Source organism: Corvus moneduloides, chromosome 3, assembly GCF_009650955.1.
Source record: "Corvus moneduloides isolate bCorMon1 chromosome 3, bCorMon1.pri, whole genome shotgun sequence".
In the NCBI taxonomy this organism is placed as follows: Eukaryota; Metazoa; Chordata; class Aves; order Passeriformes; family Corvidae; genus Corvus; species Corvus moneduloides.
This window is the reverse complement of record NC_045478.1, coordinates 28,718,341-28,862,519: the sequence shown is the minus strand read 5'-3', so window position 1 is coordinate 28,862,519 and position 144,179 is coordinate 28,718,341. Positions and strand designations below refer to the sequence as shown.

Genomic DNA, 144,179 nt, shown 5'->3' with positions numbered 1-144,179 from the left:
TGGTTTATGTCAATGGCAAAGGATGTGGTTGTTGATTCCTCACTATGTCTCTTGCCTTTTTACTTACTGGCGATATCAAACAGGTTTTTGGACTGCTGTTCAATACCGTTTCGAAATCAAACATTATTTCAGGGTGATTCTTCTGTTTCAGAATTTAATTTCTCTTTTCATAATTCTTAGAGAATGGGTTGCCCTTCGTATATGTTTCCTCATTTGAGGTATCTTTAAGCTTACAGTCTGCCTTCCTTTTAGAATAACAGGAGTGATACATACAACATGATGTTATCTTTATTGCCATTCTTCTGTTATCAGACCACAGACCTTCTGGTCTTGACAAAACCTCAGTCATTTCCAGTTTGGTTGCTGTCAGTTTTGTTCTTTGCCATCAACACAAGCCATTCTTTTACCTCTTGCTTTATTGTTTCTCATAGAACCATAGAATGGTTTGAGTTTGAAGGGACCTTTCAAGGCCATCTCATCCAACCCCCCCCCCCCAGGGACATTTTCAACTAGGTCAGGTTGCTCAGAGCCTTGTCCAATCTGCCCTTGAACACTTCCAGGGATGGGGAAGTATTCAAGAGCAGATTAGATGGGGTTCTGAACTCTGTGTTGCCCACCTCTCTGGGCAACACAGTTTGTTAGTCAACACACAGTTTGTTAGTCAGGGAAAAAGCTCTCAAATTGGTGTTTTAAAATAGATATAAAAGCAAAAGCTTTCTCATATTATACTTTTCAGGAAGTGGTAAAAAAATTAATCTGGTGTTCTATTACACAAGACAGTCTGTGTTTTCTCTCTGGGGGAATTCGAATATGAATTTATAAAACTTGCAGGTTTGAGAACATATGGTTTATTTGATTTTAGACATAGATACGAAATTTAATGATAAGAGCAGTTATGCTTTATTGTGCAGAGCCAGATTATCTGGTAGAGCAGATTAGGACCCATTCAATATGCACTTGCAAGGTCAGGTCATGAATGGTCACTGCTTGCCTTGGAAAAATCACGTATTATGATTTTGTGCTAGTTTATCTTGTGCATTTCATGTGATCATTCTTGTCTTGTGTCTAATTCTGTCCCAGTCAAAACCAACACCCTAATCTTCTATTCACTTTCCATGAATCTACCATATCCAGCACTTCTCTTATATGCTTTTTGCTTCAGAGCTCAGGTGCTGTGCCAGGAGGCAGCTGCACTGGAAGCTGAGTCTACCAGATGTAGCAACTGCTTCTATCTGACTTCCCACCTGGGTTGGAGTGAGAGCATAAACACTGCACTGGAAGGACTTTCGCAGGTAAGTACTGATATGCGCCCAGCCTCTGAATCACTTCTGAGCTCAGTGGGACACTTAGAGCATGGAAATTGTGCAGTCCAGACCTACTGGCTGGCTGGGACATGCTAGCTTCATCACCACCTGTGTTGGTCCCATCCTCATTCCACTCAGTTTCTGAGTTTTTAGAGAAAAATGGGTGTTAGTTTTGCTGTAATGACTGTGAATTGATGCAAAAGTTTTAAATGAGGACAATGACATTCCCATGTTTCACATGCTAAGGAAGAAAGACTGAGTGCTAGAAATTTTTTACCTGAGACTCTGTTAGGTATTGGAGAATTGGTTTAATTTCCTGCCATGCTCTGCTGTGAGCTCAGGAGTGTCTTTGACCTTGGTATCCTGGAGTACCTAAGGCCATGGTGAACCCTAGCACAGCAAAGGAGGCAAGTGTCCCGTTTCAGGTGAGAATATGAAAACACCCATTTGCTTAATCCAAGAGAAGACTGGATTAATTTGTCTAATAGTGTATCAAAACATGATACTGCAAGGACAGGCAAGCACCCAGGCAAGAAATAGTACCATCTGGAATATGGTGTCACTGGAAAAGCAAAGTTTTGCAAAGTGTGCATACCACACATTACCATGATTGGTAATAGGTTTCTTTCTGCTAGAAATCCTTCTGCAAGGAGGGGGTTATTGCTCCCTGGAGATTAACTGATTCTGGTTGGGGTGAGAAATTTGCAGAGATAATAGGATAGGTCAAGTGGAAGAGAGTGATGATTTGTTTGAACAAGCTTGGTGCCTGCACATGAAGGAAAGACTGTGTTCAATCTGTGAAATCAGTCATTGAATGGCTGTAATGTGACAGGGACATTGATACATGGGATATGTGTGGTCTTTGTGCAGACAAGCCACAGTTCCATAGACAAAATGGAACCTGAGGTAGAATTCTGGCCAGGAGTTCATAGTGATAGCTTCATAATTATATCTCTTGAGGCAGAATGGGTTTTAAATCCAACCAGTAAGATGTCCCTGTTTGCAGAACACCCAGAGCCCAGTTGTGTGCCCATAAAATGGAAAAAAGTTAGAAACTAAAGCATATACAGTCTGATACCCTTGCATACTCATGGAGGAGGAGCGATAGTGCTGCCCACCTGGGCTAGCCGTAGAGCTCCCTATGGACACTGAAGTTAATTTTCCTTGGTTTCAGCTGTAGCAAATAGCCTTACACATTAGGGGATGGTTGTGTGCCCTTCAGAAAAGTCGTTAAAAAAGCCAGAAACAAGGTCATCATCCCCAGAAAGGATGAAGCCATTTTCATATAATCTGGAAGATTTGATAGGGTTTGCCGCAAACCTTTAAAATGCCCTTTCTTTCCTGACATCATCAGGTGTCCATGGTGGTCCTTCAAAGAAAGAGTGAGGCAAATAGCTAAAGTTAGTCACAGCTTCAAACATTCATTTAATCCTCTGCTGCACTCAGGGCATCACTTAAGAGCACTGATTTACTACCCTGAATACAGCTTTAATATCTCACAGGGGATGCAGATAAAAAGCGTCAGCAGAAGTGTGTCATTCCATTAGACCAGCTCTGTATCTCAGAGCTTATGCTATTCAGCTCTCAGGGAACTGTTGTGGTTTGCCTGATCCACTTGTGCCTAGGCAAGGAACTTGTGTAGAGGAAGGTGTTCCAGGTGAGGTATCAGCATCTGAAAGACACCAACGTGCAGCTATATCTTACTATATTTACTGTCTATTCAGGATGTAAGCTTACATTTATCAGAATGCATTTATTAGCAGTTTATCAAAATGTTTGGTGTAGATCTGCTTTGCCAGTGAAGTATTTCATGTCTAATAAGCTCTGACATTTCCATCAGGTTGTAATTGCAAAAAACTCAGTGTTAAAAACCTAACAGGAAAAAAATGGGAGGCAAGATGGTTGCCTTACTCCTTTGCTCAGGGAATGGGAAACATCATTGCAAAGATTTTGAATAAGCAATTAATACATGGCGAAGGCAATAAAGTGTAGCCAAAGTAGAAGCAGAAACACTTCTGTGGTATTTACAAGATTAAACGGTTTATTTGTGTGCCTCACGAGGTATAGAAGACACAGCAGGATAGAAATATAAAACTGATGAACAGGCTTATTTCGGACCAATGGGGAAGGCTCAAGACAGAAGTATGATGGAAAGTGATGTGTTCATATCCTTAGAGAGAATATGAAATAGGATTTAAATATGTTATTTCCTATTTTATAGATGGAGCAGCCTACCAAAAATTTGCATAACAGAATTAACCCCTTTTGCAGATACACTTCAGTTCTAAGTAACAAGTAAAAGCAAAACTAGAAAAACAGCTGAGTTAAGAAAATATGTTCAAAACATTTAGTGGTATAATGGTCTTGCAACTTTGTGCAAAGTAAGCAGTTATCTCCTGAGAGGGCAGAAATGGATAGCTGGAGTGAAAACCTCTTACAAGATTTCAGCTAAATCAATCCTTTTCTGTTTGAGTGCAGAAGGGTTAAGTGGCATTTGAGTGAATCTAAACCTCAGAAATCCATCAATGTGCAAACACTACAAATTAAAATATTATTTCCTCTCATATTTGTTTACTTTTGTTGTGAGAAAGCTGTAATTTTAAAAGAAATTATTTTTAGTCTGTCTGACTGTGTAGCACGCTATTGAGTTTAAGTATCATTAGGTTAGAATTTGCCTGGCTGAACTGGTAAATACAGTCATTTATAGACAATTAGCTGCTTCCTGATGTCTTTCAGATGCTGATCATGGTGAAATGTAACCCCCATGCCATGTCTGTGCAAGCAGTTCCTGCCATCCTCCCACTGCTGCCTGTTCTTCTGGACCTCAGATTTTATAGCCCCATTTCAGCAGTAAGTAAAGATTTGACATTGTTGACAAATTTACAACTTTCTGGTGCCTGAATTACAAAGATGCTGTGCAGTAAGCACAAACTGGCAGAAAGCATCTCAGTCAAATCTCAGACTATCTGGAATTTAACAGGTATCAAGGGATTGTCTCTTCTCAATATATTTAACAACTTAAACTTGCTAAACTGTTATTAAACAGCCTTATTTGTTCTGCTCTCATGGAACCTTGTCGGTGTGGATTTGTCAGTGTTGAAACCATCTAAACTTGATCTATCTAAAATCTCTTCCGTGTCTGTATCTGGTTTCTCATCCATGTTATCTGAGCTGCTAGTGATGGTTTCTGCAGAGCACAATACACCTCAGAATCCACACATCCTGCAATCTGCCTGTCTTCCGAGCAAGACTATGTAATGACATTGATGAAAAACAATTATATTCCACAAAATAATTATTACCATGTTTAAATTTCTCACAATAGTCAAGGAGGAAGCACACTCTAATGAAAAAGATGCAGAAAAATAAAACAGAGTTACACAGCTTGGAAAAAATAAAATGTTTATTATTAGCAAGAAACCTCAGTAGTACTGTCTTTTCTGAACTAGTCATGTGGCCTCACCTTGAGTACTGTGTGCAGTTTTGGTCGCTGCAATATAAGAAAGATGTTAAACTATTAGAGGGCGTCCAAAGGCAGTGACCACTGACAGGACCCAAGAGAATGGCCTGAAGTTGTGTCAGGGGAGATTTAAGTCAGATACTAGAAAAAGACTGCTCACCCAGAGGGTGGTTGGGCACTGGAACAGGCTCCCCAGGGGAGTGGTCACAGAACCAGCCTGACAGAGTTAAAGACGTGTTTGGACAATGCTCTCAGGCACATGGTGTGACTCTTGGGGATGGTGCTGGGCCAGGAGTTGGACTCAATGATCCTTGTGGGTCTCTTCTATCTCATCATATTCTGTGATTCCATGATTGATTTTCAATAGTTTCTAAATCCTTCACTATGTTCAGGAAGCATTGTATAAACTAAGCATTAGTAATGAAAATGTGAAAGAATCTCTGCTTCTTTTTTCTTTTCCTGCCTACCCCATCACCTTCCCATGGCTATTCAACAGCACAATACCTTCTTATCTATTAGGAAAACACATACTAAAAGAGTAGGCAAAACTGCAGTTCAGCCTCATCACTGAAAGTAATGAAGTCTCTTAACATGGGCTCCATTCATACTCCCTCCACTAATATCTGTCCGGTCACTTGCTATGGTCTAGATTGGAGCTCTTCCATGGAAAGGAGAAATAGTCTGAAATTTTCATTCCATACACTGCTTAAAATTAGACAAGGGCCCCAGTCCTGAAAACTGGTAGGTGCAGGGAATAATCCTGAATAGTGTCAATAATTTTTGGAAAATTAGTTTTCCATTACATTACTGAGGGTTTACAGAAGCACATCCTGAGATCTTGCATACAAGATTGCCTGTGCCAACCTTACACACAAGGTTGTCAGGACAAGCCTTGTAATGTACCCCAATCCATATGTCTTGCTAATGAAGAGGGCTGAATTATACTGAACTAATGGGCTTTTCATTTGGAGTTTTATTTGTGAGTATGGTTTTTGGATGGAATGATCTCATCTCTGGGAATCAGACTGACCCCATCATACAAATCAGCCATCAAATGACAGAAGCTTCTACTCATTTCCAGACTTGAGACAGCATCAAACCAGTAATTTCATCACTAGCTTGCAACCACCATCCAACCACTATCCAGACACTAGTAGAAAGTCTAACTTTTCTTTAAAAGAAAAGAAAGTCTGACTTTTTCTGTAAAAAATGCTCACTTTAGAATAGGAGTGAAGTTCATACTTCCAATAAAAAAAGAGTTGAATTCTTGTGTCAGAACAACTTTGTTAGATCTGTCTGGCTCACTGATCTGTCTCTGACAATGGCTACTAGTAGATATTTTGGGAAAGGCAAGGACATAATTATTTTTTCCCGTGGTTATAAGTTTCGCCAGTCTTAGTCTTTGGGACTTTCAGAATGGATATCTTGCATTAATTCATCCATTAATTTTGTCTAATTGCTTTTTGAGCCTATTTATACTTCTGGTATCCACAACATCCTGTAGCAATGAATGTTACAGTGTTATTATATGTCAAACAAAAAGATACTTCCTTTTGTTCTAAACCAGTTGCCTGGTAATTTCATTGTGGTCCACCTTGCCTTTATGTTATGGGAAACAGTCAATAGTTATTCCTTATCCACCCTCTCTTATGCCTTCAACAGTTTCTATATACTTCTCTAATTTCCTCCTTTTTTTGTTTCATAATTTTCTACAATTTCCTCATTTTTTTCCCCATAAGTCTTAGTTTATTTAATTCCAAATCTCCAATTATACTTATTTTCTAATTTTACTGTGTCTCTTTGGGATAGAATCACATTTTGTGATGGATTATTTCCATTTGATTCTTTACTGGTTTCATAATAGTTCTTGATATTCTATTTTTGGCTTTGATCATTTCTTAATATTGAAAATATGTTTTCAGAGAACTTTCCGTAAGATCTACTTCCAGAATCACCTTCCTCATGGTCATTTGAGGTCTAGTATTTATAAGTTTAAGTTTGTCACCTTATGGTTTGTTCCCCTTCACGATGATAGGTATGGATTTCCTTTCATGAATGATGAATTTAACTGCCCCTCTATCACGCAGATAAGGGGGCATATAAGACCATTCTGCAACTTGTCATTTCCAGTGCTGATTCTTGTAATTAATTTTGTTCCATTTGGAGATTTTTTCCCCTCACTTTTTATTTTTTAACCAGATCATTTAAGAATTAGTTTAGTATCATATGTCTAAACACAGATACCTGAGGGACTCTGCTTGCGCCTTCCTTCTTTGTGAGAAATCTACCATTTCTTTCTAATATTAGTTGATTGTTCTTTGACCAGTTACCATGAGAGGAATTTTCTTCTTCCTCTCTTGACACTGAACTTTTTTGAAAGAGCCTTTTTGACAGATTCTTTTCAAAAGCTTCTTGAAAATCTAAATTCATTGAGGAGATTAAATACTGATTCCTTAAGATAATTATTGTTCATTATAATATAAATAATTTATAGTTCTATGGGGTAGAATTCAGCCATGGGGGTAGAATTCAGCCACGCTTACACTTCTGAAAAATCCTGACTTGCCACCAGCCAGTCTCAATTCTAACATGAAGAAAAGCTCAAGGAAGTAGCAGAAAGCTGGTTTTTGAGTATCTCCAAGCAATGTATTCAGCTGATAACCTGTCTGTGGTTCCGTGGGCCAAGCAACCCTGTAGGTGATTAACATGGGAGGATGAAAGATGGGAAATTTATTTTTTAAAATCACAATTCAGATAGGAAGTGTCTAGAGATTTGCAGTAACTACCAATTTAGAGGACTTGGCTATCACTGTAAGCAGAGATAAATGTCCATGTGTGCATCACTGCAACTAATATGTCTCGATTATTGACAGAAGTAGTTTCCTAAGATTGATCAGCTTCATAGCCTCTGCAAACTTATGGGAAGTTGGCTGATTGAGGTTCTGATTAATGTCTTCCAATTTTCTGGGACACCAGAACTACAGTTTCTATATTTTATATTCTTGGCTCCACAAGATATTGTGTTTACCCAATATAGATACTTTTTTCTCCTGTAGGCCTCTCTTGATGTCTTTTATTCCTCTTCAACCTTATGGGGTAGACATACTGGGGCACATTGGTAAAAGTAGTCCATTTGGGATTGTGGGATAACAGACAAGCAGAGATGTCACAAAATGTGCATGTATATGGTCTTAACTGCAGGTTACCAGAAATAGGCACCAAATGTATCTTGGCTTCACTGTGTGACACATGACAAGTTAAGGAATACTTAAATTTAATCAAAGAAGCAGATGAAATCTTGCCAAACCTTCTAATTTTTTTTTCTCATTTTACTGCCTGATAGTCATTCTTAATTGGAAATAAGAGTTTAATCTCTGAGCAATAGACAAACTTTACTATGACCCATCTTTATTGTGGAGACTGAATTTTCTTTGTCTAGAAAAAGATGCCAGTATATTGTGCAAGTATCAGCTGTTTATGTGTAGAAATGCTTGGGTGAAAAATATCATACTCAAGGAAGGTTTAGATGGGGAACAGGAATTGGAGATTGATCCATAAGAAATTGCATCTTAGAAGTACAAAGCAAATATCAGTAATTGGCATTTTCTTAAAGGTGTACTGTACTAAAATATTCATAAATAAAAATGAGGGTTTCAAGGGGCTGAAATTCAATATTATCTATAGAAGAAAACATATCTGAATAGAGATATGTAGTAAAGCTGCACTGCTTCTTAAACTATCATTCAACATAAAAGTAATATTTACAAGTTCAGATATTTATTTATTAACTCTATTGAACCTCTGGAGTCTCGCTATGGTGGTGCTTTACCATTTGGACTTCAGTTATGCACCTAAATTTGGTCATATATGATTCAAAGTCATTATGCAAGATAAGAACTCATTACAGGAATAGAGTGGAATTGTGGACTTCAACACTGAAGTTTGAGATTAGAATAATAAAATAAAAACTCATGAGATGCATTTGTTAGCTTTTACACAGATAAGGACTTGCTGACATAGCGGCATCCTTGTTAAATAAGGTCTCTGTTACGTAAGGACAAATGTAGTCTGCTTCTGTCACCAGAGTAATCCTAACTTATTCAAACATATTTAATGTTCTGATATTTCACAAATAAAGCTAAAAAAATAATTTGTAATCTAAAGTGCTGTCTTTGACGCTGCATCTAATATTTTTCTAGTCACTGTGTTTGACAATCAGAAAATTGCCATTTGGAAATTAACCAGTTTTGTGTTCAACCAGTACTTGGGGCAATTCCCAATTCTGCCTTATTCCCTAAACATTCCTGGCCAGTAAGCACAGAATCTTCCTTTTTGCATCAGTATAGATGAGAATGTGTAGAGATTGCAGTCATGAGATATTGTTTCTACTACCTGGTTGAAAGACATACTTACTTATGAAGAGGAAAGTGAAAGGGGAAGACTAAATTTTATACTTTCAGTAAAAGTTTAATTGAATCATAATTCACACAAAAATTTATTAAACTTTCAGAATTTACAATTCTTTTTGATTTATCAACCTGTAGTCCTTTGCATATGTGTGAAGAGCAACACAAACTGAGGAAAAACTGTAGATTCCATTTTAATAAACACTGCATGTACATGTGGCTCTCCCTGAAAAGACAGTAAAGAAATAAGAGGAAAAAAAGTTATTAAGAGGATAAAGAAACTCTAGCATAATTTGCTGAAAACTTGGTGGTATGTCAGATGCAGATTTTGAGTTCCTATGTAAAAACCCACATTTAGAAAACCAGCTGAACCTCCTATTAGAAGCAATTATTGTTCTACCTTGCAGCAATCGCTTGTATTGTTATTTGCATGATGATTACAAGGAAGAGCTATTTCTTTGAGAAAAACTATACAATAATTATAATAATTCAGTTTTATTTCTTGACTTTCAATGCAGTTTCTGAAAGGATTAGCTGATATAAAAAAACTCAGCCACAATTTGTTCTTCCCTTGAGAGCAGCCATGTTCATTTAAGAAAGGCTGAAGTCCTCAGCCATGCACCATGGAGTTTTGTTTGCCTCTCCTTTAGTGCAGGCTGCCAGGCTGCCTTGCCCAGGGTTTGGACAGGCAAGTAGATGTGCATATTGAATTCAGAAGCAAAACAGGGAAAAACAGTATGCTTGATTCACACAGGAAAAAATGTTGGAGACCTGTAAGTATTCACATATATTGTTCTCTCAGAAAAGCATACAGAATTCCAGAAGTTTGTACAGTGGAATATTTTCTAACCCAATTGCATACACAAGCAGCTCAGCAGTTCAGTCCGCAATAGTTTGAATCTAAAACTGAGTAACTTTTGCCCTTGTACTTGTTACTGATATTTTTGGAGGATACAAGCTGACTTTAGGGATACCTGATTTCTTTAATATCAGCTGACATCCATGACTGTGCTGGCCTGGACTCTGTAGAGCTACACCTTTGACTGCCTTATATTTATTTCTGGGATGAGTAAATCCCAAGACTTAAAGTACACTTTATCCTCTTCCTGCCAAAAGTAACTATAATAGAGGCTAAGGCATTAAGGGTCCAAAAGCCTTGTTTTTGCCTGGAATTTTCCTCCTTCTGTGAGAAGCAGTGCTGTAAGCTCCCTGTCCTTCAGTCAGGTACAGATGCTATGGATAGATCAGACCCACTTAGCCTGTGGAAAGGGCCTACACATATAGGAGCACAAGAGCATAAAGTAAGTAAAGGTTCCAACAAAAACAGTCAGAATTTTTCCACTTCAGATTTCAGGGAATTTATTATTATTAATGATTTTATTTATATTCTTTATAATAATTGTTATCTTTCAATTTATTGTAGGCCTGATGCTATACTATGTCTAAAAGATGTGCAAATCCCAGGATAGGATAATTTCTATCTGTTCTGCTGCAGTCTGCTTTCAGCCCACTGTGGACAGTGGTATGAGCAACAAATTATTCTGCTCATGCTTTTTCTGGAAATAAAGCATTTGGAGAATGAAAGCAGACCATTTCACTGGGCTGTGAAGACTGAAGACAGTAGAGATCTTGACCTCATAATTAGGTTGTACACTGGGAGAAGAGTGACCTGAATTTCGAGGTGTTTCTGTGATGAATGTTGATATTAGAGCATCATAGGTAATATATGTAAAACACCTCTGGAAAAGTATCAGTGCTTAGAGCTCTGGTTGCTCTCGTTTGCCCAAAAGTGTGTTTATGCCTACTTTGTCATGTTCCCTCATGCAATTGTGTTTTGTGGCCAAATGACGATGTTCTTCTGTGTACAACGACAACTAGAGCAAAAATGATGGCAAGTACCCTTTTTATCAAGTTAGTCCCTTCTTTGGTGCTTAAGGTACAATCCGAAATTATTTGGGCTTAAATTTCCTCAAGTAGTGGAGGGTGCTGAGGTTGCACCTCCACCTTGCTGAAAGAAATGTGGCATCAAATTGATGTTCATGCATAAAAATTAAAGGATAGCTTTTTGTACTCAGTTTTCATTTGTTTTAAATATAAGCCTCACTGCCTAGTTTTTAAAAATGTGGCTTTAAATACAAGCCATCCATGGATAATTCTCAGCTTTTGATCTCTGGGGATAGATGAACTTAACTGCTGGTTTAGGAAAGGAATCAAATCTCCAAAAGAGAGACCAGACTTCCCTTTTTTTGAGAAACAAGTGGCTCCTTTTGGCTGACTTTAGAAAACTTCTTTTTAGCCTGTACACTGGGGTTGGAGGTGATTCCATTTTCTCTATTGCTACCTTTTTCTATAGGCTATTTACAAATTCAGGGTATCTAGCAGAATAGGTACTTACTGTGGTGATCAGATGCTTAAGGTGAACATTAATGTTTATCTTCTATAAAAGTTAAACATTTGTTGCTAATATATATTTCCTCCCCCAAATTCATAGATCTGTAGAATTTGAGAGTATCTCAGCAATATCTGTGTTCCCAGTTCATTTCAAAAGAGCAGAGTATCTGCTGTACAACTCACATTCCTTGGCTGCTTCTCTTCAGAAACAGCAGATCTGTATACATTTTCCATTATTGCAAGACACTGCCTTAGCCAGTAAGCAGAGGGGACATTGAGTAATGCCAGGTCAGATCCTAGGGCAATCAAGAAAATAGTTTTGTTTTAAATGCAGTACCAGGAATTCTTATTACTAGAATATGTTTGATGGAAAAGAAATAAAACAGTAACTGTGTGAGTTGAATTTTACACTGAGCTGAAAGTGTTCCAGAAATATCGCTGAAGATAAACATCCAAAGGGGGTTTCTGACAATTAGGTATGATTCTCAACTGAAGAATTAAACCAAAATTATGCAGGTTCATTTTGCTGCCTTTTGTTAATGTACAATCTGACTTTTTTTGTCTTTCCTTTTCCATTTTTCCCTATGATTTACTCTATTTCTTATACTGTATTTATTATAGTGCCTTGTGCTATGTTTACTGTGGGCAGAAACTAACTTCTGCTGAGGTAGAAAATGGCTTTCTATTTTTTTTTCTATGCTTGTACAGCACCAGCAGCATAGACCTTAACTGACACACCTGTAAGGGATAGAAAATAATAGTTTAATACATGGCAAGACAAGAAATTATGTCCAGTGTTGATATATATATATACATATAGTAGTAAGACATAAAATAGTCATTCAGAAGATTTTCAAGATAGATGAAATGTAATGTCAGATAAAACTTCCTACTCTCAATCTTGTAAGAAATGTTTCTGATACCACTGATACTGGTGTAGCCCTTGGACTGATTTTTTTATTTGTAGGAAAGCTGCAATAAAGAAAGACTTATTACAAGTGTTGCTGCAGCTTTATGGTGAGACATTTCAGGGCCCTGAGAGCATGAATTGACTTTAATGGCTCTGATGAGCCTTCCCTGGGACCCTCACCTTTTTCCTCAGGGATCCCTGCCCTTTATTTCTCTCCTTAATCCTGAGCTGTGGTGTAGGTGTGCCTGTCTCCTGGATGGACCTCAGACCTCTGCTGTAGGTGGCTGATGTCCTGGGAGGGACCCCTCAGATGCCTCTCTGAGCCTGTCTCCTTTGCTCCTGGCTGAGGACCCTGGGTGCACCTGGGCCTGGCACATCCCGTGCTTGGCTGTGGCTGTTGAGTAACCCTGCTCCCAGCTCCTACGGGGCTGTGTTCCACTGATGGGGTGCTCCCTATGCTGGGGCTACCCCGGGCTCCAGCTCACCTTTCTGTGTTGGCTGTGTTTCAATGTGCCTGAGCAAAGGTTTCATCTCTGTTTGTAGCTAGAACCGGTAATTTCAATGGGAAATTTTTGCCAGAATTGCAAAATAAAAAAGGGCAACCTTGCAGAGATTATAGTCTATGGATAGTTTTAAAAAAATAAGAAAAGAGAGTCAGCATGTTTTATTCACAGAATGTTTAAATGCCACTTTTTATTGACTAATTCTTTGCCTTGCATAACCTAATACTGTCATGTTGAAACATTAGATTAAAAAAAAAAATTTCCTTCTGAAAGGAAAAAAGTAATAAAAATTGTAATAAAATGAGTCGAGTAGTGTTCTGCAGAGCTCAGTGTATGCTGTCAAGGGATGTGGCTATGGCAGAAGCATTTATAAGCAGTTCAGTATTCAGGTCTCGGTGATGAGGAAAGCTGCTCTAAAGTGATTTCTTTGACCACCAGAAGCAGTGGTGTTTCTTCAGCACTGTTTTACTTTTTGCTAATCCGTTTCTGTAAGTCTGGCTGCTTTGTTCTGCCATAAACCCTGGAGTGCACCGTGCCTGATGGGGTCATGTGTGTGCAGGTGACTTAGAAAGCGATACCCCGACATTGCACCACCATTTAATTCCTGGAAGGGAAGTTCCTTGTACCATATACTGTCACAGCCCATGAATATGACCACATGTGGTCCCATTTGCTTTAAACAACCAAGAAAAAGTATTTAGAAAACTTACAGGGAGATGATTGTTTAGCAAAAAAAAAAAAAAAAGTTTTATTTACTGACCTCAGAAAGGTACTCAAAACACATTCCAATACAAATCTTTTGCCTTCAGAAAACTCAGACTCTTTGGATGAGGAACATAAATTACATGAAAGCATCAATCAGGCTGTGGGAAAATGTCTCTTCTAAACCTGTCTCAGCTGAAGCCATTAATGGCCCCAAATGTGCTATCTAGTTCTTTATGACTTGGCTACCAAAACACTTGTGCATTCAATTTCTAATCCACTTTCAGACAAGACTGACAAGATAGCCCGTGACAGAGGTGATATCAGCCCAAACACCTTTGCCTGAAGTCAGTTGAGGATTGCTCACATGTTTCACCAACAGCCTCCTACAGACAGACAGACAGACAGATGACCAGCCTGGGACTGCCAATGTTTTCAACCATCTAACAAAAGAGCATGGCTGTCTAATTCATTAGGTTTGTAATGCTACCTTTTCACTGTCATGAACGTGGTGACCCAAACTACAATATGTATGTTGCAGATGTGATGTAAATACAGTGGAATACAAATGTACTTTCCTGTGATCCATAGCAAATCAGGTGGTAATGAGTAATCCGTGCTCTCAGACACTCGCTAAGAACAGTTCTGAATTTACAGCTTAACAGATGTGTCAAGCAGAAAATAAGCTACTTCAAAAAAGAATATTAAACAACGGTTATCTTGCAATTTGATTGAAGTAAATTTCAACTGCCAATTGCTCATCCTCCAGATTTCTCAATATCCCATCTCTGGTGAAATGTATGAGCCTGACTCCTAATTTAAGATGGCTAGATGGGGAAATATTTTAACCTCCTTTTTCATTATGTGTATATGAGTACTTGATATGTAAAAATACATATCTGATACTGACATACAAAAGTAGACTATTTGCTTGTCTCTATTGTGTTCCACTCGTGTTTATAACTAATAAAATATCAGGACAGATATCAAATTTTCCATACATTTCACCAATGAAAATTTAATCTGATTTATGATCTGCAGTAGGATCTGGATAGACCAGGTTGATATACCAAGACCAACAGTACGAGGTTCAATAAGACCAAGTACTGGGTCCTGCACTTGTGTCACAACAACCCCAGGCTGCACTACAGGCTGGGGGCAGAGTGGCTGGAAAGCTGCCCAGCAGAAAAGCCCTGGGGGTGCTGGTCAACAACAGCTGAACATGATCCAGTGTGTGCCCAGATGGCCAAGAAGGCCAGTGGCACCCTGGCCTGTATCAGCAATAGTGTGGCCAGCAGGTCCAGAGAAGAGATTGTTCCCCTGTGTTTGGCACCAGCACCGGTGAGGCCACGCCTCGAGTTCTGTGTCCAGTTCTGGGCCTCTCACTGCAAGGAAGACATTGAGGGGCTGGAGGGTGTCCAGAGAAGGGCAATGGAGCACAAGTCCTATGAGGAGCAGCTGAGGGAGCTGGGGTTGTTTGGCCTGAAGGAGAGGAGGCTCAGGGGAGACCTTTCTGTTCTCTACAACTGCCTGAAAGGAGGGTGTAGCCAGGTGAGGGTCAGCCTCTTCTCCCAGGCAACCAGTGACAGAACAAGAGAAAATGGCCTCAAGCTGTGCCCGGGAAATTTGGGTTGTCCATCAGGAAGAATTTCTTCACTGAGGATGATCACAAATGTTGGAAAAGGCTGCCCAGGGAGGTGGACACCATCCCATGGGGTGTTCAAGAAATAACTGGGCATGGCACTTAGTGATATGGTTTAGTTGACAAGGTGGTGTTTGGCCAAAGGTCAGACTTGATGATCTTGGAGGTCTTTTCCAACTTTACTGATTCTGTGATTCTAAGATTCTATGATTTCTTAAAAATTCTTCCTTCAGTTAAGTTACATTAACGCTTTATGTTGATGGAAGATATCATACAACAATTCAGTTTACAGTCCTACAGATGTGAAAGATGGCGTGTGCTACCATGGGCAGGTAGTTTTTGTGATGATGCAGTAGTATTATTTTTAGTGAATATAGAAGTTGAAAGTGAATTACACAGACAAAAAAAATTTCAGAATGTTAGCTAACGTTTTTGCAGTGAATTCTCGTAGGGGTCAATCTTTGATTTAGTTGTTGGGTTTGTTTGGCATTTCACATAGAAAGAAAAGATCAGAACTAAGTAAGTCAGATGGCACTCCTACAAGATGCCATTTACATTCCTGCCAAGGTCAGCAACCTACACAAGTTAAGCCTCAAAAAAAAAAGCTACAAAACTCTAATCAATCAACAAAGCAGACAAATTTTTTCTAAGCTTTTTTCCCCCCGTAGTCTAATTGAGAATTGATTGGTATTTTAGAATATTTTACAGTGGACAGAAAAGACCACTCTTGATTTGTTGCCAGATCATATTGTTTCTAAATATCTTAGAGGGGGGGTTGTTACTTTTCCACTATAGCAAGCCCATCACTGAGGAGCCAAGCTCTGGCAATTTTCCATTGTGTTTGCTAGGTGAGCCAGTGTTGGGGTCTCCTCCCCTGCCCTGGAGCCCTGGGAGATGGGCCCTGGGAGGGAGACACGGGGTTTCCCTGCCCCTGGTCAGCCTCATTCCCCATTGGTTGGTTTGGGTTCCCTGATAACGCCAAGGACCCTGGGGTCCCGTGACTGCAGAGTTCCTGAGCAGAGCCCCGGCCATGCGGCTGGAGAAATAAACATCTCTGAAACATCTACCACGAATCTGTCCATATATACATCGCTTTCCACGAGACTCCTGGTTTGATATATGTGTGTTGCAGTAATCCCCGCTGCAACAAGCCAGAGTTGATTTTTACCTCTGAAGAAAAGTTAGAGGTTTCCTGAGATTGAAAAACTATTTTCAGCAAGATGGACATTAGACACAGCCTGGTCATCTACACTACACTTTGTTCAGTGGCTGGAGCACTGTCATGGGGGGACTCACTGCAAGCAGGTACATCACCTTGGAGTCTCCCAGCCCTGAGCTGCATTTGAAGAAATCCCTGTTTTTTTTCAACAGATAGGGAATTAGAGCACTTGCCCAAGAAATGCAAGACCTTGACCATCACCTTTGTTTTGGGAGATGATGAAACCACATCTTCCTTGTCTCAGAGTCTGGGGAAGAACCAGGCTGCCAGACAATCAACAGTGCAGATGGAGTTGCACCACTATGCCAAAAAGACTGAAACAAATTCATGGACCCAGGAAGAGAAAAACTCATATAAAATGAGGAAATATGTACTCCCAATACTGTTTGTGCTTTTTATCCCATGTCTCTTAAATGGGTATTGCAGAGCTCAGATCAGGAACTAGGAAAACACTGTCTAAAAAAGGCTGCAGACACATGTGTCCTCATGTTTGCCCTCCCAGGCTACTGCACACTCTAAGGCACCAAATGTAGACAAACTTGGTATAGATGAGGTGTAGACGAGGGCCCTGTTTGTGTCCAGCAGCTGTAATATTTTTTGCAAGTGAAGGAATCTCAGCAGCATGAGAGGTCGCTTCTGGTCCAGGCACATTCATCCCCAAAATCCAGATTATAGGTGGGCGGGATCAATTTTGGCCACCCTGACTCTAGTGTGCTTGAATTTGTCCATGAACTCTTGTATTTCACAAACTGTGTGCCATAGTGTTGGACATCATTGAAGCCCATGAGGAAAATGTTGTGAAAACAGATGTTAATAATGCAATTTATTACAGATACTGGCCTATTAAATTGAAGGACATTAAGTAGTGAAATAAATTATTAAGAAAAACGGACAATTCCAGGCATTCTCCTGGGGAGAAATCTATTTTGTGCTCAGCCACAAGCTCAGCAGGGGTGAAATGCAGTCCATTTCATGCAGTTTGAAATGTAAAAGCACTGACTTGATCACATTGTATGAACTCTATGCTCCAACACTGTGTTCAAAAATAAATATTGCAGAGACGTACAAGAAACACATATACAACCTTTTCCCCTGTAGGAAAATTCAACAACTTTTTGTGTAAAGAAACAGTTTTATCACCTCAGAAAATTCTTCTAAAGCTAGTCACAGTTGTATTGATGTTGTGTTTGTCCTCATTAGCAAGTTAAGAGGTGCTGCTTCTCCTTATCATTCAGAACCAACTCCAACACTTCTGTGAATAGGTAATAATGAATAGAAGATGGGAGAAAGAATCTTTCCATCCTTTAAGAGATAGTTTAGATATGAAGAGATTAATAGCTATCACTGGGGAATCTGAACCAAGAATCAGTCTTCAAAACCTTCCCAGGTGATAATGGCACAAAGAAGACTAAACCAGATTTAAATAAAATTTTTGTAAGTTCCTGTGGTCAGGTCCAGGTTGTAAGGTCCAGAAATTCCTCACATTTTAAGTACAGATCTGCATCTTTTACAGTGCAGTCTTATGTAGCAACCTTCAGATTAATGCAGCTAAACCAATCTTGGAATTCACAATTCTAATTTTTTTTTTTTTTAGGTTTGGGTTTTTTGTCTGTTTGTCAAAAAGAAATGAGGTTTATACCACTGCATGTGCTGAGGTAATTCTGCATGTATGGTGATTTTTTTGAATCCTCCCTTGTTGCTGCCTGTTTTGAGCTTCCCCTCCCCCCTCCCAAAGACATGTGCTCATAGCTCCTTTGTTCCAAGCGCGGGCAAAGCCAAATGTAACTCAGACTCTTCAGCAGTGTCTGATTGGCCGCTCGCCCCGGGTCCGCCCCCAGTCCTCCCCTTTCCCCTTCTCCTAATAAAAGATCGTCGAGGGAAAGCAAAGGCTCTCTCTCAGCTCAGCTACTTTCCTGTGAACATCTCTGGTCGTCTGTCTCATTTGAAGGCTTCTAACTGCAGGGAATTGAGCGAGCAGGGAGCTATATTTCTCCCTCTTTGCTTCTGCTGATGGTATTTGCTCTGCAGCTGATTCAGGTACCGATTTTAGAGCTACTAAAGTGCTAGATTGCCCGTGCTACCTCTCAAGGCTGCTCGAGGCTTTCTAAGGCATTGAAATACAAGCGCTAGCCGGTATAAAGCTGAAAAGATACCTTCCGCATTTTGGCGCCCAGCGTGCTATCTCTGAACTCCGGTTCTGAGAGATTTTCAGGGTGTCCCGGCAGCTGTGTCTGCTGGAGTTAGCTCTGCACGTCCTGCTGTGCCAGCTCTGTGTGGCGAGGTGTTACTTTTTGTGTAACATCGAGCCCAGAGCCTCAGCCTGTACCCTCCCCCACGCCACGTGGCGAGGGAACGGCTGGAAAGCAGAAGACCCTTCTCGCGTTTTTTTTCTCCGGACCTGCTTTCCTGTGATAAATCCAGAATTCTGGTGAGTATTTCCCTGCTGGTTTAGGGGCTCCTGTCTTAAGCTGGTGCCGGTGCAAACTTTCTCTTTTTTTTCCTCCTTTTTGGCGAGTTGGGGTTGAGGTTTGGTGGTGCATTTATAATGGGATCTGAAGTTTCTGCACACCATAGAGAAATATACCACCAAGTTCAAAGCTACCTTTCTTTAACTGGGCATAAATACCCTAAAAATCTAGTTCAATCTTTTGTACAATGGCTTTTTCAGTACTTTCCTAATCTGACCTCCGAAGACATAAGATCTGCTGAATTTTGGGATAAGGTGGGGAGAAAACTCTCCTCTCTGAGGCGTGCAGGAGATGAAACAGTTTCAAAATTCTTTCCTCTCCTGTTACTAAGTTATACTTTGCCGGATAAAAAGGCAGTACATGAAAAGCCATTGCAAAACCCCCCTGTTAATTCCCTTATACCCTCTTCCAACCCCTGTGTCCCGGACCCCTCTTCCCCTACGCTGGAAAACACAGCTAGAGCAGACTGCTTCTCAGCACAGGAGAGCTATCGTCCTCCTGGCTCACCCGTGTTTCCTCAGCACCCTGCCTTGGATGGGAATCCGGAGCCCATCCCAGGACCTTCCCGACCCCTTTTCTCCACTCCCTTTTCCCCAGTTTCTAGCCCTCATGTTTCAAGCGCGCGTAAAAACCCCTTCTCCCCCGATCTCTTTGTTCCCAGGGACGGCCATTGCCACGTGCTCGCAGGCCAGGAAAAAACCCCTCCCCCCAACCCCTTTTCTCCCAGTTTGTTTGTCTCCAGTAATGGCGGACGCAATGGTCCTTCCTCTCCAAACTACACCTCCCACAATCCCTTTCTCCCCCATCCCACAAATCCCTTCTTGTCCCCATCCCCTCCCACTCCTGCGTCACAACCTGACCCCGCCCCCGACTCCGCCCCCACAGCGTCGTGTTTCACCCCTCCCTCTGTTCCCGCCCACGGCTCAAGTGCCGCCCCTGCCTCCCACAACCCCGCCCCCGACCCCTCCCCTCCTCCGGCCGTGTCCCCGCCTCCACTCCCCGCCCCTGCCCCTCCACTCCCCGCCCCTGCTTCCCATTGTCCCGCCCCAGGTTCCCACAGTCCTGTGACCGCCCCTCTGAATCCGGGAACCCATGCCTACCAGGAAGTAACTCCAACTGCTTCTACTACACTCTCTTGTACTAGCAATGGAGCTAACCCTGACTGGAAACCCCTTTCTTATTCTGATATTAAGGATTTGTGCAAGGCAATTAAGGAGTTTGGAATGCATAGTAATTATTTTAAGAGCCTTTTAAGTGCTACTTTTGCAACTCACTTACTTGTACCTCATGATTTACTTACATTAATGCAAACTCTTCTCACACCTGGTGATTTTATGGTGTGGAAAAAGCAATGGAAAATAATTTTATCTGATTTATTAAAAATTTTGTGGCAAACTCCAGATAATTACCTGGATTTTGAAAACAATTATATCACATTAGACCTTTTATCTGGTGACAATAATATGGCAAATCCTCAAAAACAAGCAATGCTTATCCCTCGTCCAGTTCTTACTGAAATCACACGTGCTGCTGAAAAGGCCTTAACATTATTACCATCTCAAACTCCTAATTCTCATTATACCACCATCAAGCAATTGCCAAATGAAAATATTATTCACTTTTATAACCGTTTGTACGAAGCTATCTCTTCCCAGGTCCCTAATCCTGACCTCCAACAAGCGCTCCTACTCGAACTTCTCCAAGTTAATACGAATGATGCTTGCAAACAAGTCATTCTCACTCTCCCGCTGTATCCTCCTCCTACTGTTGAATCCATCCTTGAAGTCTGTACGAAGAAGGTGCAGCTGAACACAGCTGCTCCCTTTTTGAAAAAAGTGGGGATGGTTGGGGAGGTTGTGGAGAATGTTACAGGTACAGGAGAAACTCAATCGCGCGGTAACTTTGTATGCTATCGTTGTCAGAAAAAGGGACATGTAGCTCGCAATTGCAGAGCAATTATAACTGCTGATAAAAACTCTCCAAAGACTGTTTCCCCAGGTCAACAGCAGGGAAACTGGCAACTCAACGCGTCCTAACAGCTCCGCGTTCAGACATAAATAGGGCTGCAGACAAAGCAACTTGGACTTCTGGACTCAGGTTTAAGGTAACCTGTGATAAAGCACACCATTTCAACAACAACAAACAGACTGTAATACCCATTTCATTCCAGAATGTGGACCACATGCCAGAATTTACATACCTTTTTGTTATTGGGGACACTCGGGAAACACCTGCTGGGATAGAGGTTACACCCACACTGATGAAAGTGGATCAGAACGGGTGTTCTAACCTAATGGTACAATGTATATATCCACCGTACTTTATGCCTAAAGGTCAAGTCATTGCACAGGCCTTTCCACTGCCCAAATACCTGCCGACAGATGGTCATATCCCAGCCATCTGTTGGACTGAGGTTTTGGGGAACGACAAACCTGTAATAGAATGTAAGCTCCGTTACAAATCACATAAAATCAGTATAATGGGAATGTTAGACACAGGTGCTGATGTGTCTGTCATTCCATTTGATAAGTGGCCTACGCAATGGGAATTGCAATCTCAGGGCATCATACAAGGGATTGGAGGTACCCAAATTGCAAAGCAGTCCAAACACACCATCCAAATTGAAGGCCCTGAAGGACAAATAGCGACACTTCGTCCGTATGTCCTAGACACCAAATTCACCCTGTGGGGAAGGGATGCCATGTCTCAGTGGGGAACAAAAATTGATATCACGCCTAGGCATCAAAATTTTCCCTTGCAGGCCACTGAAGCAGAGTGCCATCCACATAAATTAACTTGGAAAACAGATGAACCCGTGTGGGTTAACCAGTGGTCGTTAAAAAAAGAAAACTTAGAGGCACTCAAAACATTAGTGGCTGAACAATTGGCTAAAGGAAATATAGTTCCAACTAACAGCCCATGGAACACACCCGTGTTTGTAATACAAAAACCGGGAAAGAACAAATATAGGCTACTCCAAGATCTTAGAGAAGTTAATAAGGTTATTGAAGACATGGGACCCCTTCAACCAGGTATGCCATCACCTTCAATGCTCCCACAACATTGGCATTTAGCTGTTCTTGACATTAAAGATTGCTTCTTTCATATTCCGCTCCACCCTGCAGATGCCCCCCGATTTGCATTTTCTGTACCATCTCTTAATCGCGAAACTCCCATGGAACGTTATCATTGGCTTGTACTTCCCCAAGGTATGAAAAATTCCCCAACTCTCTGCCAAGAGTATATTGCTAAAATTCTATCTCCCATCCGTGCCAAAGCAGAGAAAGCCATCATCCTGCATTACATGGATGATGTGCTGGTGTGTGCTCCCAATAATCAGTATCTCGAGCAGACACTTAACATGGTGGTTGAGGCCCTAGAGGCCAAGGGCTTTGAATTACAACCTGAAAAAATGCAGAGAACAAGCCCTTGGAAATACCTCGGACTCAAAATCACAGAAACCTCTATCACTCCAACACCTGTCACCATTAATAATAACCCAAAAACATTAGAGGAAGTGCAACAGATCTGTGGGACACTGAAGTATTTAAGGTCCTGGTTAGGACTCACCACAGAGGATGTAGCTCCTATTGCAAACCTGTTAAAAGGGGAAGGCGGTCCAGCATCCCCTAGATCCCTGACAGAAGAGGCAAGGCAGTCTCTCAAAAAGATACAAGAGCTCATTTCCACCAGACAAGCGCACAGGTATCAGCCCTCCCTACCCTTTAAGCTTGTCATTCTAGGGAAGGTACCACGCTTTCATGGCCTCATATTTCAGTGGGACAAAGAGCAGAAGGAACCCCTCATCATAATTGAATGGGTATTCCTTCCACTCCAACCTCCTAAAACCATCACACAGCCACAAGAACTAATGGCAAAAATTATCATGAAGGGCAGAGCAAGGCTCCGCACCCTGGCAGGATGTGACTTTGCATGCATCTATTTACCTGTAACAACTGATGCATTAGATCACCTACTCCAAAATAATATAAATTTACAATTTGCATTAGATAGTTACTCAGGCCAAATCTCAAATCATTACCCAAAACATGACATGTTTAATCTGCCATTTTCTTTCATCCCTCGAGAGATTCAAAGTAGAAAACCCCTCGATGCGATTACCGTTTTTACTGATGCCTCAGGAAAAAGTAAAAAGTCCGTGGTCACATGGAAAAATCCAAAGACGCAAAAGTGGGAATCTGACATTGAGGTAATCCAGGGATCACCACAAGTAGCTGAATTAGCAGCTGTTGTTAGAGCATTTGAGAGGTTCAAAGAACCCTTTAATTTGGTCACAGACTCAGCATATGTAGCTGGAGTAACTGTTAGAGCTGAGCATGCTCTCCTAAAAGAAATCTCAAACAAGAAAATTTATGATTTACTCTCAAAATTAATTTATCTGGTTTCCCACAGAGAGCATCCCTATTTTGTCATGCATGTGAGGTCACATACAAACCTGCCAGGATTTATTGCGGAAGGTAATCGTAGAGCTGATGCCCTGGCTATGCCAGCAGACATAGTTCTATCAGCCGACTTACCAAAGCTCCCCCAAGTTTTTGAACAAGCAAAATTGAGCCATGCCATGTACCATCAAAATATTCCTGCTCTTATCCGCATGTTCCATCTGTCGCGGACACAAGCAAAAGCAATAGTGGCAACATGTCCCAACTGCCAGAAGCTACAGCTTCCATCACTGGGCATGGGGGTCAATCCCAGAGGCATTAATAGTGGTGAAGTGTGGCAAATGGACGTCACACATTTCCCTGAATTTGGGAGATTAAAATACGTTCATGTTTCTATTGATACCTTCTCTGGTGCTATGTATGCCTCTGCACATGCAGGTGAAAAGGCTAAGGATGTTGAAAAACATCTTGTCCAAGCTTTTGCTGTGCTCGGTATACCTGAGGAGATAAAAACTGATAATGGACCTGCCTACACCTCCCAGGAGTTTAAAAACTTTCGTCAGCAGTGGGGATTTCGACATGTTACAGGTATTCCTCACTCCCCAACTGGACAAGGCATTGTTGAACGTGCCCATCAAACCCTCAAGCGAATGCTGCTACAACAATCAGGGACCACCAAACTTAACTCACCTGTCCTCAGACTCAGCAAAGCACTGTTTACCATAAACTTCCTGAATGGCACCTTTGAGGATCCAAACCCTCCCATCTATCGTCATTTCCAGAACACCGGGAGACAGAAACTGCAGGAAAATCCAGAAGTCCTGATCCGAGACCCAGAGACTCAAAAAATCCAAGGACCGTACAAACTTGTAACTTGGGGACGTGGGTATGCCAGTGTATCTACCCCTCAAGGACTGAGATGGATCCCAGGCAAGTGGGTAAAACCTTATGTCACTTCCTCAAAAGTTAAGGAGGTTAAAACTGCCTCCTGGAAGAGACGCCGTAAAAAGAATCCTGATTTTGCACCTTCATGTAAACCCCCTACTGCAGATCTTTATGTCAATCCCTTAAGTTAAGTTGCACTGTTTTGCACTCAGGTTTTGCACTGTATTTTGTAAATCTTTGTCCTGATACTCCATACCATAGATGTCCTGACTAAACCCCTGAGTTTTGACTGGGGAACTAGTTTAAAGGCATCCTAGGTACTGTCGAGTTGTAGGGACGATAGATTACAATTATATTTTGCACTGTTTTGTTACTGTTCTATGCACTTTTAAGTTACTAAGAGTTACAACCCAGCTTTAAAGAAAAAAAAATAGGGAATTGTTGCTGCCTGTTTTGAGCTTCCCCTCCCCCCTCCCAAAGACATGTGCTCATAGCTCCTTTGTTCCAAGCGCGGGCAAAGCCAAATGTAACTCAGACTCTTCAGCAGTGTCTGATTGGCCGCTCGCCCCGGGTCCGCCCCCAGTCCTCCCCTTTCCCCTTCTCCTAATAAAAGATCGTCGAGGGAAAGCAAAGGCTCTCTCTCAGCTCAGCTACTTTCCTGTGAACATCTCTGGTCGTCTGTCTCATTTGAAGGCTTCTAACTGCAGGGAATTGAGCGAGCAGGGAGCTATATTTCTCCCTCTTTGCTTCTGCTGATGGTATTTGCTCTGCAGCTGATTCAGGTACCGATTTTAGAGCTACTAAAGTGCTAGATTGCCCGTGCTACCTCTCAAGGCTGCTCGAGGCTTTCTAAGGCATTGAAATACAAGCGCTAGCCGGTATAAAGCTGAAAAGATACCTTCCGCACTCCCTAATAGCTGGAAAGTTCTGTCTGATTTCTACTACTTTTTTCTACTACTACGTTTCAAAGATAATTAAGCCCCAAGATTCATGCAAAGAAATGGACAGTTAGAGGAGAGAAAGTCTGTTAATCAAAGTATGCACCAAGCATGTATACTCTATTAGAATGTGCATGAAAAAGAAGGCCTGAAGCTTGGAATGAAAACTTCATTTGGGCAGCACAGTTTGTGAAAAGCAGTGTTTCCTGTGCCTTGTCTGGCCAAAATCAAACAAGTTCAAGGCACAGGTTTGTAAGGGAAACAGGCTTTATCAGCTTCAATGTTTAGGAATATAGGTTTTTTACTTAGTAAATAATCTATTCCTTCGTTTCTTACAGTCTGATGTGATTTTGACTGGGTTTGGGAGAAGAAATTCAGTAACACTATGAGAAAGGCCAAGGCATTTCTGAGCCAGGCTAAAGCAGAAAGTCTGGGCAGTCATGTGAAAATAAATTTGTGATGAGATTTGTAGCCCAGCTACTAAATCAAATAGGTTTTGATAATATGCATCCATTATAATGTGTCTTGTTCCAGTCTTTTTTTGGGTTGTTTTTAGATGGCTGTTACCTTTATATAAAATGTATTAATCCTAATTATCTAGTCTAAGAATTTTCTCTCTCCACAATGCATCATTTACAATGAAACCCCCTGTTTCTGGGGCTTCAACCACTTTGCTCCTTCTTCACATCTCTGATTGAGGAAAAGCCTTTTCCTGTTTGCTAAATCAGAATCTCTGCTAACTGTGCAAGTACATGTGAGAGTGCAAGGACATTGTATATATGTGCATATACATTTAGGCTTCATGAAGAAAAATCTATTAAATTATGGAGCTACTTACAAATGCTTTAGTCCAAGGAAGTTGACATCACTGAAGCTGAACCACAAGATTGATCAAAGTGTAGTTTATGACTGTGTCAGTATCGCAAATATATTAACTGAGTAAAAAGGTTTTTTTCTCCTTTCTCTGTTTTTCTACCATGCACAGTAAATCAAATTTTATAAATGTTTCCAGCAAGCAAATGGTATCCTCAGTAGCTACCATTTAAGCTTAAGAATTTTTGCAGTGGGATTTCCTAAAAGGCTTCATAGAAAAAAAGGTTCATTGTTTGAAGCCAAATTCAACTTTTGGTTAAGACTGATCAAAATAGTTTATACAGATTTTCATAAGCTTTTTGCTCATACTGTGTATTATTTGGCTTAGTGATCACAGCTGAAAAGCATGATTTTAATAAAGAAGTTGAATAAGCAGATTGTGGGTCACATGGCCTGCCTCATTCCAATGGTAAACAAAGTAAACTACTTTAATTAAGGCAAGATAGGTAATATATGTAGCATGTGTATGATCATTGTCTGGTTTGCTTATTCCTTTACATTCATATTTTAAATAGCCAGCATATCATCTTATCATCTTATCAGATGATAAGTAAGATGACATTTTATTAAGCAGCTGATCTCCTTATGTTTTTACAATTTCTTCTGATGAAGTAAGACTGAGCTGTTGCTGTAAATTCTAATTCTAATCAACATCCCTCAAACACCCAGGAATCAATCGTTTGTTTATAAGACCCCATCAGGAATGACTGAACTAATCACTTTGAGTACACCCCTCATGCAAGGACAAATCCATGCTCCTGTGAATGCCAGTGCTAACTACAGATTGATTTTATTGACTCAAGCATTCTGAATTAGGTGAAAGAAGTGGTAGGAAAGAGACTGGTAGTACCAGTATGGCAGGTGATGTGTGCAATGAGGCACACAAGCGTAGGGTTGAATGGGTTCCCAGGCTTGGAACTGGGAGGGAATTTTGTTCAGGGTGTAGTGGCCACAGACTGCCAAGGATTTTGGAGGTTTTCTGGCTTTGCTAGAATCATGCGCGTGTATTTACACAATCACATTCCTGCAAGAGCCGAAAAGAAGGTGGTTGGTGACCTTGGCTGCTCTTTGTCCTGCTGCTGTGGTCTCCAGGATGCTGCTCTTTCTGAGCTGCCTTTGCTAATTGGAAACCTCCAGCATGTGAAAGATGGGAAAACATTAGTTGTAGGCACATGATTACTGACAACTTTGACATTAATCAGCAAGAAATCATACCTACCAACCAAACACCAACGCCAGCCTTCTGGGGAGGGGACAGTCAATCTCCCTGGGCAATTCATATGTAAAGGAGCTCTACTGCTTTTCTTGTAGCATTTAAAGCTTCGGGGTATTTCCCTAATGAAGGATTTAAAAACGTGTGACCCTTGGCCAGAGATCTGGTTCTGCCACTAATGCTGCAGCCCAAAATGTTTGAAAGTGAGTGACCATGCCCCATCTCTCAGAGTTCAAAGCCAGGCTGGATGGGGCTTTGAGTAACCTGGTCTAGTGGAAGTTGTCCATGCCCATGGCGGGGGGGGGGGAGGGGGCATGGAACTAGATGACCCTTAGGCTCTCTTCCAATCCAAACTTTTCTATGATTCTATGACCTAGAGCTCTCCGAGTCTTGGGGTGGAGCAAACATCAGGTCCCAGTAAAGTAAGCTCTATTAAACTGAATCTCGTCATTACAACAACATTTATGCAGAGACAGCGTTGCATTGTAACGCATGAATTTTTATTTATTTTTTTTAAAGTGTTTTTCCAGATGAGTGACTAATCTCAGAAGCCCGCGGGCCGCTGGGGATGCAGGTATCCATGGTTACTTTCGTTGCCTAGCGACACCTCCTTACGCTGCTGAGCGAGCGCCTGCTCTCGCCTCTGCTGCTTCGTGCAGCCCCATCCACCTCCACCTCAGGCCAGCTCCCTTGACATAGGAGAAGTTGCTCTGCAGTCCAGATTAGAATTAGAGTTGGTGGTTTTATATGAAAAAAGAAAGAGGAAGGGGGCCAAAGAAAGACTCTGGTCTCTCTAACAGCAACATAAACCCATTTGTGGCTCCAGGCAGGATCTGAGTCAGCATGTTGATGTAAATCGTCACTTGTGCTGTAAGACACAACTTTGCACAAAAGTTCATTTAGGGTAGGATTTAAGGGTATTGATTCATTTCTCAGCCAGACATAGACCAACAAACAAACTAGGGTTTGTACTAACAAACTAGAGTTTGGCTCCTTTACTGGGTGAAATGAAGCATAGCTTCATTTAAAAAAAAAAGTAATATTTATGTTATTTCAGAAACAGAAGATGCATTTGTCTTATAAATGAGATTTAAAAATACACTTATAAAAAGGCTGTGAGTCAGATTCTCCAATTATGTCAATTTAAGATGAGTTAATTGCAAATTAAGAACAATAAATTTTACTGGACCTGGTTATGAAGGGCTTCTCAAATGCTGCTGGTTTATGCATGCCATGACTCACCAGCATCCAGTCATGGTACACAGAGGTCTGCAATTGATGTCACAGCCTTGGGCTCTGCTTTTCAGAGCATTTTCTCAGAACAATGACTTGCAAGTACTTTTCACCTGAGCACTCAGGATGGTATTTGTGGTCTAGCTGGGTTGCTTACACAAACAAGAGAACAAATTTCTTATGTAAGTCAGGCACTTCTGGTGCAATCTTGCCTGTAAATAGGGATGCCCTTGTCTTCCTTCTCCTCAGCCTTCCCTGATGCAGCACTCAACTGCCTTGCTGTAGAAACAGACAAAAGAAGATTGTTTCTGAGTTTACAGTCCTGAGTTTGCCCTTCCAAACAGTGTTCTGCTGAACAAGAGCTCCTTTAGGAGGTTGCTTTCTGGAGTATTGATGTGGTACATACAGGAGGTGCAGTCCAATTGAAGTGCTTCTGAAGTAAATCCTTGAAAGCACCATTGTTTTCTGATTAATTCTTGCTCATGACTTCCTTGAGTTTAGTGCCATGGGAGGTGTCTCTTACTCTGAATCTGCCACCTTAATAAACTCAGTCGCCTGTAGTACTAGGTCATTAACCTTGTCCCTGGTTTGGGCCAGATCAGCTCAGACTCCTCCTAGCAGTTCTTGGGCACTGCTTGGGAGTTAGTACAGAACAGACACTATTCCCTCTAGGCAGTTTGAAAGCTGTCTATGGTGCTTTGGAGACAAAGTGGTCATTAGTGCTGACATTCTGGACATTTTGGTCTAGCCAGGTTCATTAGAAAAAAAGTTCTGGGCATGTTTAATCTTCTGTGAAGTAGTGCAGTGCTTTAACTGCTTATTACATTGTTTATTTGCCACGTCTTGAGCAGGTTCAGCCTGAGCATTTTTGCAGAGATACGGACAAGTACAGGATTCTCATTGTACTACATTTACTGAGATCCACTCAGAAAAACAGAAACCTGCAAGAAATGCGTTTAGAGTGCAGATAGTAGTGGTTAGGATGAAGGTGTTTTTCAACCAATGTCTGTCATGGGGAATAAGAAAGTTCCAGCATGTTTTCCCATTTTTATGAAGTTGCTAAGCTAGAAAGTACCACATGGATTCACTGGATGATGTTCATCTGTGTTTATCTGTTAATTTTTGTGTTGTAATTGGATTGTTAGCAGTAGGGAGCTTGTGAAGCACATAGCAATTAGGGTTATAATTCAAGACTCCAAATAAGCTCTACAGTTTATTGAGTAAGGATAGCAATGACCTTAGCAAACCAAAGGGCCTGTGTTGCTAAGTATGATGCTGCTGTCCTTGTGCAGTTAGAAAAGAAGGGACTTCTTGCTCACTTGGAATGTTCTCCAGAATCTTTTTAGTAAGTTTTTCTCCTTTATTTCTAAGCCTTTTTCAGAGCATGTGGAAATTTTCATTGGTATTCTTCTTTTTATTTCGCATTGTAACTGCAAGTCAGGACTAAACTCAAATTACACCCTTCCTCTCTTTTAATCTTTATGTCCTATCTCTTATGCTTAGCATTAAAGTTGTATATTTCCTTAATACATGTTCTTCCTTGTAAAGCACTTCCTGGCTGAATATAATTTGTTTTCCTGTGTTAATTTAGGCTAATAATTCCCCTTGCCTCATTTGCAGCCCACAGAGTGATGCAACTTTCCCTTGTTTTGTTCCCAGATAAGTATTGCCACAGTGCTTCCATAAAATGATGTAGGACTCTGTTTACAAAAGAGTGCTTCTGTGGTATCTTACTGCTTTCACAGGAAGCTTAACAGCTTGCAGAACAGTAAGTGGCAAATGTTTAATGCAACATTATGCCAAGTTGAGGACAAACTGTTCCTCTCAGGAATGTTTTCAGGCTTAAATGAGAGGAAAATCCCCCTTGCAGAATGTGAATTCATGAAGGCGGTGGGGAGTGACTGCCACTTCTTTGCCTTGCCAGCAGCTCTAATTCTCAAGCACCTTCCAAGGCTTTTTTAGATCAGCTGTAGTGTACGCTCAGCAGCAAGTAGTGATAAAGCTGTGACTGGCTTTTCTGAGGAGCAAAGATTCCTCTTTCATGGAGGAGGCAATAAGTCTTCCAGTCTGCCTCTGACAAAAAAATTGGCTTGTGCCCACAGATGCTGGAACGGTACAGAGGGGGGAGACATGAGGCCATAGCAAAGCTATTAATGTGAGTAAGAAGAGACTAACAGTGTAGCTGCAAAAACTGTGAGACAGAAGAATTCCAGCTTAAACTGTGATGAGTCAGACTGAAATATGTGGAAATTCAGACATGGATGCGAGTCATCCATTAAGAAGATAAGTGGATATTACTGAACTAGCAGTAGTTTGACTAAAGAGTGAAAGGAGTTGCATTTCACAGAATTAGGTTGGAGAAGACCTCCAAGATCATGGCATCCAACCTTTGACCAAACACCACCTTGTCAATTAGGCTATGGCACTGGATACTGTGTCCAGTCATTTTCAGAGCACCTCCAGGGGTGGTTACTCCACCACCTTCCTGGGCAGCCCATTCCATTGTTTAACAACCCCTTCTGTGAAATAATTCCTCCTGACTTTCAGCCTGAACCTCCCCTGATGGAACTTGAGGCCATTTCCTCTTGTTCTGTCACTGGTTGCCTGCGAGAAGAGGCCAACCCCCACCTGGCTACAACCTCCTTTCAGGCAGAGAGCTATATGGTCACCCCAAGCCTCCTCTTCTCCAGGTTAAACACCCCCAGCTCCTTCAGCTGATCCTCATAGGACTTACCCTCAAGACCTTTCACCAGCTCTGTTGCCCTTCTCTGGACGCCCTCCAGCCCCTCAGTGTCTTTCTTGCAGTGAGGAGCCCAGAACTGGACACAGCATTTGAGGTGTGGCCTCACCAGTGCTGAGTACAGAGGGACAATCACTTCTCTGGTCATGCTGGCCACACTATTGCTGATACAGGCCAAAGTGCTACTGGCCTTCCTGGCCACCTGGGCACACACACTGGATCATGTTCAGCCACTGTTGACCAGCACACCCAGGTTCTTTTCCACTGGGCCCCTTTCCAGCCACTTTGTCCCCAGCCTGTAGCGCCGCCTGAAGTTGTTGTAGCCAAAGTGTAGCACCTGGCACTTGGCCTTATTGAACCTCATAGTGTTGGTCTCAGCCCATCTACCCAGCCTGCCCAGATTGAATACATTTTAACAGATTTTATCATTCTCTGTGTTAATGCTCCTAAGCAGGAAAACCAGCAAGTGATCTCTGCCCATCATCAGTATTCTTAATCTCTGGACCTGACCCTCCGGTCAAAATATTCTGCTGGCTTTCTGAGGCTCCTGGGTTCTGAATTCTTTGAAGGGGGGAATTGTGTGGCTGTTCTCTGTAAGTAATCCAAGACTTCCAGGTGAGTGCCTGAGCTGAGGGATCCAGAACTTCCCGATGGGTGGTGTGCGGAAGTCATAGAAAATGTGTTGTATGCTTTCTACTTTATACCCAGTGTTATGGGTAAGGCACCACTTTGGGTTTTCTAAAGATGACAGGGTGCTCAACTGATACTGTGAATTTACTGTAGGGAAGGTACATCAATCTGCAGCTCATGTCTTTCAAAGTCCTAGCAGTGCCTGAAGACTTTGTAAAGTGTGAATGAATTTCAGACCTTGATGTCCCAGTCCTCCACCTCAGAAACAGGGTGTAATATGGGGGGAAGAGAGGAATAGAATTAAAGCCTCATCAAATGAAATCTGTGTTCTTATAAGGAAATACCATTCTTCACTATAGTAAAGGATGTTTCCAGTTAATCATGAGAAATGTAATCTGTCCAGGAAGCTTCATAGGAGACAAAGGGGAACAACAGCTTCTAGATCACAAGGCTCCTGAAGACATAGTTAGAATTCATTATGTAGGAAACTTTTATGTTCATGATAAAGGGAATTGTCATGTTTCAGTGTTTTTCATTAAAAAATAATTTTTCAACTGAGCTTTCAGATTTTGCAGAACTTCTGTTTGTCATGAAAAGCTGTTTTAACAAAATTCCTCCTTCGTATGTGTGCATAGGCTTCAGCTATGTCTGATCAAGGGGGAAGAAGCATTTCCTGTGAGGACCCACAGGACAGGCTGGGGTGCTGCTGGTGTGGAGAGGGACCACATTCTGGACCAGGTGCCCAGGTTGCCTTCAGGTGGAGGCTGCAGGGAGTTGAGGTGTTCCCAGTTTTCAGCTGGCTAAAGATTTAGACAGGGTCAGCATGTGCTTTCAGACCTGCTCACTGGAAAGTGTCCCACAGCTTAATCAGCAGGAAAGCACCACTTGGTGACTTGGCCATGACCTTCAAACTTGGTAGGCAAATTACTTTTGCAAACCACCAACAGCAGAAGATTTTCTAAAGAAGGTACATTGACCAGAGATGGCCAAGAAGATTAATTTACATGACAATAAAAACATTTAGAAACAGATATTTCAATGCTCCAGAATTTTTACCTTCCCATAGAACTAAATATGTTTGGTTTTGGTTTTTTTTCTATAAAAAATAGCTATTTTTCTGCACTAATTTTATTTTCTATCTTCAAAATTGAAAGGCAGAATTGTTAGTCAGGTGAATTTCAGAGGGCCAGTACCAGAAGAAGTTGTAGGTTTTTTCAAAAATGGTTTTAGTTATTTAGTTTTTCAAGCACATAGAAGCAAAGTACTTCTATGCATTCCTGTGGGGAAGAAGGAATTAACTAGAAGATTCCTCTATGATACCCCTGAAACTTGGCTTGGGGGCATGGAGTTTGGCAAGCTTTTGAGGAATTGTGTGAAAAGTCCAAAATATACTTTAAATCATGTGGAAATTCTTTACATGGAAATCATGCTTTAGTAAAGAAAAGGGAAAGAGCATGAATGATGAAATATTTGCTTTATAGGTAAGAAGATGTACTGATCAATGTAAAGAAAACGCTATTTTGTGACATATGATCCATTTTTCATGGGGATTTCAAGCACCAACAACTGGGGCTTTTTTAAGGTGATTGAGTTATACTCATATTGAGTGATAGGAAACATCATAATGGGGATACATGATGTGGTCTGTACTTCTTACGTCCTTGACAGCAGTTAGTCTGTATTTATAAAAAGAAGACTATACTAGAAAATTAAAAACTGGGTTCAAGGCCTTGATTATAAGAAAGTAAAGATTAAAGGGACAGTAGCTTTAATTACAGTGCTGTACCTCTGTAAATTAATAACTGTCTGATGCTTTGTTAGGCACAAAAAAAGATGGAGTCATTTTCATAATGTTTTGTTCACTAAAAGCTAACAATATGATTTATTCTCATAGATAATTAATTTCTAAAAATTCTTCTTTCTTTGTGGCAATTTTGCAATGGCAAAAGTATGCTAGTAAAATATTTTTTTTCCTTTGTTATCTTCTGCAAGCAGGATTCCTATTCCTGAGCCCTAGATTCACTTACACATGACATTAAAACTCCAAAGAAGGACTGCAGGAAACAACAATTGTCTGAAGGCAGAAAAAGTCAGTAAGTTTTTGTGCTTTGCTGGTTTTTCCTCAGTTTTATTAAAAACAGTTGTGTAAAAGTTCACCTCCTGGCATGCAGTTATTTCCCATATAAAATTATCATAAACGTGTGTTACAATAGTATTTTTCATTTCATGCAATGTTTCATATACCTTTATGATGTTCATGGAAAAAAACCAAAAAGAATTATGGTTTAATATTATGGTAGATAGTTAACAGATGTTTTATAGCACTTCAAATATAAAAATTATTACATTAATGCAAAAAAAACGGTGGCATTTTGAATAATCCTCAAATAGTAAAAATCCTGCTTTCATGCATATGTTTATTTTTATAATAATAAAATTGAGATTCATAATATAAACAAAATGACCCTGTAACCCTCACAAAGAATGTTTTTCTCAAGAAATATTTCCACAAAGCAACAGAGATTGTCTGAAAGAGTCATATTTAGTGCACAGTAGTGGATTTGACAAGGACAAGCACAAGCCATTATTAATTGCCATTTCTTGAACAGATTAGTTAGAGGTGCCTCTTGTGGGCAGTAGGTTCCCTGTCCCATAAGCTAATACAGCAATGAGATAGTATAGGCAATCTATATCAAACGACATCTGATAAAAGTCTGATTTTAGTGGAGAAAAAGGCATTTCAGTAGCATGAAGGGTTTTTGGAAAGGAAGACTCCCTTAAGAATCTACAGTATTGCCTTTTAAATTTTGCTGTTGCAGCTATTTATTAGCTCCAGGCACAGGATAACTGGTGTGCGCCATAACAAACTCTCAGAGCTGTACATTGAAAAATCTGTTTTCCTAAATATTTGTAAAACAATTTCATATAAAAGCCCATCAGCCAAAAGTTTGTATCATAATAAAACTTTGTAAGTCTCAAATTATTCCCAAGTTCCATGGGAGCATCGAATCTTCTTGACTGATTAAATAGGTTCACAGGTTAATGACATCTAAGAGTTTTTCATCACAGTCCTGGAGTATTTGGTTTCTTTTATGTTCTCACTTTAGGCTTAGTTATGAGACTGAGAAGAGAAGCCAAAATGAAGAGCATCTGCTTGAATGCAGCCAAACACACACTGCAGCAAACCCAGGAGCACAGGCTGAAGGTATGGACACACCAAAATAAAAGTAGCCATGACAGCTGAGTCACACAGTTCAATGAAGTGCAAACCTGAGACCTGGATTGTATTATCCAAAGACTAGAGGAGAATGAATGAACTTCCTCAGGACAATGCAAAAAAGCTTACAGGATTTTTAAACAGTGATGTGTTGGAAAAGATGCTTTTAAACCGGCCTTGAACATAAACAGCACATATCAAATTTTCTTGCTTTGCCAAGACAAAAAAAAAGGTTGTATTTCCAATACTCAGAGACATAGACCGGCAGGGACAGAAACATAGTGTTCTTCAGGGAGGTCATCCCACCCCTAAAAGTTCATTATAACTACAAAGAAAGGAGCTGATACAAGTAAGCAAAGCCACAAACCATTTCTTCTCTTAAAATTCATGTGGAAGCTAAAGTACACTGAGAAGAGAATTTTGTTTTATTTGTTCTCTGCTGTCTTGTCATTGCCTGGTAACATTTTCACATAATGCGGGCTGACACTTAGAATCAGACTTAGTAGGAGGATTGATTTTGTTCCCTTGAAGAACATACTGGCTTTTCAGTGAAATATTGAATGCTTCAGGTGTGAGCTCAACCTCATCAATTTTCAACCTCAGACTTTTATGTTTAAAACTATGGGGATTTTATGTTGAATGTTACTTTCATGTCTTGTGGGAACTGCAGCTCAGCTGCTTGTATCCCATTTTTTTTTTTTTTTTTCACAATCATCGGTGAAAATGCAATATCCCACATGAAAAATTTTCATGTTTAAGTGTTTAGTAGAAACAGTTTTCTTCTGGAAACAGACCAATGAACCATTGAAACTTTTCATATGTGTTGTTATTCAAGCCTGGGCTGCACAAAAAGCAAAAAGTGCCTTTGCTAGCCACCTGCAGAGCTGTGGTAAAAGACACTCAAAATTCACCTAACTTTGATGTTATCTGTTTATAAAAACTCACACATAATAAAAACTAAACCTGCAAAAAATATAGATTAGGATGAAAGATCAAGCTGCACAGAAACTAGGGATCACCACAACCAAGAGTTGCCTCTGAGACCTTAATTTAACTACAGTGGGAATTAATTTTCTGTGTTAAAAGGCAAAGAAAAAGGGGAAGGATAGGATATGATTACATAATTAAAGACTGTATTGAAACACAACTACACAAGAAACAGAATAAAGGTTGCCAGGAAATAATTTATCTGGTATTTCCTATCTTCCAGTGTCAGACCTCAGTTTTTCAGCCTGCATTCCCCAATGGATGATCACACACCAGCTGCAGTCCCATAGTTGTACAGCCAAAATTGTAAATGACAGCAAAAGAATTTGCAACCTAAGTGATATTATATTCACGTTTTAGTTTTGTAGTTAGTTACCTTATTGGTTTGAAAAGGTGACTGAAATCTTTTGTTATGTGACAGTTTAAGAACCTCCATCAGATTTGAACCCTCTTGTTTTTCACATCACTGATGTCAAAGCTTGATGTAGGTGATCTTTGGACAGTAAGGGTCTGTTATTTTTTTGTGATAATATTAGTCCATGTGCTAATGCTTAGATGCCCTTATGAAGGAGAAAGAGTAACAAACAGTGGTTGCTCTGTGGAATAAATCTGTGCTCTGTGTGGCACTTCTTGACTGAGGATGGATAGCTGTGGCCTCCTTTCAAAGCATGGGTGGAGAGACTTGCTTGTTTTAGCATGTATTTTTAATTTCAACTCCTCACTGGAGCTGGAAGGTCCTCAAGCCCGCTCCTGGTTGTCCCAGGAAGCGTGGCATTGCTCCAGTGCTGAAGGTAGGCTGTTCATTCCTAGGCATGTGAAATGCCCAGGCCTGTAGGATATGGTTCAGCTCCCTTTCTCCACAGTTCAGTGATGACCCCCTACAGTAACACAGTTGTGTGTTAGTTGTTTTAGTATTGCCAAATATCAAAGATTTGGTGGAAAGATAGTTCTGTAACAACTTTTAAGAAGAGATGCAATACTGTTTTGTAAGAGTTGTGGAGCCACAACCAGGAGTTGTATCTCACTGTTGAAACAACCACAGAGAGGTTACTGAAATAACTAAGAAAAGTTATAAGAAAAAGAACACCTTGGAACTACAACTATTTCCCTAAATTCTTTTCAAAATACTCTGGTGCAGTTGTACAAATGACTCCTTGACTCTCCATATGGACTATGAGTCATTCTAATGTCAAATGCCCAAAGCCTGAGGAAATTGCAGGTTTAGTGTTGCTGAGTCACAGTGGCATGTACATCATGTTAGCTTCAGCTGGCATACAGGAAAGACTGATATACACCTCTAACTTCTCAAATCTTTTCTTGTCTCTTAGGCTGTTGGGAGGATTGTGGTCTACTTTGGTGATGTCCTTGAGAGTAATGTTACGAATGCCCTCAGATGGTGGTTATTTCCTGGTTGCTTCTTGAGCTCCTAATTAAAATGGAATGCTAAGTGGAGCATAAATGAATACTATATAGAATGGGTCATTAATGACCTTTTACGCTAGTCTGGTATTTCTGCTGAAATATCATTTTCCCTGCTGCAATAATGGAAAGAGAAGCACCAGGGTGAGAACTCTGTGTGTCTGTTACATATGGTGCAAGCAGCGCCACTTGGTATGCACCACTGAAGACACCGCTGAAAATAGCCTCCATTCCCATTATACAATACTCATTTTAGTTGTTCATACCTTTCTGAAGCACCAAATTTAAGCCAAAATGTTTCATATCTTTCCTGTGCCTCTGACTGAACTCCAGAATATTTCAGCCAAATAATTCAGCTCCTTCAATAAATGAGCCTAGGAAAAAAAATGCCACTTTGCTCATGTTAATACTTTGAGATCTATTCTGTAAAATTCTCCAGCACCACCCTGCAGGTATTTTAAGTTTGGCAGAGAGATAGCTCTCATGTCAAAAATAAGCCTGCCTTCCTTCCTGCCTGTGAAAATCCTCCCAATTTTTTTTTGAAGTCATAATGATTATGTCAATTGCAATTCATACAGGTTCAGAAAAGTTGTGAGAAAGCTGTAGCTTTAAGCTTTTTAGATATCTTCCACAGAAATTTGCAAACTTCATTGTTACTTTAAGCTGTTGCTTTACTCTTGGCTGATCAGGTGTATAATGTGTACTTTTCTCACAGTATAAATATGCTTCTGTCACTGACTTTGGGGGAACTCAGAAAATCTTTCCGTGTCTTGGAACACTTTTAACCCTATACTGGCTTTCTGTGCCTAGAAGCAACATAGAGTAGTGCTTAGCTGAGAAAAAGAAAGAATTGCAGAGCACTTCTGCCCATGCAGTTTGCCTTGGAGTCTTCACTGCAATGCAGGTCAGGCTCCTCTTTGCTGTTTTTGTAATGACTTTTGCCTCTGGCTCCTACATCTAGAGTTCTTATGCTCGACTAGATCAACCTGCTATATGGATCACTGGGAAAAAAATTGTCTTCTAAATTACACTGAATCAATAACAAAGAAGTGGGGATTTGGCACCTTCTCATCTAAGCAGATAGGGAATCTTTCCTCATTATCTCTCCGGATTATATTTGGAAGGTCAGGTACTTGTTGAAGATGAAACTGTCTGCAAAAAGTATTCATCCATCATTAGAAATATCTACAGGGTAGAGGGACTTATTTGTGAGTGGAAATTTGAACCACTGGACTGGATATGGGAAAGAAAACTTGCCTACGGCACTGCAACTAATCTGCTTGGAGAAGACATGTTAGGTGTGAACTGGCCTGATAAGGCAGTGAGGAAGATCAGTCAGAAATTACATCTACACAATGCCTTTATTTAACAATCTATACCAGTGTTGTTCAGCTTATTACAAAAAGCTTACAGAAATTCAAAATGTGCTAAGTGATCGCCTCTAGACTATGGCACAGAGGGGCGAGTCCCTCACTGCTCTTATCAGAGATGCAGGAAGTGATCTGGCAACCAAATTCTTTTAAAGGGTCATGGCAGAGCTCATAGGAACCACTCATTTGATAGCCTCCTATGTGCTGCACCATCTCCTCCTTTACCCACACTGGGCTGTCAGATTAAATGTAAATCAGTACATAAGTACAGCCAAGAACAGCTCTTGAATCCTCAGGTTGATTGGAACTGCTTGACTCATGCTCTCATGCTTGATAGCTTATGCCTTCCAAAATAGGTTTGGCATGTTTAAACCATTTATTAGAAATGGTCCCTGGCCTGTTCTGAGCCCTGAATGCCACCTGGCACATGAGCATATACAAAACACAGTCCACTATGGGCAAGTAAGGATGATGGGCCATGAGTGCACTACTAGAGGGCCTCCCAAACTGATTTTGGTGTGCCTTCAATCCATTCATCCGTTGTGCACATGGAAGTTTCCATACCATTGTTGGAACACCTGTTACAGTTTAAATCGTCCCCATGGATTAAAAGAACAGTAATGACAATGTATGAATCTATTTGTATAGCCTTGACTCAGTGATCTTTTAGTGGTTAAGGTAGAGGCACTTAATGTGTGTGTTAGAAGGCATCAGAGGCAGCACTCAGCTTCACTTTGTCCAGTTCTTACCTCCAGTAGGTAGTGAGTATTTCACTCAGTGGCTCAGCCTCAAGGATGTTTGCTTGAAGCACTAGGACAAATGACAAATGACATTTGTGAAATCAACTTCTATTAACTGGCTCAAGTAAATGTGCAAAATTGCAGCAAGAAGAACACTCACTATATTCTGTACTGCAGTATGTCTTGCTGTATGTGTTGACTCCTTTTAACTGATGTCGTTGATTTTTTATAGCCAAGCCTTTTTTTTACAGCTGCAGATACAGTCCCAGCAGCATAAACTGTGGAACAAGCCTTTGATTCTTTCCTCCGCCTTCTAGGTCTGGGCTGTGTTATTACCCCAGTAAGTGTGTAAGAAATACACAGGTGTGTGGGAGTCAATCTTTTGATTTTTCCAGTTTTCCAGGACTACTATGGTTTGCTCTATTGAAAATACATCCAGATTACTTGTAAGTTGTATAAATGCCATGCATTAGTCAGCTACATGTTACCATTCTCCGACTGACTGAAAATCCCATTATACCTGCTCTGTAAAAGCTCTTACAAACAGTAGGAACTCAGAAAGATACTTTAGGGTGACCTGGTAACCCTTGCTGTCTAAAAGCATTTTCAGCAAGATTTTTCTGCACATCTTTGAAAACACTTTAACAGTGACACCAATGTAGTTTCTTTTGGAGAAATAGAAGAAGCATACTCAGTTACTTTGCAATATTTTCTAACCTTTATCTCTGTTATTTGAGACAAGTTCTTGTTTTTTTTTTTTTTAAATAAATAGAGCAGTCATCCTTAATTCAGCTCTGAAGCAGCAATATGTGCAAGAAAACAGAGTGTGTGTCCTATAATCAGTCCGGTCTTACTTAGTACTTAAATATTCTGATAGCTTTAATAATAATTTCATGGCTAGGCATTTAGGGCCTTCCATACTTTAACATGCTTTCTACCTAAATCACCAACCCAAAGTCATAACTTTGAATTGTCATTGCTTTTTTGTGTTGACATAAACAGAGTGGAGGGATATTCATCACAGGTTGTTTGGGTCATCTATCTCTGTGAGCGTTGGTAAATGGCATGAATTCACACTGGGGTGAAATTTGGTATCAGAGGATCATCAGCAAGAAGAGCAGTAAGGTACGTGGAAGAAAACTTCAAATAGCATCATTTGCCTTTATAAATTTGATTCTAGCTACTCAGACCATGACAAAGAGTGACAATGAGCTCCTAGTATGTTAACCTAGAGATGGAACAATGAAACAGAAAGTCACTTCTATTTTGAGGTCCTAAAATACTTAGGCAGTTCACATCCATCTGTTTCTATCTGATGGACTGTATGTAATTTTCCAAATTTGGTAAAACTAAAAATTAAGTTTTAAAGTTTAGCTCTTACAAGAATTCTCCTCATGACCAGGAGCACTAGTGTCATCAGTCTTGTAAGAATTTCTTTCTAATGAGATTTTCAACTGTCATGGCAAGTTAACAGCATGGAAACAGGACTACAGGCACCTGGAACACTGTTACAAAGGGCTGAAATACATCAAAGAGAAAACATTTAGCAGAAACACGTTTAAGAATATATGAAGGGTTTGTTTTTAATTTTTTTCCCTTAAAAGACAGTAAATATTCTTACTTATTTCCATTGGTTTTGGGACACAACCTAGAGACACTGGATATCCATGTCTAAGTCCATGCCTTGCCTGCCATAGAGATTATTTGAGAAGAGGCTGATCTTAATTGAATTTGATGTTGGTTGCTCTCACCACTTACCCTCTCCTTCATTCCATTTCTAAAAGTTTTAACTTCATTTTAACACAAGGAGAGCCACACTGTGTAAAAGTGATGAACGTTGCGAAGTGAAATTGGCAATTCTCGACTTTTTTGAGAAATTCCTCCATTAATAAGTGAAGAATGAAAAGGTTCTGGCAAACTATCATAACCCAGCTAAGTAAGTTGAATCATAAGGGGGTTTTAGCTATTGTTTTTCTGGGAACAGAAGCTGTTCAGAGATGACGAGTGAACTGTGGGCTTCATAATAAGCCTATTACAGAGCAAGGTTTACGGGTAAATCCATCAGCATTCCTGCTTTCCTGCTAGCTATTCCTTGCACCTTTTTTTCAGCAATGGAGATTTCTTTTACATGGAAACTGAATACTCATTCTTCTCTAAATAATGTCAGATGTTCCTATTAGTTGTAAATCAGGCATCAACTTTATCAAGGTATTTCATATTCGAATTAATGAACATAATTTCAGAATTAATGTTTTTAAGCTTTTTTTACATAAACAATAAATCTGTGAGGATGGTGCCACCTAATGTAACTAGAGAACATGGCAGTTACTTTTTATTTGATGCTGTTAAATTACCAGCAGGGATTGAAAGGTTAGGAATTTAGTACTCCTTTATCCTTTCTGTTTCTTCTCGCACTAGCTTGCTTTCAAGGCTTACTTGAAAACATGATAGAAATACATATTTTAAACTAGAGATTCTTCATTTTACCCACTGAATCTATTCTATGCTAACAGCATTCAAAACTTGACTGGCAGAAAAAGTAGTTGGAAGACAACCTCAACATAAAGTATATAATTTTTACCAAGGCAGAGATTAAACACGTTTCTCCCTCTGTCTGGAAGAATCTTTCACTAGTGATAGAGATTTAAGCTTATATTTCTTCTCTTTATCTGACCCAATGATTTTTCAGTCAGTTTACATCAATCAGAACAATTTTAACAAGGAGGACTAAGCACCTTTGTTGTCTATTCATTTAGCAACAGCAGTGGTTAGCATAATATAGAATGGAATAGAATAGAATAGAATAGAATAGAATAGAATAGAATAGAATAGTTGTAGCTGGAAGTGATGTACAATCCAACTAGTCCAACTGCCTGACTACTTGAAGACTGATCAAAAGTTGCAGCATATTATCGAGGGCATTCCCCGAATGCCTCTTAAACACTGACAGTCTAGTTACATGGACCACCTCTCTAGGAAGCCTGTTCAGTGCTTGATTCCCTCTTGGCAAAGAAATGCTTCCTACTTTTGAGTTTGAACCTCGCCTGCTACAGCTTTGAATCACTAAGCCTTTCAAGATGATTATTAAGGGAGTCAGTAAAGGGGGCAGAATTACATATCTAAATCCATCCAGGCACAAGCTGATTTCAAACCATATCTATTGTACCCTAGATAAGTATACTTTATTGAATGAGAGAAGAGTATATGCTCTCTGTGTAACTAATCTACTAAGGAAAAAGGAGTATGAATACAAGTAAACCAGAGTGTTCTGTGCATGCAGACAACATAAAGGAGAATTTACTTCCAGAGTGAACGGATTTACCGAGGAAATAAAATAAAGAAAACGAGTTGTGGTGCAATAACACAAATATATCAAAAGATCTAGATAGTTAGGCTAATAAAGCTTGTGTCAAGTTTCAATCATCAGAAGTACTAAAGTTAAAAGTAAGCATAACACCCAGTGTGGAATTCCTCTTCAGCTGTAGTATGCTAAAAGTTATTGCAAAGAGAACCTTAAACATAATTTCCTCTAGACTTGTTTTAAGATTCCAGAGAATTACCTGAGAAAGACCCTAAAGTTAGTGGATATAAAGAGTTTTTTACAAGCAGGTATATAATGTGGGCAAATATGTACTTTTTTGTTTATTTCTTTGATTTTGCCAATTTATAAGTGCAAATCAAAGTAACAGACACTATTAATTTATCATTATTTATCTCATGTATATAAATTTATTCTTTTTGGATATATAATTAGAAAATTTGGGATTGGAGAATGAATGGCATGAATATTGTTAATATACTCAGATTGCATACTAAATTTCATTCTTTTTACATAGTGCTTTCAGTGATTCTTTTTACATAGTGCTTTCAGAGATGATACACAGATAACTGTGTACTAAGAAACCACTGATAGTTCCTCAGGAAAAATACTTGACAAATCATCTACCAGGCAGGCTATATTTTCACACTGCAGAGAGGTTGGGTCAGTCTGATCCCATTGTACTTGAGGGATGTTTCACCTTTTGTTGCTGTATTGCCATGGACCACCTTTCACTGTAACATTAATGCAGTTTAATGGCAGCTGGCCATCTGCTTTAAAGTGAGACAACTTGGAAACTGTTTGGAGGCACATCTTAACTCCCTTCTTAAGTCTAAGTAAAAGGCCAAGTCTATTAAGTGACATTTTTCTCCTCTTTTTCCAGCAAGCAGGGATAATCCTGGAAAAATTGAAATGATTGAGGCGTGATGGACACCTTGCTGTGTTTACCTGGAGGTAAGAAATGCGAGACATGTGAGTAAGACCAAAAGATGCCATGAATTTTCTCCAACCTTCTGCTAAAAGGGGTTTAGTAGGCGTAATATCAAAAGGCTCTTGAAGACTCAGTGTATATATACATGGAGGGTGGTGGCAAGTAACAAGAGGCAACAAGAATCGAATGATGATGCACTGGTCACGGTCCATGCTGACAACTAGTGGCAACCATCTAACCTTCTTCCAGCATGGATTCACAGCCTCCCAAACTAGTGTGGTTCCAGATTAAATCATGAAGACTTTACAGAGAGTGCCAAGATCTGTAGTTACAGAACCTCAGCCAGTGACACTGCTGCGTTGATGTGTCAAGTAAGGTCTGTTACATCTGCCAGGAATTTGAACGGTATATTAATGTGGAAAATCCCAGCTGCCACAGATGGTGTTAGGGCTTCTGTTATGCAGTTTCTGCTGCGCAGCTTCTTGCAGTTCACCTCAGGGAGCATGTCATAGTGAGACAGAATTACAGGGGTAGCTGTAAAACTGGAATAATGGTACTAATGCTCACATGATGTGTTCTGCAGGACTGGAATTTCAAGCACTACCTGGATTTACTGTAATCCATATTAATTGCTAATTACAGTCTGCAGGGCCAGGTGCAGCCACAAGGCTCACTGGAAGAAGTGTTTTGTGCCTTGCTTGCTGGAGCACCTCTCCAGACCTTGTCACAGGTCATGGTTCCACGTGGGGTGATGAGCCCTGCTTAGGGCCACAGTGCAAGGCAGCCTTCCCATGTGCTACTGTGCTGGAAGAGGCACAGAAAATAGGACAAAAGTCTCAGACTGCTGCATGGCTCTGTGGCTGCTCAGCCAGTCCAGCAGCTGCACTGTGGCAAAGCATGACTGCCAGGGAACTGAGCGTACATTGCCGCCACAGGGGTGAAGGAGGAGAAGGAAGGTGCATTGGGTAGAGCTCGGGGTACAGGATTTCTTTTTCTAGTCATGGTCTTATTTTGGTTCCAATTCAATGTGAGCACCATTTGTGCCCACCTTTTGAGAATGCAGGAAGGGAAAACCGTATGAGGAGGATTTAAAAGGGGACCTAGGAGAAACATAGCTACAATAATTGAGACGGATCAGTGCAAATCTAAGGTCTAATAATCTGTTTTACTAGGTGGCAATATGGAATTTAATTAGCTGAAATCTTTTGTAAATCTTGATGCTGAATAATATATCAGCTGTGAAAAAATGCAAAGAAAAAGACACTGAATAGAAGCTATAGTATTGTTTAGTAATGATGGCAATGCACAGGGTTGGAAGTAAAAGAAATATATCCTGTTGGTGAAGGAGCACATTAGGTTAGATTTTCTTGAAGGAATTTCAATGTTCAAATTTCTCTTCTGGCTTTGTAATACCAGCCTTTAGGTATTAGTTCAGAATTTTTTGAATTTATGATGGTGTGGGAGAGACTTAGTGAACACCTTGTTTTGTTGGCCGTGTAATTGCCAGCCTTGGAACTGGAGAGCTCAAAAGTCTTTGTTCTAAAAAAGCTCCTGTGATAGGTCTGGCAAAACCCACTGTAACCTGTATATCTGTACAGTACTGTATAGTGTGGATGGTAGTTGGCACTAGTCAGCTGGCATCCATTTGGAAATCTCCACATTATAAGAATGCTAAACAGCTTTAATAGGCTTTTTATTTTGAAGGCTTCTGAAATGGGAAAAAACATTTTTTAGCAGTTCAATGTAACCTGCACTAGTTAGGAGAAAAAGCAATTTCCTGGTGGATGCTTCAAAGTCTGATTCTTTGCTGCTTAAAATGATGTTAATTCAGAATATACAGAAATTTTCCCCCTTGGAGAACCAAATTAAATGGGAGGAGAGTACATGCAGTGATAACTTTTTGTTGGAAAATACATGAAAAAACCCACCCTTTTGTCAGTAGATGAAATCAGAAGTAGTTCTAAGCCACGATGATGGTGAAGTCTGTCTGAAGGTTGCCATCAACTCACCCACTGATCGTTCCCCTGAGTTGGCAGTTGTTTGCCACAGTAGCTGTCACCAGAGAAGCTGAGTCCCTTTTTTTAGCTGCTGAAGAGCTACTAATGGGATAATGAGCAGCTTGCACTTTCTCATTAGCACTTATTCATCATAGATAGCGCATACAAAGTATCTGTAGTTGAAGTATTAAGTAACCACTTTTGTGATGTTTGTTCTGTGTCATATTTCTGAAGTGTCTAGACTTTTATATTGGTATTTGATCAACTGTGGTTGAAGCCCTGCTTCAATTTAATTATTTAAATTAAATAATTATGTAAACTCATGGTATCAGTTCTACATTCTAAAATAAAGGGATTATTTTGGGTAAATCTTTGTTTCTCCTCCAGAAAACACCTTTTTGAGTTGTTCTTCTCTGGCTCCCTTTTCTGTGATGCCACAAACAATATATAGCTGTGAAAATATTAGTCTGCACCACACATGCCCTTGAGGAATTTGGTTTACTTACAATGATGTTAAAAACTGTTTTTTTAGCCAGTATAGCTGGAAAAAGAACATTTTTAGCACATTTATGCTAATGCCAAACTGAAACCATCTCAAGGCCACTTAGCAAGGAAGATGAGTTTTGCTGTACCTACCTGAAGGGTTTAAGGACTAGAAAAGGTTCTCCTGCAATGAAGTGGAAAAGGAGGAGGGGATGAAAGATCGGACAAGCATTTTAGGACAAGCCTAAGAGGCAGGTCTGCTCCAACCCATCTATCTGCCTGGAAACAAGGGGTGGATGAGCATGGCATGGCTGTTTCTCACAGCTGTGTTCCTCATCAAGAAGTGAACATTACTCCATACTTTTTAGCCCTTTGTTATTGTGGCCAATGCTAAACTAGGTTTTCAGGAAGTTGGAATTCACCACTTATAATGTTTCTTATGCAGAATTAAATGAAAAATGTAAAATAAACATGATTCCATTAGTTTTATCTTCCCTTGTCTCTATTGTCAGAATACTTCTCCCTCTTAGGATGCCTTCCTCTGGAATTTTTTTTTTGAAAGACTGTAGAGAGGTCTGTTTTAGGAAGAATACTCCCACATCTGTGTGAAAGTAGATTTTTGCAAAAGCTCAGTTACAGAAACTGCCTTTCTGAAAGTATCTATAAAAGCCAATTTTTATAAACGCCTGGATTTTTCTCATGAGATACAGTAGATTTGTCTTGATTTATCCTATTTCCCAAAAGTCAGAAGATGATGAGCGTTACTGACCAAACAATGCTCTTTGCAGTAGTCTGTGTGTTGTGGTAGATCTGAAATGGGCTTCGTCAGTTTCTGGATCCAATTCTCAGATTCTCCAACCAGCACAGTTTTTCTGAAACCAGCAGCATCTTGCAGCAGGACATGTTGACAGAGGACCCCCTCCCTCTCCTCTTTCATTCTGTTCACAAAGCAAAACAAAACAACAATTTTTAGGAGGACCTAATAAGTACTTGAGATGGAAATAGTTGATTCTTCCAGCAGTAATGAAAATATTGTTTCTTGCTAATGGTGTTTGCAAGATTGGTGCCTCAAAAACTACACTGTTTGAGGCAGAGGTTGCTCTTTCTTGTCTTTATGATCCGTTTAGCGGAACAGAGTAGAAGAGAATGCAAAGTGTGCCAGAGATGCTTAGTACTTGGAAGAATGTAATGAAGTAAATAAAAATATGTATAAATTAATCAGATGTAAAACCATAGGAGATTTTATTCTGGACAGTATCTGTGGTAGTTACCAAGCTTGATCTGCCAGTTAAATCAGAGCCAACTTTGAACATGTCTCAAGTTACTCAGGGCGTTGTATAGTCAAATCCTGAATACCTCCAAGGATGGATATCCCACAGCCTGTCTGGGCAACCTGTGCCAGTGTTTGACCACTGTTCTTGTGAAGAATATTTTTCTTGCCCTGACAAATGAGATTTTTAACCTGAAATGTGTATTTTTCAAATTAAGAACTGAGGTTGTTCCTGCTTGTATTCAAAATAGTAAAAATGGGAAGCCAGAAGATTTGTTGCTGTCTGGCCTCTGCCTCTCAGACTATTTGGTGTGAGTAGTCCTGCTCAGAAGTGTCCTTTGGACATAGCTCATCCTAACATAGACTCACAAGCAACTCTGCCCTGGCAAACTGTAGGTCTATGACACCTGTCCATTGCCTAGAAAAGAAACTGCAATTGTGCCTACTGATCGTATGATGGCATTCTGTGGTGAACATTTTTGAAAGAACTATTCTGAAAGCAAAATGCTGAGTTCCATCCCATCTGTCTTGTAGGAGCCTGGTCCTGTTGAGTGGTCTGGGGGACTTTTTTAATGTCTGGGTGACATTTTTTAATGTCTGGGTGACAAAAGGTCAAATCTTATAAATAAGCCTATTTCTTGAATACTAGCAAATTTCCAGCTGTTGCCTGCTCTGGTTTGTGACAAGTGGGGCAGTTCAGAATGGGGCAGTTACAGAAATTGCATAGATGGATTCACAAATGTTGGGTCTCTGGGCTACAAGAAAAGGAAGGATTTTCAGAATCCCAGTTTTGGACTTGGGCACTTATATTCATGCATTTGACCAATGATGCCCAAGATTTTTGTGAATTATAGCTCCCAATGCATAGTCATTATTTTGGGGTAATTTTAACAAACTTTTTTTTTTTCTTTTTGAGTATTAAAAAATGCCAAACCTGAGTTTTCGCATTGAATGCCAATCTGAACATCATGTTTACTTGAGTTTATTGAGTGATGGGTTGTCAGGTAGGGTTGCTGTAAGGACAACAATTTGGCCATCCTTTAATGTTATGTCATCCAAAGGAACTTGAATGAATGAAATGTCATTTAAAAACAGTCCTTTGAATACATATGAAACCTGAAAAATAATAAAAAAAAAAAAAAAGACAATCTTAACTATCTAATCTTTGAAATATTTTTAGAGATCTAATGCAAAAAAACTCCTCCCCAATTCTAACACAACTAGATGCACCACTATTAATTTAGAACATGGAAACCAGAATAACAGGCTGGTGCTGCATGTTGTTCTTGCAGTATGCTGTGCCTTTCAAATCCCTGTTCATGTGCCTCAAAAACATACTGCTGTTATAATGCCCAGTGTAGGTTTTACCTCTAAGGAGCCTAACAATAGCTTCTATTCCAGAACAGGAATGGCTTGTTACAGGACAAAAGCCTTTTGTGAGGAGAAAAGTTGAGCAAACCAGTTTCATGCTCAGTTGTCTTTGTTTCCAGGCAGGCAGCTAATAATGTGTGTTTGTCAGTTTACTACTTCAGCCCTGTTCCAGAAAGCAGTGCTCTTGGGCATGACTCGTTGGGGTTGCTCTTCATGGTTCATCATCTGCGTGGCCTTCTGGGAAAAGAACTTTACAGCAATTCTGTTTGAACTAACCTTCATTGTATCTGTGCCTATAAATATGGGATATCTTTCTACTAGATTTTTACTAGGCCATTTCTGATGGTGACCTGAACTAGAATGAAGTGGACATGAACAAAAAGGAAGATCTTACTCAGCAGGTAAGAGACTGATCATGAATGATTTCCGAGCAGATATACTGATATAAAATACTTCTTGCACCTACCTCAAGATTTCAAGCGAGTGCCTGTTCCTTGTGAATTACGTAGAAGGCTCTTCATGCATGTATGTTGAGCATGGTCTAATGCTGAAGGAAATGGAGGTCAAAGAAAGGCTTCTTGCTTAAGCTGAAAAAACCCCATTTGCTTTAAGAAACAACTCTAACAGATTTTAACTTCCTATTGGTTTCATTCATAATTTTATCAAAAGTAACAGAAATAGATGTATTAAATCTGATCCTATTAATATTATTGGGGAAACACATTGCTTTGACTTCGTTAATGTAAATGAAAGCACTACAATCTGTGGATCAGGATCTGACCTGGATTAGAAAGTGACACTCTTGAGTCAGGCTACCGACCCAAGCGAAGTTGCTCAGTTTCTATATAAGTGCATTTTGGCAGATTCTGGTCCTGAATTCGTACTTCTGTGGTCCCAAACCACTGTGAAGGAAGGATCAGCTTATTCATTTGGAGGTTCTGCCTTATTTAGGGATTTTTTTTTTACACAGTGCGGGTGGCATAGTCAAGGGAAAGTAATTACAAATAATCTTGTTACAAGGACAACTCTGTTGCTTTGAAGCAGCAAGATAATCAGTGACCTTGAGAAGCCCATCTGGTAATTGTGTATGTAGTATGAAGGCTTTGAGTGGGTGTAACAGACAAAGGCAGGTGTCAGATGTGAAAATAAGTAGCGTGATATTGTGAGCGAGCCTCACTCCATTCATTTTCACGTGGAGGATGCTAACAATCTTGAGTATATTTAAAAGTTTCAAAGAAGGAAGGAGACTTTTTCTGCTCCTCACATGTCCACACATCTCCCTTGACCTATGGCAAGTTTGTGCTTCAACTTCTCCAACTGCAAAATAATGAGATGTACTTAATGTTTATGCCACTTTCGCATCCTTCACAGTGAGGTTTCTGTAGCAGTAAATCACTCTTAAAGAGCCACTTTATCAAACAAGGTCACTGAGGGAGAAATTAGTCACAGCAATATCTTGACAAAGTATGTGATCCTCATGTTTCTCACTTACAAACAACCAGTGTCTGTTTATCATCACACGCCTAGTTTTAGCACTGCACCCAAGAGCCAAACCCCCCCTCTGTGCTTGGAGGTAGTCCCTGGATATATCTGTGTTGTCCTTGGTAGAACTCCGTGGCCACATTCTGTCCTGGTTCAAATCTTTAACTCCAGTGACTCCAGTGAAGCTGCATTAATTCCCAGCAGTAGGTAATTGTTCCTGCATCCTCTGCTCCTTTGCTGCCTGGTTGCTGGGTAAGCAGCAGGGCAATGCCAGGGAAAGGGGCAGGGAAAGCACTTGGATGCAGAACTACTTGCTTTATGGGTACTGTTGCATGAGGTCTTAAGCAGCACCTCCTGCTGACTTGGCTTCAAGTATTTGAAATTCATTTGAAATTTGAATACACAAAAAGATTAAATAAACTTGATGTACCAACCTGGGGGTGCTCTAAAGTGTAACCTGGTAACAGCTAGAGTGGGACATAAAAAGTTCCTCAGCATTTAGAGTATGACAGTATTTCAGTAACTCTGAAAAACTGACTTGAATTAGAACTGGAAAAAAGTTCAAACAATGTGAATAATGTCACATGTCAGCATTTCCTGAACAATATTTTTACATTTTTTTAGACTGGAAACATTTAATTTCAGTTTTTCAACAGTGTTTTATATGATGCAAAAAAAAAAAACCAAACAAACCAAACATAAGTGAAGCAATTAACTTTTCATATATAGAAAATTCAGTCAATGAAACCTTATATATTTTTGACTTTTGTTTTAGTTTCCCATGTTTTTCTACTTCTTAGGTTTACCAGATTTTGACATTTTGATGTTCTTTGCAAAAATAATCTTTCATTTTTGAAAAATCTGTAGCACCAACTCGGAAGGATCATCACAATTTGACCTCTTAACAATCAGTTAACAATATGAAACAAAAAAAGAGAATGTGAGTGAGCCCCTATCGTACTTTGTTGAATTCTTGCATCACTTTTTTAGGTAGCCAGTAGCAGGAACATTGAGTTATTTTGTTGATTAGATATACTAAAGCTCCTGCTAGAATTGCAGCTTGCCTCTTTCACCTTTTCCTTTGATAGAAACCCTTCAGCAGCTATTAATCTACAGTTACTCAGAGCACATTTTAAACTAACTCAGTTTCTCTCTTTTTCTCCCCTTTCAAATGCCTTACTGAGAGTTTATTTTTGTCATTTCCATGTCTCTTTTTGTCAGCCTGTTTTTGGGAGAGGTTTATAAACCACAATAATGTTTGCCGTCTTGCCTGAAGTCATGACACAAACAAAAAGTAGGAGAAAAATGGAAGGTCCCCTCTGCAGCATCTGAATTTGCCACACAGAACACTGCAGATATATTTTCAGTCACCTATAAAATCATTTTAAGGCAAAAGTTCAAGAATTGCCCTGGATTTTCACCTGTTTCACACACCACAAACCTCAGTATTTGTTATTCCTCCCAAAGGCAACACTTTACATTTCCAATGCTCTCAGCTGGGCAGGTTTACAGATGAACAGCCTTTTGGTAGTGTTGTATTTCATGATATAGTTAATGCTCCACTTCAAAGCTGTACAAAGCCTAAAAATGAACACAAAGTGATTAAGAAGAATTGCTTTAGATTTATATTTTCTGTGTTACCACAAGATATAAAATGTCCCTCAGATGCAGAATCCTGACCACATGCCAGAAGTGGAACTTAGTTTGGTTAAGTAGAGCAAGCAATTTCATCTGCACAGTGCTAAAATATTTACCTGCTGCTACTGTCCTCTGTTCTCTCCTCTTCCTACCTGAATGGTGCTTTAACATGCTACTGTAAAGCTTAAGTGTAGCCCTTATCTGTTGATAGTCAAAGACATCCAGACTCTTGTGTACTCAGAGTGACACAGCAGGCATGTAGCGAAGGCAAGTAAAGCTGTTATTTGTATGAGTTGAGATTATCCATAAAGGGAAATTAAGTGTGATCCAGCCCTACTCTTCCTGCCTCTTGTAGGACTTGCACTGGTCCACTCTACCTGAAGCCTTACCAGGTGCAAACTCCAGTGCAGAGAGGATCGATGTATGAGCACAAATTGCAGCACTGGGACAAGTAGTCCTAATAGAAATCAGAACTTGGGGAAGTACCAACAAATATCAATGAAAAATAGCATCAGATAAAACCTTAGAAAGAAAAACCTAAATCTCAGATTCGTTGGACAATGTGGCCTACATTCTTTATATTTTGGACCTAATTCTTCTGGCAGGAATGTTTGAATTGCTGCCCAAATGCTCAATTGCTAAGACAGAGAAGCAAACTTCAAAACTGCCAAGACCTCTGACTTAAGTTGCAAGTAAATATTTGAAAATCAGCAAAAAAACCTAATTGATGCTGAAACAAATGTTGGGTAAAAAAACTGGTACTGTTGCTCTACAGCAACAAAAATGTAGGAACTTTCAGGAAGGAATGTAAAAGTAGTTAAAATTTTTGCTGTATTAATGCCATGACTGTTTTGCTTTCAGCACAGCATGACACATGGTTCAATTAAATTAAGTAATGGTTTGTAGCCAGCTCACATGCACTGTATCTCATACAAGGCACTATTTCTCTGAACTGTCTCCATCTTCTGTAGGGAAAAAAAACCTTTCAAGAAACAAAAAGTTAAACACATAATTCATAAGTCCTATTCCTGAGTGCTTTCCCCTCTGTGCCCAGGTACTGAGCCTTTTCTGATTGCAGACACCACATAAACTACTAGACAAGTAAATCTAAGTCTGTGTTATAGCTCATGCATATGACTGTCTTTAATATGAAGAGGTGCTGTAGCAGTACCTTGCAACGAATAAAGAAATGTTTGTTTCACTGCAGAAAATACTGTGAATGATTTCTAAATTAAAATCCATAATGTCTGACTTTATTTGGAAATTAAGAGTAATTTTCCTGCAAAAAATCACAATGTGCCTTTTGCTGAGGACCCAAAGTAATGCATAGGTTGTTCTCTGTATGGTTGTAAGAGTTTTGTTTATTTGAAAGTAAAACTGATCACTGTTTTTGTTTAAGAGTAATGGGTGCAGTATTTCTTTTGGGTCTATAATCAAACTGCAGTACCGCAGCCTAGTTCTTCATGGAAAATATACCCTTTGCAAACATCTATAGATACATCCATCATTAGAGATTTGTTGCGAAGGAGCATTTCCATTAAAGAACTTACAAGTGATCAGTTCTTATCCTGCTCACCTCTATTCAGAAGGAATTTGTTTTGTTAAGGATTATAATGTGGGGATGGTACCTTGTGTTCATGAAATCCTTTGGAATGGCTAGTTATGTGAATAAGCAGTTTTCTGACATTTTGCTTTTGACACATGAACAATCCTTTGTCTGACTTCAGTACAGGTGTTCTAAAAAAGGATGTGCTCAACTTTCCTTTGGTCATTTTGCTGAACATTTTTCAGAGATCTAAAATATAGATAGCAGGCAAAAACTTAACCTAACTTTAAAATTTTCAGTAGTTGTCAGCATACATTATAAAGCAGAAATGCATATGGCGTTATGATTATGTTACTGGTTTCAAGTTATTCAAAGGAAACAGATGAATTCTGAAAACCTCATAAATTTTAAATCAAGGTATTTTGATGATGGCAGGCTCTGCCACAAAATGGCAGGAAATATTTGTCATAAATCGCAAAACACATTTTTTTTAATGACTGTAACTTTCATAGCTGGAACTCTTCCTTATTTCTGTCAAAAAATAATGTTATATGCTTAGAAATTTAATATGATGAATCTTTTATTTGAAAATTTGTGGTTTTCCATTTGGCAGACACTGGTTCCTCCACCCCTACTGTTTCTCCCCCAGTGGCATTCCCTTTTTTAATTACTAAGGAAAGTATTAAAATTATAATTCTGAATTATAATCTGTTTTTTTTCACTTTGCCTGTCAAAGAAGTTATTTTATTACGTTTCTATTCCATAATGATAGAGAGCTGTAGGAATTAGGTCTATTCTACATGGGTGAATGTATAGGGGTATCAGCAAACACCCAGAGTTATTTTATGGGGTGTGTTATGGGAATAAACCAAAGCCCTTGGGTGAAGAAATGGGTTTATTAAACACTGAGGGCTAAAACTGGGGTAGCCAAGGACTTCTGTTGTGAATGCGCCAGTAACTGTGTTAGATTGCAAGTGGGCATCACTGGCATGTCCCTGTCAGGATACGTGCATGGGAGTGACAGGTTCATCCTCCCTGCAGGGCTGCTGGCCAGCTGCCTGCCACACTAACTGCAGTGTCCCAGTGAGCTCCCGAAGCAGCTGTACACACAGCCGGCCATGGAATTTTGGAGCAGGCGGGAGAGACAGAGGAAACATTTCTATGAGCTCTTCATTAGGAGAGAAGCCATAAACCTCTTTTGACTACATAATAATGGAAAATAGCATGGTGAGAAAATAGTGAAGAAAGGGAGGAATAATGCGGAAAAAGGGAGTTGTTAATGAAATTAATGTAGGCCGTGTAGCTGCTTCCTTCCCTATGCACAATGGATGATGCTGCCTTTCCTTCTACGTGCTTTTGTCTGCCAACAGAAATCACTTTTGCCTTATCCAGACTGGCATTCACTTTGCTTTTGTGCAGATCCCTTCTTCTGGAAAATCAGAAATTGGAGAGAGTGCAGATTATTCCTTTGTGGAAAAGGTAAAGAATGGTCTCATTCAGAGGCTATCCCTTGATTTCCCAGTGTTTTTACAGGTGCTAATTCCAGCCCAACCCAAGCAAACCAAGGACTGTTAATATTTCTCCAATGCATACTCGAGTAGGTATTCATAAGTAATATAATAATTTGGGATTGGCTATGCAGTGATTTTGGTTAAACTATGTCAGGCAGTCTTTTTTAAGACATTGTGAGATGGAGAATTCCATCACTACCTTGATAATCACTCACAGTATTGAAATTTGTGCTATTTTTTTGATTTGCAAGTGTCTGGTTTTGATTTCCTGTCCCTTTCCCTGTCACCATCAAATTAATCACTCTTGAGGTAGGGTTAGGATACTTAGGAGAGATGGTGATCCAGACACTTCTTGATATTTTTGGGGATAATGCAAGCACATTAATTTTTGTAGTTCCTTTTTGTACCTTTTCCACATGTTTACATCCATTTTAAAATCTGCTCCCACCCCTGCAATATAAACTATATCAATGTCATATATAAAGGTAAACATTGGGTTCTTTCCTGTTTAAACATCCAAATACGAGTTTTTCCTTTTGACTACTGCTCTAAGTTCAGTTATTTGTCCAAATTAGGTCCTGAAATTAATCTAAAAGTTGCTTATTTTAAGGTTTCAGTCCTCACATTTATAAGAATTGCCAGTTTTCTGTGTTTCAGGGCAATAAATTTCCTTTGTAAATACAAATACTTTTAATATGAACAGGAATACACTTAATTGTAAGTACTAAAATACATTTCTTTCACATTTAAAGGACATGTTTGGCAAATGATGTCACACAAAGTACTATGTCTTACAATGCTAAATCTGCCTAAAAACAGTATTATGAAGGTATTTTCACCAATTTTGTTCTAAAACATAAGAAAAAGAATTCTGTGAGATATTTTAAAGCTCAAAATAAGTGTTCACAGAGGCTTCCATCACCAAGAAGTAATGGAAGCAGCTGGTGGTAGTACTCCATTGCCATGTTCTGTGTCATTCATGCATGTTGTTTGGTTGTATATTTTATTGCTGGTTACAGAACACATCTGAAAGTGACAATGATGAAGTTGATGGCAACAATATATGTGGTTTCAGAAAGAAAAAGGGAAACAAAGGTCCTACAAAGTATATTCCTCCTTTAGAAAATGAGAAGATGGAACTGTCCCGCACCTCAAAAGTCCCAGATCCTTGTCCCCTTAAAGGAACCACTGGTTGCTCAGAACTGCCATCAGACCAGTCTCTCCAAAACCCCACTACCTTTCCTCCAGTACAAAAGGACAGAGGAGGTCACAACAATTCCAATTCTGGCAGTGATGGTAAAGAAGACAGGTTTGGAGAAACACGAGAAACCCAGGAAAATGCTGAAATTGGGAAAAGAATAGTGGGAAAAATGAACGAGGAAATAGATACAGCAGCTCAGATGAAGTTGTCCACAGGTGTGCAGCCTGCGAGGCGTGCAGAGAAAGGTGGCTGCACAGAGGCTGTACAGAGGGCAAAGGACAGTGAGCAGAGAGGTGGTAAGCCAGAAGGACAGGCTGGGATGGAAGAAAAAGTTGTCAAGTTTCATGTGACAAAGATGGGCTCCCTGGGCAGTGCTGCATCCATGCCAGGGAGCCATACTGCCGAGTCCCTCACAGGAGCACCTGGCATTTCTAAACGAAGTCTACAAGAGTTGAAAAACCTGCTTAGTGAAGGTCATCTGCCTTCTCATGGGCCCATTTTCTGTGGCAAGGCAGGTGGCACTTTTGCTCAGAAAAATTTGAAACCCCGGGAGAAAGCAGCTGACAAACAGGGCGGGCCCTTTGTGACTTTTACTCCCCATTTTGGAGAGGAAAAGCAAAAGTATCTCAGCTTCCACAAAGAGGGAGTGGGGCAGCAGAGCAAAACCGTCCTGGTCCTCAGCTCTGCTGGCTCTGATCAGCAGCAACCAGTGGGAAGCAATGTGGATCAACTTATTCTGGGACTACCAGCAGCTCCTACACCTGCAGAAAGCACAGCTCCTGAGGTTCAGTTTGACTCCTCCACAGGCCACGCCGGTAAGGATACTTAAACATCACCTGCTCTCCTCTTAAACAAAATGCTCCTGTTGTTTTGTGGTGTTTTGCTAAGCTGCAAACTTAAGTCAGAGCTAGTGCACAAGAGAACTGACACCTGTGGTTTCTGTGTGATCAGGACGGATTGGATATTGTGCTCTACATCTATGCTGCTTTTAAATATTTTTGAAGTAAGGCATTTATAAAGCCCAACTGCCTGCCAAAAAATGCCATGCACAACTGGTCATGTCTTTTTCACTAAAATGGAAATATTTCTTCATTTAAACTGAGTGCAGGCAGCACTTCCCGAAAGTCTGCTAGATACTGCAAAGCTCTGATGGCATCTATGCTTCTTAACATTTCCTTTTTTTTTTTAACATTTCCAGCAGTAGAAATTGGTCCCATGTAGGGATGATGTTTTCAATTATTTGTCCTGTGAGAGGACTGGAATGCAAAAACATCTCTTATAAATTATAGTGGAAGAAAAGCAAATGAGGCAGAGAGAACTTCCACTTATTTTCATGCTGTTCAGTAAGTCCATTTTGGAAGTGTTTATAGAGACAATTAATTGCTACTAATAGGCTGTGATTTCTTTGTAAAAGCTTCTCGGCTAGCTGGATCAACAAACCAAAAACTATTATTAGCTGTGATAATGTAATGGGCTTGAACAGTTTGTTGTTCTGTTTCCAGGAAGCACAAAAACACCAGTTTGTCAGTCGTATAGATATCACATTAATACATTTCCATGAGCATCAGTCTGAGATCACATTATCAGCTTTCCAGGATAGATATCTCTCTTTTTGATTTATCTTACTGATACAAGAAATACCAACCTCTTAATTGATAAAATACTTTAGTCATCATTAACTATGTAACAAAATATAATAATAACAATCAAATGTTTACAATAATATTAATTTATTCTGCTTTTTTCAAGTCTCCTGACAGATCGGTAGAAACCCTCCTATGCAGACTCTGAAAAAAACCAGTTTGAACATGTCAATTGTTGTTAGCTACTGCAGGATTTCTTGGTAGACATTTTGTGTTACCCAGTTTGACCGAGTCTGAACAAGATATCCATGGACATTATCAGTGTTTACTCGGGGCACTGCATGAGAAATACAAAACTTTGAAAAGATATTTTTCGCTCGAACCATTCTCTATGCATATCTATTAGAATAAAAAGGTTAGAGCATTAATTAGCAGCCTACACTTGATGCTGTTCCCTCTCCGGACTGCATTGTTTTTCACATTTCTAAAAGGTGAGCGAAATGATTATCAAATTTATAACACTACTGTTTTCTCATTGTCTGCAAAACCAGCAAATATGTTTTAAAACATAGGAGTAATTATTCTTTGTCATAGCACTATTTACAAGGTAGAGGGAACTGATGAGATTAATTGTAGATTCCACAGGGAGATTTCAACTCAGCTGTAGCCACTCAGCATGAAGTAACTAATCCAAGCTTATTACCTAGTCAGTAAAGCCAGGCATTTTGTCTTCAAAGAGGTATTAGAGGTGGATGAAAAAATGACCTCTGAAGTGTGTTTCCACTCAGTGGGGAAGAAGCCCCATGATGATTAGCTTAGATCATTTGTCTGACTCTGAGATGCCTAAAGCTACCTGGGATTAATCCTGCCCTGTATCACTGGTGGTAGTGATGATTGTAAGAGACCTACAGATGAGAGCAAACTATGAGGGGAGCTGGGAGAAAACTGTTTTGTCTCATCAGAAAAGTATTCCATATCAAATGTTTTGGAAACTCATGTGATTTGGATTCCATTTGGGTTTGACCAAAAAAGTTGTACTGCTCACTGTGCATTTCTACTAGTAAATGGAATGCACAGGAGTTTACACTTAATAAGAATGGTATGTGTTCAAAATTTAATTTTCATTGAAGACGTTCAGTAACTTAACTGAAGAAAAGAAACATTTGGATAAAATTCTGCAGTGTTTAATGAGCCTTTGCATAAACAGTATTTCATTGCTGTCCATGGTAATTTATTGATTGATAAGATCAAGTCCTAATTTTTTTTTTTTTTTTTTTTTTTTACTAAAACATTACATTAAATATTTCAGTTACCAGAGTGCCTGAAGTCTTGGATCTAAAGATATCTCAACACTGAGTAGATCTGAAATACAAACCCCAATAATTTACAAGTTTTCAAATAGTTTAACTTGCTCAAATCAGAAGACTTCATCCAAAATGTTTGGAAAAATTACAAGAGGTTATATATCAGATCTACTACGTGTTGAGATACAGCCAAAACAGGAATATGCTTTATTGTTGTTAAAAGCACAGAGTTAAGGGACAATTTCTAGAGATCAGCAGCAGCAAGTTTAAAACATATGTCTGAGTGTCAGTAATTCAGAGGATTTATATACAGTCATGTTAGTAACATGGTAAACATTTCTCCAAAATAATAAATCCATATGTTTTTTCCAAAATACTGATTGGAAAATGTGGAAATATTACTGTATGCGGATTTTGTCCATTTCTTGTCAGCTCTTTTGTAAAAGAAGTGCTTGGACATGGAAAAAAAATAATAGAAAAGAAGCAGACATGTCAGATATTTGGGTTAGTAAAAAAAATGTTACTTGAACAGTGTCAGAGAAACTGGAGCTGAAGCTAAAACTCTTAACCTAAAGCTCTTTTCCATGGAAAGATAGAAACTAACACATGCAGCTGATTAGGTGAATACACTGACTGCACTAACATGAATTTAGGAATTTTATTTGCCTAAGTGTCTATATCTAATAATGATGCACATTTCTGCAAGTTGATATGTAGTCATTAATTGGCAGGTGCTTCTTAAGCTGTTCAATGCCTGCATTCTTGGACAAAGAGGGATGATTCCAAACAGTAAAGAATAAGATGAAATTTCATGCATGTAGTATTAAATAACCATCATGTACATGCACACAGGATGAATTCATGCGTGTGCTATATGTATAGTGTAAAGAGCATGTAAGGCAGGTGTATATTGACCTCTCTGAACTCAAACCTTGCCATGTGCTGCTCTGCATGCTACTAAATTAGAATATTAATACTATAGTAGCCAGGGACAGAATGATGAATCCTTCAACAAAGAAATAACCTAGGCTTTTTTCTCTATTGACATACAAAAATTTGCTCACATACTCTGAACCAAATTTGAACTCCCCATGTGGTTTGGCTGTCCTCTGTGCGCACCTGGAGGAGACATGTCTGCCCCAACTGATTCTGCTCAGTAAATCTTGTCAGTCACAAGGAAATAGAAATGGAGGCTCTTTGGGACCTGTAAGTGGACAATCAGGAGATATAAGTGGTCACTTCATAGTCACTGCCTCTGCTCTAATTCCTGGACCATAACGATGTCTTACTTTGGGACTTAAGCCTGTCTTTTTCACTTGGTACCCTTTTCCGCTTTGTATTTTACACAATCTGTGCCATTCTTACAGCTCTCTTAAGGTGAAGAACCGAAGCCATACTGTTCTTTCATGTTCTTTGCTTATGCCAACAGCATTTTTCTTTCTTCTTCTATATTTTGAACTGAGTTTGAGCATAGCAGGGCTGAAGCTCAGCTCCTTTCTAGAGCCTCTTGTTTGCACTTATTTTCTGTTGGAAAAAACATCATATTTTTTTGTCTTTTTCTTTCCTTTTCTCTCTGAACTGAGCTATATACAACTCATCATATTTTTTTTACCTCACAAACTCTAAGAACAAACCAAAGCAACCAAAAGCTCTTTAGTCCTTTATCTTCCATACTAATAGCTGAAATCTTCCTGCTATGTGATTCTGCATGATTTCCCATTTTTCCTCTTGATCTATATAAAATAAAAATGCTCAGACAGGACTTCTATCCAGTCTTTCTGATCTATTTTGTCTTCTTTTAGGTGAGATTCAACTCATCTATCTCTGGTATTTGTAGTAAGCTAGTCATCCCGTGATTCTGTGTGAGAAAGAGGTGTGTATTCTGACCATAATTCCCACCCACTGGAGATCCTTACTTTTTTTATAGTAATAGTTATAGGTTGCAAAAACAGTTAGATTGGACCTAATGTAAGGGAAATGTATTCTCTGCTTTTTATGTCTGCCAGCTGCCTCTCCTTCTACAGTATATTTATGAAAAGTTTAGTCCTTACCTTCAATACTGTACAAAATCTCTTCCCTAAATAACCTTGCTTCCCATTTAGCATAGTGATCTCTTCCATCCTGGAAGTGTTCAAAGCCAGGCTGGATGGAGATTTCAGCAACCTGGTCTAGTGGAAGGTGTCCTTGCTCATGGCATGGGCATTGGAACTACATGCTCTCTAAGGTTCCTTTCAACCCAAACTGTTCTATGATTCTCAGTTGATTTTTTTAAAATAGGACAAATATTTTTAGACCAGAGGGGGCTTCCTAGTTTGCAATAGCGTATGCCTTGCTTCACGCAACTTTGGTCAGTGATTCCTTCCATAAATCCAAATTTTCTGTTTGATTTTGAAGAAAGATAGGCCACTGTAGTTTCATCTTATTTAGGATTATCTGTTAGGTAGTACTATTGGGTATTACGCAACTTAAATTTCTTTCAGACACCTGCATATTTTGTTTTCAAATCCTCTAAATTTTCTACAACTGTGATAATTTTCTCATCACTACAGAAGAGCCATTTTTATAAAATATCCTGGAATGTACAAAAATATAGGTTATTTATTTATCTTTCATTTATTGAGAGATAAAAACTTACTTTACATTTGACTCTTGAAGATGTATCTTGTCTGAGAAGCTGTGTCATGTTGTTGTCATCCAGTTTGGAAAGAATAATTCATGACTGATTGAAGCTCTATGTCAGTCTCTAAATTAGCTATAGAACTCAAGAAAAACCTGAGTTTCTCCACGGTCATGCTGGTAAAAAGCCTGCTTTGCAATTAAGTTTAGAAAAGAAAGCAGACTGTCATGAGAAAAAGAAATGAATGGAAAACACATTGCAAGTTTCATTGTCAAACAGATCAGGGAAATATTTTCACTGTCTCCTATCCTTTGGGAGTTTCTAGTATGCTTACATAGTTATGCCCCTGTTATGAGTCTTATAGGTGAGTAAAAATACAACGTAGGAAATAACTTTTTATGTACTTGACTGCAGAAATCAAATGAGTAAACAGTTTTGGCAAAGCTTTTTTTTTAGGTGAGAAAGAAATTGAAATTGCATATTTTTTCAATTGAAGACGCTTCTGGTCACTATTCACATCAATAACGCATTCAAATGCAACTCATGTCTACTTACCATGTCAAAAAACCAGATTGGAATAGAAAAGTAGCAGTAAGAATGATATCTGGCATAGGAAAAGCTGTCATATAAGGTTTGAGAAATAAAGGTGGTTAACGTTTGAAGACAAAAGTGAGAACAGTAAATAACATGCTGAGCAAAGCAAGTAAACTGACTGTCCTTAAATATAAAAACCAGAGTATTGTAAGGAAGGACAGACATGTTCAAATTAGTGCTGACAGGAATTTCCATAGGATTTAGAAGTGTAGTTGTGTGATTACCCTGTGGGACTCTTCACTAGTGAGTATCATCAACACAAGGTATCTGTTTTTATAAAGGGGGTCAGTATAGATCTTCAGAGCACCCTGTGCTGGATTTCTAACACAGTCACCTCTTCTAGGCCCGAGACACTGTACTTTAGTTGTGATGTGGTTTATTAAGGGATCACGGGAAAGGGTTCCTTTGAACAAGTTGAAAACAAGATTGATCTGGGACGTGCACTTTCTTCTGTTTTGGCACTTTCCTGTTGCTGAAAAGGGAAAGCTGATGTCAACTATTTGCCCTAGCTGCTCTTAGCAATCTGGGTGACTTCGATATTAATAATCTAAGAAAGATGCCACTCTTCTATAAATAATAATAGTAATAATAATAATAGTAATTGTTATCATTATTAATGGTAATATTTTTAGTTCATTGTGTGATTAATATGTTTTAAATATGTGAAGACAGTTTGTAGGTATTTTGTACTAATTACAGTAGAAACAGGAATATTACCAATTGTTTCTCAATGGTAACTTAAATGGGAAATGCAGACAGAACCATAGACAAACAAACATTAGGTTCTTTTCTGTGTCCTGTCAAACTGATATAGATATTTAATGATCTGCTTAAAGAAAGATGACCAGTCTGGATTTTTATTTGATTTTTAAAATGAAAATCTGAACAAAAATCTGAGCATCTTGTTGAATTTACATGTTTCTTTAAGGAGATTTTTCTGAAATGAAAAGGAAGATGCCCCTCTTCCTAGAGGCCCAGAAACCTAGAGAAAAAGTTTTACTCATGAACAGAATCCTCCCTCAGAAGAATGTAAAACTTTTAGACTGTGATTCTAAATCAGCAAGGCCTGTCAAATACTTATTTATTAGCTATTTTACCTACAGTAACTAATGCTCTGGATAATGATTATATGAAGTGAGTAAAGACAGAGTACTCAGTTCCCTCCTATGCCTTTCCAAACTTAAATAATTATTGGCATCATGGATGCAGTTTGAGTGGCTCCAAAGAAAATATATTTTGGGTCCTGTGCTGTAGAAAAGTGAATAGTCATTAGTTATTCAGTAATTATTACTTCAGAAACAAATCCCCTCTCATATTCCCAAAATCAATCAGAGATATTAAGTCAGGGTGACATTTTTATCTATCATACAATTTACAGAAACATTATTTCAATGAGAAGGCTAATCTGCAAATGATATAAAAGATGAACTGTAAAAAGTATGTGAAGGCTACATGACTGTTTCTGTTGATTCTAAAAGATTTTGGGAAAAGGCTCTTGTAAATGAATAAGTGTCTTTTGACTAGCAGGGTGTCTACACTGGCATATAGATTAATTTTAATCTAATACTAGACCAATATGTATAATTTAGTCTCATAATTTAACAAGATATATCTTTGATCATAAAAGATCCAACTGCAGAAGAAAATTTCTTTCTTCTTTAGTTATTAATATTTTCTGTCTTAATCTTCTTTAGAAACATTTTCTGTTTATGAATTTTCTGTTAATGTTTGTTCACACCATGTAATTATATATTTATTCAAATACCTTTAGCTCAAAGACAACACATATATATAAAATTTGGAAAATTACCTGATATTGGCAGATGTTTAAGTATATTTGTAGCTTTATTTTTTAAATGAATTTATGCAGCATTAATAAGAATTCCTGTAACATTTGTGTTTTTCTTAGATACTGATTTATATAATCTATATCTCTTAGGAATACTGTTTTAAAGAATTAATATGATCAGAATTAAAGTTACAGTTTTTTCATGAGTTGTATGTTTTTACCTGAAAAATATTTGTTCAGTAGATGGAAATTTAACAGATGACATTTCAGGACATTTTAAGAAATTCTTGCAAGATTTACATCAAAAGCTGACTGATGTCAATGATTGTCAGCCAAGCTTCACTTTGAATAACACAAAGACATAAAAATCTCAGTGTGACAGGTGGTTGACAGGAAATGTCTACCATCTTTGCAGAGGAAATGAAACTTTTATGGAATAAGGCATTGATCACTGCTTTAAAGGTAAAAGCCTCAGATTTCTGTCCCTGGAGTTGAAAAAAAACTTCTCTTAATATAAAATTTGGAAGATTTTCAGAATCTTTTAAAGTTCTGTTACTCTACTGAACAGTCATATTTTATGCCTGTTATTAAACTTCTAAATAAATGTCATGTTCATGAAGAGGTCGAATCTGGTAAATGCCAGCAAACATCTATGCTGCAAAACAACATTACAGGATGACTGAAGTGGTATTCAAATAACTTACTTGGTGGCATAAGCAAGACAAGACCAGTCCTCCCTGCTTGCTATTGTGTTTTGGCAGCACCTGTAACAGAGTGAGTGTTACACAAAACATCTAAACCGGGCTTCCTTATTTAATATTCATCTTTTAAAGGACATATTGCCCCAGTGTTTATAGAAGACTTTTGGAAAAAAAAACTGTTTCCATAAGGAGCTTAGAGCTGAAACAGACCAAAGGGAAAGATGTCATGAGAAGTAGATATGACAGAATTGCTTTCTAGATTTGTCTATTAAATTTTTACTCTGTTCTCCTATTTACTTGAATTTTGTTCTGTACTTTCAGCTGCCATACCTCAGAGAGCACAGTTACTAACTTTTTCTTACTTGTCTGTCCTAAAGGATCCTCCTTGCCGTCTGAAGCTGGAGGATCCAGTAATATCCAGCAATAGTCAAGGATTCTGAGACATCTATGACTACAACTGAATCTGTGGCCTTCTCAGGGAATAATCTGATAGCCTTGTACTGGGCCAGCTTGTGAGCCTTCTTACAGCCCCACAACTGGCAGTCCTGCTTGCCCCAAAGGAGAGGTTAAAAAGATGTGTTTGTACCTACTGGCTACTGCTAGAGGAGACCTGTTCTAGTTTGGGTAATTTGCTACCAGAGAGATGAGGATTGCCCCCACCAACCTTCAGAGTACCTCAGCATGAAGCTTTAAACTTCCACTTGAAGGCTGGTGGTGAATGGTTGCTGTTGGTGATCTTCTGCTGTGGTTTTGAAATACCTGCAAAAATTCATCTGACCACATGCTCAGGAAGAATGGAGGACTTTTCTCCCAGAAATGCAAAAAGAAATATATTTTTCACAGTTTATTGCATGTTAAGATAAAATTTTACTCTTGGTCTGCTTAGTTTATTGTACTAAGTGGAAGTTAATGCCGTGTGTAGTTTAACTTGAGTAAAAACAATAGTTAGATACCAAAAAGAAAAGCAGGCTGAGAGATCAAGAGGTTGGTGAAAGGAAGTTACTTTGCCCATCTCTCTGTTCCATTATAGAGGTTATATTCAGGTGTTATCACCTTCATGTCAAGAAGTTTATAGAGCCCTACAGCTTCTGCAATACAGTTAAGAAGATAACTCCATAACAGCAAATGCATAAATGCATAAACTTCCCTTGAAAATCACTGCCTGTACTGGAGGAGACTGCAATCCTCCTCAAGAGGCCTCAAGAAAGATTTAGTAGAAGACAAGTGCCCTTTTTATCATGTTTCCGTATCAACGCACTTTACAAAGTCATAGAAGAAACAGCACCTGTATTCTGTCAGTTTTCCATGGGAAATAGGTATCCAGTTACTACTTTTGCTCCTAAAACCACTCAACAAACCTCATAAACTCCTGGTTTTACCACATGTTCTCTTCTTAACTTGGAAAAAAGTTTAAATTACAGACCATTCCAAAAAATAAGAGATTTTATACAGGATGTCAGGGAAAAATACATGTGTTTATTTAAAAATCTCTTTCACGTTCCATATCTTTTTCTCATTTCTGTTTTTACACTCTATGCCACAATTTCCCACTTTTGCACTTTTTAGGAGAAGAGCCGTATTCCAGCTTTCTTCATTTTGTTTGACGTGAACATTCCTCTTCACTTCTAGCATTCAACAGAGACCTTGATGTAAACGGCCTTGGAAACCCAACTCTCCTTCACCTATTCTCTCATATTGAATTTATTAAGCAGCAGATGGCCAGGGACAACGTGCAGTTTGTCAGATTTGAATCAATAGACCTCCATGGTGTGTCAAGATCAAAGAATGTTCCTTCTCGATTTTTTCACGTAAGTTTTTTTGTTTCCAGTTTATGTGTTTTCCTTTTAACCTTTATGTATTTTCATCCCCATCTTTAAATTATATTTTCTCCATCGTGCAGGCAGCAACTCCAGCTTAGAACAAATTATCTGCTCCCTCTTCTTGCTCATGTTCCTGAAGGATCTAGACTTCTTTCATCATTCCAATCATTTATTCCTCTTTTCCTCCAAATAGTAATCTAATTAGGTAAAGCTAAAAATTTCAGTTCTTTGATGTTCTAATCATCTCTTCCCTCAGAAATATCTTTTCAGATTCAATACATTATAAAAATTTTAGTTTGCTGAACATCTCTAAATTGCAAAAAAAGAAAGGAGTAAACATTGAAAGAAATAAAATGACTGAAGATAAGTTCATTTTAGTTATGAGAAATTTTATAGTTATCAATCACATAGGAAAATATCACTGAGTTGCAAGATGACTTAACAGCAATATTTGCCACAGTAATGATTCAGGAAATAAAAATCACATTAGGAAGCAGGATAAATTAGGTAGCAGGGTTAGAGAAGGGAGAAGTACTGCTATAGGGTAGTCACCTTTGACACCTTTTTCAGTGCCAAATGGACAGCTTAGACATCTTGGAACAGAGTTCACCAGAGTGAGCAGTTTTGGTTTGGGTGTCACACATACTGATACCGTTTACTGCCACCTGCTTAAGAGAAGACAGACTTCATTCATTCATTCATTCATTCATTCATTCATTCATTCATATTAAGAGAAGCTACCATATGCAGTTTGTCATCTGGATATGCAAAATTGGGTTTTTTCCAGCTCTGAGCTTGCCCCTTTCTAGGTTTGTTCTGTCTCCTCTGCTGACACAAATGGCAACCTTTTCGCTTAGAAGAATAAAGGTAAGATGTAAACCGGAGCCAAATTTCACTTGGGGGAACTTGGCCTAATTGCAGCTTTCATCAGAAAAATACTTGGTCATAAGGTAAGTTGTAAAGGTGCTTGATTGAAGGTAGATGATCCTTCCTTGGGGTCTTACCTGCATTTCATTTTCATCAGCTGCAGCTTTCTATTCAAATGGAGAAGAAAGTATATTTATGAGTTTTTCTCACCTGGAAGTGCTTCCCTGCATTTACCCCAAACTTTTGAAGTCCAGAAAGTGAGATTTTTCTGCTAAATGTTGCATCTGAAAAACAGTGAGGTGCATGTTATGGCATTCAAAGTGAAGTTACAGCCTGAACTGTATCAATATGAGTCTTTTGTGGTCACTTGCATCTATGTAAACAAAATGGCCAGAGGGTGGAAGCTAAATAGACTAACTACAGATAAAAGTTTGACTTGCAAAATTTGCACCTAACTGATGATACCCATAAATGTCTAAAGACCATGCAAGAAAAGTGTTGAACATTTTTTTAGTTCCTTATGGAAAGTTAAAAAATGATCATTGTGATAATTGATGCCATAGTTTTCATACCAATCTTGCAGAAAGTTGTTCTGCTTTATAAGGACACAGTAACTGTCTCTTACCCTTCATGTCAGTGATCATTGCATTTTAGTGTTCTTTATGAAAATGTTGTCGTTCTACCTGGGAATCTGAATTTAATATATTTTATATACATAAAAATACCACTGAGCTCTTTTCTGATTTGGTAATATGTCATTCTGCTCTGTGTTTAGGAGAAAGCAATTCATGGTGTTGCCATGCCCAGAAGTTACCTTGAACTGACGCTGAATCCTAAAGATAATGAACTAGATTACATAAATGCAACCAATTTCAATTGTGACATAATCCTGAACCCTGATTTATCAACATTTCGAATACTACCCTGGACTGAGCAGACTGCGAGAGTGATATGTGATTCCTACACTGTGTTGGGCACCCCACTAATGACCTCCCCAAGGCACATTGCCAAGAGACAGCTGAGCCAGCTTCAGGACAATGGCTTTTCTTTGCAGTCTGCATTCACTTATGAATTTTGTATTTATGGCATTACTGAGGTTGTAAACTCAAAGACAATATCCTTTCCTGCAGCCACGATACTAAATAACCATGATCAGACTTTCATTCAGGAGCTCATTGAAGGAATGTATTATGCTGGTGCCAACATTGAAAGCTTTTCTTCTTCCAGTGGGCCTGGGCAAATGGAGATCACTTTTCATCCAGCGTTTGGCCTAGATGCTGCTGACAGTGCCTTCACGTTTAGAACAGGCCTTAAAGAAGTGGCTAAGAAGTATAACTATGTGGCTAGCTTTTTCTCAGAATCAGGATTCTACAATTCGGGGGCTCTATCACACAGCCTGTGGGATCTGAATGGCCAGAAGAATCTGTTTTCTGCTGGTTATGGAGTTGAGGAGCTCTCAGAGCTTGGAAAAAATTGGTTATCAGGTCTCTTGGCACACACAGCAGCTATCAGCTGCTTGATGGCTCCTACCACCAGCTGCCGTAAGCCTTACTCTAAATACAGTAAAGAATCAAAAGAGACTGTAAATGCAAAATGGGCATATAATGATAACAGCTGTGCCTTTAATGTCAAATGTCATGGTGGAAAAGGCACTTACATAGAGAATAAATTAAGTTCTGCTGCAGCAAACCCATACCTGGTCCTTGCTGCTACTATTGCTGCAGGTCTAGACGGAGTAAAGAGAGGACTTAGCTATGATGACATGCTCGAAGAAGAAAATCACACTGGTGATCTGAAACATTCATCAATCCCTCTGAAACTAGAAGATGCTCTGGTTGCTCTTGAGAAAGATTCTTGCATTAAGGAAGCATTAGGCGAAACTTTTATCCGATACTTTATTGCTATGAAACATTATGAGTTAGAAACTGAAGAAATGGATAGTGAAAGGAATAAATGCCTGGGATATTTTATTTAGAAGGAGCACTCTTCTGTAGTGGTGCTGTGTAAATGCATACAGTGAATGGTTAAGATTCTTGGAATTAGTACATATATTTAAAAATGTTTTAGTGCTTTGGGATTTTTCCCCCCTCCTTTGTATAGTACACGGTAATTACACTTTATTGTCCATGTACATTCATGGCCTTCAGTAAAAAGCTGATATATTCATGAAATAATATTAACAGGGTTTTAAAAAACAGGTGGAGTTTTTTTGGGCAGACCTGCTGGTGAAAAGAAGAAAAGAGAAGGTGAAATGAAGAGCAACTACACAACTGTCATAGGACTATAACATGCAGAAAAGTGGGAGTAGTGGGGACAGTGATGAGGGGTGGGGTTTAGAACTGAGGAAGGCAGGGAATTTCTTGTTCAGCATGGTTATGGGATTTGTCCCAGCCTATTCAGTAACTGATGGGTTGCTAAACAAGAAGAATCTGAGTTTGATTTAAAACCTAAGCTAGAACAATGAGCATTGTAGAGAGAGGGGCAAAGGACTGAGGCTGTAGAACCTGAGAGGCAGGAATCAGTGTCTTAATGGACATAAATAAAAAATACAAGAGGGATTATATAATAACCTATAAATCATGAATTCTGCTGCTGAATGGAGTTTTCAAGAATTATAGTTAATAAAGATACTAAAAGAAATCAAATGGTGACTTGAAGACAAAATAATTCATAGAAAGGCAGCAGTGTCAGGCCACTGTGCAACAAAAAATTAGCTCATTTTAGGTCTGTTTTGATAGTTATTGGGTTAATTCAGAGTTAAAAGGCAAATGTGGAAAAAAGGGCAAAAAATCCTAAGGATTTAGAGCTTAAACTGTACTTTACTGGGAAACCTGATTTTATCAAGTATGCAGAAGATGACTGAGAAGAGAGGAGCAGAAGGAGTAAGTTAAAACCAGAAAGAAAGAGTGAAGATGCAAATTCAGAGACTGACAAATTATGGTTAAAACAGAGGGATGGAAGACCCAATCCTAAAATTAGAAATGGCAGCTGGTATAAAGAAAAATAATCTTCTAGGAAAGGGAGGAGGTGGGGTTTAGACTTGCTCTTTGTTTTTGCTCCTACTGTCATCCTTTATTATTAAAGATAACACTTGTTTCATACACCCACCTCCACATTACCAGTAGTTTCTGGTGTTCTTTATCTTGTCACAATATTTTGATCTATGTGTAGGAATTTGTGAGTAGAAGAGTTTGGTCATCAGTGGAGTAAAAACAAGATTCAGTCAATGCCTCTGTCAACTTGCAGAATTAGAAAGGTGTGAACAGAAATGCTCTACTTGCCTACTGATGGATATTCCATTCTTCTTCTACAGAGTCCTATACTTCAAATGTAGCACCTGGTATGCTAAAGCTTTTCGTATGATTCCAAAGAAATCATTTTTTACTCAGGTAGCAAGAGGAAATAAAGAATCTAAAGAATCATGATGAATTCCCTTGTCTCAGTCTTTGGTTGGTGGGTGAATTTGATTCTCTCTCTTACTCACATGATATATTTTTTGAATGAGCAATTTTGGGGCATATACAGGACTATTTTTCTCTGCTACAGGCTAATTTGCATTGGCCAGGTCTAGCCTTGCATTTAAGCAGAACCTCCCATTCTGAAAAAAATTCTTCTAATTTGCTTCCCTAACACTTCAGGGGCTCTGGAACTCTGTCCTCTCTCTTCTCTTTCTGGTTACTTACATTTTCCCAGGTTTTGGCAGAAGACACACATAAAAATTATTTCCTTGCTCAGACAGCTTACTTACCATACTTAATATTTAGTCCCAGCAGTCATACAGATTTACAGTTATTTGTTGGTGTGGCCTTATAAGACATTTTTTTCATTTGTCTTGGATTTATAATTAACTGCCACTGTATACTTTCACTTTTAAAAAGATTATATATAATGGACTTCTGTAACTGAATTTAATAAACATGAAGTTTATGATATATACTACATACATTATCCATATTGTTTTCTTATCAACATCAGACCTAAACCTTTTTCTGTATATGTCCAACTACCTGATTAGATTAATAGAAAGACATTATCTACAAACAAAAAACCCAGCTATCTAGAACTGGTGCTCTACAAGTTATAAACAGTTATAGCAAGATAAGGTAAATCAATAAAATAAATCTACAGGTATTTTCTAAGTAGTCCTCAATGACATAGACTCTGAAAAGACAGTGACTTGATGACTTGATGACAGTGACATTAAATTGAAACATTCCTTGTTTCTGGCAAATGAATACCCTTTTTTTTTTTATTATTAGAAAGTTCACAGATGGAGCCTGAAGCTAGTGTGCCCCAAATTTTTGTCAATATATTGTTCAATATTTTTTCTTAAATATATTCTATATAGTGAAAATAAAGTAACTCCAACTCTGTGGGAAAGCATTAAAACATTTATTTCAACAGGAGCAGTTATGAATTTTAAAGTTGCATGTATCCCCAACTAAGTTTTCATGCATGTCCCTTAGAAAGACCACAAGAAAAAGATATTTACTTCACTCTGCTCAACTGAAATTAATTATTATTGACTGTTGTATCACTAACATTTCATCTTCAAGTGTTGCCTGAAAATACTCTTCACTCTTCTACAGGTTTGAGGTCAATGTCTAGAGCATTGCTAGTTAGATAATATAAATATGTGCAGTGTTATAAAATAAAAAAGTAAGGCATCTGTAATTTTGCATAAGCTCCTGATGATTTTCCAGGATCATAAAATCATAGAACCATCGAATGGTTTGAGTTAAAAGGAATCTTAATAATCATCTAGTTCCAAACCCCTTGCCATAGTCAGGGACACTTTCCACTAGAAAACGTTTTCTTGGAGCCCCATTCAACATGGACTTGAACACTTCCAGGGTGGGGCCTCCACAACTTCTCTGGACAACCTGTTCCAGTGCCTCACCACCCTCACAGTAAAGAATTTCTTCATAGTATGTACTCTAACCTACCGTCTCTCAGTCTAAAGCCTTTCCCCTTGCTCTATCACTACATGCCCTTGTAAAAGGTCCCTCTCCAGCCTTCCTGGAAGGCTGTTGTCAGGTCTACCCAGAGCCTTCTCTTCTCCAGGCTGAGCACCCCCTGCTCTCTCAGCTTGTCTTCACAGGAGAGGTGCTCCAGCCTCCTGTTCATCTTCATGGCCTCTTCTGGGCTTGCTATAACAGGTTCATACCCTTCTTATGTTGGGGCCCCAGAGCACTCCAGGTGGGGTCTCATGAAAGCAGACTTGAGAGAGAGAATCACCTCCCCTGGCCTGCTGGCCATGCTGCTTTTGATTTTCTGGCTGTTTGGTTTTCTGGGCTGCAAGCGTAGGGTCGTGTTGAGCTTCCCACTAGCAGTCCTTCTTGTGGTGCTTTTGTACGCAAATGCTCTTTTATGTAATTCAGCCCATACCATTTCTGCTAAAAGAGTCACAGGAGCCATCCCACCATGTTTCTGTGGTACTAATAAAATCACAGCACTGCAGGCATATGCACATCCTTAACTCTTCTCATTTATTCCCCACACTATGTACATTGGCACAGAGGCATTCAAGTGGGGGGCCCTATGAAGCTGACTTACTGGTTGTAGACTACAGTCAGAGGTTGCACAGAAAAGAAATAAGAAATTCCTGATATTAATAAAGCATTTTTAAATCTTTTTAAGCAGACTGTGTATTTATATCTTTGTTGGCAAAGTGGGAGTACTTTTGACATTGAGCTACATCATGACTGCTTTTTCTATGTTTTCCTGCGCCAGCTTTCATTCCATAACACAGAAGAATTACAAGGAGGACTTCTATAAACATGTAAGCTGTCTAACATTCTGGAAGGTAGGTTTCACAATGCCAGCATGTTAAAGGCATTATAAAAATTTGTGGTTCCATAAATGCAGGTAATTAAACACTTCCTGGGCTACTTAAGCCTTTTTGATCAATACCAATAATAGTCATTAAATAAATATCATTCAGAGTAGTGAAATAACTTTTTTCTAGAAAAGTTAGAAGCCCTGACTATAATTAACATCTAGGGTATATCAGCTCTTATGAAAGAATATTCCATATCCCATAAGTTGTATTTCCTATTTAGCATTTGCATCATTACCAGTCTTGCTTATAATGTGAAGTGGGAGTTTTTCCACAGAAAGTGTATGCCTGAGAGAGAGATAAATTTAAGTGATATTTTTCACAAGTAGTTTATTAATAAAAACAATTTGTCTGAAACTAGTAGCAAACATGATTTAGTGAATTTAGTGTTAGATTTCAGTGGAACAAGAAATGAAGTAAATTTTAAAGAAAAAATGTAAAAAGAGAAATGGATAAATATAAAATATTTACTTGCCAAAACTGAAGAACATATAAAATAGGATTCAATGGGAATCTGTCCTGCAGTCTAGTGTTCATTGTTTTCTCTAATCACAGATAATGAAACAGGCATACTGTCTTTGAAACCATTAAACTTTGGTTTTGGTTGTTGTTGTTGTTTTTGGTTTTGCTACTTGTGTCAGGGAGCAAGATAAAAAGAAAAAAGGCTGTTACCAACAACATTCTGGGAAAAATATGTACTTGAGTAAGAGTAAATGGAGGACACTACACTGAGACAAAGATGTGAAGCGCCTCAGTTTTTGCTTGTTCAGAGAGGAGTCTGGGTTGTGCTCATTTCACCTGCTCAGCAATTTCACTGAAGAGGCAGATGAGGAAATATTAACAAAGGTAAGCTTGCAAGAACAAAAACCCGATCATTTTGCTCAATTAAATTCTTCTCAGGATTTGATAATGAGGTGACACACTTCAAACACATTCAGGTTTATTGGAGAAAATCCTGGGGACCTAAGCAAATAAACGCATCTAGCTAGGACCTATTTACTAGGAATAACTGAATTATTGTGTGCAGCTCAGAAAGGGGAGACAGACTATAGGTTTTACTAATGGTTTCCAGGCATGTAAAAGATGTAGCTAAGGAGCAGAATAATATCTTTTCTTCCTGTCCATTGCAGTTAGAACATAACAGCAGGTTTTCATCAAGGAAGATTTAGATTAGACAGTCTGGAATATGTCAGAATGTTAAAGAGAATGAAACTAGAACGAGGGAGATGTCTGTGGAAAGTGGCATTGTTTTGATAAGGGACTCCAAAGGGTAACTTATGATACATTGAGATAGTATATCCTGATGCATGGTACCTTCATAGTGTTTACAGGTATAATAGGATGGCTCATTTTCCTTGTTTGCTGGGTCTCATGTTGCTGTGTGATCATTGAACTGACTCTTAGACTGTGGTCTTAGCTGAGTTTATAGGAAGGGAAAATACTTTATGTATTTTAGGAGATAAAAAATTAGCTAAATCACATTATTTTTAATGGAAAAAATCTATCAATAATGAATGTATGCCAGAAGAAAACAGACCAGAAGACACAGACTAACAAAGCAGCCAGAAAAACTGGTGTACAACTACAGTTAGACATATCATGTAATGGAACACTAGGGACACAGTGAAAATGCACTGAAACACTATACTATCATTGATCAGGTAAATTTTATGTTGAATGTATGCAATGAAAAATGAAGGTACCTCATACCCCTGCTACACAACATGACTTGGTCTCTTTTGTGATGTAGGATCAGAAAAATAATACAAAAGCTACAGACACCTCCATACAGTAGCTTATTTTCAATTTGGAAATGCTATGTTTCTAACCAGACTTCAGGTTTCATGAGATGTGAAAAGAGAATTGAATTTATTAGCTAATATGTCTTCAGCATGTCAAGGTGATGATACCATGTACGTAAGTGAGTATTCAAATTTTATTCTTTCAGGCTCCAGCCAGAGGGCAGCAGTGCACCGTGCAGTGTTCCTCTGGGATCTCAAACAGTCATGCTGTGCTGAAAAACACCCCATTAAAATCCACCCCATATATTTCATATATGTACTTACAATATTTTTTTAAAAAAGATAGTGTGGCAGCTGAAAACTAATGCATATCTTTGTCATTTGTTTAGCTAAACTTAATTATCTGTTGAATTTGCATGGACTTTTCAGTAAAGGACCAGAGATCCAAAATAATGGTTTTCATTCTTGATAACAGCATTTAAATATTAATCTACTAAAAGGCTTGTATCTACATTCACGTGTGTGTATCATCTTTAGGTGTATCATCTTTAATAACTTTATAACAAAAGTACAAGTCACTTAATGGCAGTATTCCATTTTCGTAATTTAATGTAGGCCATCACTGGAATTTCTTTCATGTTTCCATCTTACTCAAACACTTTGGGAAGTCTGCTTGCTTATAGGGACTTCCATATTACCTATACTGTTGTGTTATTTTTTTCCTGTCTGCTGGAGGAAAATTGTAAATGCATAGAGAATAAACACACCCTAGATGTACCTATTGTAACCACCTTTCTATTTCTGAGCAGAAACATAACTTTATGCAGAATCTGAATTATTGAAATTTAGATACACATTCTAGATATCTGTCAGCACGTGGGATAGCCATTTTTTCAGTGGTTCTGACTATATATATCTATATGGCTTTGCTCTGCAAGCCTGCTACCACATTTTTCAATACTGAATTTCTTTACAAAGTTGCAGTATTCCAGTCTTAGCAATCCTTTTCCTCCAAAGCTTTCTTTGCAACACCTTCATGGCTTTTTGGTTTCACTTGTTTGGTTTTTTTTTAACTAAAGAGCTCAATTATGTTCAAAAGTCTTCAAATGCTTGAAATAAAAATTGATCCTGCAAGATTGTTGCAGAGCATTAATTTAGCTGCTCTGAAACTCTCCTGTTTTAACATATTTGAATACACCATCTGTGGAAAATCTACAGATGTGGTCCCAGGGTATGGCAGTAAAGGAAGTAAAGAGGAGAGGAACTATTTGCAAGCAATTCCACTAAATACGTGTTAGTCTTGAGCAATGGGAGAAAGATGTGCAGAGGACTGAGCAGGTGAGAATGCTTTCACTGTAATTCATCACCTGAGAAAAAAGACCAGCTCCTGGATGAAGAATGACTGGTTGAAGTTGAGACATCACTTGGATGAGTTTGCAACTACAGAGCAATTTTTTTTGATTGAAGGTATACAATAACAATTGTTCAATTTATTCTGTGATTTCAGAGTGCTTTTTTATTTCTTTGCTGATGCTAAGCTCTCATCATAACAACATCCACAAAGAGAGCCTCCTACCATCTCACACTGGCTATGATGTTCTGTCCTGGTAAATGTTATATCCTTAGTTTTTTGCTTTTGTTGTTGTTTCATTTTGGGTTTCTTGTTTTGCTGTTACCACTTACAGAATCACAGCTAATACTGACACTGTTTTGTGCCTCTTCCATACACACTCTACATGGACTTTCTGTAAATATTAAATTGAATTCAAGGCTATTTGGCTCAAACTCACCCCAGAGAATTTTAGGCACTTTAGTGGCACACTTCAGTTAGGATCTTAGCTCCCATGCACCTCTAGCTGTTGCTTGTTGCCACAGATAGAAATTGCCAAAGGGCAAAAAATATTCCATTCTTTTTTGTACGGTACTGTTTAATTCTCAAAATTAAGGCTGATGACAATTATACTGAAATTTGCTTTCTTAGATACTGTACAACAGTGCACTGGGTCTGGTTGGGATGGAGTAGATTTCCTTCACAAGAGCCCATATGGTGCCGTGTTTTGGATTTGTGAGTAAAACAGTGTTTGTAACACATCAGTGTTTTAACTACTGCTGAGCAGGGTTTACATAGCATCGAGGTTTTCTCTGTTCCTCGCTCTGCATTGCCAGCAAGTAGGCTGGGCTTGACAAGAAATTGGGAGGGCACAGAGCTGCAGCAGCTGGCCCAAGTTGACAAAAGTGATATCATAGACAATATAACGTGATCAGGAATAAATCTGGATTTATTATTTATTATTATTACGGAGCCTTTTCAAAGTAGTCATGGCTTGGAGACTGGCTGCACACTGATCTCCTTGTGGGAGGTGGTGAGTGATTTTCTTTACATCACTTGAGTTTTCTTTTTCCTTGTACACGTTTAATTGTCTTTACTCACAAATTCTTCCTGTGTTTGCACTTCCAATTCTCCACCATCCTGATGGAAGGGTGGGTGAGTGACCGGCTGTGGGGTTGCTTAGCTGCTGACTGCAGTCAACTTCCTACAAACTGTCACTTGAACACTTGTGCCCCTGGCCTAAGACAAGCCTAGGTGAAAGACAGTGCATAAGATAAAAATCTTGGAGTTTTTGGAGAGGGGAGTAATTGATTTTTAGTGTTGGTGATACTAGGATTTTTGTGGAAAAGGTGAACAAATCATGTTTTATGACACCTTGTTAGTGTCTGGATCAGAAGCAAGTGTGCTTTAATCCAGATTCCATGTTCTTAAACCTGTTTTTTATATTTAAGTATTTCATTGGCTTCAGATACTTTGCCATATGGTAGCATTAGTGGGTTGTTAAAGTCCAGCCTTATCCTCCAGTGGGCCTCAGTGAGCACATCTTTTGAGGGTCACAGCAGAACTGCACAGTGAAATCGTCTGTGCCCCCAGTAAATCAGAGCATTTCACACCAGAGCTACAGTCACAGCTGCATGATATTGGAAGTGAGCAAGAAGAACCTCACAATGAAGCTACATCATAAGGTTCTGTATATTGTACAGCAAATCAATATAAATTTACAACAGAATTACATGCTAAGCGTCTCTGTAATATGTGCTAAATCATGGAGATTCACGATAAGGTTCACCTTTAAGCTCCCATGTAATATAAAATAAATCACTAAGTTATAGCAAGGCCCAGCAAGCACCTTTCTTTACTTGGGCTATTATTACTACTGCTGTAGTGATATGGGGGTATCTGTCATTGACAGGAAGAGTTAGGTAAAATGGTAAATCAGTTTGACTTTGAGGATGTACATGGAATGTGGCCACCTATTACTGATTCAAATTCCCTTCCTTTGGGATGCTCATAAATCTGCTTAGAAATGTGGTAGCTTTGCAACACACAGGGACATATGAACAAAAGATTTTTAAACATCAAAGGGCCGTGAGGTGGTCTCTTTAGCACAGGTATTCTGCACATTGCTCCACCACTGCTGACCTGCTGAACTTGCTTGACAGTGAGGATGAACTTATCCTAGGGCTCTGTAGGTTGCTGTAACAGCATATGCATTTAAGTAAATAGTTGAAAGTAACTTTCAGTTCTCCTGTGGGGATACTTTACCATTCCATGAAGTCTTCACTAGACACCAGGAAAACAGCATTCACAGGAGACTCTGTAAAACATCAGTTTAAAACTTACCTTAGTTTTGTTTTGACGAATAGCTTCAGATCAGTCACATTTTCTTGTGACCAATATTTTCTAATATTTTCATTGAAAACTTAGGGCAGTGCTCTTAAGGATATACACACACAGAACTGTTTGCACTCTAATTTTAGTGTGCTGAGGGTTGGAAGGGGAAAGGGAACATTCATGTACAGGCATCAAATAAAACCATAAGAAGAATGAGAAAGAAAAGCTGATGCTGATTGTGGAAAAGCAAAAGAAAACAGAGATCACGTGGCTGCTTCAGGCAAAAGGCTTCATCCTTCATCCAACTAAATACTTGGCCATGACCCATCAACAAAGGAGTAGTTGTGAAGGATGCCTCTAGAGGCAGTTTCCAAGTGGAAGTTATTTTGGAGATAGCTTACAAAGCTACTTTGTAAACAACTAACCTATCAGGGTTAATATGGAGCTTCCCCACTCAGAGCATATTTTTGACCTTGAAGTACACATGACCAACAGTGTCAAATGGTATCATTGCACTGAGACATCAAATATTAGTTAAAGAAGCCACATAGAGACCAGTGGTCACTCAGTTAATTGTTGGCTTCTCCAGAGCTGTTGTACACTTAAGCGATGAATTAATTTGACATTTTAAAGAGGGTCTGGTTCCAAGCACTCAAAGCTCTGGAAGAGTCACTGCATGCCATAGGACCGATGTGTGATCTCTCCTAACTCACCAGAGCCAAAAAAGGCTGGTACTAAAATGGCATCCAGCAGATAGCAGTTTTCCATCTGCTCGACTGCTGCTTCAGCTGAGTACTGCTGGATCTGAGAAGCCTGAAGATCCTTGCTCTGTCCCATGAGTGTTACAGTTGAAGTGCTGCTGTCATCCCCTTGCCTCTGTGCTTGACTCCAGAAATGACAATGTAACCTATCATTTGGATCAGGGCTCAGCCAAAGTCCCTTTCAGTGTCCACTGATCTATACATTGTTTATTGCTTTCTTATGAAGGAATAAAAGGGATTAATATATTCCTAAAATTTAGAAACTGTACAGGTCATTTCTGGGAGCCCATGGGTAGCCTTTGTCATAGCAAGACTTTTGGATGCCAGCAACATCACTGTGCTGTCATTTTGCTTGTTGTACCATTAAAACCAAATGCTCAGTACTGATTTCAGAAGGAGCTGTGTGGCATGACGAGGGAAATGCCAATGTCATCTTGTATCATTTTAATTAATTCTTGAGATGCCACAGAGCATCAGAGGATCACTTTTGTGGATCTGGGTTATTTGCTCAGAGGAAAATACATGGTTGAAAAGTCTGCACTATCCACCTTGCTGCTTTCATGTACAGAAATGTATGTTATCACCTGTTAGCCTGATTGCAGTGGGACAGATATCTCCATTGATCCTGTCAGAACCAACCATGCAGCTCATACTGCTTGTGTACTGCATTATGCACCTTCACAAATGACAAAAAAAAAGGTCTGTTTTGTCTTGTTGAAGCCAGTTAATTAATCACACAGTATCTTCCTTGCATTTTCTTGCAACCACTGTTCTGTGACACCAGAGGATGTGTCTCTCTGGGTGCACTGTGTGAGCTGGAAACCTGTTCCTTCATAAAATCATGACCTTGTGGAAATGACATTGGAAGAGGTATTGAAATATTGGTTTTGTCAAAGATGATCCCAAAGGCAAATTCTTCTAACATTTTCTGTCTTCCACACATCCTCAGTGTGGCACTTCCTGAAGCAGATCAAAGACTAGACACAAAATTAGTTTGTGTAAGCACCAGCATCTGTATGTTATGCCACAAAAGCTCTTCTATATACACAGAAACACAGAGAAGTAATGGTGCATGGAGGAAAATCCAAATAATGCCCTGTTCTGGGTCCTTCTAGGGCTATCCAGGATTCATCAGCTCACCACAAGCCCACCTCACAACCCCAGAGGAGGAGAGAACCCCATGGCGTACTGGAACACAAGGACTCAGAGGAAGGGACACTCTCCCTGGGCCCCTCTCAGGACTGTTCCAGGAGTATGTATGAGGTGCATATTTGTGTTCTGTGTGTATGTGCCTACTGGGTGTCTCTGCTCAGCCTCTCTTGGGCCACTGGATCCAGCACAGTATAGCTTCCCCACACATCATACGCATAATTTGTTTTAAAAATGAAGTTGGACAGATTCTTCCTACAGAGCCATACACAGGATAAATGCCCACAAACTCAGAGCAAAATAAATGGAAGAAAAGTCCATACAGCTTGCTTCTGTCACATCACATCTTATTCAAAGGGCAAAACATATTTCAATAATCAAATTTAAATTTGATTTAAATTTGGGAAACTCCAAACAGCACACATACAAGCTGACAGTCAAATATTGGCACCATCTTAATTTTGTCTCATCCAATAGATGACTATCCCAGCAGTCCTGTGCAAACTGCCAAATGTCAATCCAGCAAATTTCAGGATACAGCACACAATTCCTGAAGCAATGAAACATTTCCCAAAAGATCCAATGAAATTTGTTTCTTAGGTGAGATATCTAATGAAAAGACAATACAGTTGGGTAATTTGCTGTTTTTACTGACCAGATTTCAGTGTTTGAGGGAGCAGACTCACATATTTGATGGCATTCACATTTGTATCCAGCTTAGTTTTCCTGGTGGCTACAAGTATACTTCCAAGAGTGGTGAACACAGAAGAGGCTTTTATTTTAAAGATTCTTGGGTAAGAGAAGAAAAATTAGTCTGAGGTTTAACTCTGCAGTGTTTCTTGCTGACTTGCAAACTTAAAGTACTGCTAATATCTATCTACCTTTTTTTTAAGTAAAACCAAATTATTCAAGTGAGATTATTTGGAACAGAACCATAAAATTTTTTCCCTACAGCAGTGTTACAAGTGGAGATGGGAACATGAATAAATGGATAATTAAGCAACATAGTACTAAGTCTAAAAAAAAAGAAATGTAATTTCCACCTACTAAGACAGGAAAGAACTTTAAGAATATTTTTATTCTCATTAATTTCCTTCTGTTTTGCTGGATCCTGGTCTTGGAAAGAAGAAAAATAAAATGTATTTCTGTAGTCTTCTGTGTGTGGATCACTGTGTCTTAAACATGCTTTTTTCTCCCATGCAAGAATAGAATTTTTTAATATTTATATGTTCTCTAATACCAATTAAAATCAGCACTATTAATTATCACAATTATGACTAATTATTCTGTTACAGATTATGTAAAACTAAAAGGTTTTTAAATATCCTCTTTTCATCACTCTTGCATGTCATTTCTGCTGTTAAGAGCTGTTCTGCCAACTAAGTGCATAATAACTGCTGACATTTTTTTATCTTTGTTCAGGATTTTCAATGAGGTACTGCATAGCCATTCCTCACTACAGCATGGAGACAGAGATAGCTTTTAGTTCTGTCTGACACAAATGTTGTTTTGTTTTAAAATGTCACGTTTCTTTCACCTGTTATAGTGTAGACACAATCTGTGTGTATTTAATTCTAAAACCAGTTTGAACAGACACTATTATTAAGAAAAAAACCATAATATTCTTACAGAAAACAAATCTCACCTCCAGTGAGAAACATGGAATCTTACTTATATTAGTGCAATGACCCCAAATAATCACAGCATTCTGGTCCTTGATATCTTTTAACCTCTTTGAACTCTTGTCTGTTGCCTTGTAAGATTCTATATTTTTAAAGATAGAAGTGGAAAAACCCCACCCATTCTGCTTTTTCAAAATCAAGACATCATTTTGATGAGTAAATAATAACAATTAAAGAAATTATTATCTTTAAAAAGATTTATTCTAGCTCATCTGACATTTTAAACCCCATTCCTGACATAGTAGGCTACAATCTCAGCTCTTTGCATATCGGACCTTATACTGTGAAAATGCAAGGGCACTCTTTCTTCAGAGACTTTTCTTTCACACTCGGCTCTTGCATGCCTTAATTTTACATAATACTATCCCAAGGAGTGGGAAGACTCCTTATTATTTGGAGCATTGCCCCTTGTTTTACTTACCTTCGTTTTATATCAGTTTAAATCCACCAACATGAGTAGAGCTTCTCTGTAATTACACCATGGTGATGACAGAATTTATTCCGACAGTTCAGCCCTTAATTTGATCCTCATGTGTGGTCTACTTAGTTGCTTTCTTCTACACAGCAACCTGAAGATATACAATCAGAGGAGTCTACTGCAAGTTATGGCTCTCAGGAAGAATAGGCTTTGGCATTCTCACCCTTTATGATACAGACTCATCTTTTATACTGTTGCACTTGAGGGGAAGCTCTGGGTCTCTGAAACCAGCACCGTACAAATAATGTCTTAGAAGGTGTTACTAACACAGTGATGTTGTCAGAGGTGTGATGAAGAGTGATTTTTGTGCTTACTAGCAGAGTAGATTACATTTTTCCCATTAAGAGCTAAGTGAATATAAGTCATGACACATATATATGTTTGTGTTTACAAGAATCAACAGGAAAAGAATCTTTGTTCCCCAATTATCCAGAATGGGAAAAGAGCATAACTTGTTTGGATCCTTACTGGCAGTGGATGCCCAGGTTTCCATCCCTTCACACAAACGGAGGTGAAACAGGATGAGAGGAAGCTAGTGTGCATCATTGTAATGGTAATGGTTTAGAACTGATTGACCCTGAACAAGGGTCAATCTGGATTAGACCTAAGAAAGAAGTTTTCTACAATGAGTAGTGCAACACTGGAACAGGTTGCCAAGAGAAGTTGTAGGTGCCCTGTCCCTAGAAAAATTCCAAGTCATGTTGGACAGGGCTCTGAGCAACTCGATCTAGTTGAAGATGTCACTGTTCATTGAGGGGGGTTGCACTGGATGGCCCTTAAAGGTGCATTCCAACCCAAACCAGTCTGTGATCAATATTCATCCCAGTAAAGGACAGCACAGGGTGTGGGCTAGGTCCTGGTGTCCAGAAGATCTCTTGCAATTAGCAGTTTAGACATATCCCTGAAGAGCACATTTGTGCCTGAGGCACACTGGCAGCTGTTCCTTCACTAGCATAACCATCTGTCTTAGAGAGAGGGTGGAATCAGGTATGCTAGTTTTTCCATGTATATTGCAACTCGGAAGTGTGCCAATATATCAACTTCCACGTGTATACTGAGCCTTAAAAAGAGAGTTTCTTTCCTTTTTTCCCCTTTCTCACTGCTGAGTTGTTTCCTTTTCAATGCAAGGGATTCAATCCCTACCACGTGCTCTTTCCCTTCATTTAGCATATTTTAGACAGGGACCCCATGCTTGATTTCCCTTTGGCAGGCTGTTCTTGCTGATTTGTTGTTACTGCCCTCTTGGGATGGCCCGGGCTCCAGTCATGAATTCTATCTTCCCCAGCTGTGCTATGACTAGGTGAAAGAGGAAGGGCTTATATCTTCAGCTATGCCCTAGATATATTGCCACTGTCTAAATTCTACATATTGCCTGACTGGCTGCAGCACTCCTGAGCGTGTAACTGATCTCCCCTGTTTGCCGGGGCACTTTGTACTTCTCTGCATGACTCATTACTTGTGTTGCAGGAGTGCCTGCAGCAGTAGTCTACAAATCAGGAATTACAACTGGAAGCAGAGTGATAGTAAGAGATGTAAGGGAGTGTTGTAAGAAATGCAGTTATTTTTTACTATATTTGCAGTTGTGTGTCTGGAGGCAAGCATGAAGAGAAGTTGCAGTCACAAACAATCTGGGAATGAAGCCCATGGTCTCTAGTAATGACTAAATCGTAATAGGCAAGGTGCAATAGAGATAGCACTTGGAGGCAGGAATATATGGGTTACAATCTATGTAGCTATTTATACAATTTAAAAAGGTGGGGGTGAAATGATATCCCTGCAGCAATGTAAGGAATAGTCATATAAAGGTCCAAGAAATAAATGTTGGAAATGCCTCATCTGAAGACCAGGAGCATTTCACCTCCCCGGGAGTTTTCTAGTGAGTATTTTCAAAATGTGCAAATAAAATTAGTCTATGTGGACGCATCATAGCTTGAACCTCCATTTGGGAGGCTGATACATTGCAAGCTGTTAAGTAGCAGTGTTTCAGTATATCAAATAAATGCCTCATCAGTATCCTTGCATTATGCACAGCTACTTCCTGTTGTAGACAAAAGGACTGAGGATTTGTAGAGGCTTTTAAACTTCTTTTTTCCTAATCTAGAAGAAATAGTCTGATGGGTTCATTCCTCATTTTTAAAGGTGTAGCTGCAATTATGCTAGTTACCATTCAATTAAGTGGCAGTCTCTGTAGAAAAAATTCCTGTTATCTACTTATAAACTTTTCAGGTTTTCTGTGAAAATTCACCAAGGGACAAAAAAGTCTTAGGAATTTTGAAAGTTTTAATCAAAGTACACTAAGGTGTCCAGTTGTACAATCCTTCTTCATGTTGTAGCGTTTTGACTGTGAAATCATTGAATTGCAAAATGGTGAAAATATTCCTATTTTCATTCCAGCTTTTAATTCAGCTAATTGCTTATGTAACATCAACTGTTTAAATGGGTATATATTTTTTGATTTAGGAAACAAGCTAAATCAACAAGACCTGAAAGTGTATACAATATTAATGGGACAGATAAATATTAGTATTTATCAAAAATATCACAATATCTTAGAATTGATATTATTTCAGTGGATCACTGTCTTGCACCAAAAAACCCCAGAAATGTTCCCAGCCCCAGCATAGCAATATCTTAATTGTAGTACATTTTTTTTCTGAGCATCCCCTCTTGCCAAGACTGTGCTCCGCTCTCACCAGACTTCCTCTGACATTCTCTTCAGCTTCAGGCAAAAGCAGTAATTAATGATAAGACCTGAGTGGTGTACAGTTAAGCACTAAACAGGACTGCCTCTTCTCATCTCTGCCAGTTGCTTGCTCTCTGACCTTCAGCAATTATTCAGACTGATTGTAGGTAAAATTCCATGTTATGAAAACTATGATGTGTATGTCTACTGTTTCAAAATAGATTAACTTAATTAAAATCTGTGCTTCCATGGTACTCTCAAGATCTTTGGTCTAAACAAAGGTCTGCTAAAGCTAATTAAGGACATTAAGGTGAAATTTGCTTTACAGGAACCATTATCTCTACTGAAAGAGCTTTCAAAGTGTCTATACTTTGAAAAATACTTGGAAAGAAAGGTTTAAAAAGTATTGATTTAAAGCTAGGTCCATGCTAGAACCTTTTTATGTTATGGTGATTCTAGTTGCAGGTTGTAAGGGTATGAAGCCTGGGAGGAGAAGGAGTATCTTTGTTAGAAATACTTCTGTGTTAAAATTAATGACATATATTCTCAATAAATAAAACTTGTCTACTTTTATAAAGCTGTGTCAGTTCATCCAAAAAAATCACTGTATCAACTAAAAAAGTCACAACACTTAGCAGTACAGTTTTCTATATTTCTTGTTGTAAATCTTTATGTAAGCACAGTTATACTGGGGTGTCAGGGACTGAAATATTATAGTTTATGGCTTAAACATTTTCTTGAAGGACTTTTAAGACTGTATTACAAAAGCTGCAGAGAAGACTATCACACCCTGAATGGTGCCCTGACTGAGGCCTTACACCGCTCCCTGATGAAGATAAGATAAAGTAACAACTCAGGGCTGGGGACATTTACAAAGCACAGGCTTAACACCTCCAAGGTGGAGACCACAGCCCCAGGGCTATCAGCTGCCAGGCTCGAATAGACTCCCTGCACCAAAAGAGTGGGGGGAGGAGAGCCTTTGGGTGTCTTGGAAAAGCCCCTGGTCAGAGGTGCAGTGACCGCCCATCCTCCCCTGTGCAGAGGAGCCCAGCTGAGGGGTCCTGATGGGGTGGGGGGGAAGCTTATCCACAGCAGAAGGGGTGACATGGCCCAGCACAGGGGCCCCCCAAGGGGTCCCCAGACCCTGCACCAGAGCACCAGAGAGGATGCAACAGACCCTCAGTGTTGCAAGGGACAGTGTGTCAAGCCAGCCCCTGCAAGGGAGGCACGTGGGCATTCCCACCTGACCAAAACACGTATTAATGCACAGGATTCTGTACTCGCTGGGATGTGGTGGCGTGGCATAGCGTGTGGCAGAGTGGCCACGGAGGCGACGGGGGACCCTGACCACCAGCAGACCAGATGGAGGGGAGCAACGAGACCTCGTTGGGACCCTCGGATGGGTGATTGCTTCCACCTAACCCCTGTCACCTCTCCCTGTTCCCCCACCCCCCGCGCACACTTCTTTTTTCCATTTCTTTCTTTCTTTCTTCTCTCTTCCCTTCTCTTTGCCTCTTTTACTATTAAATAAAATACATCCATTTTTTGGCATCAACATCTAACCTCGTTTGGTTTTAATCTCGTTTCTGGGAATATTTTGAACCTTCTAAGTTCTTTCTGGTTTATGCACAGAGACTTAGCTTGCTTTGCTTTTCTGGGTTTAAACCGGATCGTAACATGGGGAAAGAAAGATTTTTACCAGTGCATTTTAATTAGTTGGAGTGAAGGTGTATATGTTACATTGCCTAAAGGTGTGTTTAATTTAGGATTGTCTCTTCTTACAACATATCTTCTTCTAATCTACCTAAGCCAATGATCTTTCATTTCCTTTCACTTCTCTTTTACTTTCCTGACATGGTCCTGATCTATTTAGATTTGAGTAATTTTTATTGCAGTTATACTTCCAAAACTTTTACAATGCTGGTCCGTTGCTGAAATCACAATACACCAAGAAGTTGATGGCCTCTCAAATGAGGTTTTTTTCTAGATTGAAAGCTCTTCTGTGCAAAAGTTAAAGGAAGCTAGTCAAGATGTTTCAGCAGATCAGTGCTTTGGCAGTGAAGAAAGTTTCAGCTACAGAGGGATTTACTGATCAAAAGGAAAAGCCGAACATTGTTCAGAGTTAAACAAGAGTTCTTGGAAGAGAAAGACATTTCTCACTCCAGTAAGCAAGTTGGCAGCTACATTCAGCACAAGCATAAATTCCCTGTAAGCCTTAAAAAATAGCTCATATGGCAAACATCTCATCGATTCATTTGGGAGACCCTAAATACGCATAAATTTGTGCAGTGTGTGATGATAACGAAGAATGTAATTGAGCTTTCACATCCTTCAGTCTGGCAAATATCTTATTAAGAAATGGGTGAGCATACTTGCTCAGTGAGGTATAGAGGGGACCTCCCATGAAATCTCATTGAACTCCTCTTGCTTTTGTGAGGGGACCTAACAATTAGTTTCAACCCCTTTCTCAAATTTAATGAAAAGTGTGATTTTTCACTTGTAGTGTTAGGAGATCCTCTTAAAATTTTTCTCCCTCACCTCATGCCAGGCCTTTGGGCATCCATTGAGTCCACAGCAAGTGCTGCAACCCCCATGCAGGTCTTCCTCCTTGCACAAGCTTTTGCAGGAAGGAGTAGGTGGAAGCCTGGACTGGATTTACAGCTAAGTTTCAAGAGGGAACACTGTTATTAGCTAATAGATGTGTAAAAATTTTCATCTCCTATTGTCTTTCATTTTGTCTTAATAGATATAATATGTAAAAATTACGACAAAGATGCCATATTAAACTGCCTTAAGAAAAGTTTAAAAATATTACTTTTTATGTTGGTATTATAGTCATTATGATTTTTATGCAAGACTGTGTGTAGAGGAGACAGGCAGTATCTTTGTAAACAAAGTATTCATAACCAGAAACTGATAATGCAAGAAAAAAGAGGGGGAAAAAGAGGAAAATAATACCTTTCAGTAAAGATCTAGTTTGGTCCAAAACATAACATTTCTTGTTTAACTCCAAAGAACTTATGTGACTTGTGCTTTTGTCTAATAATATCAGTTGCCTAATAAAATATTATTTCTCTCTATAATCCCACCTCACTGTTTTTGTGCAAGAGGAGTAAAACAGAAGTAATATAAAATAATACAGCCAGTTTTGCTATTGCATGAATCAATTTATAGACAGCATAGCTACACTAAAAGTGAAAAGAGAAGGTGTTTGTATTGTATTCAAATATACAGCAAAAGCACTAAGCAACTTTTGCCCAGCAAGCAGAATCTCCTTTCCATCCACTAGAGAGAGCTAAGGGACTTCGAGTGTGGCAGCAAGGCTCTTGGCATGGCACGCCTGTCATTCCTGCCTGATGGCCTTGGGCTCCCCTGCTCTGTTCTGAAAATGTAAACAAACACATTCACATATCTGGGTAGGTTTCTCTGTTTGAAAGCTGGTTTCATATCATGTGTTGAATGACATGTTGAGGGCAGTAAAATAAAAAGTGATATTTTCCTTCCTTTATCCTTTAAAATTTTTTTGTTTGTAGGATACAGCTTATATATTCTGCCTTTCTTCATATTAATAGGGGCATTACAGCTTCAAATCTTTTATCAGACATATTTTTTTGCCTTACCTGACAAAATAACTAAGAAAAGAGGTAATATAACCATTGAAAAATACACCTTTTGAAATTGAATGTCTCTCATTATTAGACCTTTATTGCCTTGACAGTAAGCAAATATTTTACGGAAATGCAAAACTAAACATCATATTCTGAGATTTTGTGGGCTTTGATGTTTTGGGGTTTTTTGGGGATTTGTTTGGGGGGTTTTGGAATTTTTCTTTTCCCTTGTCAGTTTTATTTCCTTCCTCAAGGAAGAATAGTATAAGATTGAATTGGGATCAAACCAGTAAAGCCCCACAGATATGAAATCCAAAAAGCATAGCTTCTCTAATGATGCAACCAGAGCTAGGGAAATAGATTTCCATCGATTTTTTTATACCTTCTTAAGAAGTTGGGGTTTTTTTAAAATACCATTTGCCATTACGTCTTATTGAATTAAATAGAATGCTTCAGACTGCTCCATTTTGTAATTGTACTTATCCCTTATGTTTGAAAAGCGCTCTCCCAAAAGTTGCTACACTTGCAAAGGCGAACACTGGCACAACATAATTGCTATTAAGCAATCCACCTCTCTGAGAGAAGGCCGAAGCTGCAGGAGGCAGATGGAGGTGAGGCCCTGCCTGCAGTCAGCTGGCCTCCTCTTTGGCTCCAAATTAGAAAGTTTTCAACAACACCATGAGAGCAACCAGGGACAGACAGAACAAAAAGTAGACATTTGAGGGAAAATTATCAGTGCAGTGCTTGAGAAAATTGAATATTCCTGTTTATCTATATTTGTCGGGGTTTTTTTCCCCCTCCTCCGAGTTTATTGCTTGTGTTTTACAGAAGAACTGCATTCAAATGCCTGAGCAGGGAAGGATGGAAAGAGTAGGCATGTAAAGGCAAGGGGGCTCTATCTGTGGATAAGAAGAGGGGGAAAAAAAGGGACAGATGAGAAACTTTCCCCTGAGAAATAATACTGAGTGATTAAGGAATCCAAGTTCCCTCTGCAGAACCCCAACATCCTGTATTTGAGGTTTTTTCTTCCTTGTATTTTGACCAGGTTACTTTGGTTATCCTGCTTGCTCTAGGGGTGATGCTTCTGTAAACAAACTTGACAGGCTTTAAAGCAAGAGTTACAGCACATGGAGTGCAAAATGTTGAGGATGGCAAAAGCAGATTCTAAATTAGGATGGATTTCCGTCTCTTTCCAATCTCTTCAGTGAAGAAGGGGAATGCACACGTCATATTTCCCATGGTAGATTCTGCACATTGTACACTATTTTTGATGATCATAAAAGAAAAGCTATATATGAATGTTATGCAGTAAAAGTGTAGCCTCTTGCTGATAAAAGGAGAGAGCTTAATTGTGTTGCTCCTTGAAAACACATATGTTCTCCAGGTGTTTTCAAGCACAGTCTCACTCCTTGCATGTGGTTAACTTGGAGATAGAGCAAGATAATGACGAATAGCCACTAAATTTGTATTTATTTTATATATATTTATATAAAAATATATTAATAATTATTATTAAAACTATAAAATAATAATTTTAATTATTAATAAAAATATAAATAAATAAATTTATTTATTTATATAATTTTGTATTCAGGTCAGTGTTTCTCATATTGAAATTTTTGCAAGAATCATGCAAATAAGTGTGTTAGAAAAGTTGAATCTCAAATATGTTTCTGTTCCTGGTGATATCACATTATGCTTTCAATCCAGGGACTTTATGTACCACTTTATCAATGTCTTTATTCACTAAAGTACACCCACAAACCCCAGCACAGGAATGGAACTAATGTTAGTATTGTATAAATATTTTTCCCTCTATTCCTCCTGAGGGTTCGCCAGCATAAATTCCCTTTACAGCTTTTTTAGCAAAATCCTTCTCTCGAAAGAACCATGTGTACAAACACACTCACACATTAACTTCTGACACATCACAGAAATTTCTTGAACGAAAAAGCATAGTATTTAACTATAGGGCTAAGTATTTTGGCCAGTGACTTTCAGGTTGGCAGGTAGAGCAGTGATGCAGGGTTTCTGCCTAAGGAAATTTACATCAGATCTTCTGCATGTGAGATGAGCAATAGTTTCCCATGTTATTTTACTGACATAATATACCCTGCTGGGAGCCATAGTGTCCTTATCTGTGTTTTGGTTCTCAGTATTTCATGAACATACTAACTGCAGACTGAACTGCTACTGACAAGATCAAAGACAGTAATTTCCCTCATCGGTGGCTGAGATGGAGATTCTCTTTTCAGTGAAAGGGTTCAGTATTTATCTGTATCATTCCCAGCCATCTTTTTTCACAGACTTAGCCCAGAACCTGATGCTATCTATCCTCAGTGAGACTACTGAACATACAAACTCTTTCTGCTGGTCCCAATTTCTCGATGTCTAGCCAGACATAAAAGACTTTGCTCATTAGTTCTAAATGAGAAAAGTGGGTCCTATGTCCTGTCAGGCTTACCATTATATAGACACACTAGAAATTTGACTCTCTTCTATTTTCTTTCATAAACATTCCAATATGCCTTCAGACATTTTTCCATATTTTCCCAATTTCCTGATTTGGAGACGGTATAAGCACAGTTTACTAAACTGTGTAATTCAGAGGACATTCTTGTGTACCTGTGGAAGAAAGCTGCAATTGAAAGAGTATTCATTTGACATATAACATATTTTCTTTTGCCAAGCTGTTTTCTCAATCTGAGTAATATTTTTTCATGTCTATGTTTCTTCTCTTGTTTAGTACTACTTTCTTTTAGATTTAAATTAATTTTGAATTCTCTTAAAAAACCCAGCTGTATGGGAATCAATAACTCCCAGAATTCAGATGGAACTGTTTTGAGTAATGTCTTTTCTCCATGGAGCTAATTCTGCTGGGCATTATCTTCGCTGAAGTTGAGGCATGTGGCTGGACTATGTCAGTCTTGGTCCTTCCTGTATGAAGTGGACATCAATAATCTCATTTTACATTAGAGTACAAAGCTCTAATATAGTTGTGCTGGTTCCTAGTCCTTCTTGATTTTCATGCATCTGACCTGTTCTGAACGTGCTGACTTTAGGTTCAGCATTAAGTCAATTGCACTCCAGTGCATTTATTTTCTCTCCATTCACTATAAAGAGATCCCAAAAGGTCTATCTCCAATTCAGACATTCATACTGTAGGCAACTTCATTTGGACAGATTAATCCTGCTAGTCTAATCTACTTTTTATGCCTTATCTATGTGACAAGAATAATGCTGTTACACTCAGTTGCTGAAACCAATGTGTAAAAACTCTGTCACTACCACTTCAACTCCAGCAAACTCTATTTAGCACTTGTTCATTACTGAATTATCTACTACACATGTAAGATACCATAGTTTTCCTTACAAAGCTAAATGTATTCAGACTGGAGACCTGATATTTGGATCAATAATGGCAATTCAAATAAAAAGTGTGTTTCTTTTTAGATTATACATGTCCTGTTAAATAATCTTCTACTGTGTGTTGCTGGAAAAATGTCAGACAAGACGTTAACAAGGCAATAAGGCTGAAAATCACCCTGTTTTCCAAATACTCAGGTTTTCAGCTAGAAAAGGCACTCCAGTGCTCTTTTCTTCATTAGTCTTTGTCCAGAAACTTATTCTTAATATTTATAATGATTTGAAGCAACATAAAGCTGATTAATCTTCATTAAAGAGTGATTTGGTTTGCTTATGTGTATCTTTTCTGTGGTAGTTCATGAAAAATAAACACATCTGGGCTCTTTCAGGATGTGAAAAAGTTACTGTGTAGAAAAAATGCAAAAGTAAGTATTTGTGTCTTCCACCACATCTTCTTTGCATTTTTAATACTTCACACACTGATAAACACAAATTTAAAGATCTATATTTATTTTTAAGTGTCTAGGACATGAAGCAAACTGCCAAAATGTAATGTGGAATTCAGCTTTTTTTTCTTTAAAACAAAACCCAGCAGAGGCATCCAAATAACCACGCTACATGCAAGTTGCTGTTAGCACTTCCCTAGTTAATGTCATGGTGCTCATAACACCACTGCAGCATAAGTTTTGAATTCCCAGTTAAAATTTTCACAGTTTGTGCTCACTGTGTTTCAGCTCTGTTTTCTATTATGTGCTTGAGAAAAAAAATAGTCCAGTTAGCCCTGTCACTCCAGAATGCCCAAGTATGCCTTAATGAATCAACATAAATACGGAGTATTTCACCCATGAGGTGTGAATGTAATGTTTCTCTTACAGGTATGAAAGATGCATTGCAGCTTTTGAAGGTTTTATTTCTTTTAAGTTGGCTGAAATGTACACCTCATAGAGATAACGTGTTTTATTTGTTCTGTCAAGATTCATGTCGATTTTTTAATTCAAACAATTACAACTTTAGCAGCTTGGCATTCTGTTATGCCTGGATGAAGCATGGATGAAGAAGGTAGATGATGTAGAGGGCAGGCTGAGGGAAATCTGTGCTATGAATTATGCTTTTCAAGTGTTTGAACTTCATTGTCATAAAATGGACAGTAAATTAACTGTCCACATTTATTAAGACAAAGTGTTTTGGAAATTACATCTTCCAAAGGTGCAATGCTCTGCTTCCAAAAATGGGAGTACAAAGTAGCTCAGGACTGTGGAACTTGATGAAAATCCTCTCGTAGCCTGTGCAGAAGAGCAAAGTACACACAACTTATTCTTTTAAAATGCCATGAAAGTATTTTTTCTTTTCACATTCCCTGGGAGCCAACAATAGTCGGTGCTATAAATTATGAACCAAAAGCCTTAAAAGAACTCACTTTAGTGGCTGGCTTGATTGCAAATAGAAGAGAGAGATGTGGGATTCAGGAAGATTAATTTCCACTTTTTCTTCTGACCAAGACTATTTCTCTTTCAATGTGCATATTTTTTACTTTCTCTTCCTGAGTAATTCTGGAATATCAGTTTTCGGATACACACTTTACAGAATAACAAGAAGCATTGCATAACAGTCTAGCAGTATCTAATGCCACTATTACATATTAAAGTAAAATTTGATTTAAAAGTAATTTCTGTTGTACTAAAATGAGGTTAATAGCTATATTTTTGGTAGGTTTTTTTTTATAGCATATTTTTCTTTTATTTGCTACACTGATAATTCTAGGGAGGAGTGGATTTTGTTGACTTTTGTATAGCTCAGCATGAGCTATACAAACATCTTGAACCATTTTGCATGCATGTGGTGATGTATAGCATATATGAATTTCCTTACTTTCCTTTTCGTGTTTTTGTAACCATTTCTCTGCAGGTCTTTCAAGCAGTTTAAGTGTTTTGGAGAAGAAATTGATACATTTGATTTAAATAATTGACTCTATGATTGATTAAATTGCAAAATAGATCCAATTATTTAGTATTACATACTATTAGTTATGTTGATACGGAAATACAGTCTGTGAAAGGATAATCAAAATGATAATCAATTTTGATTAAGCCATACCTCCTGCTAGCTTCAAGAACATGCACTTGTACAATTATTTTTCTGATATTGATGTACATATTTGTATCTGAGAAAATTAAGACAATATTTCTTTGAAAATCTTCTAAAACTGCTTCTAAAACTCTCATTTGAAAAACCTTTGTGATATCCTGATGCCATATTCTAATTTGATGGGATCATCAGTATTTATTACATTACATATTTCAGAAATTCCAGTCTGATTTTTCAAAAAAGATCACTGAAGTTGAGATTCTGGAAGAACTAAAAGAAATTATGAGAGAGAAGCTCAAGAAACAGAAATACAGAAGAGACATTTTTAACTACAGAAACTGTAGGGAAGGATAAGAATGTCAGCATGAGAGATCTTACTGTGATTTGGAAGAGAGAATGAGGTATCTTTTCCTGGTGCTTGAAAATAATACTTGAGAACTATGTGAACATACTCAGTTGTTTTGTCTACTGTTAGTTATCACTGAAACCTAGGCTAAAACTCTCCTCATAGAAGTATTGGGGATAAGAAACCTAACAAATTTATTGAAAAAATTCATCTTGATAAACACTGAAAGCAACTATGTAGAATGGGTGACTGCAATGGCAAGGAATTGAATAAGACAATTAAGGAGAGCTCTTTGAAACCTGTGCTCTTTAAGAAGCAGATTCACATGTCAGTGACACTAAAAAAATAAAAATACAAAATTTCAGCCTGTTGCAAAGTTCCTTTCTTAACAAGATCTCTCCTAATCTCAGCTGTGTTAGTATACTCATCAACAATTCTTTTCAAAAGCAACTGTTTTTACGACACAAAAAACCCTTCCATCTTCCCAGATCTATTTTTATAGAGTACATACTGTTCAGTTCTTAAGCAGATCATGACAGAGGATAATACATTTATCCTACTTGTTCATATTATTTATCACAATATCACAGGAGCTGCTTGACATGGATGATACAATAGTCTACACAGTCCAGAGCAGAGCCAGTTTAAAAAGCCAACTTGGTTCCAGTTGGTCTACTTGGCTGGGATTTCAGAGTGGACTTTTCTCAGCCTGCTCTCCACGGTGTGTTTCTGCTGTGCACTTCTGCCAGCATGACTCACATTAGCTTTCCAGTCAGCCAGCTCAGACAGTTCATTCTGCTAAAAGCTAATGCAGAAAAATATTTCTTTCAGTAGGGCCAGTAGGATGTAGCCATGTGCTTGATTGCATAAAGTCTTGTACCGACACAAGGAAAAGACTGGGAACCTGTGGCCAAGTGTAAGGTGAGATTAAGTTGGTTTAAACTAGCTTAAGCTTTCTTCAGAACAGCCAACTGATCTTAAAGGGACCAATTTTTTTAGACATAGTACTTCATTTTTATTCTGACACTTTATTTTCACCTTTCTCTTGCTACAAAGGTGCTGAATTAGTTTACAGCATTTTGGTACTGAATTTACCAGAGAGCCTGCAGACATGCCACAGATAATACTGCCCATGGTTCCAATGGCACTTTATTCAGCTTTCTATCAGTGGCAGCTATATCCAGATTCATCAGCAGTTGTCATGCATATAAAGAATAACAGTAAATTTGGTCTTGACAAGTAATTTTATCCTTTTGCTTTTTTTTTTTTTCTAGTTTAATCAGAATAGAAACAGATGGGGGGGTGAAGCTATGAGTATCTCTCGTTTGTATGAATACATCAGCAATTCTAAAATTCTCACTCTGTAGGAGGCACTATGCAGAATCCAGATGTCAAAATCCAACAAAATTTGTTATTTACCTTAGGCATTAGACAGAAGTATTACAACTGCATTCAGAAGCCCCTTTACAAGAGAATCTTGTCCAGTTGTGCATTTTCCAGTTGTTTGGTGTTTTTTGTAATTAAACACCCACCTCTTTTCACATCTGAATGTAAGCAGAATACCAAACCTTTTTATCTTGCTCTAATATTAACTAATTAATTATAGTATTTCAGATTGTAAGGAGGGATGGCATTTGTAACTGAGATTTTTCAGCACATCAGGCAATGAATAGCTCTTTTATCTAGGGTTGAAGTGAAGCAGAACTAAACTGGTAAGAAAAAATATTAATTACAGATATGTTTTTCCCTACGAAACTGTCAAAACCAGACTGCCCAAAATAAAAGCAAATATTCTTATTAATTATTTAATAGAAATGTTGGATGTTACTGCTTAAAAAACCCCTCAAGTTTGAATGTTTATCTTGCATTTATTAAAGACTAAATTTATGAAATTAAATTATTTCTAAATTGAAATGTCTTATATTCTTATATTCATGTAGAATACTCTGGGTCACAATTACCGACAGATATATGTGCAAGAAAGAAAACTATTGCACTTTTGGGTTTGGTAGCTCTAGATTTAAATTATTACCTGGGTTGCAGAGAGAATCAAATTTTTTTTTTTTTTTTGACAAAGTAATGACAGAAAATATTTGTTCTTCATGCAAACATTTCTCTTAAAGCCTACTGTAGGACAGAAGGATGTTTTAAGAGACAAGGTCTCATTATTCAATAACTATTGAATATCCCCACAATATTTACTTAGTATCTGAGATGTCAATAAGGATCTCTTTGTTTCTGTGTTCTAGAAGCACTGAGAAACTTTGTTCACATGAAAGTTTGTTATATTAGGGATGATTCAGGGCAGAAGTTTTCCATGTGAATTTTGATCAGTTTTAGTATTTTCTAAAATTTAGTTATCTTTCTTGGCTTTTTGATTCTTCTGTCTGATAAATATTCAGACAATTCTTCATATAAATTTGATTTCTGAGTAAGAAACATGGTTCAGATTTTTCTCCTCATTAATGTCTCTGTTGGGCTGACTCTGTGCCCTGTTGCAGGACTGGTTTTTTCCTAGGGAAAGCTGAATCTGTCTGCTCTACATGGTGGTTACCATTGCATCTCCATGTAGCATTGGACAACCAAACTTGCCAGTTTGAAATCACACTCAGCAACAAAGCACTGACATTCAAAAATAATAAGTGAAACCCATTCTGTGCTTGCAGAAGCCAAAATAGTCACAAACGTTTTAACTTCTTTATAAATCAACAGTGAATAGAAGGTGGAAGTTGTGATATTTCAATAAATTGAAAAAATAGTAACTACTAAACATATGGAGTCTTGCTGTTTGCAAAACATACTGTGTAATTTTTTCTCATATTGCTCTCCCTAGCAATAGAGTTATAAGTTCTGTTTTCTAGATCATAATATCCTCCATATTCCACTATTTTTTAACCCTGCCACTGCTGGACAATTTAAGCTAAGAACCTTTATTAATTTATGGACATAAGCATGGTCCTGTATCCTCCTCTGTGGGTCTCAGGCCTCTGAACGAGTGTAGAGATAGATCATATGTGTCGTGGGGAAAAACTACTCACCTCATGTGGTTTAAATCAAATAAAGATTAAAGTGTTTTGTTGATTTATTAATGACAGAGGTAACTGCAACTGGCAATCAGTGAACTGGCAATCAGTGAACTATACATTCAGGATCAATATTGGTGACAAAACAGACAAACCACAGTTCCAGATGCTTGAAAATCATTAGTACAGCCCTACAGATTTCCAAACCCCCTTCCATAGGTAATGCCCCCCTATATCTGCATGCACCCTTGCACCCTCTGGCAGCACAGGCAACCTCCCTCCCCTCTGTGTGGCTGCAAGTCCCATGGGTGGTGCCAGGGACAGGTGACCCCGGTGTCCTGATGTGCCTGCTGAGCAGGGGTGTCCCCACGCCCCCTCACTGTGGGTCACTGCCAGGTGCAGGTGCTCCTACACCCCACAGGGACCTGCTGAGCCCAGCCCAAGGACGGGGATATCTTGGGAGGATGGCAGTGCCATCAGGGTTTTCCTGCTCCAAGGCCTCTATCAACACCTTATAGAAATTTCCATTTCTTTCATAGTGCTTTGCAGACAGTTTCAATAATCTGTCTCTAATTTTGTAGTTACTGTTTGATCTGATTCACGGTTGTCCTGGAGTTCATCCATAGCATTATTAATTTGAGGGGAAGGCTCTCTCAGAGGGGTCTGGCTGTCCCTTCACACACACTGTTCCACACTACCATCCTGTACTTGGTGTAGTTGTCAAGGTGTTGGTAGTAGGGGGTCTGGTTAGTGACCTCCCTGTCTTTACCTCCCCAAGGAGTTTTTTCATCTACTTTCTCACCCTTTCCTGTCGAGGAGGGGGAGTGTTTTGGTCACATGTATGTCCAATAACAGATGCATTGATTTATGACATGCATGGCTATTTATAACTTCTATGTTTCTTGGCTATTAAAAAAAAACAATTCTTTTCTATTTTGGAAAAAACAAATATATCTGCAGTTCACACTGTGTGGAAAAACACTGATGTCCACTTCCCCGGGCAGGCTAATTGGCTCATCATTCATAAACACTTGAGAAGTCATATAACACAATATAAAGGTATCATACATAAATATCATGCACACACATATAGAGAACACATTTTTATATAGGTGGTTTACCAAATTTTCATTTAAGAGGCGAGGCCTGGATATTCTTCCCTTGTCCATTTACATTTGAGTCTGTAACTTGATATAACTTGATATATATTTAATTTTCTGTGGATTTGGACTTGCTTGTACAGTGTGTTTTGTGGATGCTGATTCCGAGAAGCAATTAATAGACATGATCCTCCTATGAAAAGATATTAGGGTGCAAGGTAAACTACAAGAAAGCATGGAGTTAGTCTTGAAAGAACACTCAGCTGGTCTGAGAAATAGCAAGGAAACAAACTGCTGATCTGCTTGTGTGTTTTGGAGGCAGATGTAAAAGAAAAAGGAAGAACAGAGGTTTTTATATTCTGCATGTCTAATTTTGCTACCAGCTGGACATGAGACACTTTTTTTTCTCTGCATTTTAAGTTACATTTCCCTATTATCCATTGCTATAACTCCCACAGTTGAATGTGTTGGAGAGATTAAACACTTGAGTACAAATCTGAACACATGCTGCATATGCTTGTTCAAAATGGAAATCAGGCAACTATGTATGTTTTGTTCTGTACAATTTTCAAGCATTATAAAAACTTTTGAGAGAATATATACATCTGAAGAACTGGAGGAAAAAATGGAAAGACAAAAGACTATATGATTTCATTGATAGTGTCTCAATTTTTAAATATACTGACAAAGGAATCATGTTGAAAGAGGGATCTTTGTTATTAATTCAGTCTTTAAAATATCAGCTAAATTTAACTAATTGCTAAATTGCTAAGTTTAAATGTGTTTTGTGCAAGGTGTGTTAAAAATCATGCATATGATCCTTCTGATTGCTATTTTAACTCTAATTTACATTTTACATTTTAATAGACTATAATTAATACTTCTCAGAATTTTGTGGAGGGTTGAGATATGATTAGAAAAGTCTTTTGATTGACACAGTAAAATTCTCTGAGTTGGGAAAAAGACACTACACTAAGGAAAAGCTTATTATTTATTAGTTATCTAAAGGAAAGGAAATTTTAGCAGGATTTCCATAAGACATTTACTTCCAGTAGTTGCACCAAATCTGAGTGTTTCCCCTGGAAAAAGGGCTCATTCAGCAGTTATCCAGGGGCTGCCGAAGTTTCTTCTAGTTATAGGAGCTCCTAAGTCTTCTCAAACTTAGACAGACTCATCCTTGCTCTTTAAGCTATGACCTTACCTACTTGCCAGTCTTCTCCAAACCCCATTGAGTCCTGCTGTGTCCTTTAACATCTGGATGACTCATTCCAGAGATCTGGGAAAGCTTGGAGTGCCACTGGGAAAATAAAAAGCTCCTTTTTCTTGGCTGATAGCAGAAGGCAGTCAAAAAGTCCTTGTAGTCTAGGGAAATAAATTAAAGTGCTTCACCTGGAAAAAAGAGTTTTAATTTAGCTGCAGCACTTAGCACATTTTATCATTTATTTTCCTTAACTCCTTTATAAAACACATGTTCTATTTTAATTTAAAAAGATAGATTGTCATTACTAGCCAGAACATTTGTCCTTGCAGGCTTCCTTTGAGTTCACCGAGAAAAAGCATTTGAGTACAAAACGCAATTTTGTTTTTCACATCGGACTGTGGCCTCATTTTCCAACTGCCAGTAAAAGTCATATGGTCCCATTAGCATCAGTAAATCAAAAAGTGGCCCCAAATTCCTGTAGAGATGTAGTTTGCTGCCATAAAAGGACCCCAATGCAAACAGCAAGTACTTTTCCACCGGCTGAAAACTTATTTCAAGAAATAAAATGGCCAGAGACATTATGTTCTAAGAACATAAATGCAGGTGCAACTTACCAAAGCCAAGTACCTATGAGCACCATCTGTGCTACTGTGACATTCTCAAAGCAAATACAAGAGCAAATATTGCATGGATCCATTGGTACATGAATGGACGTGTTTAGTAATCTGAGGCGCCTTTTTGCCTTTGCAGAGAAAGCGGGCATGACTCCAGTATTCCAGTTCCAGAGAAATTACCACTGAAATCCTGTCTAAACAGACCTGCAGAGTGAGGTGAAAGAAGTAGAGCAATGAAGTTAATGGTATTTGTCTGATTGTAACCTCTAAAACTCACTACGTAGCCATCTGAAGAAACTCCAGGATTTTTATTTTAACAGTGTCTTTATAACAGATGCCCTTCTTACATATGACATATTTTCAGACATAATCTTTGTGTGAGATAATACTAATAAACAAATAAGAAACCCTAGAAAGTTAGTAATTGCAACCACAACAACAACAATAATAATAAAAAATCAGAGCTACTCAGAAACATTCTGGAAACCGGTCAAAAATGTTCTTCCTCTTTGTGAAGACAGTGTGAGGTATTTTTGGAGAGCCTCGCAGGCTGCATTTTCTCTTTTCTTCCAGGAATGCTGGGCTCACAGGAGGTATTAGGAGAACACTGATAAAGTCACTGCTTTCTAACATTACAAAAGCAGCTTGTGTCCCATGAAGAGGAGCTGTAGAAGCTACTGTGCCTGTGCTGGGATTCAAGAACCCTCTCTTTTCTGGTCAGCCCCTTTTTTACTCTGCTTTTGCCTACCAGTATATTTAGTATCTGATAACAATATATTCTAAAAAAATGTTGTGCAAAACCACTACTTGATAATATTTATTTAATCATAAAAATACCTTTCTCCTAGTAACAGGTAAAGCCCAAACCCTGTATTTAAGATTGGAAATATCCCGATTTGGAGTTGAAATACAGAAATGTACCTAAGTATACTGCTTATCAAAGACATGTAGGGAGTGGCAAAAAAGCTCTTCAGTTTTGTCTCTATTAACAAAAACTGATGAACAGCTGTACCAAGTAACAGACCTTACAATTAGAAGTCTAAAGAAGGCATGCATTAGGAAAAGGATATAAAAATTGTCTCTTGCAGGAGCAGGTATTATAGACAGATGTTTCCACTAAAGTGTGAAAGTATAAATTGCAGAATAAGACAAATTGAAGAGCAAGATGGATTCCAGGATATAACAGTGTAGGCTGTATACAGCTATGAGGTCCATGCAAATCCAGCAAATCTTCCAAGTCAGCCACCTGAAGAAGTGTCAAATAAAGTACTTTTGTCTGTGCAGCAACCACCAGGTGAGGCCTGGAATTACTTTCCTCCTTTTCCTTCTTTCTTTTCAGCCAATGGATAAAAGCAGATTGCACACTGTACAATACTGCAGCGAGCGGGGCTGTACTGACTGCTAGAGAAATGCACTGCTCGGTTAAAAATTCATTCCTTATGGGTATAAAATAGTTTCAATGGAATTATAATAGGTCCAAATGTGTCCCAGGTTATTCGATCTGTCATAAAAAAAGGTTTTAAACTTTGAAAAAATACAACTTTGTGAGGTCTGAAGGTCAGGCAGGGCTGACAGGATCAATTTATAGCAAGAGTCATGAGAGGTTTTTGCTGAAATTGATGTGAAGTAGAGCACACAGACAAAAGAGAAAACAACTTTCTTTTCCTAATGATAGCATTGAGCTTTGAAAGTAGGCACAGCAGGTAGAGAGAGATCCCATACAGATTTCAAAAGAGGATGCATGTCCTGGTACCAACTCACACTTAAAAATGCCATGGAGTTGAAAAATCACTACGTTTAACAGTAACTTGAGCTTAACAAAGACAAAGCTACCAGGCAGCACAGCTATTAATGCCGAGCTGCTGTGCAGCATTTAACAAACCTAAAGCATACAAACATCAGTAATCAGCCCCTCTGCATTTCCATCTAGCTGTTGTCAGTACAAAGGGACTTCCATTTTGCTGATATGCATCCACCAGAGCAGGGCTCTCATTTAAACTAAAAATGAGGGTTCTTTGTTAAATTATCTTTTAAAAATTAACAGACTCTAATTTCTAACTTAAATTTTAAAGAAAATTGAGAGACAAGCCCAAACAAACCCTTCTAAAGTTACAGTGATGTATTAGACCTTCCATGTTGCTAGTGTTGTTTTAGCTGAAAACCAGTTTTGTTCCTAGCAAAAGACTAATAGGGAGATGGCACATCATCATGCCTTTGATTGTCTTTAATTTTCATTGGAAAATTTGCATCTTTCTGCATGCCCAAATCCTTTTTTAAAATAATATGATAAATTAAATTCTCTTTAGTTTTATATGAGAAAATTTTACTGAAGCAGGCAGCTCTCTACCAAGACAGAACAGTTTATGGAGATGGGCAAGGATAATGAAAAAGAAGATCATGCACACAAATCATTGTCATTAGGGGTTAAATAGGATGTGTAATGACCTGTGCAGGTATTAGAAATGCAAGTTGATGCTGTGTGAGTCAACTTCGTTGATCCTTGCAGACAAGAATATTCAAATTTAGAAAAATATTAATTGTCAATGAGACTTAAGGCACAGAAATTCTAATGTAAGTCTGAAAGGTAAACCTGTGTAGGATTTAAAGCTTAAAAACATATTTTAAGTACTTGTGAGATGAAAATGAAAATGTACAAACAGAAAAAAGGGCTCTTCCAAGTTTGTTAGGCCAGAAGTGAAAGGAGCAGAAGGATGCCAGGAGAAATTGGATTGGTGTTTATTCATGATGGTTTCTTGTTCAAAACAAGCAAATATAAGGAAACAAAAGTAGTTATGGTAAGTGGGAGGTTCCATGTAAGAACACAGAAATAATTCTTTCCCAGTAGTATACAGGAGGAGAAGGAGCTCAGAAGTTTCACCTTGCTGTTGTGTTGTTACATAGCTTGAGACAAACACCTGGAAGTGTCAAGTGGTGGTATTAGACCAAAAATAATGGAAAGAAAAACTGGAGATATAGTTGGGTCTCTGACAAAAAAAGTATCAGAAGTTTCAGCTTAGCTAGAAGACAGCAGATCAGTCAGCCTATGGAGAAAAACCTTTCTGGTAAAGGTATTAAAAGGAGATAAATATACCTCTACCTCTGGTAAAGGTATAAAGGAGATGGTGATAAAGCATTATCACTATCTCCTTTAGCTCCTTCAGTGCCTGAGGTTGTTCAAGAGTTCCCTATCCAGGCCAGTGGTGATGCCTTAGGTTTTAACTTTCATATTTTTCAAATCCTGTACTGCCCAGTGTGTAACTCTGAAGTTTCTTGTAGCCTGTTAACTTCTGCTCACTCATGCTAGGTAGACATAACAAAGCTTCTCCGTGCCTGCTCTCCAAGGATGCCCAGACCGTCCCAGGCCCAAAATGTAAACCAAAGCCTCTAAAAGGGGGGCAAGCTGAGGGGAATTACATAATTAACTGAAGCTTTAACTGGAGAATTAACCCTGATATGCAAATGAACCAAAAGTATAAATTGTGAAGAACTCGTGACCTGTCGTCCATCTTGGGGTCCATCTTGGCAATAGCCTCTGGCTCCCCAGGGTGTACCTTTGAAGGCCTTTCAAATAAATACCTACCTTTATTCCCTTATTCTTGTCTAGTCTCTGTTTCTAGGTGGCCTCTTCAGGCATCAGAGGGAAAGGTGCCAGTTTTCTAAAAATCAGATTTGTTCCTGAACTAATTTAAAATGCTGACAGGCTGCAAACAATTGAACCTAATTTTTTGTTTTCACTGTCAAATAGCATTGAAGTAATGTCAGCAAAGGTCATTTGCTGGAATTGAGTCAGTTAAATGCCTTAAATGTTTTTTAATCTTTATTCATAATGCCATGTGCTGACATGACAATGCTAGAAAATGTCAGTGTGGGTTTTGTTAAATATATGGTAGAGAACAAAACCTGCCACCCATTCACACATGGTCTGGAACCAAGTATCCACTCTCTACATCAATCAGTCTATAGCAAATATGAATTTTGCAGATGGTGTGTGCTTTTACATTATGTTCATTGGACTATTTTGGTATTCAAAGGTGTTTGAAATCTGGGACTGCTTCTTGTTTTGATTTTTTTTTCATGGCTCTCCTTTCCATAGATCAGTTTGGCAGAATAATTTATTTGCTTCTACAGATAAATGAATTATTTTCCATATAAAAATATATTTTGGGGAAAAAGTATTCAGCATGCTTGCTAGGCTAAGATGAAGGAGAATGTTAGGGTTGTAGTCTGAGAGGAAGAACTCTATTTCCATGTATCTGTACCACGTCTAATATTATGATGGTCTCACGTTGTGGGAAGATGACTGGTGGTAAAATGGTAGAAAACTGGGCAGTTATACTCACTTTCTAACAGTAGTTGTAACAGTACAGGTGTTACAGTGAAATGCAGTTGCTGCTTCCTGGATGGAACGCAGCTGGCGTGCACAAAGTCTATTCCACCATGATTCCCCACACAACACAGCCTGCAAAATTAAGCACCTGTTTAGAGGGATGGGATGGAAGGTGGAGCAGAGTGGAGAAACCATGGCCAGGCTCTGTTGTAATCCTCTCAGGGGGGAACTTGATGTTTCCACATAGCCAAAAAACCACAAAGTACCTGCCAGCCAAGGGAGATAGGAGACGTCCTACTGCTGAATCAACAACTGAGGTGAAATTGCTCCTCTTAGGTGAACTTGGTCCATTTTAACCAAATTGTAATACTAACACAGAGCTCCATCCCAAAGTTACCCACTTGCAAGATATGACCACCCCTCCCTGAGCATGCATTCCACATTTTCTTGACTATATCTTGTGATTGAAGTGAGAGAAGTTTACAACAATCAGTAACGAAAGTATGTAAGACCAGAGTCACTCAGGTTCCACCTAAATGTAAAGAAAGAGTATAAAAGTAATCTAAGAATGGGGAGAAGTTAAGGAAAACTCAATCATACCTTCTGGGATTAGTTGACAGCTTGAACCTGACTTCTTCCCTTCCTCAGGCCTCTCCCCCAGCCTAATAGAGACAGCTATTGAAGAAGAACCTCACTCCATGCACCATAAATTATTACCTTGAGCTAACTCACTGGTGATTAGAGCTTGTCTGTATACTGTGATAAATTCATTTCTGCAGTCAGTCACTATCAATGGCAACCATCGAACCTTAACCTGTTGGGTTTTTATTATCAGTAACGTGTTATTCTGTAAACTGTTTATCCTGAGTCCTTTGAAGGTGCTAGCAATCACCAGGAATGGATAACATACTCAGCAAAACTGGGGACATCTGGGAGGGTTGTCGTTCTTTCTAAGTTGACTCCAAAATGTTGTTGTTGCCTGTCCCCAAACAAGTTCACAGAAGCAGCAGACTACAAGTGGAGTCCCTTTAAGAGGCTGCAAGCCTTTCACATCTGATAAAGGAATTCTGAAAATGTATGTTGCTAGTAATAATGGGATAATTTTATTACTAGTATTTTCAAATTTCCCTTTTCTTAATTTTTCCTACTAGAAAGCCTGGAAAACCTGTAACTAAGGAGAAAAGTAGATTCTTTCTTTTTCCATGAAAAATAATTCTTTTCTGTTCCACTTTTAGAAAAGTGTTCTTTCTTTTTCCATGAAAAAATTTCAAACAATGCAAGGTAAGTTTAAGTAATTTTCATATTTTTTCTAACTTATGTTTTATACTTTTCCAGTAGAAGTAATACAAAAAGTGAGACAAAGTACAAACCCAAGAATTTAAAATTACATGCTCCAAAGCAAATGAAGTGTGGAATGGCCTAAATTGATTTTTCTCTTGAGTAATTAAAAGAAAAAACATTTAAAATTAAATCAAGACTTCTAGTTTTCTTCTACAGTACTTCCTTAGCTCTCACTTTCTGATGAATTACATTATTTAGGATTTCACCTTTTTTATGCTGAGCAGAAGTGCAGACACGCACTAAGGTCACATTATGTTAGGCCATACGTAGGATTTAGAAAAAAACCCTCAGCTCCTAATCCAAATAGACTTTAGCCTAAACAGTAAAAAGAAGAGCCATGAGAAAGTCCCTATTCAGATGCCCTGTGTGACCTTAGGAAGGCCATTTTAACCTCTCCATGACTCAGTTCCTTACTTGTTTAATATGGAGAAACTACTTCCATTTTTCACTGACATATACATACAAGATCAGTTTTGATTCTTGAGACTGTAGTTATGACAGCTTAATAAGGATTTATTGTCTAAACAAGTAGGGATCAGTTTTGATTCTTGAGACTGTAGTTATGACAGCTTAATAAGGATTTATTGTCTAAACAAGTAGGTCAGTACTGTCTCTGAACCCAGTACTGAACCCTGGCTCTTGAAATTTTCTATCCCTTGCCTACTTAAACTCGTGTTAATTTTTGTCTTGAACGTCATTAAACTTTCTTTTCCTATGCAACTTAAATTAAAGTAGGTGCTTTTTCCAGGGAAAAAAACCAGTTACTGTCATCATGGTCAGGTGGAGAACCATGTAAGAATAATGTAAATGAACCCCAGATGCCTTTCACTTTAAGGCCAACTCCTTTTACCTTTTTCAATGGGAAGAGAGTTACAAGTATATTTGTCATGTCCTGCAGAGCTCTGCACACAGTCATCCAGTTTCTCAAATAATATTCAAATTTCTTCAAGTCTTGCAATTACATTCTCTCCAGAAGTGAAGTAACGACATTTTCATCTTAATTTTGCTTTCCCATCTATGTGCTTCATGATGTATCCTTCACATTAGACTTTAGGATGTGAGAAAAATTATGTAAGTCTGCAGTTATCATTGAGGAAATGTACTTTGCTGCATCACACAGCTCAATTTAAATTAGGAGAACGAAAATAGTGTTTGGCAGAAATGAAGAGAGGAATCTAGCTTTAAGAGTTAACACACTAACTGAAAATTGTGTGCAGTATGGGCAAATAATTCTGAAACATCTGTAAAGATGTTTTAAATGAAATCAGAAATCCCCACATCCTCTCTTTGCATATAGGGAATGTGTTATCAGATCTTTCATGTAACTCCTGACTTCTTGTTGGATCCATAGAAAGTGGCACTGTCAGAATTGCCAAGCACTCAGCAGGCCCTGCTGTTTCAGTGGGAACTTCTGAACCAATAATCTTCTGAAAAGCAAGTCAGTAAGACTTCATTTCTGTGTGTGGTCTGCTTGGAACCTCTTCGTCAGTTCAGTAACTCTTTGTGGAATTTTGGAGTTAGGACACAAGGTCAAAGACCTTTATTCAGCATACATACGTATACATATGTATCAGAACTAGACCTTTGTAACCCTGCTTCGAAAACCTTGACCTATGGATTTGTTCAGCTTCTGAAGGAATGAGATGAATAAGTCACACTGAATTCTTTTATATTCTGTCACATCTGATGTGACCCCTGGAGTTATTATTTCATGACAGATGAAACCAGTGTCTTCCTCCGGTGTCAAAATGTCAAGGAGGAACTATTTCACCAATTTTTTTTTTTTAAATAGGGGGCTCTTCCCTTATCATATTCCTGATAATTTGAATATTGTATGTTTACAGAGTCAAAAAAATTAATTAGCTAAAATGTATCATAAAATTGCAACAACAGTAAGAACAGTAGCAGAACCAAAGTCAGAAGCCCTGCAAAGGCTACATTTATAGAACTCTTTATCTAATTTTTTTCCCAGTGTTTCTATTTTAATGGTAGTGTGATGAAACTTTTTTACCTAATTCTACCATACACAGAGATGTAAACAACTATGATAGTCTCCACTTAAAAAAAAAAAATATTTACTGAATTTGGCCCATATAATGATGTCAATGTTTGTCAAAACCAACAGACAAGACAGAAAACAATACACGTAATAAAAGTAGCACCAAAAAAGCAAACAGAAAGAATAAAATTATCTTGTCATACTGATAGCAAAAGAGACAAGAAAAATAATCTTATCAGCAGTCTGAAGAATCCTGTGAAGCAAAGAAATAAATATGAATGTTGGCCAGACTAATTCAGACAGTTAATAGTGGTGAATAGCAGCCCTTCCAGCATATAGTCTTTCAGAGGTTTTCAAGAAATATCATTTTGTCTCAACCAATGGCACCAAAATTTGTCCAAGGCTTAAAAGATGTAATGTAACTAATTACCATTTCCACAATAACAGAAATCACACTTGTCTTACTGCAGTTTTAAAGGCAGACTTTTATCTGATTTCATTAATTTTTTTCCAAGATTCCCAGACTTGTAAGTGTGACTTTAATGTATCAAATACATTTTGTATCAAAATTTGCAAGAATTTGCAATTGGAAAGTCGTTCATCACTACAGCCCAGGATGAAGATTCCTCTCAGTCAGCCTGATAAATATATTTCCTTTCCATGTGCTGACCTTATGCAGAAAAAACCAACAATAACTAGGAGAACAGACAGCAAATGGTGACGGGAGAGTGTACTGCTAGGAAGCGACTTGGAAAAACACAGATCTGGGAACCTGTTCCATCATAAACTGTCGTATCACCTTGGGCAGAAGAAGTCTAGGGAAGTTTTACATTGTGATGATCTATAAAATAGGGTGTAAAGTGAGGGAAGAAAGTATACTGGTAATTTGTAATTATTCAGGGTAATGAGACCAGGGCGGGTTGTGAAGAATTACCAAGGACTTTATGAAATATTATGATTAGGTAGTTAAATAAGAGATGCAAATCCATTTTATGCAAAATAATGCATTGGTAGAAATGTGCTGTTAGCACTTAGGAGGGACACTTGAGGTTCTGCCTTATAGTTTCTGGAAAAAAGAGATCATTTATGCCATGGGAATAAATTTATTTATTTCTTCCCCCCATCCTTCCACCCTGCCCATGGTGTGCTATTCTGATCCCTTTATCACAGTAAAAGACACATTAAGAGATTCAGAGAAAGCTGATGGGAATGATCAAAAATAGGAAACAGTTTCTGTGTGAGGCAGGACTTACTTGGAGTCTGCTGCAGCCCAGCCCAGAGCTGATGTAGAGGGGATATGAAAGAGATGGGTGGAATTATGGGAGACACAGGGAGCAGGGTTAGAAGCTGTTCATTACCTCTGTCAGTAGAAGAGCTGGGGCACTGCAGAGAGTGTTGCTCCTGTAGAAATCCTTTCCAAAGGATTTTGAAGAAGTAGAATCACAGGATACTTAAAAAGTTCTTGGAAGAGACATCCAATAAAGAGAACTAAATGACAATTCAACATCAGTCTCGTGAACCCCTCTCAGCATAAAACAGGCAAAGGCTGAGTGGGAGATACCAAAAATGTGTGCTGTTTTTCTTTTCCCTAGAACTCATGTTCAATGCTACAGCTGGGGATAGGATAATGGGGGGTCATTTTTCTCATCCAGTACAGTCATTGGTAGGTGACCAGGATTTGATGCAATGTTGTAAATCTCATTTCTGCAAGCACTGTTTCTAATCAAAGATGCACAAAAATGAAGTGATATGTGAATGGGGTCTGGTTTTCTTTATTCTCTGAGACTAATAGTGTGTTTATTTAAATTTCACAGAAAAAAATTTGGAAAAAATCCCAAAGTAAATAATAAAAAGAAATTAATTATTTAAAATGGTGCTCAAGCACCTGAAATGTAAAGCATTTTAAGTGGAAGTGAATTTTCACATCTTTGAATACCAAAATCCACAGATGTTTCCAAATAGTGCACAGAAAAAAATGTTTGGACCCATAAACTATCACTCCAGACCAAATAACAATCTCATAAATGTTGTGAAAAGTCCTTTCCTTGCCTGTTTGATTTTAATTCAGCTCTGGCTATTTATGATGAATAAATAAACAGATATATTTGTACATCAAATATTACTGCATATAAAGATATTATTACTACTTATAGTAAAAGTAAACAAAAATTGAGAGTCTACAGCTGTAAAATGTTTAATTCATTAAGTTCCTTGGATTCTTTTAAACGGAAGGTGTGATCTCTTAAAGAATGTAAAATTACTTCTTGCAGTAAATTACTGAAAGTTCTAGATTTGACACCTGAGGTATTACTTTTGGGGCCTGAAAATACAAAGAAAAACATAAAGTGAGACAGCTGAAGAATATTCCTTTAATTTCTTGCTGCCTGGAACATCTACCACAAGCAGAATTATATACCCTCAGTTTCCATAGCACACCATTTAAAAAGAAGTCAGCAAACAAAACACTACTTGGAAACTTTAAACATAACTTTGCCGTATGCTGTCCGATTACAACATCTCTTTTTTCATTCTCAACTCAGTGAATTCACTGAGCAAGAGTTTATTGGCAAGTTACCAGATCACTAGCAATTTCATTTGTTTAGAGATATTTATAATTTCAATTATTTACATGCAGTACACTTCAACCGCCAGAGGTATTTAGACTTTTAAATGGGGCCCAGAAGGATCATTTTGATAACACTCAGATGATTAGCTGAACAAAGGCTCTTTTTTCCTTAATTGGTTGCAGGCACAGAGTGTAATAAAGTCCCTTTATAAGCTTGTCGCTGAATTGGGTACAAATGATGTGGCAATATTGCACAAATTAGCTGGAACTAAAATCCCCCAATACAGAAGTTTTCTTTTTCTTTCTCTTCTTAATAGTGCCTCAGTAACATACTCTACCTAAGCATAGATGCTAAGACCATTAAAAACCAAACCTCTTAGGAAGCTGTGAATGCCACAGAGTGAATCTAGCTGGTGACAGCTCTGCATGTATGTTGTCTCCTGGTTTTATTTCACATCTATTTAATTATTTGTTTATATAAATTCACTGCACATCTCTGAGAATAAGCCTTCATTGGTGGTTTGCCAAATCAGATATGAGGGATTATTCTGCTCTAGATGACAAATCTGAGTGAGGTGCAAGAATATCTTGTGTGGTCATGTCCGTGGCCAGAGTAACTCTGCCAGCAGAATGAAATTTTAGGCCCCAAATTAATTTTTCTATGAAAGGTGCAGATTCAGCAACTGACAGAAGTGCTTTCTATGTGTGTTAGTTTCTTCAGTCACTTTCATCTCTTCAAAATTATGAAAACTTAATTTGCTTTTAAAATAACTTTACTCATCTACAGAGGGATGGGAATACAGTTTTAGCAACACACTCTCAGACAAACCAGCGTGCAGAATCTTGCAGGTATGATCCCCCCTCATGTGCAGATTTTATATGGTTTCAGACTTCAAATTAGCTGCTTGGGTTAATGGCTGGTTTTGACATTAGCATCTTTCCTTCCTTAATTATAATAACTTCATTGTTTCCTCAGGACTCTCCGATCTTCTTGCTATCCATTTCTTATTTTATGCCTGCGTGGCAAGATCTTTCAAGTAAATAGACCTTAAAAAAAATACACAGTGACTAACATAAAGGAGCTGTGATTGTCATAGTACAGAGAAAAGACGATTAACAGAAAAAAGTGGTTGACGTGTTAATGTATTTTGGGTGGAATGTAGAATAGCCAGTTGCTGCTGAATACTAGTATGGTAAAAAAGGCATTCAAGGAGCTGAAAGATGTGGCCAGGTTTTCTCTATTTCTGCTGAAAGATCAGGTGCTTAGTGGTAAATTTCTCATGGAAGCACAGAAAAGTCCAGTACAGCCAGAACAGAGACTATGGAAGCTTCAGGTCTCCAGAAGGGGCACCTGTCTGCCAGAGTGAGGGGGACAGAAACCTCTGCTGCAGCCCTGCAGGGGCATCTGGTGCCTCCCCAGCTTTCCTATGAACTCCTATATTGGTGGCAAGGATTTAACTCCGTGTGTATATTGGGTGGGAGGGTAGCACTAAACAGCAATGACCTTCTCAACCTGGCTGCTACTTGATGCAAAGACCTGCTGTCTTTTTACTGGTGAGTACTAACAGCAGTGAGTAAGCCTAGTGTTATGGTATGGTGCCTATCCTGGAAAACTGGTCATCATGGAGGCAGATTCACTTTTACTATGAAAAGGAATTTGAGAAAAAAGGAGATTTTCCTATTATATCATGAATTTCACCATCTCCCAGCAAAGATTGGCTTAATAGAAAGAATGTAATGAAAAAGTATGCCTAAATTTGTCCTTTTAAGATGAGGGAAATTGTTTTATTTTCATTTTTTGTCTCAGATTTGTTGCGTAATGTTCTAAACATACTAGAGGGTCCAAGGGGAAAAAAAATCAATGAGATTTTATTTGAGGATACAAAGCAAGGCTTCATGGAAATTTGAAGTTTTTTTGCAGTCATAATAATCAGTTATATTTATCTGATGTGATATGCTATGAAGTAGGAATGATGTACCTTGTGATATTTGGTTTATACAGCAAAGTTGAGCATTGAAATATTCCTAATGTTCTCATGCAACTAGGACACATTTCCTTCTTTCTTTTCAGCATGCATAATTCAAACATTATTTCTCTCTTTTTATGCAATTTTCTTGCCAAGACTGATAGACTGAAGTCTGTTCAAATTCAATATCAAAATCCTCTGTTGGATTTATTTCCCATTTGCTCCTGTTCATTAAGGATACAGTTGATCTTGTTGAAAACTGAAAGAAATGCCATTTCAGCCAGAGCCTCATGAATAATGTTCTGGGTTTACACAACAGTAGCTCAGCTCTTTGAAAAGTAGAGATTAATGATCATGAGAACCTGGAAGTTTTCTAATTGGTGCTTTAGCACTGCATAATACAATAATATAAATTAATGGAAAGAAAGGAGAACCACAGAATCACTGTATCACAAAATATGCTGAGTTGAAAGGGATCCACAAGGATTATTGTGTCCAACTCTCAGCCCTGCACAGCATCATCCTCAAGAATCACACCCTGTGCCTGAAAGGATAGTCCAAATACTCTTGAACTCTGTCAGGCTTCATGCTGTGACCACTTCCTTGGGAAGCCTGTTCCAGTGCCCAACCACCCTCAGGGTGAAGAACCATTTTCTAATACCCAACCTAAACCTCCCCTGACAAAACTTCAGACTACTTCCTCGGGCCCTGTCACTGGGACAGAGAAGAGGAATAGCTCAATAGCCTCACTAATGTCTTCAGAAACAACGGTTTTTTTTGTCTTCAGTCTGAAATCCAGCCAAAACTTGTAAACAAAACTACAACGTAATGATGTTACAATGATGCAGCATTGCCTACTTAACCACTAGGCAAAATATTAGGGTTCTTTGAATAAATAACAGTGCTGTTGTACTTTGACAAGTGATAAATCTTGAGGTGCCTGTTAGAAATTGACCCTGGCCCATCATCATTTGCAGCTGAAATACATCCTCAGATGCTTCCTCACGACCCCTTGCAGGGTGGGAAGAGCAGTGGGAGGTGGTGACCATAAACTGTTCTTCGGTAGCATGTCATAGAATCACAGAATCACAGAACATGCTGAGTTGGAAGGGATTCACAAGGATTGTTGAGTTCAGCTCTCAGCCCTACAGAGCCCTGTCCCAAAGAGTCACATGTGACTGAGAGCATTGTCCAAATTCTTCTTGAACTCTGTCAGGCTTGGTGCTGTGACCACTGCCCTGGGGAGCCTGTTCCAGTGCCCAACAACCCTCTGGGTGAAGAACCTTTTCCTGATATCCAACCCAAACCTCTCCTGACACAATCTCAGACCATTCCCTTACATCCTGTCACTGGTCACCACAGAGAGGAGATCAGTGTCTGCCCCTCCACTTCCCCTCACAAGGAAGCCGTAACTGCAATGAGGTCTCCCCTCAGTCTCCTCTTCTCCAGGCTGAACAGACCAAGTGACCTCAGCCACTCCTCATACGGCTTCTCCTCAAGGCCCTTCACCACCTTGTGGTCTCCTTTGGACACTCTCTAAAATCTTAATATCTGTCTTATATTGTGGCACTCAAAACTTCCCACAGGGAAGCTCACTCAAAACTGCTCAAGATGAGGCCACCTCATTGCAGAGCAGAGCAGGACAATCCCCTCTCTTGTCCGGCTGGCAATGCTGTGCCTGATGCTCCCAGGACACAGGTGACCCTCCTGGCTGCCAGGGCACTGCTGACTCATGCTCAACTTGCCATCAACCAGGACTCCCAGGTCCCTTTCTGTGGCACTGCTTTCCAGCATCTCATTCCCCAGTCTGTCCGTACATCCAGGGTTGCCCCATCACAGGTGCAGAATATGGCACTTTCCCGTGTTAAATTTCATATGGTTACTGTTTGCCCAGTCCTCCAACTTGTCGAGGTCTCTTTGCAAGGCATCCCTGCCCTCAAAGGGCTCAACAGCTTATCCCAGTTTTCTATAGTCTGTGACCTAGCTTAGTGTCCCTTCCAGTCCTGCATCCAGGTCATTAATGGTGGTGTTGAAGAGCACTGGGATGCTTTGAAATAAGATGCACTATTTTATCTGTTGCAGCTGGGAGTTTTAAATGAATATTTGAGTAAATGAAAAAAGATAAAGAAGTCTGCTAACTTGTGCTTACTGTGCTCTTGCATGAGACCAGGATGCAAACACATCAGGCACTCTGAAGTCTTGGTTTCCTGTTCCTCACACAACCCTCATGTCTCAGAAAAGTGACAGGAGAAGGACACAGAGTAGATCCTCCCCAGCTCACCTCTGGCACCTAAAGCCAGAAGATTACTCACAGTTGTGATTTCCCAGTTAGAAAGATTCTTTTGTTACTGGAGTGAACTTAGACTATTCCCTGAGGATCATGGCCATGCTCTGTGAAGATGCAATGGAGATATAACATCCTTGTTAGTAACAATGAGGCCAAAGTAGAAGAGTAATATTGATGGATTAAAATACTGTTTTGAGTGGGCCTGAAAGTCCAGCTTCTGTTTCCTGAGATTCATTACATCACGGAGTCCAGTGTATTATTTTCTGAGAGAAACCCAAGTACTCACAATGGTGATTTTCAAATCTGATGCCGATATTTCTGCAAGTTTTAGGGAGATTTCAGAGATTTTACCCAAAGATAACTTCATTTTAGTTTCTGCTTGATCAGAAAAAAAGAAAATTTATTAAAATGCTAATTTTATTTGAAAAAAACTTTTGTCCAAAACCAGGCTCCTTTAAAACAATGAAAGAACACATCATAAAATATCTGAACATCTAACATTTCATATACATGATCTAATCTTTAAAGAAACATATTCCACTCTCATTTCTATTGACCAAGTCAAAATATGAGTGACTAAATATTCATTTAGAAAGTGAATTAAGGAGCTTGCAAGTACATTAATGTTGTCTTTGCCCTTGACTACATGACCCATGTGTCAATTTGATGGAGGAAATCCAAACTCATGGTTTTTATGGTTTTTATATTTGCTTGTTCATCCTTCTACTAAAACTAAACAAACACATTCTCAATTTGATGCACTCCAGTTTCAGAGAACTAATTAAAAGTGGCAGAGGGTGATGCCCATAACTGTGATAATCAAAGTCACAATTTAAATTGAATCAATAAATCAACACATTCAAATGCTCAAAACACCAATTAATACAGCAGGTAATCAAGTCAAATGACTCTCTGTTACTCTTGCATTGGAAAATTTGAAAGAGAAGTCACTTAACACTCATTTTAACATTTAACCAGTGGGATTAGTTGACCTATTCAGAGAGGAATGAAGATGTTTCATTTTATATTTTTATGCTTGCTTTGAGGACTGAACATGCAATGGTGTCTCATCTTCACAATTCCTTGTATCTAGCTACCTTTTTCCCCTATTCCCAATATAATACAGATTCACCATTAGATGTCTGGAATTTGGAGAGCATGCAAGATCGTTCAAATTAACAGGAGCTTTATTAACTTGTACTCCTTCAGGTTACCTGGTAGAGAAGGACACACAGTTTAAGACATTACAGCTGCAGGAAAACAACAGCACTTGTAGAGAAGAGTCTTGTTTTCCCAAGACCACATGGTGTTGCTTTGTTTGAGATATTGATAAATTGCAGCCAAAAAGATGGATCCATGCATTTAGAACAGGCACTGTAGCCCAGTATTTCAAAATGAGCAATTTTGGGATCCTAATTAATTATAGAAGTGTCTTTAAAACATTTTGGATTTTTAATGAGTTGAAAGCTCTTCTAGCTGTAATCTAGGTAGGTGTTTTTCCAGAAATACAAATACCAGTTGTAATTGAGATGCATGCCTCAAAGGTCAATTGTGATATTTCTTTCTCTTGCAAGACTTGATTCCATAATTAACCACCTTCTTATAAACAAAAATCTAAACAAAGAAATCTAACCAGCGTGTATCTTTCATCAGTCTTTCCGCCATAAAATAATTTTCCTGTCCTAAATAAGGGAAGTAATAGAAAAAAACTTTTACTGTTTTATTCATTTTTGATCTAGATGAAAATCAGAAGCCGATATTACATTTTTTCACAGTAAATTACATTCATAATTAAAAGCTTAATTTTCCTCCAAATCATCTCAGAATTAGATCCTGCCCATCATAGAAATTACATGTGTTTTCTGACCCTCTTACGTGCAAGAATAAGTAAAATTACTTCATTTATTGAGGAATTAATCCTTACTTCCCATTACTGAAAGGCATGATTAAAGAGAGTTTTCTTTTAAATAAACTGGAAGGAATCTGGTTTCTTTATATTTACTCTGCAGCTCTTTCAAGATGTGCTTAACTGCAGAAATTTATATTCCCTATATCTTTGCAGACATTGGAAAGAATACAAAAGTCCTTAAAACTTAAGGAATACAATTATATTAGTATTGAATATAAGGCCTACAGAACCCAAACAAACTCATGGAGAGAAATTCTAATTAGAAATCATAAACTTGGAGGAGATAGAGCAACCTATTTAACCGGCAGAAGTGAAGTTCGTAATCTTTATAACTTCCATGCACTGTGGGATTTTTCAAGTTTACTGTTTTGTGAAAGACATTTGCATTTGGGCAAAGGAATTTACATTCCCATGTTGAGTGTTAGAACAAAGATATCAAAGTACTGTACACATGTGCAGCTCTTAAGAGTGCTGGTTTTGTTAAAAATGCTCTTGTGGAAGTTCTTAGAAAGAATTTCAAGCATCTTTATGAAAAATTAGGTGTTATCTCTGATCTGACAAAGGGCTCCTAGCACTGAGCTCAAAATTGACAAGAACTACACTGCCCATGCGAGCAGTGGGAGACATGAAGGATGTTTGTTCCCTGAGCAGTCAGGAAGAGAATTCCAACTTTTTACTGCTCCTTTACTTTATTGGGTTGGGTATAATCTTGATTTCAGGCCCAGGAAATTTCTGGTCTCCATTTCAATGAATCACCTTCATCCATAGGTGAGGGTGGCCTGCATAAAACCATTCCATTTACACATCAAATGGTATCATCTATTGTTTTTTATGTCCCTCTAACAGACACTGGCTCTGCAGATAAGTAGGGTTTGGGGTTTTTTTCTATCTAACATAATCCCTAATGGTGCATAGTTACAGAAAAATACTTCCTTTTCAGGAAATATTGACCTAATCTTCTGCATGCAGGAACTGTAAAAGCACTCCTACTAGTTTTAGTCAAACATGATTAGAAAATATGATTAGAAAAAAAGTTTCTTCTGCTATACAAATGTATTGGGGCAAAAAACCTTAATTTCTCCTCAGGGTTATTAGTCACTTCTGAACATTAGATCACATATCTTTGTATAATAAGAATAATCTATGCTCTCAACTAAACAGCTTTCAATATTTTAACAGGGAGAAAGAATGCATGGTTTTATTCACAGCTGAATGCTATGTCTATAAATTGTTTAAGTCTGAATTGCTATGAGCATTAGAGTAACAAAACACTAAATCCTATTTGGACATTGCAGCAATTTAGATTAGAATTCTTCTGATAATATTTCTCACATTCCATAGCCATCTATATGCTAATGCTCCCAGCAAATTATCAAATGTTATTCTACACAACCTTTTTTCCATAAATGACCTGTCATATTCGTAATGGCGTCTGCATTTGGTGACAGTTTTTATTTTATCTGGCAAAAACTGCAGGTCCATAAAGAAACTAATTATTTAGTTTCACGGTTGATAATATGGTTTCTAGTTTTATAACTAGTAATATGCAAAATGATTCAGTACAAAAAATTATCTTTAAACTCAAGGGATTTTCAGAGAGCTGGACCAGTTTTATAAATGATAGAAAAGATTTCATAGTTGTTACTCTAAGGCATCACTTTTTGAACTTTTCTGACCATTCTGAATAAAGTTTGTTCTTATATGCCAGTGTTTTGTCCAGTATTTCTATTTCACACCACATTTACTTTTTATGCTTCTACGGCAAACCCCCCCAAACAGCTAGAACTAGAGATCCTCTCTTCTCACATGCAGAACAAAACCAGCTAGATCAAGGCTCCCAAAATGAACCCAAGAATTACATCACATCTAACAAAAAAATCAAAAGGACTGTCCTGGTCTGGAAAGGAGCAGGAAACGATACCATAATTGTGGGGTGAGCATGAGCTGTAAGGTTCTTCTTAAATCTTTGCATCACTCAGATTCAGTTCAAATGCAACAGCCCAAGACCAAGTTGCTCCTTTCTCAAAGGTGCAGTGATATTCTCAGACAAATTAACATGATTAACATAGTTTGGCATCTGCATCTCTTTTCCTCTGGGTATTGTCAATGTCTGATTACAGTGATAAAAGCTGTTATCTTCAGAAGAAAACATTTTTATTCAGCTCAAAATTTATCGGATATAAATATATCTCTATATGCATTTTTCTCTTAATTATTCATTGATAAATTTTGACAGATTAAATCAGCTAATTCTGTCTCTGGAAAAGATGGAGTTCTGGGGCAGTGCTGCTTCTTTCCAAGGACTTCCACAGACTGATGAACCTTCAGCCTTTCTATCCTTATCAGCTTTACTGTTGAGCCCCAGAGCCTCCTCGGTAGAATAAACTTTATCAGCTGTATCCTTGAGTGTTCCCTTGTTAGGAGTTCTTCCTCATTTGTCATTAAGATATTGAAATACCAGTGTCAAACCTCTTTCTTTACTATTTGGGTCATTTCCTATTGACTTCTCTGCTATAGCACTCTTTGGATATAAGATCATCCAAAATACTGTGATAGACCTGGATTGATTTCTGTCTGCTAAGGATTGAGGTTTGCTTATTCAGGACAAAAAAAGAAACATGAAGGTAGGTCAATTTACAGCCAACTAGTAGTATTTGTTTAGTGTGTTCTGAGCCAGCCTTATGCCACTGGGTAAGATAATATTGTTTTAAATCAACATATGGAAAGTGTTTGTAAGTGATGCCTTAGATTTCCCACTTGCTTCTCAGCAATGGTTATGCAATATGCAAATGGTTCATTTTTAATTCTCCTGAATTTGGGAACTCTTAGTTCTGTAGCAATCCTGAGTAGGTTAACAGATGTTACAGATCCAGATCTCCTGAACATTCCTCTTTCTAAAGGTTCACACAACCCAAGCCTGCCTTTTTCATTTTATCATTACATCTTCTGCTCTCTGCTGAGATACCAAGATCCAGGATCACTTTTATGTGAGTGGCTGATTACGGGTTTTGTTGCTTAAATATTGAGGTAGCACATAAAAAGTACTTCTTGGTAGGAATTTGTCACTTTACTACGCAATCATTTTTCTTTCAAATAAAAAAATACTTAAATTGTTAATTCTCTCTGTCAGATACAGCATATTAAAAAATCAAGCCCAATATGACCTCAGGGCATCCAGCTGTTACAACTGCAAATGCAAGCATTGGGTTGCACAGAATCAAAAGACTTTTTAAATCAAAGTAGATATGAAGTTTCTAATCACAAGAAGTTACCATTCTGTTCCCCAGCTAAGGAATGTGCATCACTAGACCAGGCTAAATCTATTCCATGGAAAGTTTGTACACTTTATTGCAAATTTGGAATCACCTACTGATTTTGGGGCTAATCCTCATGCTAAATTGCACTCTGATTTTTAGATTTGTGCAGTCACAGCCTCTTGGATGTAACTATTGGAGCCTCTATTTCACAGCTTAGAGGCTCTGAGGCTCTTTCTTTGTTATTACTATTTATTATGAAGTTGATAGATGCAACTTGTGTCTCCATCTAATTGGGGCATGAAAGAACTCATTGATCTAATCTTACTCTTTAACTAGGTATGAGATTTCAGCAGATGGTCAATATGTACAGTGTATAACAGAGACTCTTTGGAACACCGACAAAATTAACTTCACTGCAGTAATTCACGAATGTATTCTCCTTCCTTTCCTTAGACAAATAAACCTAAAATTTATCAAGCATTTTGAGTTTCAGAGGCTTACTCTGAGCTTTTTCATGAAAGTTAACTTGTTTGTATTGTATCTTGGGGAATAGTTTGAGCAAAACTACTCACACCTTGCAATACTTAATTTTGTTTTCTTTTCCACTCTGACTTGAAAGGAACTGTCAAAACCCATTTCTACAGAAAAAAAACCTTTGCTTCTCCTGGATACACTTAGAGGGTAGGCACCCAGTAAAATTAAACCACTGGAATAAGAATCTGTGGGTACAAAATTATGTTTTTGAAAATCTGTTCTAAATTTAAATATAAAAAAATTTTAATGCATAGTAGTTCATATATTTAGTAAATTTTTTTCCCTAAATATTTCAAAAAGTAAATGGTGGACTTGAGAAAAATGCCCAAACACAGCAAGATAAGAAGAGTAGTTCTCTTATGGTACTTGTCAGGAAGCAAGTTAGTCAAATAACAGTGCAAAGGTGACTGCATCTACATGAGCTAAAATCAGATAAAAATATCAAACTTAAAATAGTGGTCACATGTAATGCCGTTGTTTGATGGATTATTTAAATGAGGAGAGAAAAGAAACAGAGCAATGGAAAGATAAAACAATGTGAAAGAGACAGAGTGTGAAGTAAAGGAACAATCAGACAGAGAAAAAACCCTACAAATCCCCTGAAACAGAAAAACAATTACAACTAAAGATGTAACAAGTGACAAAAGGACAGAATGTGATGTACTTGGAACTGAATAGAAATGTAATGGGACATACAGCATGATGGAAATCATCTGCTTTGTATTCCTTTCATTTGAATGGTGCACATAATTAATTTTCCTTTTTTGAGATAACGTTTTGAATGTTCTACCTGTATTTCCTGTCTGACTTTCTTAATAATGATTATAGTTTCCCTTTAAAACTCTTCCAATTCTCACTAACATCAAACACTTCCTCAGTTTTAATACACTAAAGATTTTTTTTCCGTATCTTGAAAATTTGCATCCAATCACAATCCAGTTATCCCAATATCTCATCTTCTAAAACAGACACTTGAAATTTCAATGGGGAAAAATTAAAGCACAGGGCCAGCCTCTGACTTCTGTCTGCTGGCCTCCAAGCCTAGGGATTCTGGAGTCAGAGGTTACATCTACACATTTTTGTTTAATAGCAATTGACAAATTAATTTTATCCTTTCATCAGTAACATTTTGTAGCATTGAATTTCATAATAAAGGCACATTGTATGAAAAACAATTTTAAAAAATATTGTAAATCTACTTGCTCTCCTTTAAATCTTGAGTTATGACTAGTGAAAATCTTTCCCTAGTAATTCATCCATGAACTTAATGATATTCTATTCCTTTACAATCTTGCCCCCAGTTTGTCTGTCTCCAAGCTGAATGGGCCTAGACCATTTTGTCTAGGTGTTTGTCTGGTTTGGCAAAAAGTAGGCTGAGGTGTGACCTCATTGTTCTCCACAGCTTCCTGAGAAGGGGATATGGAGAAAGAGGTGCTCCTCTCTTGTCCCTGGTATCCAAGGGGGTTTAGACTAGATATTAGGAATTACTTCTGTATCAACAGGATTGTCTTACAAGAGGTAATCAATGCCTCAAGCCTGTTACTGTTTAAGAGATGTGTGGACAATGCCTGTAATAATGTATTTTAATATTTGATCATTCATGGAGTGGTCAGGTAGTTTGACTCAATGATCATTGCAGGTCTGTTCCAACTTCAATATTCTACTTCTATTCTATTCTATTCTATTTTCCATTCTAGTCTTTCCCACCTTATCCAAGCCCTTACACTTAGTGTCTCTTACTTTTTACTGGACTTTTTGCAAAGGTGGATTTGCTTCTCCATCCATGACTTTATTACATCTGGCAACCCTCTTGGTTCACATTTTGCACTTACCTCTTTCATCATTAAACTCCAGAACATTTGTACTTCTGTGTTAACTGCTCTTCTTACAGATGGTGATTTACTCTTCCATCTAACATCTGCTTCTCCATTTCATATTACTGTCTAGTTTCATTCTACCTCCAGATGCTCTGGCATGGATCAAATGTTAATGCATTTCAGGCAATGACATCACATCAAAACCCTTTCAAAAGTTCAAGACATATCCCAAAACAGCACTCTTCCAAAAATGCCTGTATACCATCCTCCAAGTTCACTTCCTTCAAACTTGCAACGTGCTAGCAAAAAGATGGGAAGAGACAAACAGTTCTTTCAGTGAAGGAGAGACACCAGTTTAACCCCAAGGGGTCTGTGTAACAGCCTGTTTTTTAGTATCCCTAGAAAAAATCCTTTAATATCCTTAGAAAGTTCTCCTTGGAGAACTTTGCTGATAATGCAAACTTATCCAGAATGATACAAATAGGTACCACCTAGAACAGTTGCACAGGATCTCTGACAGTAAGTAATAAAATTCAACAACATTAAACCCAAAGTGTGCAAATGGGAAAAGTAACCTGAACTTTGCACAAAAAACAATGGGCCTTGAATTAACTCTATCAACCAGGAACAAGAGACTGGATTTTTACAAGTTTTTGAAAAATTTGCCTTTGTTTACAGCAATAGTTAAAGATGGTAAATAAAATTAGCTGATCCCCAAGCAGTCCCAATCCCTTTCATTGGTTTAATAATTACTTTGAAACAGTAAAAGAAATTCAAATCCCAACATTGTGTAGGGTTGTTCAAAAAATGTTCAAAAAAATGAGGAAACATGGCATTTTGTGATATGGTTTAGTGGGTATGGTGTTACTTGGGCAAAGGTTGGACTTGATGATCTTGGAGGTCTTTTCCAACGTTAATGATTCTATGATTCTCTGATAGGCTCTGTGTTGATCTGAATGCTTGTGTCCAAGATCCAGTACGGAAGATAGTGGCTGTATTTTTCCATGCAATGTGCTCTAAGATGACCCTGTTTGAACAGGGAGCTGGGAACAGATGACCCCACTGCTGGTCCCTTCCAACCTTATCCATTCTGTGATTCTGTGATTCTGATTCAGTTGTTAGGTGTTACTCAAAACTATTTTCTAAGCTTTTTTAATGCTTTCATCTAATGAGTACTCAGAATGCCACTAATCATAATAAGAATCATTTTGCATTCTTAAACAAGCAAAAATTCCATTAAAATAAATTAGCATATTGCCCAAATTGGCTTGTCAGCTGCAGCATAGAGCTACCAACAGGCTGTGAAGACTGGCAGTATGCATGCCATTCCCATTGCAGAGCAACAGATTTTGTTTAAATTCCACCTATATTGTTAAAGATAGAAATTTAATCTAGGAATTAGTGATAACTTTAGTCTGATCAATATTCACATCGTGCTCAGAAAGGTCCATTTCAGAAAAGCACCATATTTAAAACCAAGGAACAATGTACCTCCATTTCTATTCAACACCTGTGCAGCTTGTGCTGGACTGAGGCCAAAAAATGCTTTAAGTTCCCGAAAGATGCCACATAAAGCAAATTTATACACACATCCCAAAATGAGTGCTTAAGTTCTACTTTTTCCCTACCCTCTGGCTTGCAAGAAATTATTATACAGTCCTTCTTTCTCAATACCAGCACTTGGAGTTGTTCTTTGGCTGAGCTTTCAATAGCTGGGTTTATTCCTGAGACTCAATAGTCAAAAATATGTGCAACAAGGCCAGCCAGACTTTGTGTATATATATATATTTCCCTCTTTCCTTAAAAGAAGTAGGTAGACTACAGAACTCTTCTTAGACATAACCAAGTCTGGTAAAAAATTTATTGAATATGTCACCCCAAAATTTTACAACCCATTTATGATGCAACCTCAATCTGATGAAATATTTTATATACAGAATAAACAACATTTTATATAGCTGGTGATTTTGCTCTACATGAGCCAAAAGTCAGGAATGAGAGAACACATTGGGAATTTGGCTGAAAAATCTCTAATAAATAAGACCTTTGAAATTCTGCCATTAGGCTTCAGAAACCTTTCAAACATCCAATTAATGTTTATTCTTCTGATAAGAAAATAAAGGAAAGATATTCTTGTTATGATGGTTTCTTGCTGAAAACCTTGTCTGAAGTACCAGAGCCATTCAGGGAAAATGCGCAGCACAGAAATTATAAATAGCTAGATTATAAAAGAAATCATTCAAAGTCAACACAACTGTCTCCTGTAGATGCCAGTAATTATATTTCTTTTATCTGGTGGAAGAAGTGCTGCCAGCTTCCTATAATGAACTCAACATCACCTCAAGGCTTTTAAATCTTAGTACTTTTACAGTCATGCATCAAAGCTGAAATTAGAGATCTCATGTATTTTATGATAGAAATGAGCACTGTGCATACATGATTGGACATCAGAGGAGCCCTATTTCTAGGACAGCTCACCAAAAGAAAACATTCTTAAAAGAAATTTTTCTTGATGTATTAGCAATTGTGAATTAAATCACAGCAAAGTAAGTTGTACAAAAGCGTGTAATGAAGAAATGACTAGAAGAAGTCAAGATTTAAAAAAAATAGAGCCTCAGGACAGACTTTTAGCTTTTATGAGTGGGATGAAAAATTTCACTTCCTTGCTTTCCTAAGCATTATCAACTGACTCAGTATGATGTAGCCCCTGTGACTGCCACATTCATGGTAAGAGGCCTGGAAAGTGTTTGCCTGGCACCTAACTGGGATTCTCATGACTTCCATGCTTTCAAAGCTCAGCTCCTCAGCAGGAAATCTTGAGACACTCTACTGAAATAGTTCCAATCCTGTATCTTTTAAAGAATAATATCTGAGATCTCAGATTTAGGGGCAACACCATGGATCAGGTCGTCCTATAGCTTTTTTCTCTGTAAACTGATGTTTGCAAGCAGTTCACTGTGTGGGACAATGGGAAACAACCAATTGTTCTGCCCCCAGCAAGCCTCTCACAAAATTAAAGGCTTAGTACCGTGGTTCATATAATCTTCAGTGTTCATTTGTGCTTACCCTTAGCCTACCTTCCTGAACCTCCAAATAATGTCATTAAGAGTATTTGCATTTACTGCAAGCAGTGAATGAGACTGTTCATTAGATATATTCCTTCTTTTCCTCTAACCCACATAACATCTTTCTTTTGGCTTCACCTTTGTCAGTTCTGCTTAGATGCTTTGTTGGTATGACAAAGGAGAGACTTACTGTCCAGTTATAGAAAATGTTCACATAGCCTAGGCATGTGTCAGGTGTGTAACCTGTTCTTAGTAATCTGTTCCTTCAGTCTGCTTGTCCTTCCTGATCATTGCTGACTTGCTGACAGTTTGCTGTGTGCTCTTCTGTGCATGTTTATGTTGGGCAATAGTTATGTGTGCAATTCAGGGATCAGTATCAAGAAGTTACTCCTCATCCCTGTTGAGCAGGTTCTGTTTCTCACACGTTAAGACATGAAGCAGTCTCTTCTTTGCCTCATTAAGTCTGTATTTTCATGCTCCATCAGCTTGTTTCCTATTTTTTTAAATGTAGATTTAACTTCTTTGAGGCAAGGACTTTCTTTTTATTGTTCGTACATCTAGTTCAACAACCTTAGTGTCACTAGTTGCACTGAGAGTGAGATCCCAGACCATTCCAATTGCATGCAATGTTTTGATTTAATGCTTTATTAAATGAAGACAAATATAATTTGTTTTGTATGAGATGAGTAATTTCTTCACAACTCTGTTGACCAACTTTCAGGTTACAAGACAGGAAGGATTCTTATAACAGGATTGGTACTCCCTGAGGCTATATTCCCAATGGTTTTTGTGCTCAACATAAGTTTTTTGGGGTTTATTTTTCTTGTTTGTTTCTAAGGGATAATGTTATTAATACCAGATCAACTATATTTAAGTGTCTTTGTCATTAAAATATCAAAATAAAACAGATTTTCTGTACTTTAAGTACTTTCCTGAGGAACTCTGCCTCTGCAATGACCCTGTTTATTAGAATATTTCTCTAACCTTTATTTTCTCACACATACTTATTTGCAGTATTTTACCCACAAAAAGCAAGGATGTGACTCAGTTTTGCAGCTTTTTCTGTCACATGCAAGGAAGGAAGAAAGAGAATACAGTATATTAAGGGAAATAGATTCCATACATACATAGTATGGCATAACTTTAGCTGAATTCAGACTGGAGGAAATTGTTATTTCTTCACAATTAGAACTCCAAACAATGAGATAAAGCAAACTATGTTTTCCAGATAAGTGAAGAACTCATGCTAACATGTAGTAGAAAATAAAATCTGTATCACAATGACTACAGAGTCTTCTGGATTTTGTTTTAACCCTTACTTTGCATCAACAGCTCATGCATTTATCCTTTTTACTCTGGCTCTGGGCTTAGCAAGAACATTCCTTAGTGTTTTGTAGCAGTCAGGTGGGATGTTGGTCTAACAGACCTAAGCATGGATCAACTAACAAGTTCCCTCTTTCCAGTTTTACTCTCTTAATAGAAATATTCTTTTTTTTTTTTAAGGTGCCACTCTAACACCTAAATTTGCAATGATGTTTTTGTTGCATTTGTTTGAGTTGTTGAGACTAGACTGTAATGATGCGAAGATTCAACTAGGTTTAGTCATTTGTTCTTCAGTGATCTGGCAAAGCAAAAAATTTGGTCTCAAAAATAAAATGTTCCAGGCTGTGTGTTGATTAACATGAAAAATCTGCAGTCATATTAGAGAAAAATCTGCTCAGAGTCTCAGTCTTTCATTTGCCTTTCAAGTATGCAAGATGTTGTTTGTATTTTTTTCTTAATTTCCCTCTTGAACACAGAGTTCTCTTCATTGATTTTGAAGACTTCTAATATGATAAATATAACAAGTTGCATTTTTGGAATGCATATGTCCTCTGACACATATATAGAGACTTTGATATCAGTGGTGGTGTTATACGTGACCTAATGGCAAGTTTACAGACTTTAAGCATTTGTAACAATGATCACTATTTAGATTTAAAGTAAAATTAAAATGAAAAAAACCTAGGCTGATCTCTTTTCTATCACACTAGTTACTTCACTGTAGTTATATTATTCTTCCTCCCTTTGTAGATATCATTCTGTTATGTTGTACTCTCTCTTGGATTTTTCTTTTTTTCTACCTACCATTTACTATTATAGATACCAAAGGACATTCACAAAATTGGTATGATTACTATTTTCCTTTTGAGTTAGTTAACCCTAATGAGATACTAATTTTCCTCATTAACATGGTACACATCTCCTAATAATAATTTGTGCTTCCCAGTTAGAAATCAACCAAATTTTCACTATAAATCTTTTCAACACAAACATTCAGTGCTCCTTTTTCCACAGTGAGAAGCAGATTAGAAGGTCTTTTTTTTCCTTTTTTTTTCTTTTCCCCAGAAACTGAGTGGTTCATGTACACCTGAATGGGTACATTGACATCTAGTCTAGTCAGGATTTGCCACCTCTGCCTTTAAGGAATTCTACTAGTCCCTGCATTATAAATCTGCCATTCTGGCAAGAAAATTTCCAGTGATGGATCTTGAGTGTTCAGAGGGGACCTAGGGTAGAAGATCCTATGTTCCAGACATTGATGGTTTCCCACAATGAAGTCTATGAACGAAGGGTTCATGCTGTTTCTTTCTCCTAAGCATAAAAAAATACGCTCTCAGTCTTCTACCCTCTGCTTAATATATTATATTAAACAGAATTATTTCAGCAGTTTGTTAAGAGGATCTGTAAGTAGCTAGGAAAGGATCTGTAGGCAGCTATTTTATGTGTCCTGCAATTCCAGGGCAACTTTACAGAAGAGGAAGCATGAGACATTATCTCAATGCTCCACCAATGTCAGGTAAAGAGCTGTGTCTTTGGGGGTTTTTTTTCTATTTGCAGGGACAATGGATCATACTTTGCCAGCTCATAAATATTAGACCAAAATTCATGTTCTGAGATGTCAGTTTTCCACATATTTAAAATGAACATTAACAAAGCATTCTACAAATACAGTATACTGACCTTATAAGCTTTTCAATATTTCAATAGGCATCCCTGGACAAATATGTGATCTTGTTAGAAAACATGCAAAAACATACAGATTGGTGGGACTAAATTAAATGAGAAAAGATTACTTTCAAATGGAGAGTTTATCAACTGAATTCACAAATAAATATCCAGTGAAGAAGAGACTGAATTTACATTTGTAGGTGAATTTTCATTGTGAATGAAGGACATGACTTATTTGGTTATTCAGTACAGGTATGTCCCGTTACACCATGTGCATATTTTTCCACGTTTCTGTAGTTTGGTCATCACCTTGCACAGGTGAAGTAACAAGAACTCATCTACCTGCATGCTTGAGCAGATCAGTCTCCATAATTAAGTTTGTGTCTCGTGCAGGGACACCACTGGATGGGTTTATCTTTAAGCTTCCACTAAACAGATACTTAGAGTGAATCGAAAAACCTTTCTTATTTCATTAATGTACAGCTTATCTCACAAATACTGTATAACTGTATTTTCCTACTGTAACATTCTACATATGTATTTTCCAAGATAACTCTGGGAATCATGTGTCCAGTCAGCTTTTGCTGCAAAGTCTGAATTAACTCAACATTAGAGGTTTCAGTGAGTTAAACACATCTTGAATTAATAGAACTTCTGAACTGAGGCTGTCATTTATGAAACCAGACTTGACAAACTTTGGAGTACAAATGACTGTGTGGGGTACTCTGTTACCTTACAGTAAAAAATCTGTCATTATTTACAATGACAGCTAAAAGTATAAAGAAAACGAGTGTTGCATTAGCTGAATCTTTATAGAGCTGTGTACAGTGAATTCAATAAATATTCAAAAAGTCTTTTAACATACATTTTTCAAAAGAGCATTCTTAGAACTGTAATACCTGTTGACAATAATTTTTAAAAAATGTCAAGCTTTCACTATATCAGTGATTCTAGACAGGCTAACACATCACTTTCATGTACTACTTGCTGTTTTTTTCTTTATTTATGACACAAATGTTTTAGACTTATGAGTTTAGTATTTTACTATTTGGTTTTGGGAGTGCTTATTAAGGCAGGTTCTGACTTCAAACAGCTTTTCTGTTTCATCAAAACCAAGCTAGTGCCATGTCAGGTAGTATGCATTCTCGTAAGAAATGGGTTCCAGTCATCGATCATTCTTTTAGTTTCATACATTAAATCATCTCTTTCAAGTGTCATTAGTACAAATAATGTTTCCGAAGGCTTCTAAAGATTTCCTTTAATCTATGTTTGTATTTTTTCTTTCCCTTTTACAGCTGGTGTAACCTCACACACATTTATCACCCATTTTACTAAGCCACAAAAATTGTAATACACATGTCACTGACACACAAAAACATTAGTGGCTTTATCATACTGATTAAGCCATAGCCCTGGAGTTTACTATACAATAAAGTGGCAAAAAGAAATGTAACAAATATATGTATCTGGAACATGGCTTGGACAATCCAAAACATACAATACCAAGCCAGTAAGTATCAGTGGTGGTGCAACAGTTATAATTCAAACTGCTCCACACAAAATTAAAGAGAATTCCAAACATTAAAATTAGTTTTCAAGTGAAATCCTGACAAAGTGGCTGAACCTTTCACAGTCTTATGGTTGTATTTTACATCATAAGTTCAAATGGACATTTCTGTTGTCTGTACCATCAAAACCTGTGCATCTCTGATTCCGACAACTTTAAAGAATCCAGCATTAGGTTCTAATGTGATATTTGACAATAACAAAAGAAAAAAAATAAGAATTTTAGTGGTCTTTAGTCTCTACCAAATTCCAGTAAATTTTTTGCATAGGAAAATAGGGATTATATGCAGAAGGCTTAATGCTCTTTATTATCTATTAGAAAATATTTAAAAGAATAAGTATGGACAATCACATCTAAAATTAATAATCTTAATTTGACATTAATAGAAAAGTTATAAACAGAAAAAATATCCAACATAAAAGAAAAATGAACTTTAGGTTTTTGTGAAATAAACTCAGAAAGTTTAAAGCAGTATAACATTTATTATACTTTTTTTATTCTCAGTTGCTTTTAGGCTTGTGCTTAGACGAAGAATAGCAAATCGGAATACTCTTAATGACAGAAAACAATGGGACCATACCAAAGGATACAAACTTGTATTCATAGAAATTTTTGGCAATTAGCTTAAAATGTGATATAGCTAAATGAAAAGAGAACAGCACAATCTTGCGTGCATGTATAACTCTCACAAGAGTTTGCCAATGCTCAGCCTGTTTGGTCTCAGACTTTACCTTTGCTGTCCTAGCAGTGAATTTACATTCGTTTCATTCAAAGGTGTGATAGTCTCAGAAAGATATATGACACAGACTTATCATTTTATCACAGGACAAAATGCTGGGCTATCTTTTCTGTTTATTAAGTAATGGTTCTTTCCAGGTAAGCATAGGAACTAGAAATAGTTATTGATTTTGTTTCTGTTTTCTCACAGGAAATTAAAGGCTTTATCTAAAGTACATAAATCTCAGGTGCATAAGATAATTAATGTATCTTGAGCACACTTTAGAAATACATGAATACTGAGGTAAAGAGGTCAAATCTGTTTGAAAGGCTAGCCAAATTTATACATTTTAACGTCCTGCTGGCAGCTATAGAAACCTGGCATATCACTACATTAAGCTACATTTAAGTATTTTTCAAGCTATAAAAGTCAAATAAGGTGCATCTGTTCCAGAAAAGAAAAGGTTGCAATTTGTACTTATATCAATAAAATTAATGAGTACCTTCAAGCATTCAGCCACAAAGTTATCAGATGTCATAAAACAGAGATGATATTAACATACAGGACTTGTTTCAGCAATGTAGTTTACAATTCAGCAATCACAAATTGGTTTGGGTTGCAGAACCACTCTTTCACTCCCTGATAGGGAGTGAAACATGTTAGGATTAGTTTAGATATGTCTAAACAAACCTGAAAAGAATAACAACTTACCTAGACCTTAAATCTGAGGGGATGGTGAAACCGCACTTTTTCCTAGAAATTATTTTCAGTTTCCATGCTCAATTGAAAGTTTTATTTACCCCAAGTGCCCCTTCTATAAATTAAGTCCATTGCTATTTTTATCTTTCCATGTTGACCCTAGTTCGCTTCATTATATCACCTGAAACAACTGTAGACAGTTCTCCATTCATTTTTTAACAGACTAAACTGTCCTGTTCTATAGGTTGTAGATTGTGAGGATTTAGTAATTTTTATTGTTCTTATCTAGCCCTTCTGCTGTTTGACAATGTCTGGTTTAAAATGTGGCTTTCATGCTGAATGCAGAAAAGAAATATGGCTGAATGCCAAAGCAAGATTTTACATAAGCTACTCTGCAGCTAAAGTATTCATTGAGGTAAACTAGCATTTCAGCTTACAGGCCATGCACAGACAAGGTGATCATTATAGAATATATTGTTGTTATGAGTTTATCCCGTTTTTGAAGAGTGCTAATGTCCAGAAAGAGCTTGCTTTACAGGGGAAGCCAAGCATTACATTTTTTTAAAGGATAAGCACATTTTTTTATATTTGCAAACCATTTGTCATCTGGAATTAAAATATTTTGAATACCTTCAAACTCAGCACTACAATGGAACTTACTCAACTGAAGGAATATAATTGTATAGAACTGGAGTTTACAAGCTAAATTTTGCATATGGAAGTCTGATGATATACATCTGTTTAATATCTATATTCTCTTTCATCTTATAGATTGGTAATATTTTTCCCTGTTTGTAAGAAAAGAAATTTTAAAAGGTCTCGTTCAAAGGAATCTTTCAGATAAGTGTTTCAGCACAAGGCTTCTTTAGATGCCCAGCATTGCAAATGGTAGATTCTGAGTGCAAACAAAATTCAGCATAGAACTAGACCTGTTAAAATATTAGTGATTACACATCTTTTTTTTCTTCATCCATATCCTGCATTTCTTACAATCTGATATGTGCTTGCTTTTTATTTTGTGGGGGAAAAAAGCCCTATTAACATACGTAGGAAGCTTATCCAACACAAGAGAAACGAATTAATTTTTTCTTAATATTCACTTTAATAATAATATAATTATGCTTTTCCTTTTGTTTTTAATTTTTGGTTTCTTTAACAACTCATATCTGATCTCTAAATGGAGATCAGTTATTTGCATGTGCAACAGCCCAGTGGTGTACTGATATTCAGGCATGTACCCATTACAAATTTTATTCTTAAAATTCTGAAATATTCTTAATAAAACTCTTGGACAGAATGAACTGCATTCTTATGAACAACATCTTGACATATTATTGTCAGATGATCAATTTAAACATCAAGCTATTTTTCAATGTACATAGTGTAGGTATTATTGCAAAAGTGTCAGTTTGTTTACTGGTCAAGGTGCTCTGAAATGTTGTCTCTTTTCACGCCAAAGGTCTGTTTGAAATTTCTTTCATTTTCTGCCAAAAAAATCTATGAACATTTTATAAAGCTGTGATCTTGTTTCTTTCTTTCCTTCTCAGATCAACAGAAAATTGTATCTGTAATGCCACCTGAGACACATCAATCTATACTCATGGCAGATATATCATCTGTGAAACTAGTTCAAGAAAACTGTCAGGTCTCATTGGGAAATTAAGCTTTCTATTAGGGGAATGAATCATATATGACAAATACTGAATGATAAGTTGGAAGAAGTTATTGTTCATGAACTGCATTTCAGATTCAAGTTCCTTCTCACTTCACAATCATAGTAGTCAGGTCTTATCGCTCCTTTAATTTAGATATATTTTTGCTCATAAAAATCTGTTGCGCCATTCTACAGATTTAGGACATACCATAAAATCATTATTCAAGATATTACCATTATTCAGGTAAGTGGAGAATAAATTATAATTCTCAAACCTTCATTTAGCAGAAACAAAGAAGTTTTATAAATTACTATTTTTCTGATTAGGTTTTTCTGGTTTTCTTCTGTCATACTGGTGAGCAAATCCTTCTTGTGGCAGAGGTGGCTAACCTTTCACAGACTGAGATCCAGGAAATGAAAATGTGCAACATCAGACACACATAGGTTTTAAAATAGAATCACTGAATTTAGTACTCATATGCTGTTGAATGGATTACTAAAGAATTGGGAGTTTTCTGTGTGAACCCCAAGACTGACTGAAAGGCCTCTCTTGACATAGCAGGAAAAGGCATTTTGCTAGTTTCAAAACACCTGATAACCGTGTGTCTGTATGCATGCTCATGCAGCGCATTCATTTCAACTCTGACACTATGCTGCTGCAAATAGCTGACTCTGAATCTGCTGTAAAAACATAATGCTACTTACACCTTTATTTTCAGTAATGATGACTTCTACTGACAGCAACTTTGATTCTTCTGTTCTTTCACAGCTAAAGAAAATCATTGCCTATTCTATTGTACTGAGGATGTATTAGTGAAAATGAGGTAAATCAGCCTCTGTGCTCTTAAGCAGTTTTATTCTAGGCTAGTTAAAAACCCTAGAACACCCAGATCCAGAGTTTGAGAAAAAAATAGGAACTTTGAGCTAAATGACAGTCTGGTGAAAGAGCTAATGATGACTAGCTGCAAGGTCTCCTAGCTGAGAGGATAAGTGCCTAGAGTGACAGTCACTTCAGAACTGATTGGTCAAAGTGTTAAAATTAATTACTGCAGAAAGACTCTTTTTGTCAAAGAATGAGATTAGAAGAGTAACCTCTGCAGTGCTAGGCCTGAATTTCTAAAGCATTCTTAGTGCAAATATATCTTGGTGGCTCAGAGTCATACTTAGCTGGTCACTTTCAAACAGATAAATTCAGCTCCAGTATACAGACATAGCAGTAACATGGTGAAGCTATCTCTGAGAATCAAAGACATGTTAAATTACATTTGACAATCTCATTAGCTGTCTGCAGGACATGCATTTACATTCCAAATATCTGAAATGTTGTAAACAGCTACAGCTCTCTTTTAATAATTATGCTGTCAAAGAAGCATTTGTTCCATTACAGAAGTAGAGAATTTACTGAAAAATCCTCTAATATATTTGTTCTGGCATAGTAGTAAATTAAGGATGTGAATAACATAAATATTTAAGAATAACAGCATTATGAACAGATATCTTAGTAAACAGATACAGAGATATACATATGTACATAGTATACATGTAGTAAGAGAGCTAGATAATTGTAAGATATCCTAAAAGGTATGGTAAAACCACCTTTATTTAAAAAATGAGCAAGAATGATGATTGTTTGCACAATTTTAACACTGTCCTTCTGTATTTGCCCAAAATCACAATCTTAATCTATTTGTTTGCATAATAATTTCTCACCACTGAATCTTACCTCACTGAGCTGGTAGGTAACAATTAATCATTTTCTTCATTTTTTCCAACTGATGCACATCCTTCAGCTTTATTTAGTAATTTATTCAGTAATTTATCTAGTAATTTATTTAGTAATAGGCCCAGATGACTACCCAGCCACTCGGTCAATTCCCTCCTCAGAAGAACAGAGGGCAGATAAGCTGAAAAAGCTCAGGGGATGAAAAAGACAGGGAGATCACTTACCCGTGAGCATTATAGGGAAAACAAACTTGACTTGGGGAAAATTAGCTTAATTTATTTCCAAGTAAAAAATATATAGACAAAGAGAAACAAAGACAAAAATTAAAATAAATCCTTTCTCTTCCCCCCACTCCCTTGCCCAGGAGGAAGTTTGCTCCCTCACTTCTGACTCCTCTATGTCCTCATGGCAAGCAGCACAGGGGAATGGGGAACAGCGGCTGTGGACAGACCACGACAGCTCCTCTTTGCTGCTCCTTCCTCCTCACGCTTTGCCCCTGCTCTGGTCTAGGTCCTTCACACAGGCTGTAGGCCATGAAATGCTGTGGCCTGGCTCCTCTTGACGGGCTGCAGGGGAATCTCTGCACCAACACCTGAAGCACCTCCTCCCCTCCCTCTACTCACACCAAGGGGTCTGCAGGGCTGTTTCTCACACTTTTTAACCTGACTCCTCTCTGCCAGGAAGTGTTTTGCTATCTCTTCTATATGCTTTCCCACAGGTTTGAGGTGGCCTTACCTTATCCAGGGAGGTCAGCTGTGCCCTGTGGCAGAGTCCATTGGAGTGGGTTGGATATTTCTCCATGTGAACAATACAAACCTCTGCACACTTCCACTGCAAGCTACAGATTTGGCCCAATGGCAAGAACTACTACTAGATGAGACCACAGTGTGAGTGCAGACTGTGCTGGATGTCTTTGTTACATGGAGATCTCACTGGAGAGCGAGGAAACACTTTTTCTCCACTGGATTCACAAAACTTACTGGTAGCAGAGAGAGAACAGCAACATCTGTAAACAGCACCTTTTGAGGTCCAGTCAGGCTTCTGAGATTTATTTTTTCTAGGCTTGTTTTGTCTGTCACTTCCCTCATTATGTATCCTATACCTCCTGATTTTGGAAATGAAGTGAAACATTAAAAACCTCAGCTGTTTAATACAAAACACTGGCAGCTATCCTGCATGTGGGTCTTTTGAAAGACTGTGGATGGCAACCATGCCAGCTATTCAGGTCAACTTTGACCTACAATATACATATACATAAACATACACATATACACATATATATATAAAATAATTTGATGGATACATGTACGGCTACAAATTGTCCCAGGCAGAAACAAATTCTTCCACAACTGTCAAATAGAGTTAAGTGAGTCTGGAGAAATTATACAGGAAATAGATTAGCTATAAAAATCCTTTAGATTATTAAGAGCAGATATAAAAAGGTCTGGACTGCTTTTTAGTTGCATTAAAAAAATCTTTGAAAGTATAGGATGATTTTTAATATCCATAATAATGAAAAATGCACCCAAGAATTAGGTTCAGTTACCAGCTTTGTAGATGTAATTAGATTCAGAAAAGGTTATGTTTTTGCAATGTCCAGAAACGTCTAAACACAGAAAGATTATATTGCTACCTGAGCAGGGTAGAATGGTTAATTAAAAATTCTCTTTTACTGCTAATATGAAATTCTTTCTGTTACAATTTATTCCAAGGGAAGTCACAAAACTGTTTTCACAAAAGAAGCTTTAGCAAATGAATTAGGAGCCTTTTAACAAGTACTACTTTTTGCAGAGCACTTCAACCAACAGTGGCATGGGAGTCTCTAACTTACAGTGGTCTAAAAAGAGATCTAGTAAGGTTCTGTTATGTGCAAGTGATTTAATTCAGTCCCAGAGATTCGTTTTTATAGCAGGTCAAGTGGTCCCATTCCCTCTCTTCTACACAGTAGTTCAATGGATAAAGCAATTACTGGTAGGTAAAGAACTACTTTTACTTCCGAGGAGAAATAAAGCTCCAGCCTCCTGACTTGAGGCACATATTGCAAATAGACCCCGGGGTAAAAGAGCCACATGTATTCCTGATGCAGAGATTCACAACTGGCCAAGGAATGCACATGGAAAGCAGGATGAGCTCCACTCCTGACTCAGTAAACATTTCTGTCTAATACTATAGTCTCTGCCATTAGATGGTATTATGCAGATATTTGAGACTGAGACAGAAAACTGGCCTTTTCAAGAAAGCACACAAAATGCCTCATTTACATCTCTTGGTCTCTTTCAGGCAAAAACACTCTTCAGGCTTTGATGTGAAACATTGAATGGGATGGACAAGCCTATGAGAGTGACAGAAGCTGGAATTTTGATGTGAACCTTAATGTTACAGAGCTTTGTCTGTACCTATAGTTGCTGGGAATTAAGGTGAGCTCTCTCAGGCTCTGATAGCAGAATTCACACCAAGTCCAAGTTCCAACCTCTTGTAATGGACTCACAAGACTTGAGACAGGATATAATTTTAGGATGGTTAAAATGAAGCATGTGTAAGGTATCTTGATAATAAAAAGGGTTTTTAAATGACTGACATAGGAAATACTGGAAATTAATTCTCAGTACCACAGAATGTCTTGCTTAACTGATGCTTCAAATTATGGGAGTCCATTGCTATTAGCAAAAAGTAGAACATACATAAAAAGGCTGTAAACTCACTCATTTTCTACTCCTTGTATCATTTTTAAGCAGGAAAACTTGAAGAAGGAGCTCAGCCTGATTTAAGCCCCTATCCACATTTTAAGTCTTCTGTATCTTCCATCTGAAACCTAACACATCTGATTCATCTGTTTAAATGGTCTGTACCCATCCACCCAGCAGCTGATGTTGGGATGTTGGTTTAGCCCTCTGAGAAGTGACTTGATGTCACAGTATTCAAAAGGGAAGGAAAATATTACCATGCTAATTGTAAACTGTGTTGACATGACTGAGTCTGAGCTAAGATGGGGTTCTATTAATTAGCTTTTAATGTAGGATAATGAAATAAACACTGATTAACAGGAGAATAAGGAAATATAAGTGTTATACTGAAAAAACAACCTTCCAATTAATTACAAAGTGGCTTAAAAAAGGTAATAGGGTTGCTGAATCTGTCTTACACTTCTGCAAGGCAGGTAGCAATATCTACCTTGAGATGTGCTTCATATGGAGTTCCAGAAGAATGGGCTCTTGGCTAGTTTACCCTTTTTTTTTTTTTTTTTTTGACAGTGGACTGGAAAAATGGATTTGAACTACCTAATAAGCTTGAGGAAAACCCCCTTTTGGATACAAAGGAGTAAATATTCTGAGGAAATGTCAAGTGAGCATATTTTGTATTGAAATTGCAGTGATTTCTGTTGTAATACTGTGGCCCCCATAGGAAGGATGTTGGTATTGGAGCAGGTTCAGAGAAGAGCTTTGAGAATGATGAAGGGATGGAAAAACATGGCTCTCACTGAAATATATAGCTCAAACAGTTTCTCTAATAAAAGACAGGTCTGTGGGGGTGACCCCAGCATAATCGATAAATAATTTCCTGTGAATGGAAATCTATTAGCAGAGAACTAGGAAAGAGGGAAAGTAATTGTCTGTAGTAAGCATTCAGCTAATGGATTCTCCATCTCTGGAGAATATTCATAAATGTATACTGGATATTTTATTAAACAATATGCTTGAGATAAAACAAGAATTAATTCAAGGGTTTCTGTAGCCTGTGTTTTGTTAGAGAACAGGCTAGATGGTCATGCCCTGTAACATAATCCAATCATGTGTATTTTTCCATTGACTAGATGAAGTCATAAAATCAGTGAAATTCTATTAAGGTGCTAAGTCCTTCCTCAAATACTCACATAAATACTATTTCTTTGATTTTTTTTATTGTTGTGGGAAATAATTGTGCAAGAGTATTGCTAATGAAAAAAGTAAATTTTACATTTCTTTTGTTCTTGTCATCCACTACAGAATCTATTGGTGAATTATTAGTAAGATTTTACTGGGAGCACTAACAGCAGTAAGAAAAGCACAGATCAGAATCTCAGCAAAGTTTTAGTCTATATGAGGAAATCACAGTGTTGTGGTTGATTATGAGCTACACAGCATTTTTATTTTTGTTTTTAACAGGTGTCATTATCAGTTTTAGTGAATTAGAATACAAATTAATTGTATTTCAGAAAGTATCTCTTACAAAGGTGTATAGAATCCTAAAATCATAAATCATAGAATGGTTTGAATTGAAAATTAAAAAAAAGTTATTTACAGAAGATGTAGAGAAAATTTCTAAAGCAGAGGAAATAGGTCTAGAAGGCATCTGCAGGGAAGAATCTAATTCTTAACTTTTTACAAAGAAAGTAAGATTACAGACTTTTAATTCTTTTAATTTTTAAATTTTTTTAATGTTGTAAATCACATCCTTTAATAACATCAGAAGGGTTTACAATCATCATTGTGTCATGTGGAGTGACTGACACTCCTAGCTGTTGGCTGTATTCCCCATTTTGCTTTCTAGAACCTCCTCCTTTTGTCATAGAAAGGCATTGGTTTGTGCAGACTGTATACGTGGTTGTGAGGAGTATGTATTGTTATTCTGCCTGTAGTCTGTGCTTCAACCTTCTTTTCTGTCTAGGTAGGACTTCACTCAAGAATTAGGGACAGTATTCTGTTTGATTGCATACTTGTATTCATGGAGCAGCTAACTGATGTGAATGAAGCTGTGCCTATGGGCAAAGATTCAGTCTGTGCAGATTTGATCATAGATACATTTTGTGTACCTTAATTGCAGATATGGATGGTTTAAACCAAAATCTCATTGGTAGTGTGAGCATGTAGATTATGGTTTCTGTGGCTGCCTTTTTTTCTCCTTACTGTAGCTAGTGGCTGTATGTTTTTGTGCTTTCCTTCATCAGTAATAAATAATATCTAAGGGTTTATTTGAAGGAATGGATCTCTCTTCAGTATTGGATGCTGGAAGCAAATGTAAGACCTTGATTCTGGATCAGATTCTTATAAAAAATCAATACTCTCAAACACAAAGCTATTAACTTCTTTTCAAATCACAAGATTTTTTTTTTAAATACACTATTTTTTAGATTTCTATGATAAATGGTACAATATAAAATGGATTAAATTTTTTTCATATGTATTATTTTAATTTTTTTTCTCTTTTGTGGATGATGTAAATTTCATTGTGTGGTGGGTGGATTTGCCGTTATATTTTTCTCCTTAGGAAATGGAATGTGTTTCAGTCAATAGTGCATATATTATACCTACTTTATAGTTTGAAAGTACTTAAGTAAAAATCTTCAAATCTTCTCTTCTACATTTACTTGTTAATCGAAAGACAATACTTACGTGTGCTGGCTTGTGCTCAAATAAATCCTCACTTTACAGGCAAACTGGCAATGCATACTGGACTGGGTAGAAAAGTGCTGAAGTCCATTTATACCTTTGTCATTCAGCCTTGGAAACTGGGAGGTGCACTTTATTGTTAGCAATACTAAGAAGAGAGGGCAGCCGCTGTACATTGCATTAAAATGCAGCAAAGTGGTTGTATTGCACTACCAGGCTGTAGTTCCAGGGACTCAGAAGACTGTTTAGTAACTAGGTCTCTCCTCAGTGTCATCCTAAGTTTCAGAAGCCTAACCTATACCAAAGGACCCCTGGAGATTATTGACCAGAGAGAGAGAAAAGCTCAGACAATATAATACTATTTACTAAGATAAAATATCTCTTTTGAGTAAGATTATTTTTGCAGAAAAATTGGCTGAGAGACTGAGGATCCTTTTTCTTTCTGTGGTCAGAGATTTCAGAATTAGAGAAATATTATTTAAAATATTAAATTATAATGACCGGAGAGTTCTCAAACAGTTTTGTCCAAAATTTGGAATTACTTCTTCATTAGAGTGTTGCTTCCTAATATGGAGATCCAAAGAAAGACTCAATTCAAGGAAGAAAGGATGGTGGAGGGAAAAGAGGAAGAAAATATGAGACTTTTATGCAGCTAAGGCTTCACACTGTGGGTGCAGGGAGAAGCAGGAGGAGCTGAGGACTGGTACTGGTAGTCTTCCATGGGGCTGCATGCTCCTGGAAAAAGACAATTTTATCGAAGTTCTCCCTTATTTCAGCTGGCTCAGATCTGAATGACAGTCAGCCTTTTGAGGAGGAGATACTGCTCTATCAAATGGAAGGTGTTGAAAAATGCTGGAGCGAGGAGGATTCCTTTGGAAGACTGTATTTTTTTCCTACTGTGAAATTCTTTGATAATTTTACACGAAGTAGTGATTTTTGAGATCTGGTTAGTCAGTCTGGTTTCCATAAAGTACTGAAAGCATGCTCTAATGATATGCCGTAGTATTCATTTTTGAAAATGAAATGTAATCTGTTAGCAAGTCACACTGCTTAACACTATTCAGACTATAAATATTTACAGTGTTGGGTTTTTTTCCAATCACACTGAATAATAATATTAAATCAAATTGAATTAGTTAGATTAGATGTGTTTCCACAAATTGTTTGTCACAATTAAAATCCACAATTAGCTTTCCTCGTTTTTCTGTAGAACTGCTCAAAAGCATGTCAAATAATTGGCTATTTTCAGTTCAAAATCTTTAACTCTGTGACACTCTTCCATGGTTTTTTCTTCTGTTTGCAATCACAGTTTGAAGTTTTAACAACTGGAGTGGAACAGAGCATGGCTTACAACTAAACTAGAGTGAAGAATTTATAGACAATCTGCTTTTTCATTGAAGATATTGGTGAACTTCTCATGTTGTAGTTTCCAGTTCACCGATAGGTACACATGAAGTCCAGTGTAAACCACTGAATATGTTGTACAGTTGTATTTGGAGGGTTTTTTTAATGTGATATAGTTACACTTACACAGTTTACCTGCACAACTGGTTTAGGAAAACAGAATTTAATCCAGTTGACCAACTTTAAAAAAAAACCTTTCTCAGAAGTCTTTCAAATTGGATATACATATATATAGATATATGAATAGGACACATTGTAGTAAAAGAATATAGAGGTTATACAAAGGGAAAAAAGAAAAAGAAGAACACACAAGTGTGAAGAAAATGGATTATTATGCATTATTTTGTACATTGTGTCTGATCTCTTTTGTACATAATTACAGAAAAAAAGAAACATGGAATTAGAAAGCAGAAGAGAAAACTGCAAAATAGGAAAACAGAATAATTACAATGTAAGCGTTTATCATCACAGCATCTGTGAAAATCTTTGTTGTATTTTGTTGTCCATTTGTACATTGCAGTGACATTCGATGGGCTCAAAACATTCATCTTGTGGTGATATCCAGTCTGGATACAGTAAATATCCTACCATATAAGGAAAAGCATGTTAAAGAATTTAAAGGCAGAGCTATTATGTAGTAACAGCTGCTCTGCCTTCTGGTGATAAAATTTATAAAACAGTTCTGCTGGTTTTCTCTATTTCTATTGTGCCAACATTAGTCTTTCCACCTTTGGTACACGACTTGAAAATGAACAAAAACTTGGTTCAGTTTCCCAGTAATGTGTGTTGACAAGTCCACTAAATTACATGTGTACCTGGATGATCTGGAATGTGGTGGGTAACTGACAGTTTTTCCTTAAAAAAAAGGGGGAAACAGTGAACTGAAAATTATATACTAGAAAAATGGAATTATCTACACATCATTATTAGTATACTGTGGTTGAACAGCATGGTAATACATATAATATAAAATACTATTTTTTATTTCTCTAGACATTAGTTAACAAATTTTTTACCCATTTCAGTAGGCCACAGAGCCCAAATAGCTTTGAAATTGTGGGCCCTTATGTTTTTTACTTACCTGTCAGGACTGCAAGTGAGATACCAAAAGCACCAATTCTCACTATAATGATCCAAAATCTGTCTTCATCAAACCTAACAGCAAGATGTAACTCTCTGATGATAGTATTTGATTTAGAATTTAGCCAAATATGTTAAAATACAGCTTCATTTTTCTACCACATTCTTTCTATGTATGCCTAGACAGTTGGAAAGACTTAAGCAACCCAAGCAGAATATTTAATATCAGAGCTGCATGTACAACTGAAGAAGAATGCTGGCTCTTACTTTCTGGTGCATACTGGGCTCGTTTTGACTCTTCCCAAGAAAATGTGTTGGAGTCGCTGAGACACTTTTATGTTCCATTTAACCTATAAAATTTTATAACCCTAATAAAAACAAAACCAACATTTTATGTTTGCAACTGGATACATTTAATAATAGTCTTTAACAAAGACAGCATGTTGGTCTTTGTTGGAGTCAAGGTAGGAAAACAAAGCCGTAAGTCTTACACCTTTCTTTATTGCACACATATTTTTGATACATGTGTATTTTTGGTTTGTGCAGAAGAACAAAACAAAACAAAACAAAAAAAGAGCAGCTTTTAAATAGATTGACTTTTCACTCTTGATGAGCTGGAAATATGTTTTCTTTTGAAATTGTTTTCATGTGTTATCTTACAAAGCGCAGTACTTGCTTCCAAGGTCAAAAAGCTCTGCTGAATTTAGTAAAAGCTATTCACTGTGGATGTTCCTTGTGTAAGTGGCACACTTATTTATGCTTCCATAAGTGTAAAATGATAACCATTTGTTTTCTAATACATGTCCAAAGTAACAGAGAGAAATTAAAAAGCATCACTCATGTGCTGTGGTCATTTTGGTCACTGAGGGAAAGGCTTTCATTTAGCAAGT

At 38.0% G+C, this 144,179-nt stretch overlaps 1 protein-coding gene across 6 annotated transcripts; it reads left to right on the top strand.

Annotated features, from left to right (window-relative positions):
• Window positions 1-31,687: 31,687 nt before the first annotated feature.
• On the top strand, window positions 31,688-71,106 carry LGSN (lengsin, lens protein with glutamine synthetase domain). 6 transcript variants are annotated; one of them, XM_032104704.1, is made up of 9 exons: window positions 31,688-34,009; window positions 35,028-35,125; window positions 39,905-39,993; window positions 43,856-43,926; window positions 49,346-49,425; window positions 55,110-55,169; window positions 56,221-57,217; window positions 66,620-66,798; window positions 68,453-71,106. In XM_032104704.1, exons 5-9 carry the CDS (start codon window positions 49,396-49,398, stop codon window positions 69,650-69,652), a joined length of 2,466 nt encoding a protein of 821 aa, XP_031960595.1. In that variant the 5' UTR covers window positions 31,688-34,009; window positions 35,028-35,125; window positions 39,905-39,993; window positions 43,856-43,926; window positions 49,346-49,395; the 3' UTR covers window positions 69,653-71,106. The 6 variants fall into 6 exon arrangements, with proteins under 6 accessions (XP_031960595.1, XP_031960597.1, XP_031960598.1 ...); XM_032104706.1 differs by having other exon boundaries at window positions 31,688-34,013; XM_032104707.1 differs by lacking the exon at window positions 39,905-39,993.
• The last annotated feature ends 73,073 nt before the right edge of the window (window positions 71,107-144,179 follow it).

What these genes read in the sequence shown, in the direction of transcription:
- LGSN (XM_032104707.1), top strand. Translation starts at nt 49,396, where the DNA reads ATGAACAAAAAGGAAGATCTTACTCAGCAG. An exon ending in AGGAAGATCTTACTCAGCAG is followed by an intron (nt 49,426 to 55,109) that starts GTAAGAGACTGA and finishes GCTTTTGTGCAG; the next exon opens with ATCCCTTCTTCTGGAAAATC. An exon ending in CTCCTCCACAGGCCACGCCG is followed by an intron (nt 57,218 to 66,619) that starts GTAAGGATACTT and finishes CTTCACTTCTAG; the next exon opens with CATTCAACAGAGACCTTGAT.